Here is a 144,179-nt window from a genome sequence, read left to right as displayed (position 1 = left end):
GGACACTCGGACCACAAGGAAGTTCAGATGCATGGTCGATTGTCGAGGCGATTATCCAGCAATGACAGGAAGTTTAATTTCTCCTTCTACTTTAATCGAGTTGCTGGTGAACCCAACTAGAGGAATGTTGACTAGTTTGAGAAGATTAGTATAAAGTCGTATTCGAGAAAAATAGTTGTAGAAAATCACATCAGCAGAACTTTCATTATTAATAACACATCATTTTACATCATAGTTGGCTAATGTTATTGATACAACAACAACATTATTATGGGGAGTCTGGATTCTTTGTAGGTCTTTCTTAGTGAAAACGATGTCATTGTTTGCCCGCTGGTGCATGGAGGTGCTTTTAAAGTTGTCTGCCCTTTGGAGTTGCGGTCTCGACGAAATCATGTTGATCACGCCAGCCATAGGTTGAGCATGATTTTCCTCCTCGAGACACAACCATGGTGAGGATCGAAAGGCAGCTGCATAGGTCACTTCCGCACGTACTTCTCGAAATATCTCCACCTTATCAAGTTCTCGATCTCGTTCTTCAATTGGATGTACTGTTCAGTATTGTGAACGTGGTCGCGATGGAACCGACAGTAGCACTTCTGGTTGTGAGATGTTGGCTTTGTCTTCATTGGTGGAGGTCATCGAAGGAAACTCTCTCTCTTTATCTCCATGAGAATCTACGCATGAGGAGTGGTTAGAGGAGTGTTGCAATTGTACCTATTATCAAAATTTTTGGGCTTTAGTTTTGGTCAGAAAGGTGGAGCCTCCTTCTCGGTGCGGATCTGACTGGGCCCTGCAGAGGTTCCTTCATCTTCTTCTTCTTCTGACTTTTATCCTCAAATTGGCATTGGTCATTCGTACCTTCCTCGGTGTGGATGTATTTCTGCACGCACTCGAGGAGTTCGGTGTAGGATCGAAGAAGTATTTTATCAGGGAATAAGTGAATCTGGAGCTATGCAATCCCCACTTTATGGCTGCGATAGCTATCAATTCGTCGAGATCCTTGACCTCCAGGGTGGCAGTGTCGAAACACACCACGAAGTTTCGTAGAGATTCTCCATCCTACTCCCTGATGGAGAAAAGACTGTCGGTGGTTCACGGCACTATCCGATTGGTACCAAAGTGTGCCACAAAAAGTTATTCGAATTGCTCGAATGAGTTGATGCTCCTCGATTGTAGTCCGGAGTACCATGCTCACGCAATTTTTTGGAGAGTAACCGGAAAGATGATACAAAGAAAGGTGTTGGACTCCCTCTACAAAAGCATGAGAGCTTTGTAGCTTTCAACTTGGTTGAGTGGCTCGGTGGAGCCATTATATGACTCCATCTGCTTCATCTTGAACTAACTGGGAGGATCCATCGAGAGAAAGATGGACTGTTGCTGATGCCGAACTCGTTGGTCACTACTATAAAAAGGGGCTATGGCAGCGCTTACACGACAGCGATTTCGAAAATTGCTATTATAGAACCTACGGCAATAGCTATTCATAACTGTTGCCGTAGGTCTGACTGATGGCAGCGGTTAATATAATGACTGCTGTAGATCGGACCTACGGCAATAGTTACTATAATTGTTACCGTAGGTTTTACCTACCGTAGTAGTTACAAATAACTGCCATCGTAGATCGGATCTACGATAGTGATTATTATAACCATTATCGTAGATCTACCTAGCAGTTATTTTGAACCGCTGCGATAGGTTACACCTACCACAGCGGTTACAATAACTGCTGCCGTAGGTAAAAACTTTATCATACCATTACTTTTGATCCAGAGGTCGGATTTCGATGATTTTTTTTTTTGATTTCATATAACTTTTTGAGATCTACATGGCTGTGATGATGATTTATGAAAAAATATCATTTTATCCCTCAAATTAGAGTTTTAAAAAAAATTAATCGATACTTATCATAAATTTTGGATGATTACGTGAACCTGTAATAGTGATATCAAATTTCAAACACATCTTCACCATTCATTATCTAAAAAATTATTGTTAGAGTATCCTGACAAAAGATTATCTCGATCTGATAGTCCTAGCTTTGTCGATCATTAAAATTTGATTTCGACAGTCACGAGCGATCACATAATGATCTGATAGATAAAGATTACCGATGGATCCAAAAATTTACAACGTTGATCTCGATGATATTTATAGTAGACTATCAAAATTTTACTTCAATCAGATATCATTAGCATGGTCAATTTAGCATGGGATAATTTTGACCATTGAATAAAAAATGAGTGATCATAAGGCCAATCAACGTTCGATTGAGGTGATTTTTTGGATAAATGATCTTTGTTAGTACTTTAATCATTTATATAATGATGATCATAAAATTTAAATCATGTATATATGTTGAAATTCACTTGAGCACATCTTACAAAAGCAGAAATACAATTACTCAAGGAATTTAAAAATGAATAGCAAGCGACATATGATTTTAGATTGTTCATATATACATGGTTTAAATTTTATGATCACCACCATATAAATAATTAAAGTAGTAGTAAAGATCATTTATCTAAAAAATTCTCTTAATCAGATGTCGTTTCGCCTTTTGATTAGTTATTTTTTATTTAACGATTGAAATTATTTCATGCTAAATTGATCATGATAATGATGTCTGATTGAAGTAAAATTTTGATAGTATACTATAAATATCATCAAAATTATCGTCATAAATTTTTGGACCCATCAGTGGTTTATATCTATCAGATTATCATGCGGTCGTTCGTAGCCATCGAAATCGAATTTTAATGATCGACATAGTTAGGGCTACCAGATCGAGATGATCTTTTGTGATGATATTCTAATGATAAATATTTAGATAATAAATGATGAAGATGTGTTTGAAATTCGATTTTACTATTACAGGTTCACGTAATCATTCAAAATTGTTTGTAAATATCGACTAAATTTTTTTAAAACATCAATTTGAGAGATAAAATAATATTTTTTTTATAAAATCATCATAGCAATTGCGTAAATCTTGAAAAGTTATATGAAATAAAAAGAATTTGCCTAAATCTGACCTCTGGATCAAAAGTTACGGCCTTTAGAAGGAAAGCGGGAAGAGTATAAATATATATATAAAAAGATTATAGTAGAATGGGAGGCATAGCTCTTTGGTGAAGTCAAGCACCGAACTTGAACAAGGACCCGGGTTTGAATTCTATAAGAGACATTGACCACGCAATATTGTCTTTGACCGTCCGTCGTTGACCGATCGTTGACCACCTACCAGCTAGTGCTCGATCGCTACTCGCCGGCTGGCCTACACCCCACCGCTGGCTGACGGGCCACCGTCCGTCGACTGACACCGCCTGCCGATCGGCCCACCGTTGGTAGTCGGCTGGCTATTTTGATTGATCAAAAGATACGGCAACGGTTTGTAAATCGTTGCCATAGGTCATCTATGACAGCGGTTGGCATAATTGCTGCTGTGGCTTAAAGCTATGACAGTGGTTTGGAAACCGTTGCAGTAGCTAAAAAAATTACTATTGTAGATTATTTATGATAGCGTTTGATAAAACCGCTGCTGTAGCTAAAAAATTGCTGCCATAAGCCTACGGCGACAGCTGCAATGGTAGCAATTTTTTGGACTACGGTAGTGATTTTAAACCACTGCCATAGGTCATTTTTGTAGTAGTGGGTGGGACCCTAATGGTTTATTTGGAGCTGATTCAGGTAGCGATCTAGCTCCTTCAGCTTACGATCCTACTCATCCAACCACTACTTGGACTTGTTAGGATGTCATGAGTAGCCTGGGTTATAGCCTTCCTCAGAAGAAGAGGATCTTAATGGCGACTGTGGCCTCTTCTCCTTGTGCGAAGCTCATCGAAGGAAAGAAGACTGACGATCGTTGGAGTTGGTATGCGGAGCACACCATGAGTCGAGATGTGGTGACCATCGAATGGGTCGAGAACTCATCCGATGGGAACATCGAGTTGAATGGTGGGTCCGAGATCAAGGCCGACGACTATGCTGGGAAGGCACGTCACACGGTGCCATGTCCTCCAGCCACTACTATTGTTGTTGTTGTTGCTGGAGACCGTGAACGATCTCCATCAGCATCTTCACCTATTGCACAAGGGCAGCGAGTTGCTAATAGTTCGTCGTCTCTATCAGTTGTGACTTGATTCTGTAAGAGTCGCCGATAGTGCGTCACCAGCGATGAGCATCGATCGGAGTTTGTGGAAGCATTTTACGCTCTCATCTTGACCATGGAGGTTCTTGAAAGATAATTATTTCTTCTCTTCTGATCCCCTTTCTATCTGGCGTGCCAAACTATTACGGCCTTTCTCCGATGAGGTGGTCGGTCAAGAGCCAAGCTGCTGCACCTATGTGTCGTGCGGCGAGATGCTGGAAGAGGATGGTTTATGGCCAGAGAAGGTGCACAGTCAAGAAGGCCGAGAGCAAGAGTGAAGGTGGCGACAGGTGTCGGCGATGACCTCCACCAGGTGTCAGAGAAGGTGATGACCTACAAAGGAAATCCTATCAGAGGTGGCTCTGGCGAGGATCCTCAAACGCTCAAGTCAGCAAGATAGCTCGATAGAGAGAAAAGAGCAGCAGAGTTTCGACGTTTAGACCTCACATATCTGGAGGGATTTTCGTTTACCTCTATTTATATAGGGAGCAAAATAGATAATGAAAGGATAAGTGATCATATCAATCATGTCCTGTCAACTACATGATGCCGCATGGGCATCCTTAAATGACTCTAACGATGGGGGTGCTTTCTGATTGACGGGCACGTGGCCATGACGACGGATACTACCGTGCATGGAGTATAATAAATGATCTCATGGGCGTAATTAATGAATTCATAGCATCTCATCATACGCGCAACCAGTCGGCTAGGGTATGATGTCTGAGAGATATGACCTGATGTGGCCTGTCAATAGCATAGCCAGAATTTTTATCCTGGGAGTTCAATATATAAATTAAAATAAATAAATAAAAACAAACATAATAATGAAAGTGAGAGAGAAAGAAAAAAGAGGAAAAAGAGGAAAAAAAAGTGAGAGCGAGTTTTCAAATCTGGGACATGGGGGATGGAGGGTGGGGGTCCAAATCACTAAGCTAACTAAGATTTTTTATTTTATGAGGGTTCATATATATATATATATATATATATATATATATATATAATTTTTTGGATAATATTTACATGCCCTTAAGGATATTGCACCAAAACTTGGGGGTTCAATTGAACCCCCAATACAAAAGGTGGTTCTGCCCCTGCCTGTCAGAATGGCGTGACGGCCACATTTGGTGCTCGGCTAGTCGGCTGAAGCCCGTGCCATGGGAGTCGATAGAATGAGCCCATCGAGGAGTGACATCTCGTCGTCGATTGTTGATTGGCGTAGTCGATTGAGAACTGAGTAGATAATCGGCTACATGTCAAGTGTCATTTGCCGTAGGCAGTGTCTCCAACTGAGTTGGCTTGGTACCGACTTAGTGAAGTCCACTGACCATAGTCGGCCCGATGTCATCAACAGAAGTCGATGGAGAGCCGATTCGGTGAGACCCGCTGATCAAAGTCAGGTTGAATAGTGGTAGCTTGGTTGGTACAGCTCCTTTAGTCGGCTGAAAGGAGAAGGGTAATCATTTGAGTGACAAGGATCTACCCCAACAATATGCATATAATTGAAGGAAGCGTTGAATATAAGCAATTGGAGTATTGGAGACATTGCAAGAAAGATGTGTGGTATATTCAGCAATAAGAGAGCAATTTGTTGCTTTCTAGTAGCTTCACAGCAGCATAGAATAGATAAAAATTAATACAAATGGTACAGACAATTAACTCAAATCAAGTGTACCTTTTAACGGGAGGATCTAAATTTTGGATCTCATTCTGGCTTTGCCTTCAGTGAAGTTAGGAAAATTAGTTGTCACTCAGTTATATCAAAGCAGAGCTTAGCTTCATCCCAGGGAAAAATTTATCTCAAATTTGTACGCTTGTATCCTTATAAACCAGCAGGGGCAAACAACTGATACAAAAACCAGAAGAACCAACCAAAGAACAAAGAGCATACGATGCAACCGAAATCCAATGCTCCAGGCGATACTCATCAATGCAAAGGAAAACCACAGATGCAGTTTGAAGGAGTATTTCTTAATGCAGAACGTGATGAGTGGTGCAAAAAGAAAGGCCTGCAAAGAAAAGAACATTATGGCTAATACATGAAGCCTAGATGGGAGGTGAGAAGCCACTAGAACTGAAGCTACTATTGATGCATTCAGAGAAATGTTACCAGACCATGTTGGGTTGTTCAGAGCACCCGGGGATCTTATTGTAAGCCAGAAGAGTCATGCAAAAAGAGATGGACCATGAGAAGTGGCACAGTGAGCACACATATAGAGTCTGAACTGATGGATCTGATGCCGGTATGATATAAGGTGCTAAAATGTGCAAGCCACTGATGAAAAAGGAAATGTTAAGTTAAGAAGATATCAAGAGAGAAGATCCAGGGAGAGCTGACTAGTTCTAAGCAACAGAACTGAAAAGCCGAGTGCTAGAAGGCCACCATCCAATTTAAGGAGAAAGACCTCATCAATCACTGAGCCCAGCATATGAATTCATACAGAAGTCGGAAGACCAAAGATGCAAAGATACTGAGATATGGAAACAGAATCCTGCATCCCCTTAAACAAATCCCTCTTTACAACATTAGCATTCATAACCATTCCGTCAAGGAATGACTCATTGGTGTAGTCATCATTCATACCCCGGCTGCATTCCTCCATAGGCTACTTTCTTCCACTTTGGCCGATGTGATATCCTATCTGCAGCATCCTTCATTATGAGCCACAGCTTTACCAATGGATAAAGATAAACAACTTCGGAATGCCTCAAATATGACCTCCCATCTTGCAGTATAGATTTTCATATCAAGCTATTACTTTAGTACGTCTAAAGTTCATGCAACTAATCTATGTGGAGGAGCCATCGATTTAACTGCTTCCTGCACAAGAAAAAAGAAAATGATTTTAGAAGGCACACTAATGGTCCTCTATCACAAAAGAGGGGTTTCAGTGCAGGTATTCATATCTGACTGCCACAAATTTGCAACAGCAATACAATGACTACGCAGAATCCAAAAATGATCATGATAGCAAAGTATGCAACAAAGACAGCAGGATGTTGCATCTTTAATTTGCGACAAAGTTAGGCTCTACATTCAATTAGAATTTTGCTTGAAATTAGTTGTTTGGCTTAGATGTAAGTCCTTTATTAACAATTTAATTTTGGTTGTTAGAAAGTAAACTATTAAGGTGTTCTTGGTCTTGTTGGGTTCTTTTAATGGCAGAAAGCTAACATGCATGGATAAAGATAAACTTAAATCTACATTTCTATATTGAATGAGATCTCTAAGATTAATATATAAAAGACATGCACAGTTGCTTTCAGGACCACTGCAGTTTTCTCTAAATTTCATAACAAACAAGATTTATGTTTTCCTTTTTTTTCTCTTGTAACAGTAAGTGGAACTCCTTCTCAACTTAAAATGTTTAGTCATTTAAGGGGAGCAGACAAAATCTTTCTCTTTGTTTTCTGCATGTCTACATGGCATAAGGGGTTGCACAGTAAGCCTTTCTGCATTTTACTAGAGCATAAGTTGTTGCAAAAGAAGCATTTCCCTAGTTTCAACAGAACTTAAGGTTCAGATATCAATCCTTTAGTGGATCAGGAGCCAAATATTTGCAGGACTTCAAAGCAGTCCAATAGTTGGGTCCACAGTCAGCAACAAAAGTTGCAAGCTGCCACCATGTGGAGGACCAATGGCCCCAAACAAATTCAAAGCAACAAACAAATGCTGAATGCTAGCAGATGACTAGTTTGTAAATCTCAATGGACACGATACTGTATGCCCCAACACAGGAATGTTGAGAATTTGGAAGGTAAAATCTAGATGAAAAAAAGATCAAACTGCATGATAGGAACATAGAGAAATGGCAAAGTTGGTCCACAAATTGATAGTGGAATGATCAAGTTTCAGTTTTCCTGGGTCTCCTATCCCACCAAAAATTAAGTCATTATAAACCTGAAACTAAATTATCCTGCCATCAACTTCAGGAACCACTGATAATTGTCATACAAGAATTTTGATATCCAATCAAGTTTTCTCCTATGGGATTTGAGAACTTGCACAAGAGGTTTGCTTTGGTTGTGTGTGATTAGGGAGTGGAAAATCATACTGAGATGATATGAGTGACATCAATTAGACAATCATGCTATGCTCGATGAATTAAGTCATAGAATCTCAAAACTTGAGAAGAGGTTAGAAGGTAAGCATAAAAAATACAATGATGGCATGTTCAGACATAGATTTCAGCAGATCATATTAGTCTTTCACCACCTAGGTTTGCAGAGACAACAGGATGCGTGGGTATTGTCAATCTTGACAACTGATCAATCAAACACCAAAGCATCATGGAGGGTGGATACACAAAGGCCAACAAATAGTATGATAAAGGGATTGAGTATGCATATGGAGCATTTTGTTGATTGGGTTAATATGAAAAATGGAAAAAACAGGAATTCTTAAAGATCAAATTAAAGGAGTCCATATCAGTAAAACTATGTAAGTGAGCAGCTGCATAAAAGGCTGTCCACTTGGCATGATATGCCTAACTGTAGATGTTGTGTATGGTGGTACTTTTGTGGAAAATCAATTGCATAAAATTAGGCAAGAATCAAGTGACACATAGGAAGAGATCAAAATGAGATGGAAAGAAAAAAGAAATTCAGGCATATCATGAGCAAAACTTGCATGAAAATTTATTCCTTCCCACAGAATGAATTCAGGCGTAGCACCCGACTGCTGCAGCAGTGGCCCCAAGTGCACTAGGCAATGGCACATGTGGCACAGAGAGTGCTGCATGAGCACAGCCACAACGAAGTCCCACACTCATCAAAACTTGCCTAATGACCAATTAAGGCAACCACCTGGCCTAGGCAGGATGTGCCTAGGACTCTTCCTTTTAATACGTCTAAAATCCTTTCTGGGTCTTTCCATGCAGACTCAGACAATTTTTTATTTTTATTTTTTGCATTTTTCTCATTGTTTCCCTATATAAATATTCAGAAATCTATCTAAATATGCCTACTTTTAGCTCCTGAAACAACAGTTCAAATCCCTTCAATCACTTCACTAAAACTTCCTGTATAACTCTTTAAAGACTAGCCCCTTCAAGCCCAATTTATCCATATTGTTATCAAACAGTCCTGAATTGACCTATCAACATACTTACAGACTAACAAGCATTCCAGCCCATTATATACCATTAATCCTCAAATATCTTAACTCCTTAGAATCCATTACGTGGCATGTAGAATCCATTACGTGGCATGTTTTGTGTGCTGACATATTACTGCATGTATGCCTCAAAAGTCTATACCAAAGATGGATAAAGAGAAAATTGATGAGGACATTGATCAAAAGCTCTGGGAGAGAAAAAAATTCTTAGCAGATGGGAAAATGACTGTTTCCCTTTTTTCTCTTCTAAAATTAAATAGGATATCAGCAGCAGATAGAACGAGGATTTTGAGATGGATGGTTACATAATCAGACTTGAGGTTTATGACATTAATACCGCCGCATGATGAAATATGATCTTCAATTGTTAGACTTGATTTCATGATCATATACCACATCGATCTCCAATGCATGAGGGAAAGTATATTCTCAACTTCATCAGACAGAACACATGGATTTTCCAAGTCACAATTAATGATGGTTTTCCACCAATTAAGTATCATTAATAATGTCATATGAGATAAAGGTATTGAAGGTTAACCCTTCATATTGAGGATCGATAGATTGATTGTTGACTGTTTCATCTATGATTGGAATCATCAACCAATTTATATCCTTGAGACATACAGATTCATTTACAATCATTAAACAAATGGCTTATTGCCCAAAACCATCTTCATGATAAACTAAATTTATTGCATTTTTTATACTCTATAGGTTCAAAGATCTATAAATAATAGTGTTCAAAGATTGATGGTACAAATACCAAAATAATGTGAAACCATTGATTTAAAAGGAAGTTCTGAAATATGCAGGTGACTAGAGACCAAATGGTGCCTAGTCAACAGGCAACACCTAGGCAATGCATAAAATAATTTGGGGCATCTTTGGTTACAAAGTGGAGCAAAAGTGACTTTTCAGCACATTTTGAAAGTAGTACTTTTAAAGTGCATTTTGGAAAGTGGGCATTTTTCCTATTTGGTTTGTTGAGAAAGTGAGGGTTCCTGAAGTGCACTTTCATTAATTCAGGTATTTGGTTTTAAGGTAAATAGATCACTTCTAGCATGTGTTGAGTGAATAATATAATCTTATTTTATTGTTATTTATTTTATTAATATTTAAATAATATTTCTTATTATATCAATTTTGAATATTGAATAAAAAATAATATTTTACTATTAATTATTTTCTCAATGTTTAAGTAACATAATGATACCTCTAGTAGTAGCTATTATTAAAAAAAAAATAATCATTAATAATATAATTAATAATAATTAATTTTGATTAATAATAGTATAATTACTATATATAATAATAGTACAATAATAATAATACTATTATTAATAATAGTATAATTTTCATATGATAATATTAATAATTTTCTTAATGTTTAAGTAACAGTAATAATACTCATAATAGTAATTTTTATTAAAATAAAATAAGTACTAGGAATATAATCAATGATAATTAGTTGTGATTAGTAATAGTATAACAATTAATATTAACCTAATTACTATAATAAAATAATAATATAATATAATATAATAATGAAATGTTATTATATTTTATGTAATGATATTATAACAATATAATATCATAATATCATCAATAAATATTATTCTGATATAAAAGTGATAGTTAAAATAAAAGTGAATACTAATAATATAATTAATAACAATTTAATAATAAATAATTAATAATAAAATGATTTTATATTAAAATACAATAATACATTATAATAATTAGTAATGATTATAATATAATAAAATAATATTTATCGATGCTAACATAGCCCATACACCAAACTCCTCCCAAAAATAAAAAGCTTCAATGGCCACTTGAAAGTGACCTTAGATAGCTCCCTTGGGATTTTTGGGTTCCATTTTCACAGCAAACAATTCAAGTGATTGAAAGTTCACTTTATAAAAGTGATCACTTTCAGCACTTCTAGGGTTAACTCAAAATTGCCCTTAAAGCGATTGAGCACCAAAGAGGCTGGCTGGATTATGATTTCCTCACCTAAAACACCTAAAAGTCTCATCCCCATCTCAGCACCCCCACCACCTATGCTTGTATCCCATACAGTACCGAGCTACTCATGGTAATAGGCATGTTTGCACATGAAAATAGATTTCATTAAAGGTTTTTTCTTGTAGAACTATTGAAAGAACAAGTGGTTTGATTTCATCTAACATAGGCAAATTGGTCTTATGAACCTCCTAAAGGCAAATTGGTCTTATCAACCTCCTATCATAAACACTCATAGCAGGTGTGCTACAAACTTGTTGATATGAATACTGTAATGGAAAATATATCAAAGTTTAGATTGTTTGCCTTATATCAATGTTAGATTTCACACTACAACATAGATATCCAGACCGACATGCACAGAAGATCTTATTTAAATCCAAACTATCAAAAGAGGTGCTTGAATCTCCTATACATACCTGTCTTGATGACATTACCATTGAAAAAGTCCATAATAATCATCTTGAGGTGCCTGCCCCAAATAGTTGGCAAGGCTTGATCGTTATGGGTTAACCATTTCAATAAATCATAAAAAATCTCCATAGTTATGTCCACTGTAGTGTGTTGCATGACTAATAAAATATAAAGAAAGTCATCCATTCCTAGACAACATACGTACCGAGCATAAATCCTAGGCAGGTGTTCAGAAGAGTTTTGTGTATCATTATCAATGTCAACATATGTTTCAAATATTTAATTAGTTTGTCATCATTTATTTCCAATGAAAGAAGAGCTGCTTAGGTTCTAAACTAAACTAGGACATCAACAACAAAATCTTATCCATCAAACAATGCATATTGATATTCCCCAGGGCTGCGACATGATATTAAGTATCTGACCACCCAGTAAGACACAAAATGAAGCCCTTTGTTCCCATGTCTTGTATCACTGTCCCACCACAACTAGTAAGAAAAGCTAAAAAACTGTTTACCGAATTGCATAAGAGATGCACAACAAAGTTGAAGAGGAATGATGTTCGTGTAATAATAAGATTATTTTTTAAAAAAGAAAGACATTATGGATCATAAAATAAACTTGCTCAAGGTGTCACCATTTCCACATGTGTCCTGTTCTTGGGCTATATCATAAAGGGAATTAAGCCTTCAAAGGAATATGACCGTGAAAGTGGTGGTGGTGACCTGAGGTACCCTTTGGAGGACATAGGATCTTGTTCTTGATGGCATCATGAGCTCTCCAGAAGATGGGGTTGGGGAGATGGGGGTCAGTGGGAGAGGCAGGGACACTTTTGAGGAATAGAGAAAGACAAGGCGCATTGTGCTGGAGATAAGATTCAGGCTTCAATTTCAATTAGGAGTTCTTTCTGTATAACTAGTTCCTGATGTTCCTTGCATGAAGCACATCCTCATATATAAGGTCATCAATTCTCTGAATAAAAGGCTATCTTTCTATTATCTTTCTAGTGAAATTGTGTAATGTTGTTGCAGTCAATCGATAGCATAATTCCATGAATAAGTACCAGAAACAAATAATGTCTCGATCAAGGTTGACAAGCCAATGCTATAATGCTCTCTGATGCATTAAATCAAACAGCATGTTCGTATTTAATAACGCAGCTGAGAATCTATTGACCTGGTGCAAATGCACCCGAAATTACAAGTTCGCAAGGAGATTCAGAACGAAATATAAAGCATAGATATTGAATCTACAAAATGAAACCACACGAGCAGCAATAATTACCAGAAGAAGAGGAAAATGGTAGAGATCGGACACACAGACGCAAAAGAGGAAGAGATATTTCCAGGGAGCTCCGGGTGGAATGCTTGATGGGCCGCGGCCGGACAATAGAATGGACGGGGGCGGAGAAAGAGAGAAGGGGGACGAGAGGGGGAAATGAAGCCGTTCTTATGAACTTAAAATGATTTTTCCCCCTCTTTAGAACCAGTTCTGAGGGTAGGATTCTATTCTCTTGATCTGATATTTTATGGTTTAAGCTGGCCTTTGTCTATGGGCTATGAAAAATGTTCAAAAGACCCCATCTGCCCATAACTTTTTCATAAGAAGGCGATAGCAATTAACATATTTCAAAATGGCAGATCGAATACATGCTTTGTGGAACTGTATTTTATAACCATGCAATTATTATCTCATGCTTAATAATTACAAATACATATTATCCATTTTATTTTTTTAATTATTTAATATTAAAGCTTATATTTTTTTTATCATTTCCATTGTCCATTTAAGGATTGCACATGATGGCGCAGTAGTGTCACTAATTCCACTAACTCCTGATTTTCACTACTAATTCCACCATTTTCTCCCCATGCTTTTGGTAATGTTTTCTTATCTTAAGATCTTCGAATATTTTGAATCTCCAACTAGAAAACCAATAGTTTCTTGATTATTTGTTAAATTATTGAATAAATTCTTTGTGTCAGATCTTAGTAATTTAGTGATCAACCTCATTTGTATTGCATGGTTCTTAAGATCTGGCAATCTGTATGCAAACGTAATGTACGATCATGGTGGATCTTTTATTAAGGTTTGTGTTGTTCAATATTGCCAAAAAGATCCCATTGCTCTTTATACACAGCAAACTATGTTATTATATTATGAAATAATGTGGCAAAACATCTGATGCTCTTCCCAGAGCTCTGTGTCTTAGTTATGCTGCATCAACCATGGTTGGATCAAATCCTTGCTTTGTTATTTATTAGATATATTGGATGTGATCTCTTATATTTACATAATTTTATGTATTATTTATTCAAACTTGGTTTTCACTTGATTTTATCATCTTCCTCTTTAATGAATTCGAGGATAATTACTTCTCTTACTATTTGAGCCTTTTTGTTTTTCTGTAATGGTTGAGTTATTTGAACTTGCAGTCTGGAGGTATTCGTTGGAATTCGTATGTTGGCGCATGCATATGTGTTTCAAAATTTTCTTTTCTAAACACCATAATGGAATAAAAGATTAAAACACTTTTAATCTATATCATGCATGCATAAAAACATAAATCACAAGGATCTAGTTCATATGCTGAAATTATACATATGCTGAAATTTAACATGTAATCGAATCACATACATATTTCACAATTCCTTTCTTTAAATTTGGATCTAGAAGAGAAGAGGCTCTCTCTTAACTGTGCAAGTGTTCGGCCTCTATGGGTATCCACTCGGGATCAGCCTGAAACAACCTTCTTCAAATTGAATTTTCTTCTCTAAGAAAATTCAGCTTGCGAATCAGAACGAAGCCTGAATCGCGATCAACTCTTTGATCCTTTCCTTGATCTTCTTTTTCTCTTCTTCTCTTCTTCTCTTGCCTTCTTCCCTTGATTTACGCTGCTATCATGGGATAGAAAACAGCAAAGGAAAGACGCCCAACAGCTTTGGGCATGGAAGATGGAACGCCCAAGAGGTGGGGCGTGTGGAAACCCAAGGGAGAAGAGAAAGGGAGGAGAAGAGAGGGCGTGGGGAGGCTCCTTTGGGGCGTGTGGGCTGCTGTTTTTTTGATGCCTTAGGGACCTTAGGAGAGGTCCCTTTAAATAGGTAAAAGGATTAAATCCTATTCAATCTCATAATACAAGTCCTACTTGCATTAGATTTCCTAATAATTTAAGTTATTCAACTTTCTTTAGGAGTCCTTTTAGGCGCAAACTCTTGGAACCCTTGCACCCACATAAACACACCCCAAAGTGCACCTAAGAAATGCCCCATAAAAGGTTTACACGCCCTTTAAAGATGGGACATGCCTAACTTGATCCAATCAAGGTGGCGCCCCAACTAAACTATCAAGGAATATTAATTAAGGATTTGCACCCTTAATTCAATTGATCCAAAACTTTAGACATCCAACAATTAGAGTCCAATGAATCTAATTCATATAGATTATTGGCAGATAATTAAGTTTAAATTATCTTATCAAATAAGAATTCAAACATAAAAAGAAAATTAGATCCAACCATGTGCTGGCAAGATTACCTTAAACCCAATCGGATTTCTTTAAACCCAATTGACACTTCATAAGCTCAATTGCTAATTCCAGGCCTAATCTCTTTATTGTGTGACTCCATAAGTTCAATTCTATCTGATAGTAAGATATACAATGATCTCTATCAAAGTATTATTGAAACTCTTTTCAACGGATCGGAACAATTTCACTCTAACTCATCAAAGATTGTCGATCTAGAATAACACTAGTGAGCTCTCACAATCTACCAGTGACACCTACAAGTAGTGGTAATCCAGTAGAATCGAAATAAACCTCAAGGTGTAATTAACGTGTGATTCAGTCCCTCTATCGTGAGTCCCAACTGGATGGCAGGTCATGGATAAATCGTCAAACCTCAATATTAGTCATATGATAGATCCGATCAGCTCAAGTCCAATTGTGATTTGTATGAAATTTTTTTTCCATCAATCACACTACTATAGCCACAGATTTTCGAACTTAGTTTCTCAAATCTCATAGAACTACTCTTCTCTATCAAGATCGATAGATTCCATCTTGATACGTACTCTGTTAGATGTATGTTCTAGAAGCCAATATGGCTGACACATTGTAATAATTTTAAGGTATAATTTTATACTTAATATATTGATATGATAAATAAAAGAATATTTTTTTTTTCATTCAAATGTAATGTGTTCTTGAATCATCCATGAAATTAGTTTCGATACATATTTTCAAGGTGTTGAAAATTAGAGACATGTATTTAATTCCTAAATGCTCCCGATCATAGGATCATCATGAGGACGGTGATAATCCGGATAGACTGACGTACAAATCACTTCCTTCGGGATAGATAAGTCTCTGGTCTACTATGTAAAGACTCTGGACAACAAGTCCGGATAGTTATTAGAGAACAACTAGTACTGAGCGTGACCATACGAGAGATCACTTGAATTTCTATTCAATCGTTAGTGATTATCTCGATGCTGTAGTTGTATGACTGATCCTTTGACTTGAGATTGTACTGCTACTCGTAGTGAGGCTGCTGGAATTTGATTGATACATAAATATGGATCTCAATGAGCCCTTGTAGTGGATGTTGACGACAGTTGGTCCATTGTAGAGGTAAGATACGCATCAACATAGGATCTATCGATCTTGATAGAGAGGAGTAGTTCTATGAGATTTGAGAGGTTAAGTCCAAGAGTCTGTGGCCACAGTAGTGTGATTGATGAAAAAAAAATTTCATAAAAGTCACAACTAGACTTGAGCTAATCGAATCTATCATATGACTGATGATAGGTTTGACGATTTATCCATAACCTGCCATCTAGTCAGGATTCACGATAGAGAAACTAAATCATATGTTAACTACACCTAGAGATTTATTTCAGTTCTACTGGATTGCCACTACATACTGATAGGTATCACTGGTGGATTGTGAGAGCTCACTAGGATTGTTCTGGATCGACAATCCTTTCTGAGTTAGAGTGAAATTGTTCTGACCCATTAAAAAGAGTTTCAATGATATAATGACAGAGATCATTGTATATCTCACTACCAAATAGAATTGAATCTATGGGATCACACAACAAAGGGATTAGGTCTGAAATAAGCAATTGAGCTTATGAAGTGTCAATTGGGTTTAGAGAAATCTATTAGATTCATGATAACCTTATTAGCACATAGTTGGACCTAATTTTTCTTTCTATTAGGATTATTTATTTGATAAGATAATTTTAACTTAATTACCTGCTAATAACCTACATGAATAAGATTCATGAGACTCTAATTGTTGGGTATCTAAAGTTATAGATCATATAAATTAAGGGTGCAAGTCCCTAATTAATTTTTTTGATAGTTATTCTTGGGTGCCACCTTGATTTGATCAAGTTGGACGTATCCATTAATTAGAGGACTTTTAGTTCTCTTATGGGGCATCTCTTGGGTGCGTTTTAGGGTGTCTAATTATGGGTGCAAGGGCTCCAATTGTTGGCACCTAAAGGGTCTCCTAAAGTAATTTGGATAATTTAAGTTAATAGAAAATCCAATGCAAGTAGATAGATCTCTATCCTTTTGTGCTGTGAGAAAAGATGGGCACTTCTCACCACCTATTTCGTTGAAAGACAAACTGACCAATAATAATGGTTAGACATGTAGAAAAACTCTCTTGCCAACTAGAAAGACAAAAGCAGTGAACACGACCATATCAAAACCAAAAAGCCTTACCAACTAACAACCAGTACACGACGTCTAACTACATAGTCCAAGCAGTTCACAAAATTAACATAGCTTTGTTTTTTTCCTCTCTACCTAGACTCCAAATCTAAGCTTTTCTTGAAGGGCTGCTACTTTGCTATGTTACTTGCATTTCATAATCAATCAGGTGGCTTTCCTTCTTGCCAATGGCTTTCTAGGCCCCTTACCCAATGTTGTTTTGTTCACAAATTCAGCATAGGTGCCTGAGCAGTTGGTGTTAGCCCGAGAGTCAACATGGTTATAAAACTTCAATGGATATAATTTGAATAATGAAGTTCTGAAAATAAAGGGAATAATGAAGCAGACCCTGAAGATGGAATAGGTCTGCAAGTTAAATTTTAGCTTGATATGATTTTGAATATAACTTGGTCAACCCTTTGACTTGATCATTATATTGCCTCTACACCTTATCGCACATGAAAAAAACCACATGCTTCACATAGCCACATTCATAACCTTAGGCGCACTTTGTTGTTTCGTGGCCTTTAGATCCTGATAAGATTCTGTTAATGATGATCATACATCTTAACCCTATATTAACTCCTATCTAATGTTACACATAACATTAGCTTTGAATACAGAATTTTTGTGCTTAATATTTTTTTATTTTATCTTACACAATCATGCAATTTTATCTGATAAACTGTAGTTAGCAGTCAAAGTGATGGGATGTTAACTTACAGTTGCTCATGTTCTTGGGTTAAGTGCATCTCATTTTTCGGTTCTTCATTTAACAAATTCTACATGGTTTCACTTAAACATTAAATTCTTCATGGTACCTAGATATCTAAAGAATTTCTGAAAAGAATCTACATGATATTAAGAGATGACTACACTTGTTCTAGCTGATATTAGTTTTAATCACTACAAGACTCCATTACCAACACTTGATGTTAAAAGTTACATCACTAGAATGCTGCATTCATAAGCAAAAAATATCATACTCTGTGGTTTAAAATTCTAACTGTCTCTTTTTCTCTCACCATATTTGTTGGTCAAGTCTATGAGTTTATTAATAGTAGATATTATAGGATTTATGCCCTTTATGCATAACTTTCTTATCCATGACACTAGACTCTTATAACCAGGTGTATGAAGCATGTGGTGACAAATTATTAAAAAGGTCAAACAGAACAGAAAATGTGAAAAGAAGTAAATTCTTGGCATAGATATGTTTCAGAGGAAAAATATTGCCGCAATTTTATATGCAACTCTGACTATCTATGTGGTTGTTTTAGTAGATATTAAAGAAACAGTATAAACATATGGTTGAAATGCAATTTGATTTCTGGTTCAGATTATGCTTGGAGTTTAGGGTGCCAACTGACTGTGTAGGTAAAGTTGTGTTATGATACCATAGACATGGGCTCTGTGCCACACTCACGTCAATTCTCAGCTAGGCTTCCACCCATTTCATTCTGAAGAGAAAAAAAGAAGGCAAGAGAGATTGCACTTGGAGTATGTCACAGGCACAAATTCCTTTTAGTATGATATCACACCAACTTGTCTTTCTCTTAGTAAAATTTCTAAGTCCTTCTGAGTTCTGATAAAAAGATATTATACTAACTTGACATGTTACTCCAGAATAAAACTAAGACCTTGATAATCATCTGAAGCATATTCTAGATGTTTTGCTGCAAATACAGAAAAAGGTCAAATGGGATTTATCTAATATACATCCTAATGCTTAACAAAATATGTAGCGAATCACTTACCCTCTGCTATCTGTACTTCAGTATAACAATTTCCTGGGTCCTTATATTTCTGATAAGTCCTGATATGGTTCGAATAGAGCTCTATCCCTTTGTGCTGTGAGAAAAGATGGGCACTTCTCACCACCTGTTTCGTTGAAAGACAAACTGACCAATAATAATTGTTAGACATATAGAAAAACTCTCTTGCCAACTAGAAAGACAAAGCAGTCAACACGACCATATCAAAACCAAAAAGCCTTACCAAATAACAACCAGTACACGACATCTAACTACATAGTTCCCAGCAGTTTACAAAATTAACATAGCTTTGTTTTTTTCCTCTCTGCCTAGACTCCCAATCTGGGCAATTCTTGAAGGGCTGCTACTTTGCTATGTTACTTGCATTGCATAATCAATCAGGTTGCTTTCCTTCTTGCCAATGGCATTCTAGGCCCCTTATCCAGTGTTGTTTTGGTCATGAATTCAGCATAGGTGCATGACCAGTTGGTGTTAGCCTGAGAGTCAACATGGCTATAAAACTTCAATGGATATAATTTGAATAATGAAATTTCTGAAAATAAAGGGAATAATGAAGCAGACCCTGAAGATGGAATGAGTCTGCAAGTTAAATTATAGCTTGATATGATTTTAAATATAACTTGGTCAACCCTTTGACCTGATCATTATATTGCCTCTACACCTTATCGCACATGAAAAAAACCACATGCTTCACGTAGCCACATTCACAACCTTAGGCTCAATTTGTTGTTTCATGGCCTCTAGATCCTGATAAGATTCTGTTAGTGATGATCATTACATCTTAACCATATATTAGCTCCTATTTAATGTTACACATAACATTAGCTTTGAATATGGAATTTTAGTGCTTAATATTTTTTTATTTTATCTTACACAATCATGCAATTTTATCTGATAAACTGTAGTTAGCAGTGAAAAAGTGATGGGATGTTCACTTACAGTTGCTCTTGTTCTTGGGTTAAGTACTTCTCATTTTTCGGTTCTTCATTTAACAAATTCTACGTGGTTTCTCTCAAACATTAAATTCTTCATGGTACCTAGAGATCTGAAGAATTTCTGAAAAGAATCTACATGATATAAGAGATGACTACACTTGTTCTAGCTGACATTAGTTTTAATCACTACAAGACTCCATTACCAACACTCTCTTTTTCTCTCACCATATTTGTTGGTCAAGTCTATAAGTTTATTAATAGTAGGTATTATAGGATTTATTCCCTTTGTGTAACAATAAAAATAACATGGTATGGTGGCAGTCAATACCTGGTAGCTTTGCAAAAGAATACCTTCCCCTCAGAAATGCAAAGGTCATCCTCCGCCTTCCAAGAGGGAAAAAGAAGTGGGAGATTAGCTATGTATACCGTGACAATGCATCACGCTTCGTGGGAAAATGGTGGAAATTTTCCATTGAGAATAACTTGGAAGTAGGAGATGTCTGTGTGTTTGAGCTGACAAAAGATGAAGGCTTTGCAATGACTGTGCACATTTTCCGGGTCATAGACGAGGTGGTGCCACTGATCCTTGCATAGTGCCTCTTCATAAAATGGGAATGCCGAATTATCCTGTCATTTGGGTTGTATTGAGAGTTTATTGAGGCTGCATGAGCTACTTTGTCAATTACTGCAGTAAGTAGTTTTGAGACAAGAAATTTGTGACATAAGAATACAAATCAGCGTCTTTGGGTTGTTTGGACTTGTTGCTTGTTCTATGGAAAAGTCACTTAGAAATCATAGGACTTGTTGGTTTAATATTTAGTTTCCATACAAATATTGAAAAAAATTATAATACTTCCAAGAGTTATCATTCAAAGTAACCTGGATGACTAACAGCTATTACAGCCAATAGTTGCACATGCATAACTTTTTGCCTTGAAACCTCTTGTGGGGAAAAATATGCAGATGGACTACTTCCCAAGAAGGAAGATCTTTTTCTCCTTATTTATGTTGTGAACCTATTATTCTTGTGCTTCTTGTCATTCTAGTTTTGTTGGTGAATATTTTAAGCCTTCTTCCCATAGCAAAATATTCTGAACATTCTGTATCCAACAATAATCAATGCTGCCTATAAAATTATCTTTTGTTCCTCCAAGAATGGAGTAAGAATGCCCCATTAGTGTGAACCAAGTTTTGCTGTACCGGATCAAACCGGACAGTATGGGGCGTACCATGCTATACCCATTCAATACTGGAATGTGAGGGGCATACCGACATTCAGTATGCTGACCGACTCCATACAGATAAAATAATAGGTCGGCACTGGTGATGGGCCCAGTACCAAGACGGTGAACCTTGATGTGAACTAATTTCATAAAGCTTAGTTACTTAAGATAAATATGTATCATGTGCATATTCATATTCATATCCACAAGAACAATTCAAAAATATCATAATTCAACTCAAAAGTCTTTCCAACTATAACCTATACTTGTACCCGCTGGTTGGGTTAGAATAGTCATAAGATAGTCAAGTGCCAATGCATAACCTCTACATTGGCAAGATATCAAAGTGCTAATATAATGCTTATCAGTAGGGCATCAAAGTACCAACGTATAACTTCCACTGACAGGATTTCAAAATCCAACATATAACCTTCACTGATAGGATATTAAAATGCCAACGTATAATCTTCACTAGCAGGATATCGAAGTACCAATATATATCTTCTACTAATACAATATCAAAATATAGTTTGGCTGTGAGTCCAAATCCAAAACATATCAAAAATTTTTTTTTACAAAGTAACATTATATATATATATATATATATATATATATATATATATATATATCATATTCTAATTAAAGTATGCATATTCCATATAAGATCAATAAAAATAATGATATTTCATAAAATATTACTTATAAGTTGCACATTTATTTTCCATTTTAAACATAATTTCATAACGTTCATAAATCATATATAAATTGATTTACAATTTATTTGATATCAGAAATAATATTATTTAAATGAAAATCTAGAGAAGGTGGCTTATTAATTACCTTGAAAATATATAGATTAATCCAAACAATTTCTAAAAATTTTCTTTCAAAATCTTGATCGATTTAAGAACTACAATATTGTATCTCTTGGCCGGACTACTTGTCCAGATGATCGCACCTATATACAGAATCAAGTCTAGTAATTAAAAAATATTTGAGAAATTGTACAAAAATAGATGGAGAATTGAAGGTAATGGGGTGGGCTAGGGGGCATCCGACAACCCAGCTCAATTCGATCTAGATAATCTAATTGGTCAAATCACTAAACAATAATCAAACCAAAGTACAAATAATACAATAGGGGTTGATGATGATGGAGTTTAATGGTGCCTGATGAGGGCCGCGGTAAGAGCCAATACATTGTGTGGCAACCAGGATAGTTAAAGATCTCTTTTTACCAAGGTTGACCAAGATGGAGAAAGAAAATGGGAGGGACCCGCTGCTAGGGCCCACTATTCACAAGATAGAGAATGAGAGAGAAAGGAGAAGAATAGAGTGGGTGGGAAGGGACAGCCCCATTGGGTCTCTTTTAGGAAGGTAGTTTTGGTGGTGATGGGTTGCTGGTGTATGGGGTTGTTCATCACCGAAGGGTCGGTAGTCAACAATGATGGCAGGAATCCGCAGCCAATAAAAGAAGGAAATTCAAAGAAAAATTGGAGAAGGCAGAATCTATTCAAACCACATCTATTCAAGGCTCCAAATATTCTCCGTTGGTTGAGTGTCCACTGGACAACCATACAGAGTCAAAAAGACCTAAGCCAGAGATTTACTCCTCCCCCTTTTGACTCCTCTAGGAGCTTTACCCTTCTTTTTATTTTAATGAAAAGGGAAGGAGGACCCACCCTATACTTTATTATGATAAAGAAATGTGTAAAAGAAGAAAGAGTACAAAAAAGCTGAAAAATCCTCCAACTTCCATCCAACACATATAGATTATGAAATTCAAAATTAAAAATTAAAAAAACCCCTCCATACAAACCTTAAACATCATTTGAATTTTAAAATTTAAATTTCAAAATTTAAAATAGTAATCCACCTTGCTGCTAGAAGTCTTGCTAGAGAACGCTCCATTGGTTTCCCTTCTACACCGTTGGAGCAGATCACAGGCAAGTCTCTACCTTGCCTTTGCTTTGAACTAGGCAAGAACAACTTGCCCGATAAAAATAAATGCTTCGTAACATAGGCGCAGTTTGGTTTCTATAGGACCATCTCTTCGCCAGTCCTATGAGGTGGACACCATGGCCAATTTTGGCAAGAAAACAGGGCCATGGCTTTTGAGGTGGACCACAATAAGCATACAAAGCTTGCTATCATGTAGCAAGGCACAGCTCTTTTATGCAACATAGTAGAAAAAAATGTCTCTTATACTCAAGAAAAGAGAGGAAAGGAGAGAGATCATGCCATCATGGTTTTGAAAACCAAATCAAACCATCCAATTCAGAGCATACCGAACCAGATCGACGCTGAACCGGATCGGTTCAGCCCTAATTTTTGGCACCCGACCAAAAAAAATAAAAAAATTGAGAACCGCCTGGTTCGTGCCCGAACCGGGCTGTTTCGGTGCAAACTGGGCCGTACGCAGGCTTACCGAGCCGATCTGCTTGATTCGGCCTCTTGTCTTTTATATTAGGAGACAAAGAAGAAGTCTTTCGACTTTTTCTCTATTTCTAAGCATCTCTCAGACTCTCTCTCTCTCCATTTCTTACTCTCTAACACCGAAGACTGAAGAAAGACTCAAGTGGATTAAAGCTTTTAAGGTATGTTTCTCAAAACCATGCTATATTTCCTCTCTTCCTCTCTTTTTTTTAAAAAAATTCATGAAAAATGGAAAAATAAAGGAAAACTATGTCAAAATTTTTTTTTTGACATGATTTTAATATATGTAATAGATCTATGGATGATCTATACGATGACACTAACATCATTAATTTCATTAAGTATATATTTTTTAAATTAAAAATATATTTTTGAAATAAAAAATTAAAAAAATAAATTTTAAAAAATAACTGTAAAATCATATTATTGTTTAGAAATTTGTAAGCTACTTTTGATAAAAATTTGATACCCATTTATCAACGTTTTAATGCATCATGCGCATAGTGGCCTGGGCCTAAATTTGAAAAAAAATCAGTATTTCATGCATGTCCACCATCTAAGAAAATTATATGTAGTATCCATAGTAAAATTCTATATGAATTTGAGGTCAAATTATTTTTTCATAATTTTTAAAATTTTTATTATATTTTATTTTTTAAAATTTTAAAAAATAAATAAATAATTTTAAAAATATAAAAAAATTAGGTAAATAAAATATATCATTTTTATGTAATTATTGAAGTAATGTGCTTATCAATTTTCAGGAATGGATCCATCAAAGAAGAAAAAGGATCCAGAATGTAACATTGATTGGGAGCATAGGGAGATGCTTTTAGGTCGGCATCATTGGAGATGTAAATAGTGTAGCGTAGAATTCAAGAGAGAAGTTATATGATTGAAGCAACATTTGGCTGACGGCTATCCGGATGTAGCTATATGCTGTAAGTATCCACAAGAGGTCCGTCAGTTAATAAAAAAATACTTCGCTGATTTTAAAATAGCAAAGAAAAAAAATTGATGAAGAAGGCAGATATGCATCGTGGAGCAGCAGAACTATCACTTTATCATTGTAAAGAGTCGGAGGAAGGATCTATTCCAGATGATGAGCAGGCACATATCGATGCTGCCATTCGGACGAGCTTGGATGATAGTGGCAGCTAGAGGAGATAGCCAGGCATAGAGCTTGATTTGGACCGTCAGCTTGTAAGGGTGGGTCAGGCTCAGGGACCACTGCAACAGAGTCTAAGTCACGATTTAGAAGGATATCCTCAGTTAGAGAGCCTGCTAGTAGAGGCACTAGCCATCTTGCACCCATGTTGGGAGCATTTGGCAGTAGAAAAAAGTTCTCTAGAAAGATTCCAACAGAAGCCACTATCCACGACTTGGATCCATACGTATTTTCTAGTAGAAATTCTAAGCAACAGAGGATTGATACTATGTTAAAGAAAGATAAAAAGAAGGATATGTGGTAAGCAATTGGATCTTGATTTCACTTCAGTCACATCCCAACGCATGCAGCGGACAACCTATATTATTGCTCTGCCATATCGTCTATATAGGATGCCAGTCCAGGTGTAGATCCTCCAGGACCAAGGGATATCCATGGTGAGCTTTTTGATCAGAATAAGAATAATCTTGAAAAATAGATTACCTCATATCAGAGCAAGCGACCGGCAAATGGATTGACTATGCTGTGTGATGGCTGGACTAGTTCTATCAGACGAAGCATCATCAACTTCTTGACATTTTGTGATGGAAGAATATTTTTTCACAAGTCTATTGATGCTTCCATTGAGGTGCACAACACCAACTACATCCTCAGATTGATGGAGGAGGTGATTGATCAGGTAGAAGAGCGGAATGTCGTACAGGTTATTATAGATAACGGACCACAGTATAAGACTAAAGGGGTGATATTGAGGGAGCAACGACCATATATTTTTTGGACCTCATGTACTGCACATTGTATCGATCTGATGTTGATAGATATTAAAAAGATTCATAGGATGCAGAAGGTAGTGAAGTCAGCACAGAGCATCACTAGATTTATCTACAACCACACATGGATCCTATCATTGATGCGGCAGTTTGCTGGAGGTGATATACTAAGATCAGATGTCCCACAATTTGCTACTAATTATATAGCACTTGATAGCCTAATTGAAAAAAAAGTATATCTGCATCAGATGTTTGTCAGTCTTGAATGGCAATAGAGCAGATATACCCGGACAGACACTAAGGAGAGCAGTGTAGAGAGCTTAGTGATAAGACAGTCATTTTGGTAGCGGGCCAAAAAGATAACAGCGGCTATCAAGCCTCTATATGAAGTGCTTCGGGCCGTGATGGTGAGCAATACCCCCAAATGTGCTTCTCATATTATATGATGGAGAGGGCAAAGGAACAAATCAAGATGGTAGATCCACAGTATGCCAATGAGTACATCAGGATTATTGACCATCGACGGGGCTATCAAATGGGTCGGGAGTTACATTTAGCAGATAATTAGTAAATCAAAAACTCTTTCAAAATTTGTATAAATAAACTTAATCAATTATGAAAATCTATGTATAGCTTATTATCTGAATCCGAAGTTTTAGTATTCCATACTTGGTATTGGCATGGATGAAGAGCTTTTGTTCATCCTACGAAATGTAATAGACAAGATGGAGTCCAATTCAGACATTGCAGCTATGTGTCTTGAATAAATAAGTTAAGTTCAATAATTTTATAACAACTTAGTTGTATCTTCAACAATTAAGATTTTATAACAAATAATTTTTTTTTATAGATGAAAATATTTAAGGAGGGCACTGAATCATTTGGAAGTAATGTAGCAATCAGAAGCAAATCAAAGATGAATCCAAGTATACATTAATAAATCTATTATCATATTGACATATTCAATCTTCTTTTTGATTTTGCTAAATTTTAATAATTTTACAGCTGAATGGTGGATGCATTTTGATGGATCTGCACAAAATTTGAAAGATATTGCCATTAAGATCCTCTCCCAGATGATTTCATTGAGTGGATGTGAGCATAACTGATCGATCTTTGCCCTTATCCACAGCAAGCAAAGGAACCGTCTAAAACAGAACACCTCAATGATCTTGTGTATGTGCATTATAATTTAAAATTAAGGCTCAAATACATTGAAGAAGTTCAGCTGAGTACTCAGATCTGACTACGAGTGATTTTGTTGATGAAGATGAAGATCCAATGATCGGCTAGGTTATGAGTCAATAGCAGAAGCCAGAGCTTGATGAGTCGGAATCCCCTCCATGACCTGTCAGTTTTGTTGCTAGTGAGGCTGGGGTAAACACCTCTCAGGAGGCATTTGGTGCATGACATAGGTAATGTTTCTATGGTAATGTGATTGCAGAAGAAATATGATTACCTGATAAAATTACAGGAAATCCTATATTACAGTGTTTGGTATGTGCAGTAATATTATTATAAAATTACAGAAAATCTTACATTACAATGTTTAATATACAATTTAGATTACATGGAATATAAACTAATTTTTTCAAAGTACCCCCATCCTTGCTTATTAATTATTATCTATTTTCTAGAGGAATGACTTAATTTTGAGACCAACTATTTTTTGTGATATCATCCATCATGTTTTTCTTTCTATTTTCACCAACTGGGACTAACCATAATTTATCTTGATTTATTATGATTTATTTTGATGGGGGTATTTTGGTCCTGAAGTTATTTTGTTGCAAAATTGCAGGACTACAAGATACATGTAATCATATAGCCACTTCCCCTTAGGCAATCAGATTATCTCTTTTTGAGATAATGCTGTATTACATGTAACGCAGCATTACCTATAAAAGTGATGAAACAAACAATGTAATCTGATTACCTATTGCAAAATTATATGTAATCCTATCCAGATTACATGCTACCAAACGCTCCCTCAATGGGCAAGTAGCAACATTCCACATAAGCCTCCAGCCGATATGCCACAACATCCATCCTCATCGCCTAGGCAGCCAGAGCAAGGCATGATGAGAGGACAAGCAATCAGAGATAAAAAAAAAAAAAAGAAAAGACAATTGCAGCTCCAGTAGAGAGTGAGCATTCGGTTCACTCAGATTCAGACACAAGACAGAGCAGTGATGATAGTTCTTCACCTATTCATAGATCTGGTGCTCATGGAGGGATCGGAGGATAGGAGATGCAGCCGGTTGGTAGTCTTCCATTTACTGATGAGTCTCAGTTTACGCATGCCACGCAGGATAGGGACCACGGTGTACGATCTGATAGAGCCCGTGGCGATACGATTTCATACAGACGACAGATTCTGCGAGGTAATTCAGGATATGATGCAGCTACAGATGACCTCGCACGTGGAGTAGGATCCATAGATGTATCAGATTCGTCCATCTATTCTGGATCCTCTTACCCACAGTCACAGACAGTCTATGATCCTTACGGATATGTATATGGATATGCATATGGTGCATCGGAGACATCGTCTTCTAATGGCTACTATCCTGTGCAATCCGAAGCACAGTATGGATCGAAATTTGCTGTTGGTATATTTGAATAAGCCTCTTACAACCAGCCTATCAACCCAATGATAGCTGTCAGAGCTAGGATCTCAGTGAGGGATCGAGGATGAGTTATGATCCAACGCACCTATCTTATGGAATGAGCACAGAGGATTATCATGCTACATGGCTAGAGAGATGGATCGATATTCCTCTTGAATATATAGGTGATCCTGATATTTATGGACATCGACGATCGATCAGATTCTGATGATCGATATGTATTGAGTATTTTTAAATTTTTTAATTGATTTTATGCACTTTAGAATCCAATGATATCTAGTTCATATATTGATTATTTAGGATGCCAAATATTGTGTCATAATATCATGCTTAGATTCATGTCACATGCAATTAAAGGTGTATCGGAGTAATATGGATATTAATAAATATCACTTAATATCATTTTGGACTTTAAATTACTTAATAATGCATAAAAACTTGATTGGACACCTCCCACCTCAAAAGAAAAAGCCAAAAAAAAATTGATGTGCAGGTTGGACACCGCCCACCCTCCCCCCAAAAAAAGTAAAAAAAAATTGGTATGCCGGTTGGTCGGTACAGTACCGAATTGATACCGTACCGAACCAACCGATGATCAAGACGGTCACCGGTACCGGTTTTTAAAACCTTGAGAGAGATAATAGAGAGAGGAGAAAGAAAGGAGGCCGGAATCGAAAAAGGCATCCGCATTGAAGAAGGAGAAACAGAAGGAAAGAGAAAGGAGGAGAGGGCTTGGTCTTGAGGGCTGGTGAGAGGTTGGAGAGGTTCACAGAGAATTGGACAGGACATCAAGCTGTGATTGGCTTTGAGCTGAACAAGACAGGCATGTGGAGTTTATACTAAAGCAAACAGAATATGTTAATAAACGTAAAAACAAAGAAAGCTAAGCTGACCTTTAATTCCTGATGCAAAGGTGCAGTATGCTGCTTGCCAGGCAAGAATGTATTGATTTCTCTGCAGATGGTTTAACAGAGAATGATTATATCAAGCAATGGGATAAAGTTTGGTCACTTGAGGTTGACTAGAAGCAGATAGGAGCAGGAATGAAGGAATACTTACAAAGATCAACAAATGCAGTGTGGAATTTATCAAAAGAATTAACTTATTCTCTCTCAAAATATTTATCATAGACTTGATCAATAGCTGATGAGTCCGCTCCATGTAACCCTGTTGAAAAGAATAAAATTGTATGACTCAAAATTGAAATTGCATGATATGAAAGAATTGTAGAGCTAGAGTGGTAAAAGAACATAAACAATACTACAACATGTGACTAATTTAGTTAAAATAAGAAGCCTTCTTACTACTGCATTTTTGTGTACATCAGAAATATTAGGTTCCTGAAATTATCAAGTAAAAAGGGATTTTAGCAGTTTCATAGTAAATTAAGTTCTTAATTCTCTTAGTCTTCAACTACTCTATGCGGGTATCTAGATTATGACATTATAATGCATTGGTTTCTTATTCTATTCCTAAGTCATGATATTTGCTCCATTCCTTTCAGTTTATCATAATTAATCCTTCATCTCCACTAATTGCTATCAAAGTTTAGATTCTTTACCAACAAAATCATTTTACATATCTTCTCCACATATTTCATCTGCAATTTCTTTAATCTCCAAGTCCTTTTAATTCCTTCAAACAATTTGCAGGTCTTTATTTTTTTTCCAATGATCGCCCATTATTTTCTCTAAACATGCTCCTATAATTTTAACCAACTCCGCATCAATAATCCTTTCACTAGCTTCTGTCAGTAAGCTTATTTCAACTCAACCAACATAGACATCAACGTATGTCATTATGTAATTTTGGTTTTTCTCTTTTGTCTCTGATGTGCAAGGTGGAGGATGGTGAAGGTAGCTTATTCTATAAGGTGATTTTAGCCCTCTTAAAGTGAATCCTAGGTTTTCGGAGGTATACCAAAATTTATTCTAGAAAACCTCATAGGGATTTTAAAGAAATTTTTAATACCATATAATGTATGTGGGGCACCCCAGAGAAGGGATTTGATAGAATAAGCAAAAAAAAACTTGCTTGACACCTCTCCATCTTTCTGTTTCTCCTAAATCTCTCTCACTTATTTATCTAAAGGACTCTCAGAATCCTTCAACTTTACACAAATCCTTATCTACCTAATTCATGTCAAACTTGAAGCCCACCAAAAGCCATCAATCCTTTTACCCGCTCCTTCTTTCTCCTTCCATCTTTTTGTTCATCCATTGTCCTAAATTATCAAATGCCTTGTATATTATAAAAAAAAGTCTTTCTAGCCTGCAATTGTTTGTGTATTAAGAATCATGTGAACTGTTATAGTGAGGATGTATGCTGCCTATTGACAAGGTAAGGCACATCACATATATTGCACCAAGCAAGTTTAATACTACCCCAATGCAGTGGGATTTCAAATCATGCTGAATTGGCTATGCACATCCTCCCTATTGTGGCAACAAAAAATTTCAGATACATTATCAGCAATTTCAAGCGCAAAGACTGTCGAAAACAGAAGTTGTCATACAACAGGAATGATTCCTAATCTTGCAAGTAACATACCAACTGTACATCTCAATGCTATAATATGAATGCATCCTTCAAACCATTGAACCATGTGATTGTTATAGTCCAAATTGGCTCTGTAATCACAAATGGTAATTGTTAAGCAGAGTTGCAACACCATAGAATTGAACACCACAACATTAGTCTCTTTCATGGGCCGCTGTAATTAGTCTTGTGGCAAATGTGCACACAAGTCAAGAGAGCTACCATAACCCCAATCATCAGACGAACCATCAAAAATGAGAGAATAGCATCAACAAGGAAATTTGTTCAGTCCATTAAAATTTTTAAAAACCATAACCATTGAAGGAGATAGTTAGCATTCACCTAGTTTCCCAAACAAAGATCTCAACAAGAAAGTAAAGCGACTCACAACTCAGATCAAGAGCCTACTCGGGTGAGAGGTTATGTGGGTGAACAAGACAATAGAAAAAAATCTTTGTGACAAGGGAAGGAGAAGGTTTGGAATGCGTACCTTTCCCTGTTTGCTCTTGTCCTTCGATTCGTGACACGGGGAGAGTTTTTTTTAGCCATCCTCACGTTCGAAGGCGTTGAGGACTCCTGCCGAGCCTTCCAAAAACCAGGAAGACTGCTGTAGCCTCGGGAGTCCATTTATAATTACAGCATGGTTCCATTCCCGAAGGTTGGCTTCGAGGAGTAATTCTTCATCCATCGGATCCAACGGAGAAAAAATGCACCGCTTCGCCAGATTGAACCATATGATACAATTAATAAAAAGACAAATATTTAATCTAATTTAATTATTTTAAATTTTTTTAATCAAAATGTCCCTTTCTATTCAAGAAAAAATTCGATGCAAATCAAGTATATTTTTACACAGTATGACACAATTTATTTCTTAAATAGACATGAAGAGTTTTGGTAAGTGATTTGGCACCAACAAGCCAAACTAGGGATTGGACCTAGCTTGGATTTTAATTGATCCAATACAGTTTGTGTACGCACTATATAATGTTATATTGTGTTATATAATGTTACAAGTCCACAATCAAATGGTGGAATTTGATCTTCAGAGTTTAGAAATTAGAAGTGGAGTTTCGATTTTAACAATTCTCTTTTCATTTAAAATGATATATTCAGCCTCTGATTTTTAGAGAACATGGCAGACCAATCTTGACGCACCGCTAACTTATAGTATGTAGTTCCTACAAAGAATAGATCACAAAATGTATGCCACAGGGACTCGTGGGTAAGATCCGAGAACACTGTCAATCTCATGCAAGAGAGGACCTCTTGCGCATGGATCAAGGTGCGGTATACACCACATTACATAGACACAATTCACAAGGATCTCAGACATGTCCGTACATTAGTTGTAATCATTTGAAAGAAAAAAAAATAAATAATATCTTTTGATTAATTTTTTTTAAATAAAATTTTTGATCGTTACAAATAATATCAAAGCTCTAACTAACCCATGTCTCATATATATTAAGAGGAGATGTTATAGCACAATATTTTTTAGGATTGATCACGAGTTGATCATAATATTTGTAATCAAATTTGACTAGATTTGGATCCCTAACTTAGTGAGGCACTAAGATTTTAATAAGTAAAAAAAATTTTTACGGGTATGTATTCAGTCTCATATTGATTCTTGAAAATTTATATAATTTTAAGTAACTCAAATAATACCTTCTAACTACCATTTTGAATTAGGTTCTTGATTGTTACAATTGCAATACCTAATTTAATAAAGAAGGAATGGTGAGGGCACCAGAGTTCAACGATGGAAGTATGTAAGAATCTCGACGGGCGCATGTTTAAGCCAAGCCAATTATATATCGATGATATCTTAATAGTTATACCATAGATTGTTACAATTGCAATACTTAATTTAATAAAGAATGGGGTGAGGAGGCTGCATGGTCTCCTTGCAAATCCAATCCCATATCCTCTTTGGTATTGTGACGATGCAATATAGAGAAGTTGGTGGTCTTGTTCATCTACCCATATACACACTTTATAAAAATATTGCATCACCAGTGGTGGCGACCTATGTCGGTTCCTCATAAGATCTCTCATTGACAAATCTTGTGCCAAGCATCACCCATTCACTGCTTCATAGGACTCCAAGTGTAACACCCCGGCCCAAATCAGCCCAAAAAAAGCCCAAAGTAAAAAAAAAAAAAAAAAAAGAATGAAGAAGACTTCCGCAGGGAGTCTTCTTCCACCCAAATCACCGATGGAGAGGTTGAATCCAAGGCGGATTCGACCTCCCCTACATCCTATAAAACCCCCTCTCCTTCCCTCTAAGGTTGGTCACGACGAGCACCGGATTTTTCTTTTATTTTTCTCGAATTTTTCCGTTGAAGCCGCGGATGTCCTCATCGTGTTCATCTCGAATACTCGCCGGAGACCTCACCGGAGTCGGAGGTAAGCCCTTCTCCTCTTTCCTCTCTTCCTTCCCATCCTTTCCATGGCTTCGTGCACTTCCGTCGGCCTTCGGGATCACCGAAAAATTCATGAATAAAATGACCCCTGCTTTTGCTCTGTTTCGGCTGAACTCTTCCCTCTCTTTTCCGGCCACCGGCGCCGCCGGTTGCGGCGTCCCATCCCCGAGACCGGACTCCCATATATCTCTCTTCCTTCCCTGAAAGTTTTGGCCGCCGGCGACCGGTCAATGGTCGGAGTTCATGAAAAAAGAGGACGGATCCCCTGTTTTTCGAAAAAAAAAAAAAAAGAGCCGCCGGCCGAACCCCATCGCCGGCCGTTGTTGGATCTCCGGCCAAGCCGCCGGAGCCCGAGCCACCGAGGGGGGGACCTCACGGTCTTCCCCTGTTTCAGCCAAGGGTGGCCGCGGGAAGAAAAGAAGAAAGGAAGAAGAAGAAGAAAAGAAAAAAGAAAAGAAAAAGGAAAAAGAAAAAGAAAAGAAAAAGGAAAAAAAGAAAAAGAAAAGAAAAGAATAAAAATAAAATAAAATAAAATAAAATAAAGAAGAAGAAGAGAGAGAATTTTCCTCTCTCTCCTTTTTCTCTCTTCTTTCTCTCTCTTTTCTCTCTCCTCTCTCTACCTTCTCTCTCTAGATTCTCTCTCTAGATTTTTCTCTTTCTTTATGGATTTTGTCTCTCTAGAATCTTTCTACCCTCTCTCTGATTTCATCACGGACCCTAGGATAAAATTGAGATGAAAATAAGATGATCTGAGATTGCTCCGAAATTCGTGTGGTAGATCTGATCCCAGTCCGATCCTATTTGAAATTGTAACACTTGATTCATATTGAGTCATCCTGATAGGACCTCTGATGATCTCGATCATGAGTGCCTCATCGGAAGGATACGAAGATTTCTCTCTCCACTTTCTCTCTCTACTTTCTCTCTCTAGAATTTTCTCTCTCTTCATGGATTTTCTCTCTCTAGAAGTTTTATGGATTAGTGGAGGATCCAGATACTTAAATAAATCCTAATTTTGATTAATTCTAAGAGAGATTCTCGATCTGTGTATTAGGATCAATTATCGGTAATTTTCTCCATATATGTGATTTTTATATTGATCAGGGTTATGAAGAGATGATTGTCTGCAAATGATATCGAGTGGAATATTTTGTTAAAGAATTCATAAATCAAAGAAGAACATTGATTTCTGTATTTGGATCAGTCACCGGTAAAGGTAAGAATCTCTGTACATGATCACTATTATATATATGCTATTTTACTGTTGGTCTTGCATCATTGGTTTTGCATCGTCGGATTTGAGATCGATGAATTTATTATACCTGAGATACTGTTATTTGATTTGAGCATGAGTATATTATGTCAATATATATGTATCAGAGATTGATGGCATGATTATATGGATATGACATATCTGAATTGATCATAATGCAAGATAGAATTGATTTGATGAAATCAATACATAATGATTAAATGAAAAAGAAAGAGATGTATGGTATGGACTAGCCTTGTCATATAGAACAGCCCGTCAGGAGCTTATGCCTAAGACAGCCGGCCAGGAGCTTATGCCTGGGACAGCCCCCACTGGCTTACAGGTGGATCAGCCGGCCAGGAGCTCATGCCTGGGACAGCCTGCCAGGAGCTTATGCCTGGGACAGCCTCTCACGGGCTTTGGTACGTGGGACAGCCGGCCAGGAGCTCATCTTGGGACAGTCTTGAAAGACTTTTTAAAGTGGATTCGATCCGGATGATGACTGAGGTATAGACTTGGATAGTCCAGAGCCAGAAAGAAAATGTTAAAAATCATGTGATTATGAAAAGAGAAATGAAAGATAAGGCATGAAACAATTGTTGAACAAAAGTGTTTCACCTGTTAACATATGATGATGCATCTATTTTGACAAGACAGCAAATTTATGAATGTTTGCATTATTCTGGACATTGAACATGAGATTTTATATTTTATTGCTATTCTTTATTTTCAGACTATATTACTATATCAATGTGATATGGAAATTCTTACTGGGCTGTAAAGCTCATACCCCTTCATCTTTCTTTTCTTTTCAGAGTTACAGGATGATTTAGATTGGCTATGGCTTGGATTTACGGGTGAGCAGAAGGATAAATAGAGTGTCATAGTATCTGATCAGAGAATTGAAGAAAATTTAAATTGTAATTATGCAAGGTTTTATGAATTATATTTGAAATTAATTGTTATGGATGTTAAGGTTGTAATGATTTATTTTGGCCTTGCATATTCTTTAGGGCTTGCTCTAAGGAGTGTGTGGCCATCACGTATCTGACCCGGGTGTTGGGTTCGGGGCGTGACAGAATGGTATCAGAGCATAGGTTATGATCATTAGGGATTATGATATAAGTGATTAGAATATTACAGAGTGATATTAGAGCTTAGGTTATGATCATTGGAGATTACGATATAAATGAATAGGATGAGATAGAATAATATCAAAGCTTAGGTTTAAGATCACTAGAGATTATGAAGAGATATTAAAACTTTATGTAAGATCAGTAGAATGTGACAGAGTGGCATCTGAGCTTAGAGCTTAGGTTACGTTTATTTGGAGACAATGATACAAGTGATTAGGATATGACAGAAAGTTTAAGGTCACTAGGGATTGTCATATAAGTGATATCAAAACTTGAGATTATAATCAATAAAGTATGATTGATAAAATCAGAGTTTAAGATTATGATTATTAAAGGTATGATAGAATGATATTACAATTTAGGTTATGATCATTAGAGAATATGATTTAAGTGATATTTAAGCTTAAGATTATAATTAATTGAAATTATAATTTTAGTAATATTTAAACTTAGGTTATGATCATAAGGAATATGACAGACATAAAATAAATGATTCAGTAATTAGATTTCGAATCAATAGATATTAAGATGAAATTTATGCATAAGTGACATGTGATATTTATAATAGAATTGACGAGTTATATCTTAAATTTCAATTAATAAGGGTAACCTAAGTATGAAAAGAGTTGACCTTGGAATAAAGTGGGAGGTATTGATAAGTTATGTTGAGTATACTAGAGGATTTTAGAATGTAAAACTTATATGATTGAAGATCATGATTTTTCTTTTAATTCCAATGATAATTGTCTGAACATTATGAATTTTGGACTTATCAAAAAAAGTTAATTAGGGTTTGGTCTAAGAAGAAATTACATCATATGAGAGAGAAATATTTTTGAGCATTGAACCTATAAGACAATCATATATGAAACTCAATCTTAGAAAAAAAAAATTATAGATTTATCGATTAATATTAAGGGTTGTGATGAAGGGAGCTCTATAGAAAATAATCAAGTTGATTCTACTTAAGGATGTTGGCTTGAGCTCTTCTAGTTTGTCAAGTTAGAAATTAATTCTTTTAAAAAGGAAGATTGATTTAGAAATTATCTAAATGATTGTAAGGTAAATCTAAGATTAACTTCAATTAATTCTAGACATGTCGGATTCTTGAAGAGTGATGAAACTTATGCAATAATTTCAAACATAGAAAGTGGATTAAGATTTAATATGCTATGCCCAAAAGTAGTAAAGATAAAGAAACTTAAAATTTTATCCTAAGTCTTATATGAAATTTGAAGGTTGGATCTATCCTGGATTGATCTAACATATATGATATTTTTATCTTGATAGACTTATATAATTTGATAAATTAAGATCAAAGTGCGCAGCAAAAGCATGGTGGGTTAAATTGATTAGAATATTAATTCTTTGATTCCGAAGATATTATGGAATTCATTAGTTGTAAATAAAGAATGATTTTAATCTGATCATAGTCAGATAATTTTTGTTAGTAGGTTGCTTCATTGTAGATAATGCCAAAAAAATTCTAGATATCTCAAGTTTATTAACAGCTTGATAGTTCTGTTATCAGTTCAAACTTAGAATGTCCTGACATAAATCTCATATTTTTTTTAAAATTTAATATTGTTACTCGAACTGATATGGAAGATTGAGATTTTTCTTAAGATGAGAGTCTACATATAAAATTTGTTGGAAGGTCAAGAGAAGAAAGAAATTGATGATTGTGAAGAGTGCCCGATGTTTGATCTTTATTTATTTTTCTATCATAGATAGTCTGAGATAATTATAAATTTCGAGTGAAATGTATTAGACAAATAAAGGTGGTATATTAATACAAGTCCAAAATGTTACAGTTCTTCAAAAAGTTGAGCAATCAATAAGAAGGGATGAGTTTAAAATTTCAAATAATTTTGTTATAACAAGATCATGAGAAATAAATAATATATATGACATTATTGTAAGCTTGAGAATGATATGAAGAATGTATACCTTGAAATATATCTCAACAACATAACTTAATTTCGAGGATAAAATTATTTGAAGGGGGGAGAATGTAACACCCCGGCCCAAATCAGCCCAAAAAAAGCCCAAAGTAAAAAAAAAAAAAAAAAAGAATGAAGAAGACTTCCGCAGGGAGTCTTCTTCCACCCAAATCACCGATGGAGAGGTTGAATCCGAGGCGGATTCGACCTCCCCTACATCCTATAAAACCCCCTCTCCTTCCCTCTAAGATTGGTCACGACGAGCATCGGATTTTTCTTTTATTTTTCTCGAATTTTTTCGTTGAAGCCGCGGATGTTCTCATCGTGTTCATCTCAAATACTCGCCGGAGACCTCACCGGAGTCGGAGGTAAGCCCTTCTCCTCTTTCCTCTCTTCCTTCCCATCCTTTCCATGGCTTCGTGCACTTCCGCCGGCCTTCGGGATCACCGAAAAATTCATGAATAAAATGACCCCTGCTTTTGCTCTGTTTCGGCCGAACTCTTCCCTCTCTTTTTCGGCCACCGGCGCTGCCAGTTGCGGCGTCCCATCCCCGAGACCGGACTCCCATATATCTCTCTTCCTTCCCTGAAAGCTTTTGCCATCGGCGACCGGTCAATGGTCGGAGTTCATGAAGAAAGGGGACGGATCCCCTGTTTTTCGAAAAAAAAAAAAAAAAAAAGCCGCCGGCCGAACCCCATCGCCGGCCGTTGTTGAATCTCCGGCCAAGCCGTCGGAGCCCGAGCCACCGAGGGGGGGACCTCACGGTCTTCCCCTATTTCAGCCAAGGGTGGCCGCGGGAAGAAAAGAAGAAAGGAAGAAGAAGAAGAAAAGAAAAAGAAAAGAAAAAGGAAAAAGAAAAAGAAAAGAAAAAGAAAAAAAAGAAAAATAAAAGAATAAAAATAAAATAAAATAAAATAAAATAAAATAAAAGAAGAAGAAGAGAGAGAATTTTCCTCTCTCTCCTTTTTCTCTCTTCTTTCTCTCTCTTTTCTCTCTCCTCTCTCTACCTTCTCTCTCTATATTTTCTCTCTCTAGATTCTCTCTCTAGACTTTTCTCTTTCTTTATGGATTTTGTCTCTCTAGAATCTTTCTACCCTCTCTCTGATTTCATCACGGATCCTAGGATAAAATTGAGATGAAAATAAGATGATCTGAGATTGCTCCGAAATTCGTGTGGTAGATCTGATCCCAGTCCGATCCTATTTGAAATTGTAACACTTGATTCATATTGAGTCATCCTGATAGGACCTCTGATGATCTCGATCATGAGTGCCTCATCGGAAGGATACGAAGGTTTCTCTCTCCACTTTCTCTCTCTACTTTCTCTCTCTAGAATTTTCTCTCTCTTCATGGATTTTCTCTCTCTAAAAGTTTTATGGATTAGTGGAGGATCCAGATACTTAAATAAATCCTAATTTTGATTAATCCTAAGAGAGATTCTCGATCTGTGTATTAGGATCAATTATCGGTAATTTTCTCCATATATGTGATTTTTATATTGATCAGGGTTATGAAGAGATGATTGTCTGCAAATGATATCAAGTGGAATATTTTGTTAAAGAATTCATAAATCAAAGAAGAACATTGATTTCTGTGTTTGGATCAGTCACCGGTAAAGGTAAGAATCTCTGTACATGATCACTATTATATATATGCTATTTTACTGTTGGTCTTGCATCATTGGTTTTGCATCGTCGGATTTAAGATCGATGAATTTATTATACCTGAGATACTGTTATTTGATTTGAGCATGAGTATATTATGTCAATATATATGTATCAGAGATTGATGGCATGATTATATGGATATGACATATCTGAATTGATCATAATGCAAGATAGAATTGATTTGATGAAATCAATACATAATGATTAAATGAAAAAGAAAGAGATGTATGGTATGGACTAGCCTTGTCATATGGAACAGCCCGCCAGGAGCTTATGCCTGGGACAGCCGGCCAGGAGCTTATGCCTGGGACAGCCCCCACTGGCTTACAGGTGGATCAGCTGGCCAGGAGCTCATGCCTGGGACAGCCCGCCAGGAGCTTATGCCTGGGACAGCCTCTCACGGGCTTTGGTACGTGGGACAGCCAGCCAGGAGCTCATCCTGGGACAGTCTTGAAAGACTTTTTAAAGTGGATTCGATCCAGATGATGACTGAGGTATAGACTTGGATAGTCCAGAGCCAGAAAGAAAATGTTAAAAATCATGTGATTATGAAAAGAGAAATGAAAGATAAGGCATGAAACAATTGTTGAACAAAAGTATTTCACCTGTTAACATATGATGATGCATCTATTTTGACAAGACAGCAAATTTATGAATGTTTGTATTATTCTGGACATTGAACATGAGATTTTATATTTTATTGCTATTCTTTATTTTCAGACTATATTACTATATCAGTGTGATATGGGAATTCTTACTGGGCTGTAAAGCTCATACCCCTTCATCTTTCTTTTCTTTTCAGAGTTACAGGATGATTTAGATTGGCTATGGCTTGGATTTACAGGTGAGCAGAAGGATAAATAGAGTGTCATAGTATCTGATCAGAGAATTGAAAAAAATTTAAATTGTAATTATGCAAGATTTTATGAATTATATTTGAAATTAATTGTTATGGATGTTAAGGTTGTAATGATTTATTTTGGCCTTGCATATTCTTTAGGGCTTGCTCTAAGGAGTGTGCGGCCATCACGTATCCGATCCGGGTGTTGGGTTCGGGGTGTGACACCAAGAGCGAAACCTGGTAGAATGGAGGTAAATTTAGATGAGAAACAAGTATGGAAAAAAATTGTTGATCTTGTCCCTATTAATATTGCAGTTGGTAATGGCAACGTAAGTCAGTTTCTTATAAGAGCTCTAATCTACAAATCTTGTGCCCTATATCATGCAATCACTGGTTAATACAAATCTTAGAACAAAGCTTGATAGGATGGAGGCAGATTTAGATGAGAAATAAATTAACTTGAATATGAAGTCACAGGGTCCATAGAAGTTAATACTGATTAAGGTTATCATAGATCTTTTATTCCTTAAAGAAAGATAGCTGAGCTCATTCATTTATATACCGTCGAAATAAAATATAAAAATCAATACCAAAAAAATCAAGCTTTTACGCACAATAACTTTAAGGGTACAAATATTTTTGGCCATGAATTGCAAAAGACTGTATCATAACTTGATGGTTTTGAAACTCGTCTAATACTTCCTCTTCCAATGATGGTTCAATCTTGAACAATCTTCTATTTTTTTCATCTATATCTTTGCAAGAAAATAGTAACTAATAAATCCACCAATCTCTAAGGTGTTTCTTCACTGATCTTAAATCACCAAATGCTTTGAAAAGAAACGAGGGATCCTAACAATCTAGCCATTTTCATTTTTAATCTACACATCTTTTATGCATTAAAACATATCCATGAGGTAGGCATCTAAAAGAACAAGTGAAACAATGGCTTCTTTCTAACATGACGAAGAGTACAAGCAAAATGATCAAGTCAAGATCTCTTGGTCAAGTCATTATCGTCGAGTTTGTTCCCCTTACCCACAGGCCAAAAAAAAAAAATTCAAAGTCATGAATCTTTGAAAGCACAAGATGACTAATAAGTCTGTACTAATAGCGAATAATGTAAGTTATATCGAGAGAGTATGGTGGCTTCTTTTTCGTAGGTATAGGGTTTGTTTTTGAAGAAGGCTTTTAGGCTTTCGATGAATGAAAGAGAAGGATTGATAAATGAATTTTTTATCAAAATAATATTATTTTTTAAAAAAATTATCAAAATAATATCATTTCAAAAGTATTTATCAAAATACTGCTCAAAACAAGATCGTCCTATGATAGGGCGACTTTATGTGCTGACTTACCACAATCCATGCCATATGGAAGGAGGAGTCAGCAATCGGAGATCCATCCTATGGAAAAGCGACTTATAGAGTCGTCCTACCACACAGCAACTTAGGTGCTGGAAACCAAAAAAAAAAAATCTCATTAACCCTTTTGACTAAATCCTTCTCTCCCCTCTCTCCGTCAATTAGGCGAAAAAAAAAGAGCCCCTCTCTCCCCTCTCTCCAGAAGTTATCCCCGCCACCCCTCCTTGCGCGCCCCTAACCTCCCTCTCAGTCCCCAGTGCGAGAACCCCCCCCTCTCCCTCCCCAGTGTGAGAACCCCTCCCTCTCCCTCTCAGTCCCCGATGCGAGAACTTCCCTCCCACACTGCACGTGGAAGGATTAGTGAGATTTTTTTTTTGTTTCCAGCACCTAAGTAGCCGTATGGTAGGGCGACTCTATAAGTTGTTCTTCCATAGGATAGGTCTCTACTTGCTGACTCCTCCTTCCACATGACGTAGATCATGGTAAGTCAGCACATAAAGTTGCTCTATCATAAGACGACTTTGTTTTGAGCAATATTTTGGTAAATAGTTTTGAAACGACATTATTTCGATATTTTTTTAAAAAATAATATTATTTTGATAAAAAATTCTTGATAAGTTAAGTAGTTGGAATCTAGTCTTGATTGGCCACTTTCATTGAAGAAGGGAGGGTAAGCATTAATTATAGTTTTTTTTTTTTGGTAAGAAGCATTAATTATAGTTAATTGAGAGAGGTGTGTAGACCATCGTGAATGAGTCTTTAGTCTATACATGAAGTAAATTTTCATTGCAACGGTGATACCACATCACCATTGTAACAAACAAATCAACAGTCGGAAATAAATGAAATACAAGGAGGTAGTGTAGGGTATTATCTACAGGAACCGATGAAATATACAGCAACCGATAAAATATAAAAATTTTCATTGGTTTGTTATAGATTTGACGTGGTATCACCATTGCAACGAATATTTTTTTCCTATACATGTGTATAGGTCTCTAGCACTCTGTTTAATAAAAATAGATTGATGGAATTAACTTTTAGTTGAATATAAGTCATTGTTTTGATCATTAGTTGCAATATGTCCTTTAATGCAAGAACTTTATAGGAATTAGGGAAAATTATAAAGATGTCACTTCAAGTTTGGGCCATTTACATTTACATTAAGAAAAGAGAATATGTCCAACTCTCTTTAGGTATTATGATGTTGAGGAGAGTTTATCTTTTACTTCCTAATTTCTCAAAACCCAAATTTTTTTGCCTCCTATGCATCTCTTTTTCGTGATGACCGGTCAACACAAATGAAAGAAAGAAAGAAAATTAAGTATGATTTCTTTCTCTCCTCGATTATTTTGACTGGCATAATCATGATAAAGAAAGAAAGAAAAATTATGATAGACTGGTTGATTTGGATGGATCGTGATATAGATAGAAAATAATAATAAATAGATGAATAAATAAATAAATAAAATCAAGAATGATTTCTTTCTCTTCTCAACTATTTTGGCTAGCAGAATCATAATAAGAAAAGAAAGAAAAATTACAATGGATTGGATGATTCGGTTGAATCACGATAAAAATGAAAAAAAATAAAAATAAGTAAAAAAAAAAAATAAGAAACCGAGTATGATTCTTTGGTATGATGATTTGGCTGATAGAATCACTATCAAAAAAAATTGAGGAAAGAGATACCACGGCCATCATGACCCTTGTCTCCCCACTCCTGTTTCGATGGATTCTCCACCTACTAGTATCAATTTTCTCTCACCCATTTTTGAAAGATGTGTGTGAGGAGATCGCAAGATTATTGATCTCCTCCCCTTATTTATTCTCCTTCTACTAGTTGCTTTGGCCATCAATCTTCTTCTTCTCTTCCCTCTCTATATGTCTCTGTCTCTCTCCCTATCTCCAGTTCTTTGTTAGGTTTGCTGTGCCCTATTTTGGGCATCGGGTTTATGATTGCAATGTCCATTCGAGCCTAAGTAAGATTTTGATCTCTTTCCTAGTGCTTTCCTTCCTTCACTTGATCTTCGTTTTTGTGGTTGAAATTCTATAATAGATCATTGAAAAATAGCCTCAAAATAACTTCCTTATTCTTCTCTTTTCCGACTCTGCTACCCTCCATGGTAGCCATCTTCACGTCATTATCTTGTTGTAATCGGTGCACCCACCAAACATGACCATAGTCGAACCACTGTGCCCTTCCCCCTCTTCCCCTATTCTAGTAAAGGGTGGCCTCGTGCCCCCTGTTTTGCTAGAAAGAAGAAAGAAAGAGAGGGAGGGAGAGAGAGAGAGAACCAAAAAAAAAAAAAAAAAGATCCTATCTAATAGTTGATCTTTCCCCTCTATCTGACTTGTAGATCTTACTTGAAGATCTTATTCTTCTCAATGTACCCTCATCCTGATTGAGAATCCTAAGCTGGCATTATAGAGACTACTTGGATTGATCTTTTCCTTCTACATCCCTGATTTGTATCTAAAACCAAGTCAAGTCTATTATGATTTCTTAGAACTTATTTCATAATTAAATTTCTACATAGTGTATAAAGATTAATTTGTCTTTTAAAATAATCTTTGATAGGTCAAGCTGATTTGCCCATTTGATCTAGCAATATCCGAACGAACTAAGGTAAGTGACCTTGACATGATTCTTACTGATTTTGAATTGCTAGTCAATTTTCATAAATAATAAAAATATAAATTTAATTATATTAATATTATTAGCTCTACATTTTTTGAAAAAATTTATGATCAAGCATATTATTGTCAAATGATCCATATTTTTATAGCATCGCCTTATGCTATTCATGTGTGAATAATTTTTCAATCATAAAAAGTATATTTTGATACTAGAGTGATATATATAATCCAACTATGAATTATAAGTTTCATGAAAATAGTTGAATTACTCTAATTTTATTTAATATTTTATTCATGTATGATTTAAGAAATTATATTTTAAAAAAATATGACTTAAAAAAAATATGATTGAAGAAATAAAATGAAAAGCTCTCAGATAGCCATGACCGTCCGTATTGGGTTAAATTGACACTCTGGAGCTAGCATCCAACAAAAATGGCTCTTTGTCAATGGGTTAAAGTTGGTAACGAAGATAAATAATAAAATCCTATCAATTGTGAACATCACCCTATCAGGGTTATAGTGACTGTAGCATGAGAAATCTATGATCATTATTAAAAAAAATATGGTTAAATAATGTAAGTACTTTATGATTACGATTTGATTTATATCATACTTAAATTCATTTTTTTACAGACCTACATGATTGATGTATATATGATTGGATTGTTATCCGAGTGTCACACCCCAAATTCGGAATATGACATGGCTGGGCTACTATGGGTGTCATCTATACCAACACAAAGCTCAAAAAGATAATCTTTATGAATGATCATACAATAATAAATATGATGCAAAGTTTATTTCTATTTATTACGAAATATGGATATAGAGCATCTAACATAAATCTTCAAAGCTATAAGCTTATTATTTCATAGTTATAAACTATTTATTAGCTTGCTATTTACTTTGTAGCTTATTATCTTGAAGTTGCTTAATATATCCCTTCCTGCTCTTAGTAGACTTACTCATCTAAAAAAAATAAAGAAAAGGATGAGCTACAAAGCTCAGTAAGTAACTATGCACCATTTCATTGGATCAAATATAAATTTTATATAATTTGATGCATCATTTGGAAGATAACTTTTATTGTAAAATAAAGCATTTCATAGTTATAATAATATAACAAACTATATAGCAGCAATCCAATCATATCTGCATTAATCATGCATGTCTATAAAAATGAATTCAAGAATAATATAAAAACAATCATAGTCATCAAGTACTTATCATTTAGCCATATTATTTTTTAATATTAATAATAATAATGCTCATAGATTTTTTGTGCTATGCTCACTATAATTCATGAAAGGATTATTTTTGTAATTGAAAAGATTTTATTATTCATTTTCATTATGAATTTTAACCCATTGGCAAAGGATCATTTTAATTGGATGCTAACTTCAAGGTGCCGATTTACCCCAATAGAGGCAGTCATAGCTATCTGACAGCTTATGATCTTATTTCTTCAATCATATTTCTATAGGTCATATTTTCTTAAAACATAATTTCTTAAATTATATATGAATAAAATATTAAATAAATTTAGAGCAATTCAATGATTTTCATAAAATTTATAATCCATAATTGGATCATATACATCATTCTAGTACCAAAATATACTTTTCATAATTGAGAAATTGTTCACACATGAGTAGTATAAGGTAATTTTATAAAAACATGGATTATTTGACAATAATATGCTTGATCATAATTTTTTAAAAAATACAGAGCTAATAATATCAATAGAATTTAAATTTATATTTCTATTATTTATTGAAATTGACTAGTAATTCAAAATCAGTAAGAATCATGTCAAGGTCGCTTATCTTAGTTTGCCCGAATATTGCTTGATCAAATGGGCAAATTAGCTTGACCTATCAAAGATTATTTTAAAAGACAAATTAATCTTTATGCACTATATAATCTAATTATGAAATAAGAAGTTCTAGGAAACCATAATGGACTTGACTTGGTTTTAGATGCAAATAGGGGAAGTAAAAGGAAAAGATCAATCCAAGCAGTCTCCATAATGCCGGCCTAGGATTCTCAATCAGAGTCCAATCGAGGGTACATTGAGAAAAATAAGATCTTCAAATGAGATGTATAGGTCAAGTGGAGGGGGAAGATCAACCGATGGAGGGGATCATTTTCTTTTTCTTTTTTTTTTTCTTCTCTCTTTTTTTCTTTCTTCTTTCTAGCAAAATGGAGGGCATGTGCCCACCCTTTACTCAAAGGGAAGAGGGGGGAGGGTATAGTGGCCCGACTATGATCATGTCAGATGAGCATACCGATCACAAGAGCATGGTGAGATAAAGATAGCTAAGGGTGAAAGTGGTATGAATACTATCCGTCCAGATTCATTTTCATATCCGAATCAATTTGGATATGGATAGAAATTTTAAGATTCGACTAATATCTATATCTGTATCCATATCCATCAAAGAAAAATGGATATGGATATGGATAGACCACTATCCAATCCATATCCAAATATTCGAATCTATATATAATCCTATATAATTTTACATAGTACTTATTAATTGCTAAGATAAATATATAATTATATAAATATATTATTCACTTGATTTATCATCTATTTAGTAATATTTTTGATTTTATAGTTATAAAATTTAATTATCTAAGTAATATCTGTAATTATATCCATACTTTCAGTTTTCAAATTTTATTCGTATCCATTTAGAACAAATAAGAATATAAATTTTTACATCCGAATAGTATCTGTATTCGTATTTGTATTCGTTAGACAAAACAAATATGGATTTGGATATAGTGGTATCCAATCCGTATCCGATCCAGCTTCCGTCATAAAGATAACTACCACAAAGGGCAGCAAGACCGGAAAAAAAAAAAGGAATAAGAAAGTTATTTCGAGGCTATTTTTCAATGATCCATTATCAGGTTTCAACCATAAAAAAGAGGATCAAGTGAAAGAAAGCCCAGGAGAAGAGATCAGAGTCTTACCTAGGCTCCAGCAAGCACTACAATCATGGATCCAATGGCCAAAATAGAGGGCAGCAAGCCTAACAAAGAAATGGAGATAAAAGAGACCGAGATAGAGAGGGGCAGAGAAGAAAAAGATTGATGAAAGAAGTAACCGATGGAGGAAGAATAATTAGGGGGGAGATTGACGATCTTGCGATCTCCTGGGAAACTTTTTTCTTTTACTAATTTCTTCAATTTATGCTTGTTTAGGGTTTCTTTAGGTCATATATTAAGTTTAGATGAGGCTTTAGGGTTCGTCATTGTTTTTATGATGCAGATATTTGTTGGATGTTAGCTTCTGTTTCTCCCCTCACCTTCTTTATTCCTTTTTTTTTTTATCCTCTTTGTTTGAATGACAAAAACAAAAGGAAAAAGGACCAGGTGCCATTTTGATCTCATCCCAGTTGGTATTGGGCAAGGTTATTGGTGCAGGTCATGTCTTGCTTGCTATCAGTTGGTACCACGGGATGCGCCTCTTCTAAGCACATGAAGGTCACAGGTGCATTCCAGGACCAGTTGGTCCCCTTTCGCATTGGCCGGTGCAATCCTTGATTCATAGCAATCACATTTGCTTCTCTTTTTTCATGAGCTCCAGAAGTCATGCCAAGGGTCAAATGGGGGTAGTTTCTCTAGCACATCAATGTGGCCGTCTGACAAACTATAGCATAATTTAAAAAAAAAAAAAAAAAACTTTCATTCAATATATAACTTTTTTAATACACAAACAAAGTGCCCAGATTCCTTTTTTCCTTCTACAAAGTAGACTATTGGAGGATAACTACAAATATTTCCTCTTCTGAACAAGAATTTAAAGTAAATGCTTTAGTATTTTGGAGGGCCTTGATAGCGCAAATCACCAAAAAATGGTTGGAATCTTATAATTACAACACTGGAGTCTCATCGTTCATCACAAGAAAAAATTTTTAAGGTGTAGCAATTTTTTTGTATATTATTTAATGCGAAAGTACTACTTCTATTGGTTATCTTAATGAGTGAAATCCTGAGAAAAATTGTTATAATGAACAAAGAAACTGCTTAGGTACTCCTCTAACTCCTAGAAAATGCCATGTGCTGAGCTGAGGTGGGCTTTCTAATGACAAAAGTAGTCATTCTTTTCTAACAGCAAGTTGGAGGGGGGATGAGAAGCAAACAGAGAAAAGGGTGATAAAGGAAGAGGACCTAGGTGAGGGAAAAGGGAAAAAAGAAAAAAAGGAAATGGAGGTAGTAAGAGAAGGGGGTCAAAGAAACTTTAATAAAAAGAATTAGAAAAGAAAAATAGAATGGTTTCATTTTGATTGGGATAAATAGTGAAGTAGACAGAAAATGAGAAAGAACACAAAAAAAATGGAAGTTAAAGAAAGCGGTATAAAATACTACCAAGTACCAACAAATGGGGAAAAAGAACAGGAGGAAGGAGCTTAAGAGAGAGTGGTGGAGGAAGAATAGAAAGGGGGGAAATGTAAAATAGATTTGACAATGAAATTTAAAAGGTAAAAGAGGAAGATTTGATCGTGAAAGGAATGTGGAGGGAAGAAAGGAAGAAAACAAGAGTATGAAGAGTGGGAAGAAGAGAGAAAAGAGTCATAGAAATAAAGAGGGAGAAGATGTGAGGAACAAGGAAGAGCTTCTTGATGAGCAAATAAGGAAGCAACTGGCAGAAAAGTTATCAAGGATCTATGATGAGTGGAAACCTTTCGTTCCTTCATAAGGACAACACATGGGCTCATTTATGCGCCAATGCACAGAGGCCCGGAGTTATCATAACTTGTTGAGTGACATATTACTATTAATTTGTTAAGATGAATAATATGAATCATAAATAAATTTATTGTTTGATTGTTGATAATATGATTTAAAATGTGCAAATAGCTATAGTTTTGCGAAGTAAGTTGTTCGATAGGGCGTATATAGTGCTTGAAGTTGCTAGGTGAATGTAGCATCTGGTGGTGAGTAGGCAGTCATCAACTTAGTGATTGGAGCTGCTTAAGCACTTGGAACATTGTGGTTTAAATGAAACTTAGATGCTTAACTCAGATCAACATTTTTGCTCATACAAATTGTCAGTATGTTTGTTAGCTTGTTGACTAGTATTTTGACTCTACATCTGAGTCTTGACAGATCCAAATCATGACAGGATCAGCCAAGCTCAAGTGTATTTCTAGTTGCTTGCTTTTCCCCACTAATACTATTCAAGTCACTTGAAACTTTGACTTCTAGCCTTAGAACATGATGGCTCAATTAGGTCATGAGTTTTCCAACCTTGGTGCAATCCATGCGAACGTATACAAGTGAACCGGCTTAAGATTTGCACGTCAGAAAGGGTACTTGAGACTTTCTAGTTTCTATACAAATTGTATATGGGCTATATATGACTGTTCCTCTTTGAAACTTGAGATGAATCATGCTCAAACAATTTGCAATGATAAAGGTGGACCAGTCATTAGGTAATAATAAATCCATCAATTAGTAGATCATAGGAGAGGCATTCTAGCAATTAATTTGCTAAGTTTTGTTAGAATGATACTTGTAATGCATAACCTCAACAACACCAAGAAGAACCAAAGCAACTAAGCCATGGTGGTATTGTTTGGGGCTTAGTTGCCAGAACTGTGACCAGGTGATGGTGTCATTGTGGGGAAGCAAATATTTTAGCAACATTGAAATGCTTAGGAAGTGGGTGCGGGTTAAAGATCCGAGTAGAGTGAATCAGATTGATCGCCCTAGGTAGAAGATTCCAGGCACCAAGAATCAAGGAAACAAGAAAAACCATAGAAAAGTTGAGATGGTGATCAGAAATACCTATGGTAGCAGTTTCAATAACCAGGGTTGCAATACATGGAAAACAAGTATGACGTGGTAGAAGTTGCAGGTGCCAATGCAAAAAGTTTTGGTACCTTTGAGGGGTACTGTGAGCTTGTGTTCCTTAAAAAAAAGTAGCAGAAGCAGCCACAGGAACATCATTGATAATTGATGCAACTTGTGGAACCAAACATGACCTAATGGAAATGCTAGTGTCATCTAATTCCTTTGGTATGTCTAAGCGAGACCAAAGGTTTCTATAAGATGGTATTGACAAAATATAAAGAGAAAGTGGAATTCAATTGTATTGATTGATTTTTTTTTTGTACATGATTTATATCATATAAATAGACTCCAGAAAAGAATAAAAAAGAAATAAAAAAAGGTATATAAAAAGAATATATATTAGACCAATTTAGAATGGTTTTAATTGTAATTTGATTTTTACCAATAGAAATTTACTATATTGGTCAGATTTGATTTTCACCAAAATAGGGATTTATGATATCTGACAGGTTTGGTTTCACCAAAATAGGGATTTACGATATCTGACACCCCCCCTCCCCGCAAACTCAAGATGGGTTTTAGCAAGAAACCATATTGAGTTTGGAATATAATGTAGAAAGTCGAGAGCCAGGATGTTGTTTTGTGAATAAGTCAGCAAGTTAATCCGAAGAAGAGATATGGCTGAGCGTGACAGTTCCTTGACGAACATACTGATGAGTGAAGTGGCAATTAATGTCAATATGCTTTGTGCATTCATGAAAGACTTCATTATGAGCAATTTGAACGGCATTCTTGTTATCACAAAATAATAAAGTTGATCGATCTTGAGGAACCCCCATTTCAGATACCAGCAAATGAAGTCAGATGATTTCAGAGACAATATCAGCAAGAGCTCGATATTCTACTTCGGTGCTGGAGCGAGAGACAGTTGCTTGCTTCTTACTTCTCCATGAGATTAGGGAATCACCAAGAAGGATGCAATAGCCGGTTGTAGATCGTCGATCATTGATGTCGCCAGTCCAGTCTGCATCACTATAAGCATGTAACTAAAAATTAGATGTGCGTGGTAAAAAAATGCTCTGAAAAAGATGACCCTTTAAGTAGCGAATGATACGAAGAACTGCTGTATAGTGACCAGTGTGAGGTTTGGCCATGAATTGACGAACAACATGAACTGCATGAGCTATATCAGGATGAGTTGTGGTCAGATATATTAACCCACCAACAAGTTCTCTATTGAGTGTAGGATTGTTAAAAAGTTTTCCATCATTTGTACCAAGTTTGACATTAACCTCTAAAGGTGTTGCGGCTGTTTTATCATCAGTTAATCCTGCACGAGTTATGAGATCAGAAGCATATTTAATTTGAGAAAGAATTAGGTCGGAGGATTGAGTAGTGACTTTAAGGCCTAAAAAATAGCCAAGAGAGCCCAAATCTTTCATTTCAAATTTGCTATACAGTGAAGCCTTCAGTTTCAAGATACCCTTAGAGTCATCTCCTGTTATGACCATGTCATCAACATAAAAAAGTAATAAGATGATGCCTTTGTCAGTTTTCTGAATAAATAATGCAGGATCATATGAGCTTTGAGCAAAGCTAAAAGATGAAATGATAGAGCTGAACTTGGAGAACCATGCTCTTCGTGCCTGTTTAAGCCCATATAGTGCTGGACAAAGATGACATACTTCATTAGGTTGGTGAGATACTCCAGGTGGTGGGGTCATATATATCTCTTCCTCAAGATGGCCATAAAGAAATACATTTTTAACATCCATCTGATGAAGCTTCCATTGTCGTACGGAAGCTACTGCAAGGAAGGTTCGAACAGATGTCAGCCTGGCAACTGGAGCGAAAGTTTCTTCATAGTCAATGCCATGTTCCTGATTGTAGCCTTTCGCCACTAGACGAGCTTTGTAACGCTCAATAGATCCATTTGAATGAGTTTTGATCTTAAAGATCCACTTACATCCAATAGCTGTTTTATGTGGAGGTAATTCTGTAAGGTCTCATGTATGGTTTTGAGCAAGGGCATTCAATTCTTCCTTAATAGCTTTCTGCCAAAGAGGATTAGTGGATGCTTCTAGGTAGGATTTAGGCTCACGATAAGAGAGCAAAGTGGAAATGAAAGAGGTGTCATACCCAGTGAGACGTACATTAGATGTACGTTGTCATTGAAGGTATCGTCATTCAATTGTTGAAGTTGGAGGTACTGGTGCAATAGTCGTGAGGGTCTCAGTAGGATTAGTCTATAGTGGATTATCATCTGTAAAGATACTGTCATCTACTTTAAGCATTGCAGGCTGAGATGGTTGTTGAGAGTTGAAATCAAAGAGCTTTGTAAAAAGAATGTGTTCCCAAAAAATCACATTTCGTGAGATGTGCAAGCGATTGGCTTTGGGATCGAAACATCGATAACTTTTTTGTTCTATTCCATAACCTAAGAAGATATATAAGTTGGAACAAGCAAAAAGTTTATCTTTTTCATTTGGAGGAAGTAGAACAAAACAAGTGCACCCAAAGGATCTAAGATGATTGTATGTTGGATGTTTGCCAAATAACTTAAAGAAAAGAGAGATCATTTCTATACTAGTACTTGGGAGCCGATTTATAAGATAAATAACAGTTAGCATAGTTTCTTCCCAAAAATATTTTGGAAGTCCTGAAGATAAAAGAAGGGTGTGAGTGATTTCAATAATGTGTCTATGTTTTCTTTCTGCAATACCATTCTGTTGGGGAGTGTGAGGGAAAGATAATTGAGAGATTGTCCCCTCAGAAGACAGAAAGTTACAGAACTCATTTGACAAGTATTCTCTCCCAGAATCTGAACAAAAGACTTTGATCCTTTTTGAAAATTAGGTATAGACCATCTTTGCAAAATGTTTATATTGGAGAACTACTTCTGAACGAGATTTGAGCAAGTAGATCCATATATAGCGAAAAAAATCATCAATGAAAATAATATAATATCTAGATCCACCCATAGTGGGATCACGAGATGGCCTCCAAACATCTAAGTGTACGAGATCAAAAGGTGTAGTAGAACTGTGGATGCTATTATTAAAAGGTAATGCAGATAATTTTTCAAGTTTGCAATGGATACAATCAATATTTTTGTTCGTAATGCTACCTAATAATCCATCAGAAATGAGTTTATTCAAATAAGAGGTGGATACATGACCTAATCTAAGATGCCAAAGATGAGAAGTTGTTCCTGATGAAGTGACCATTGAATGTTGAGGAGTGTATAGCCACACAATCTTGAAAAATCGATCCACTTTACGGCCAATCCCAATGGCCTTCTTCGACTGTTGCTCTCATACCTGACAACCATGGTTAGAAAAAATGTATTCAAAACCATTCTCAATAAGTTGACCGACAGATAGCAAGTTCATAGATAAATTGGGAACATGATAAACATTGGGTACAGATAAGTGTGAAGGTATGTTGACATATCCTATATGACTAGGAGTAAGATTATTTCCACATGCAGTAAGTATATTGGTGAAATGAGGAATGGGCGTTTTTGTTGAAAAACAAATAGCGTCAAATGTCATATGATTAGAAGCTCCACTATCAAGAATCCAAGAGTTACCTGTGTTGGCAGATAAGACAGAAGCAGAAGAAGAATTAATATTACCCTGACGTGCAAGGGCTTTAATAAGAATATCCTCAACTTCAGCAGTCGTAAATGTAGAAGTGGATCCCTTATGATCAGACTCATTGTTTAATGTATCTGATGTTGTCGCTATAGCTACAGTTGGTTGTGGTGGTCATGTTGGAGCAAGTGAGCCTTTATTTTTCTTGGGACACTTGGTTGCAGTATGTCCAAACTCATGGCAGAAGTAACATTCAACTTTGCTCCAGTCAACTTTGCCATCTAGTCAACAGGGAAAGGAACCAGTGCCTTTTGATGAAGGGGTATTGGTCCTATTCCTAGCAAACAGCACTGCTTCTTGATGATGTTGATTTGATGATAGAAGGCCCTTGCGTGTTTCTTCAGAAAGAAGTTCATTCAAAGCACTGGAGAGAGACGACAGAGAATCTCTGTGAAGTATTAAGGCACAGACAGACTCAAACTCCGATGAAAACACCATCAAGAGTTCGAGAAGTCTATCGGTGTCTCGATGTTTTTCATATTCCATCATATCTTCCTTGTTTTTGAGTTTTGGATCCATTTGATCCAATTGCTGCCATAGTGTAGACATGCGGGAATAGAAGTCTGCAACTGATTGACCTATAGTTTGACGAAGAGAAAGTAAGTCCTGTTTTAACTTATATTTTCGAGCTGGATCAGGAGCTATATACTTTGCACGAAGATGATCCCAAACTTCTTTTGTTGTTTCATATTTGCCAAATTCCATGGCAATATTGATGCTTGACGTGTTTGAGATCTACGTGATAATCTTGTGATTGTTGCTATCCCAATCATCCAGTCTAGTAGCAAGGGCTTCGTCAGTTTCATCAACTTTTCTTGTTGGTTGGGGAATGTCACCTGTGACATATCTCTACAGCTTCCTTCTCTTCAAAAAACTGATCATTTGTTGAGATCAAAATGAATAATTGGTCCTATCAAGAATGACCTTCACAAGTTGAGAAGATTCTCTCAAATCTTTAGTGGCCATTGATGGATTGTAAAAGGTGAGAGGTTGCAAGAACTCTCACAAATAGGTGATGCAAGAATAAGGAAGATGAGGAATGATCCACGGTCAGGATGAAAGAGAGATGGATAAGAAATGAATCCCACGGCTAGGATTAAAGAAAAAAAGGGATGAATAGCTCTGGTACCATGACAAAATATGAAGAGAGAGTGGAATTCAATTGTATTGATTGATTTTTTTTGTACATGGTTTACATCATATAAATAGACTCCAGGAAAGAATAAAAAAGAAATAAAAATAGGTATATAAAAAGAATATACATTGGGTCAATTTAGGATGTTTTTAATTGTGATTTGATTTTCATGATTTAGTTTTCACCAATAGAGATTTACTGTATTGGTCAGATTTGGTTTTCATCAAAATAGGAATTTACGATATCTGACAGATTTAGTTTCATTAAAACAGAGATTTACGATATCTGATAAGTATCACCAGGATTACAATACTAATAGGCTGACGAGTCTTTTATTTTTTCCTGCAAAAAAAAGGCTGACAAGGTTAGCACGGACTAGTCATGGTTAATTGTAAGGTAGTCTCCAAAAAAATGAACTGGCTTATGGCTATTGAAGAGTGGGAAGTTGCTCGGTGATAGATGACATTGGACTGTGAAGGCTGTGAGTTTGTGTTTATGCATTCTCAATTGCTTTACCATATGCTACTGATTAAGTGACTTTTATCACTTCCTGTCAAGCTTTTATTAGTCGCTATATGTGATTTCTAATCTTATATTGTTATTCATTTTATGTTTGAAACATTTCTATCTGTTAATATGGTCAAATACCTAGCTGAAATATAATGAAGTCAAGCTTTATTTCCTAAGTTTATTGAGATTATTTTTTTTTCTTATTTAACTCTTTTCAACATTCTATTCTAATTTTTCTATTTATGAAAAATTCTTCAATCATAGATTCTTAATTTTCTTAGACCCGTATAAATTGGTTAGTGATTGATATGTTTCTCGTGTTTGAAGCCAAAGGCATTGGAGGAAGTACTATCAGATCGGGACAGTGAAGATGAAATGGATAATGGCGTTGCTGATATTGAAGACAGAATGGTAAGATATGATGATTACATAGTATTCCTCTTCACTTTTCTTATCTTAGAATTTTATTACATACAACATAGAAGAGATATATTATTCGGCATTTCTGGATATTTTTATTTGCTTGTTTGATTGCTGAGTCATCATCTTTAGAGTGCCTTCTGTTTTCAGCTTGGCTTAAAATTCTTATTATCAAATTAAAGTCTGGTTGCATGTAACACTGAATCTTTGCAGATATCAAATTTAGCAAGCTATTCTTTCAGTATTTCTTACAACATCATATGAAGATGTTATATTGATCATGATGCCCACCACATTATGCAGATGCTTGATGAGTTTGTTAAGATGACAAAAGACAAGAAGCAAATTATGCACCTCTGGAATTCATTTGTGAGGAGACAAAGGTTGTGCTTTATCTGCTTCAAATTTCATTAATTTTCTTTTGCGTGAATCCTGTTTTGGTAAATTAAGGGTGTGAAAATTGATAGCAAGCCAAACTTCCTTTTTGTTAATTTTTTAATTTACATTCTTTTGTTTGCTTAAGTTAAGTACTGCAAATTAATAAAAAAATGCACCTCCTTTTGTTATTGAATGATCTAGCAAATTTTGAACTACTGTCCAAGCTCCATGAAAGGTGAATATTAATAGCTGATGTCATTTCAAATGCGAAAAATCTGAATGGCATAAAGTTCAATTTTGGTTAATGTCATATATCATTGAAGAACATTAAGTAAAGTTAACCTCTTTACAAGTCACTTGATATATATATATATATATATATATATATATATATATATATATATATATATATATATATATATATATATATCTTATAGAGGAATTTTATTTTGTTTAGATATGTTCTCTCTCTCTCACTGTGTGTGTGTGTCATAATTTTGCTTCCTTTTGTTAATGTTACACCAACTTTAGTTCTAATGGCTACAAATGGTTCTTTGCAGGGTTGTAGCAGATGGTCACATTCCATGGGCATGTGAGGCATTCTCCCAGCTTCATGGGCAAGGCCTTGTACAAGCTCCTGGTTTGCTATGGTAGGATTCTATTCTGTGATGTTCTGCTAGCAAAAATGCATGCATATGCTTGCATATTTCTCCTGATTCCTTTTTCTCCTTCCCCTCTCTGTGCTATGAGAGTTTTCACTTCTGGAAAACTTCTTCTTTACATGAATATTCTTATGCTTTAAATTGTATTAACATCTTTTCTGCTGGTCTTTGCATGGATGGAATTCTTGGCCCAGTTGCATCTGTGCATTATCAATTGCAACTTGGACCAGCTAATTCATGAAGGTTCTATTAAAAGGACTGCTACTTTTTCTACTATGTTTTAGTTATACTCTCTGTGCACAAAATGTATATTTCCAGATAGCCTTTATCAACATGTAGTTATTTTCCCTTTTATTACTAAATAAACCGATTTATCAAAATTGATTAAATTTTAGCTAACAACCTATATTGACAATCTTTTGTGGCATGATCAGGTGTTGGAGATTAATAATGATTAAACTTTGGAATCATTCTCTCTTGGATGCACAAATCATGAACAATTGCAATTTAATTCTTGAAGGATTTCAGAATAAGAACTCAGATCCTAAGCAAAGCTGAGGAACTATATGATTTGCTAATTAGGGTGGTCATTTCTGCAACTGAAGCCACCTTATTTGGTATTTCCATGCCCCTTTCATTCCTTTGGGTACATTTAGAGGGGGAGAGACTCCAAAACTAAATTCTGAAAAGATACACCCTACTGCCTCAGCAGACACCAGCCTAGACAACTTCCAAAGAAAACATCCATCTCAAGAAACTCCAAATCCCCAGTAAAGGATGGGGAGGATTTTTTTTTTTTTTTTTTTTTTTTGCGTGGGATACGCTGCAATTTACCATGTCTTCTTACATGAATGTTGATGACTTGACAAAAATGATTTTGAAGTAAGATGGTCATCCATTTTTATATCAAGTGATATAATTTCTGTCTACTATTTATTTCTAGTCTTATTTACTAAATGAGAAAACCACCACTCATAATGCTGAGCCCAGGACTCTTTGCCATCAGTCGGTTCTTTTCCAAGTTAATCAAATGATTAGTAATTGGAGGGATTTCACCTAAAAACCTTGAGAACAAGACGGGGTTTGCCTGCTTCATCTGGGTGGATCAAGGATGAATTTTTGATAACCACTTATTAGCCTTTGCTAAACATTTTTGAAATTACAATCTTAGCTAGTTGTAATGGTGGCAATTTATAGTTCGACCGATCAACTTGATCCACTAATAATCTATTTTAAGTAAATTTGGATTTGATATAAATAGATTTAAATCAAAAATAGATCAATTTATCTAGACTGATATATTAAATGGGTTAAATCCAGATTTAGACCTTCCATCCATTTAATAATTGAGTCAGATCACAATCCGACTAATTTAACCTATTTAAAATCTATTTAACCTATTAAAAATATACTTAATTTATTTTTAAATCTATTTAATTCGATCCATTTAATTTATTTAATCTGACTTAATCTATTTCATAAATGGGTTAGGTGGCTTAGATTGGATTACCTATTTAATAAACAGAAGACTTCAGATCTGAATTTTTGATATGTTTAATAAATAGATTGAATTCAGATTTGATGAATTTTTGATTGGATGTACATCCGATCCAATCTATATTTGATCCGACCCGATTGCCACCCTTAGCTACTTGATCCATCTGGCTTAAATTACATTTACTTTCCATCTTCCCCGCACTACCAAATTTATAGCCATGTGATAGAAAGGTTTGCAACATTATAACTTAATGTTCGCAAGAAGTAGGGTAAAAGAATAGGTACAGCATAACATAAATGAGTGTGTGCGGTTGCAGAGAAGGTGCAATAAATTAGAAAGGATTGAGTGAGATTTGAGTATATTAGTGCTATTAGCACTAATAAAAGCCATGGAAAACTATTTTAGATGGTGTGGATCTATAACAAAAATTGAGGAAAATCAGTTAAAAAGAGGAACTCTACTCTCTCTTTAAGGATTTAGCAAAAGGAGAGCAAGATCTAACAAGGATAAAACTGCAGAAAAAAGGCAAAAAAGACAAAAAAAAAAAAAAAAGAAAAAAATGTACTGATAATAGATCTGGCTGCAACCAGGAAAAATGGATTTATAAGAATTAATAAAGCATACGTAGTAGAGTTGGGATAAGTTTTCAGGTTGGATTGTTACAGATATAGAACTTAGCTTCAAGATTTATGGTAGACAAGGAGACAATCAATAGCAAGTGAAATGACCAACTTGGAGATGATGAATTGCCTAATTCAAAGGTTTTTATTTTTTTACTAAGCAATGCTATGTGCTGCCCTCATTCACACAAAAAGTTCATTTTGCTGATGTGGCATGAGGTGATTGGTAAAATTCTAGAAGCTCATTTTCTGCTTCGATGGCACCAGTTTAATCTATATTTGTTATCCTAAGAGTGTAAAGCATATATTTTACCTGTACATTGAGAAGGAGTTCGAAGCTTTTCCAATGCGCCATGTATCGAGTTTTAAACTCTCTCGTGATAGAATTTTTTTAGACAGCATGTTTTTTTTTTTTGAACCTCTCTAGAGCTCTTTCAAAACTTCTTGAGCCCTCATAATGCCTACCTCATTTCCGCTCTCCTCATTATCATCTATCGTCGGTCTTCATCATCGCCTTCCTTCCCATCATCACTATCGGTCTCCACCATCACCTTCCTCCCCATCGTGACCAGCATTGGCCTCCCCCTTCCAATCTTCCTCAAGTGCTTTCCTTCCCCATCCTAAATCCGACGAAAATCTATAGTCAATCTATATTTTCCCCCCTCCTCCTAGATCTCTTACCCATATGGAATCATTTACCTCCGGACCCCTCTCCCACAGGTCTCTCTCTATTCCAACAGTCTACCCCCCACTTTCTATGATCTCTCTTCACTCTAGCAGTCTACTCTAACAGTCCACTCCCCTCTCTCTGATCTCTCTTCACTCAGATGCTTCACTCCCCCTCTCTCCGATCTCTCTCCACTCTAGTGGTTCACTCAAAATCCATCGAGAACCTTTTAAATTCGATGAAGATCCGCAGCGAATTCATGCTTTTTCCTCTCCTCTCGATCTTCGTACTCTTGTGGAACCGATCATCTCTGACGACTCCCCTTCATGGAAAGCTCTCTCTCTCATCTTAAATAAGTATTTTTTTTTTTGAGGGGGGGTTTCTTCTTTTTCTGCTGCTTTCTTCTAATTTCTCTCCATGTTTCAAATTTTTTCTTCTATCCTCTGACCTCCTTTATCCATTTTTCATCGATGATGCTAATCGAGCACGGATCTTGCCTCTCACCTTTCACAAGTAATATTTTCTACCTCTTTTTTTTCATTTTTTCCATCTCCCTCTTCTCTCTGAGTTCTTCAACAACCAAACGAACCCTAACCCTAATCCATTCTAACCCTAATCCTAGATCCAACTTAACCCTAACCTCATCTTAACTCTAACCCTTAACCAACCCCAATAAACCCACTGCAAACACTCCTTAGAACCCTAAACCTAATCGTACCCTAATCCTAATTCATCTCTAACACTTAATCAAACCCTACTACCAACCCTCCTTGAAACCCTAAACCTAGCAGAACCCTCACCCTTATCTCAAACCAAACTCTAATCTGATTCTAACCCTAACCCTAAACCAATCCTAACTCAACCCCACCACTTATCTTGGTCAGACCCATGACTCAATCCTAATGCTTAATCGAATCCAGTATTAACCCGAAACCAACCTAACCCTAACCCTGCCACTAACCGAACCCCAACCCTAGCACAACCTATTGATCTGATAACTTGAAATCCACTAACTTATCCCTCCAACCCATTAACGTATAATCCGATCATGCAATAAATCAACCCGCAAATCTGTTTATCCAAAACCTAATACCTAAATCTGATCATCCGTAATCCAAAATAAGAGCCAAAATCCATTACCCACCGGCATAAGCCCAAAAATCAAAGCCAATCTATCTGTTAAAAATATATATATTATCAAAACCTATCAAAATGGTGATCTAATGTTTTTCCTCTTTTTTCTTTATCTTTCTTCCACTATCTCACTCCATCAATGTTTCCTAAAGATTAGCTTCCAAAAATCTTTTCTCAAATGATAGTTTTTTCTGAGATTGGAAGGATATGATCTTGCAAACGGCAACCTCCTATGAACCTGATGAGCAAAAAAATTAGATAATTTTTTTCAAATATTTTTCAACAAAATCCTCATAACCCTGAATCCATAAATGAAAGTGGAGGGTTGCTGCAAGTGCAGCAGTAACCCTTTTAAAACTCCCTCAGATGATGCTTTTATACAACTAAACTGATGAGGGACTCTCCCAGACATATTCTCTCCTCCATTTTAATCATCCTCTGAATACAATCTAACTAAAAAAAATAAAGGGAAGTGTCGGGCTACTGCATCTGCAATAGCAACACTTCTAAACTACTCTCAAATGATGTTATAAAACTCAAAAAACTGATGAGAGAAAAAACAAAGGAAAAAAAAATCTTAGACTTACCTTCTACTCTCTATAGATCTCGTCCTCTAATTTTACTGTTTGTTAGACCTTCTGAACGTCTCCTAATAAGGGAAGCTTAGACGATAGCTGGGGTTTTGTGTTGGGTATTTCCTTTTTTTTTTTTTTCTATTCCGAGTCTCCATTGGATGGGAGGCTGGAAGCTATATTTTCTTTTTTAGAATTAATTGAATCCTGTTACCTAGCACGGGTTTTTTTGCTAGTTTGGCATCAAGGCACACAAAAGATTTCTTCTTAACAAAGTACTAGGGCCGAGCACTCTTCAGTAGGACAAAGTCTGCCATGATCCCCTTATTGCTACATGGCAACCCCTCTCATTACTGTTACCAAAATCACAGGCCTCTCATGTATGGTTTTATGCTAATTTTTCTCAAATGGTCGTAGTTATCAGCCACTTATATGAGGAACTATTGGAGTATCACGTGATACAAAAGAAGGTCATACGCAACGGTGAAGCAAAATGAATGTATCCAATTACTAACCTCATCGATAAGATCTATTTCTAGATGCATGGATACTTTCCGGTTACCATGGCTTCATCTACTCCCCTCATGTGCATATCGGTAACCATCATGATTACCTTTGCATGATATCATGTGACAGGAAAATTAATTAATTTTGGCAGCCAGTGGGAGAGAGAAAATTGGAATTTTTAGGAGATGCCCTCCCTCTTCTTCCTCAATATTTAATGGTGTGCTCTATTTTGTTTTGCATGCATGAAAACAATGTTTGGTTTGTTAGAATTTTGATTGAGTATAAAATAATCGGTATTTATCTCATAGCATAATCTAATACTGCCACATATGCATAGATGTATACAAGAATTTTTTTCATACCAAAATATTTTTTTTGATAAAATAATCAATCATTCACAAAGGCCATAAACTACGTCAAGAAGCTGTCATCATGTAGGTAATTTAAAGCGATTCGAGCACGATGTAGCATGGTTGGTGCAGTCCAAATGTGACATAGACTGAAATGCGTTTTGGCATTATTTGGATCAATATTATAAAATAGGTTACATGTTTTTATGGCATGTTAGCTGCAACCTGTAATGATTGACAACCAAACTTGCTCCTCCATGGTCAATAAAGTCCAACCGTGGAAATATCTACGTTATTTTGTAAAACATATGCGAGTACATGAGTACCTAATGACATCACAGGAAACAACAAAAATATGAAAAATTAAGTATAAAAAGAATGAGATACAACTCAACTCAATTTTAATTCTAAACTAGTTAAGCTTTAACTGAGCTTTAATTCTAAACTAGTTAAGATCGGCTACAAGAATATTTTTCCTCCATTTTATTATTATTAGATCCATATTTTCCAAAAGATATAACAATATTAAGTCTTTTAATACTACATCCGGTGTTATTTTTAGTCTTCCTTTATCTCTTTTTTTTTTTTTAAACATATATCTAATCACTCATTTGTGCTTCTGCATTTCTTAGCTTATGGGCCATCTTTTTTATCAATTTATCCTCAATTGATATTATTTTTATTTTTTATTTTATTTTTTTATATTACAATATATCTATCTCAATATTCTCATTTAGACTGCACATGTCTTGTACTTATTATTTTCTAACTACTCAATGTTATGCATCATAAAACATTATACCGGCCATACTAATATCTTATAAAATTCTTATTTTAACTTGGCAATTATCCTACATTTACATAATATCCGAGCTGTGCTTCCCTATTTTATCCACTGTATTTGTTAGGATTTGATGCCTCGAGATTCAGCCCACATTGAGCCCACAGTGAGGTTCGCGGCGAAAAACGGAGTCCAACGAGACCAAGATCACCTGAATCGAAGCTCGGATGGAGGAGATACGAGCTTTTGAAGTCGGCACGAGAATCGAGGCGGCGGAGGACCGCCGGCGACCGGCGGCGGGCGGTAGCGGCGCGGCCGCAGGCGGCGGCGCGCGGGACGCGCGTCCCAGGCCCGCGTGGGACGCGGGACCCAGGCCCGCGCGGGACGCGCGACCCAGGCCCGCGCGGGACGCGCGTCCCAGGCCCAGGCCCGCACGGGACGCGCGACCCAGGCCCAGGCCTGCGCGGGACGCGCGACCCAGCGGCCTGCTGGCCCTTGCCCCGGTCCACCGTGGACCGGGTGGTCCACGGCGCGGTCTGTGGACCGCGTGGGCGTTTCCCACGCGTTTCTCGCGGTCCACGGCCCTATTTCGTGGACCGGAGCGCGATCGGACGGCCCAGGTGGCTCCCGGTCTTGATCGGACGGTCTGGGACGTGATTTGGCTTGATTAAGGAGTCCTAATCCTTCTCTAACATGTTTTAAGTCTTGTTTAAGCCTTTAATTCTCAGGAGAGAGTGTGGTAGTTTTCTCGCCGCCGTACGAACCGAGAGGAGAGAGAGAGAGGCGTGAGGCGCTGTGAGAGAAGGAGCAGGAGGCTCCTGGACAGCGGTCGCCAGGCTCTTCAGGGGTTCAGGGGGTCTCCAAGAGAGAGAGAGCTTTTGTGAGGAAAACTTCATGTGAGAGAGAATTGGGTGTACAAGGGTTGAGGGTGAGGTCTCCTCTTGTAAAATTTTCTTTTCATAGTGAAGTTTGCATGCCCCGTGGAGGCGAGCCCTTTTGTGGCTGATCCACGTATTTTGATTGTTTTTCTTTTTGTTTTGTTTCTTCTTTCTTCCTGCTGCATCGCGTGGTACTGAAAGGATCTTGGGAGGTGGTGTTTTGGCCAGACATCCACCCAACAGTATTAATTCTATAGATAACATTCTATTTATCTTTCTTACTTATGAATAATCAATCTTGAATATTAAAATGGTCATTATTTTCAGCATTAAATATATTTAAAAAATATAATAAGATAAAATTCAACACAAAAATAAAAATGTTTAATAAACTGAAATGTTAAAAAAAAAAAATTAATAAACTAGATTTTATTGGACTCAATCCAATTCCATGGATAAGTCTAAATCTAAAATCATTATTCCAAGAAAAAAAAATTGTAGGCAGATTTTCTGTATTGCGAGTCTTGTTGATCAAGCCCGTGCTTGCTCCAATTGCAAAACTACCTTAGATCTTGTTTTTAACTTCATTCTTGCTGCAAAATTATACTCTCCCTTGTAAGCCGTATCTTGCATGATACTAGAGTTGGGCTTCTTAAATATAGGTGCCAAGCACTAACATGCATGTCTCACTGTACGTACTCACACTCAAAGAATAAGGAGAAAAATTAATAAACATAAAAAAAAATAAGAAGGGCCTTGACAGCACTATTAAACAGAACGTGGAATTTTTGGAGGCTTTTATTTTTACTGGATAAACATTTCATGGTTCATAGTTTAGCTTATTTGTCGTTTATTCTATGTATTGCTTATGCGTTTTTACAGCCAAAGAAGGTCACAACCGAGAGGTCATGTTTCTGCCTTGGTGAGTATTTGACAAGCAGATCTCATGTAATTCTTGAATTAGCCACATTTTACTTCATGGCTGCAAGCAGTGTAGAACTCATTCAACTTATCACTCTTTGATATTCGAGCTTCAACTAAAGTCATAATCTAAAATGAAAAAAATGGAAGGAAAAAAAAAGAACGGACCTACTAAACAAGAAAGTTTACCCTCAAATCATTTAGGATGGATCTAATTTGCAACCAGAATTATGATAAGCATCAAAATTGGAATTGAAATCAGAATGAATTTGAATGGAATTCAGAATAATTATATTCTTAAATACATTTGCCCAGGTATCATAATCTAATGAATTGATGGATCATGCAACTTGTTTGCATTAACAAAAGAAAACAAAATCATTAGGCTGAAAACTGGATAGAGAGAAAAATTTGGCATTTATAAGTAGAACCAAGGATCAATTTTCCTATGATGCACATCAAGTCTGATATACATTTTTTACTTAGGGTCTGATTGGATAGTAGGGACCAAAATCCCATAGGATTCCTAGATGGGACTAACACAATGATAAAAAAATATTAAATTAGAAGTTGGGTCAAAGTTAAGTCTACAACCATCCAAACTACTTTTTACATGATCTGATCTGAATCCTATAAAGAGAAAAACATTATCTCAGTAGATCATTTTTTTTTCTTATGGGATTCAAACCATCCCATTCTAAAGGCCTCTAGGTGTTGGAAAAAGTTTAGACTTTTTTTTTTCTAATTGTACTGGTCCAAACTATTAAATTTCATGGAATTTTAGGTCTGTACATCTAAGTAGGCCCATAATAGTTTAAATTTTGTATACCAAAAACAATTAATAGCTTATACTTTTTAAACTAATTACTTAGTCAATGTGGTATCAAAAGGTTCAGATTTGTCAGAATCGGAAAGAGGCTTTTGAATCTGTGGTTGAGAACAGGAGAAAAAATTGGGAAAAAAATAATATAAATAATTGGTTAACCCACTGGCAGTCAAACCAGCAACTCTGGATATGCCGGGTCCAGTCCTTGGTTGATGACCATGTAATCTTACTTACAGGTGGGCAGAAAAGATGCCCTTCACTCATTCCCTTGGCATTCATTTGGTCGATGGAAAGTGAAAGAGAAAAGAGATCGGAGTATTAAGAAGAGAGGAAATTTAAAAAAATATATAAAAAATAAAAATATATGAAGAAGATGAATTTTGATATTTTTTATAGGATGAAAAATAATATTATTTTATTTTTTTAAAATATCTCTTTACATCAATAATTAAAATTTTATAAAATATCAATAGATAGTGAGGATAAAATATTCAATAGTAATATAATATTATATTAATATTATCCTAATATTTATATAAATATAATATTAATATTATAATATTTAACATAATTTAATATTATTTTAATATTTATACTAATATATTAATATTTATATAATATTTATATAAATATAATATAATATTTAATATTATATTTATATCTATATTAATAAATTTATTATATTAAAATATTAATATTATATTAATATTTATATAAAGTTTAGAAGCAAAAAGATATGTTCCAACGTCTACTAAATGTATAATAGGTATTTTATACAGCTTTTTTTAGAAAAATGGGTGCTCAACCAAACAGAAGCTATTCTGTAATAAGTCACTTTTTCACGATCAATCAAACATGCCAAAATTCTATTCTCAGAAAGTTGGGAAGAAAAATTCTTCCCGCGAACCAAATGAGTCCCGAATCTCATAGGACAAAAAAGAGCAAAGAATAACTTATTTAAAAATAAATAATTTTGAATGATTTTGGAGGTAATATTTCTTTGAGATTTTAAGATAATTTATATATTTTAAATTTAAAATAATTTAACCAAAATCTTAGTGCTAAAAGATATAAAAGAAATGATTGATGATTAACTTTTTTTTCTAGTAGATTATCTCTCACTTTCATCTCTTGATTTAAAAGTATTCTTAAAGGTTTTTGGAATATACTTTTTAGTAGATTTTGATCTTTCTTATCTGCTAAATCAGATCTCTCTGAGTTCATTAAGGTTGCAGCCGTTTCTTCTATAGGAATCTAGCATATTTTAAACCTTAAATATATAAAAGTATTTAAAAATTTAATAAAATAATTTGATAGGGTTACTTTTGGACGTGGAAACTTTAATCACTTCTCTATGGTTTGAGGAGGAGGGATGTCAATTTTTTTCCAAGAAATTTGTAGACTTTAGAGAAGTTAAGTTTCTTCGTTTTTGATAAACGGATGAATCTTTCTAGATCATAATTTTTTTAATAATTTATCTAATAAAATTATAAAATAACATATCATACAGATCTGTCCGAACAGATGAATAGTCAATCTATAGTATCCTTTCTAAATGCTCCGCAACATAGGTAGGCGATCTAGTGTATCTTGTCCACATCTGAATTATTATAATATTATATATATATATATATATATATATGATTTATAATATTATATAAGGATGTACTTTCATATGATTTCATATATTTATAAAAATATACACGTAAAAAAATCTAGATCAAGTAAGGAAAAAAGTTAGAGAGAATAAAGTTGAAATAATGAGTTTGGCTCCCTCCCATAAAAATACCTCACAAGGACAAAGGATTCTCCTAATTCTTACACCACTATCTTCCTCATAGTATCACACACATATTCCCTTTTCAAGTAGAAGATAAAAATATCATTATCTTCTATTAGAAGATGAAAATATCAATGTCTCATGCTAAAAGACAAACTCATGTATATTACGCCTGAAGCTCAAAAATAAAAAATTATCTCATTGATGAGTTAGAGTTCATGATGACTCCGACTCTCCCTCTTATGACTAGTTATATGCTGACAATATTAAATTTATTTATGACGTGAAAGCTACAATAGTGATTACCATTATTACTGTATTAGCAACATCTAATAATTTGCCAAACCAACAATTAAACAACACAGTTTCTTTATTGGACTGGACAATAACTCCTTAACTAGCTTCTTTCTTTCGATGTATAAATAGGAAACCATCATGTCTATCAATGCTTCTTCTTAGCATTGGCTCTATAATTACTATATTGATATTCCATTAAGCATTTAATTTATGCCAACAAATATCAAACTGTAAGTTGCGATCAATGCCCACTAAAGCATTAGCCATCAGTAACAAAGCTTTGGATTTACTTGAGCAACTCCAAAACTAACTAGTTCTTCTATCTCATGAATAATTAGATCACTGAAATTAATCTTCTATAAATGTTATTTCACATATCTATATGTTATTGACTTTTCTTAAATATGGAATCAGATCTTTATGCATAGATTTTTTTAGTTGTTTAAATTTTGGAGTAGTTTTGAAATCAAGTGGCACACCAATAGTCTTGTCGAAGGTAGAATTTGAAATGCCCAAACCAAGCATATCATTTAGCTACTTGTTTTCCGAAACTACTTCAACATCAATCATCTCTTCATCCACTGAATCTCCAAAAGAAATATCCATATCTTAGATAGCTTCGATATATGACTCTTCTATATAATTACTCAATATAGATCTCTATAATTAGATCAATTCTAGCATCTTTTGATTATTTTTAAGAAATTTTAAAATTAACTAGTTCTTCAATCATGATCTCCTCTGAACTTGATATAATATCAATTTGATCAAGCTCCTTTTGCTTTAGATTTTTTTTTTTTTGACTTGATTGATTTTTAAGCTAATCAATTTTGGCATGCTCTAAGCTTTTAGAACTTGATCCAATCTCCAACCGGTCACTCCTACTTTAAATCTTCTTCCATAAACTAATCTTGCACTTAATTTGGATTTTGGGGAAAGCTTGGAACCAAATCCGTTCTTTAGGCAACTTTTATTTGAGAGTACTTAGACGTCTCATCTTGCTAGATCTTGAGTAGATAGTCGCAAGAATATTTGATGCATTCTTCAGCTTCTCTATATCCTGAATATAGAGATGTCTTTTTATTGATTATAGCTTGGATAATCCACGCCACCTTCTTTGATTTCATATTCTACTTTTTCTAGCAATTTTATTATCAAGAGAATGTACTAGCATTGTCTCTCACTTTTCCAAGATACCCTAAAACTCTTGTCCTATTGAGTATGATTTTAACATGGACTTCCAAATTGGATAATTAGTATTATTCAACTTATAGAGATAAGTGGTAGCAAAAGCAATCATGTTTATTTTCATGAAATCAGCCATTGTAATTTGAATATTGGATCACAATAAAGTTCACACATTTACGTGCACACATATAATGAATTGTGAAAGCTCTAGAGCCTTGTTGAATAATTACCTTCAAAATCCCTAAACAATCAAGTCTCCGCTCTCAAAATAGTGCTCTAAAAATTTGATTGAAGGTGCATACCTTTTGACTATTCTCCAACCTTACTTTGATACCATACAGAATGGCATAATTTTTGGTGTAGATCAAGTGCACTAGCTCAAGACCCAAACAAGCATCTATTAAATCAAACAACAATAATGAAAGAAAAATTAGAGATAAAAATAGATTTATTCAAAAGAAAATAAAGGGATAAAAATAATGAGTTTAGCTCCCTTCCTACAAAAGAGAAATTCTCCCAACTCTCATGCTACTCTCTCTCACTCATAATGACATACCACACATATTTTTCTACTAAAAGATAAAAATATCACTATTTTTTACTAAAAAATAAAACCATCACTACCTCTTGTTAAAAACCAAACTCCGGTTTAGAGGGAGACTTCTCGATAGTTATTAGATGGCTTTCAAGTCCACCTATTGATGCTTGAATTTATCTCCTTGGATTGCATGATGCATCTATTGATCTTCACTGAGGTATTACATTTAGAGGGAAGCCAATGGTGCTGCCAATTGGATGGTGACCTATATGGCCGTCCATATTGGGACTATATATAATTCTTCGACAAATCTTTTTATTTAATTTTTTAATATTTTATCTTCTAATTTTTATAGATATATCTATACTCATATTGTTTAATCCATCTAATTTACCAAAAAAAAAAAAAAACTCAGGTATATTGAGCCCAAGTCCTGTCTAATAACATGGATCAACAGTAAACGATTAACAAAAAACTATTTTATAGATCGATTGAAATTTGTGATAACTCCTACCATTCACCATCACCCTAGGATCTGATGGAGATATGGCTCGAAGAAAGAGCGGAGGGAATGGAGTTAGAGAAGGTAGCTTAGGTGTAGGAGCTTAGGCAGAAGGCAGTGGAGTATATTGTCGAAAAAGAGGAAGACTAATCAAAAGGAGGAGTGCTCATTTGGTTTTTTTTTGTGTGTGTTTTTTATTCCTGTTGTGGGTCAGGCATCGGAAGACCGAGCTTTGAAAGTCTCATATCGATCACAGTCGAGAGTATCTACTGCTTAAAAGTGCAGACTTTCTCTTGCTCATGTGAGGTACCTTTTGGAGGGCAAAATCGTGAGGGACAGCGTTCTCAGTACGCCTTCGGGACACGCGCTGTCCCAGAGCGGACAATACCTCACGTGTTTGGTAGAGGGGAGAAGGTTCGTACACTCTGGGCACGTAGCCTCAATATTGGCATGCCAGGTAGGGGAATCCGTCCCCGCACCCATGCGCAGACCCTCTCGACTGGGGGGCTGTGTTGTGGGTCAGGCATCGGGAGGCCGAGCCTCGAAAGTCTCATATCGACCACAGTCGAGCGGACAATACCTCACGTGTTTGGTGGAGGGGAGAAGGTTCGTATACTCTGGGCACGTAGCCTCAACATTGACGCGCCAGGAAGGGGAACCTCTCCCCACACCCACGCGTACACCCTCTCGACTGGGGGGGCTATGTTGTGGGTCGAGCATCGGGAGGCCGAGCCTTTCGATGTCCCATATCGACCACAGTCGAGAGTGTCTACTGCTTAAGAGTGCGGACTCCCTCTTGCCCACGTGAGGTACTTTTTGAAGGGTAAAATCGTGAGGGGCAACGTTCTCAGTGCGCCTTCGGGGCACGCACTGTCCCAGAATGGACAATACCTTATGTGTTTGGTGGAAAAAAGAAGGTTTATATACTGTGGGCACGAAGCCTCAACAATTCCTATAAATTTATGGAGAGTTTTTCCTCTCTCTCTCTCTCTCATATGGACTCAATGGAGCCTTTCACCTGGTTCAATGCATGGAGGGGAACATTTCAATGGGCACAAAAGATTTGCACTCAATATATTCAAATAGCATAAGCTAGATTAACAAGTATTCTACGTAGCATGATGGTTCGGATAATGATGTCTAGGAAATTGTGGCATGCGGCCACTTTAATGGTTGTTCTTGTAAATACCTTTTTGTGGAGGGCGTTTAATGTATCAGCTAGAAAGTCAAAACAGAATAGAGACCCTGGACATTTGCCAACGGAAGGTAAGACAATTGGGGCAGAACACCATCACCCCTCTTCCGTTTGACATCAGCATCCAAAGCAGCGCAGGCGACGCAGTATGTGCTTAGAAATTCTTCGTACACCGCCCATGTAAAAGTTCTGACGTGAAGTATATTATTTTATTTTATTAAATTATATAATTATTATTTTTTTAATATATATTTAATATTTATAATTTTATTTTTTTATTTAAAATTTTGAATGATAAAAATATCTCTTTTCTTTCGAAAAAATTATGGTATCCTGTGTCGATATCATGGCATACTGCATTGAAATTATGATTTTTTGCACAACATATCATAATTTTTTCATGGGATATCATAAAGAGAGAAGGATATTTTCATCATTAGAATTATAAAAAATTTTTAATGACAAAAATATCTTTCCATCTGTATGACATCCTGTGAAAAAATTATGACATCCGATGCAGAAAACCATAATTTCAACGTAGGATATCATAATATCGGCACAGGATATCATAATTTTTTTTAGAAAAAAAGGAGCATTTTTCATCATTCAAAATTTCAAATGAAAAAATAAAATTGTGGACATTAAATGGTATTAAACGCATATTTAAAAATGATGACTATATAGTCCAATGTGACAAAATGGTATGCTTTATATCAGATTTTCTACACTACAGACGGTGTACAAAATATTTTCTGTGCATATGTATAACTTGAAACATCCAAATGGCATCTGCAGGATATCTTTGAGCAGAGGATCCGAGAGATGTGAGGAAGAACTATTTCGAATCGAACTAATAATTGCGGTGGAATCCCCTTCCAACTGGACTTGGAAGGCTTCAAACTTAAACACCACACGGCACAAGCCCTCCCAAGTTACAGTTGATTCAGCAAAAGGGACAGAGCGTGAAGCAATTTCTTCTCCCTGGCACATAGGAGAGCACCTTGGGAATCCCTTACAATGTAGCTAGCTCCTGTTGATGGTCCTTTGTGTGAGCCAACAAAAATTGATCTTTAGCACACAAAAGAGGAGGGGGCAACCAATTTGATAGAGTTTGAAATTTAGTAGAGAGAAGCCCCTTGAAGATTACCTTTGGGCTTGTGATAGTGCTGAAGGAAAGTAAAGCCTGGTTCTGATTCACATCAATGTGCCAGCTAACCACCTATTGTATCCAACCTTTTGGTGGGGTAATTGATCCACCCAGCACCCTATCATTTTTGTTCATCCAAATGAAACAGGCTGTGTAGCCTAGAGCAGCCTTGACTTCCTCTCTACCTTGGCATGAGCAAAAACCTCCACCATTTCTCATAAATATCTTAGGATTTGTGCCACATGTAATTCCAAGTATTATTAGATGGATTTTTTTTCCTCAAAGAAAGAGAGGGAAGAAAAGGGTGGAAGATCTTTTCCTAATGCAACAAAGTCTATATTTTAGGAATGTATCCGAGAGCCTAATAGCTAATAAACGTATCAAACATATATATGATATCTAATAATACGCCTAATAACTATCAAATACTCGATTTGTGTATGTCATCCTTGCATAGGACCATGCCAATCCTCTTTGCATTGTTCCAATTTTATTGGATGCCTAATAATTATCACATATTCAAACCTTTGCTTTGACATATCTTAATCTTGATATACATTTTAATATGTCGTTTAAAGGTTCAAATGAAAAGTAACATTTCTGATAGGGTTGAAATCAAATTGGATACCAGTATATCTATATCCATATTTATTTTTTGAATATATAAATCAAATATTCAAAATATAGATGTAAATAGAGATATAAATCAAATAATTAAACTTTATGACTACAAAATCAAAGCTATTATTAAGTAGATAATAAATCAAGTTAATAGCATATTAATATGATTATATATATTTTTTTAAAATATTCATGCATGTTATATAAAATTATATAAAGTTATAAGTAAAATTGAATATTCGAATATGGATATGGATACAAATATAATCAGATACTCCAATTTCTATCTATGTTCTTATTGATTTGGATATGAAAATGGATCCTAATGGATATAATCCAATCCACTTTCATCCCTAATTATGTGGGTTAGGTGTGGTATTCTAAAAAGTGCTTAATCGTTGAGATAGAAAAAGTAGGGATGACAATGGATCGGATATTGATCGGATCGATCGATACCCATATTCGTCTCACTAGAAAAAGAACCATACCTGTATCCATCTTGAGTTGGACCAAATCAAGCTCTAAGGATGGGTCTGATCAGGTATACTTGAATCGGTCTTCTTTCTCCATTTCTCATCTCCACCGCCGCTCCACTACTATTCGCTGCCCCATCTGACTATCCTCAAATCCTACAAAATATCATGCTTCCACCAAAGAGACCATCTCAAACTACCACAACTCGCACAAAATCCCATATGCTTGAGAAAAAATCTCAATCGGAACCTAAAAACCCCTCTGATTTCTCTTAGGTACTCTCCTTCCTCACAAATCTCCAAAAAGGAGAATAAAATGAAAAGAAAAAGAAGCAAAAAGAAAAAAAAAAAAAGATCAATCTATATGGGAAAAGATCTTATCTTTTAATTTTTTTCCATCTTTCTTTTGTTTTGAATGATTTTTCCTAGTGTTTCCTCTATTTTTTCGGTCCTTGGGAATCTCAGTCAAGTAGAAGGCTTTGAACAGCCGAATAGGGAAGCTTAGATGATGGCTAAAGTTTTGTTGGAACCCTAGCTGTTGGGCCACCGTTGTTTCGTTAGGGATAGGGGGGAGAGGTGATGTGCTGGCCATCGGCCATTGCAGCGCCGCTTGGGATGGCCGGGTCATTAGATGGGGGTGGAGGGGTTGATGTAAATGAGAGAGAGAGGGAGAGGGTGGGGGGAGTGGAGACCCGTTGGTTGCCAGAACGCCGTAGCGATGTAGCGCCACGAGTGTCGAATAGCCCGATCATCGAGTGGGGGGGGAGGTTTTGATCTAAATGAGAGAGAGAAAGATTTAAATTTATTTGAATAAAAGGTATTATTGAAGTGGGTTTGGAATGGAACATATCATTATCCATATTTGATCCAAATCTACTTTGGGTATTTTTTCGAAAACTCATGTCTACTTCTTCTTTTAATCTGATTGGGTAAAATCTACTCCATTTGGATCAGATCGGAAAGAATTATCACCTTTAAGGGTAAATGATTGGTGCAATTCATGATATTAATACAGTACATGATATGTGTTAGAGCAAATTGAGAAAGAAAAAAAATAGAAAGCTTCGACTAGGATAGCTTTAAGGCATGTACGGTAACCCTATTCAAATAAAACTGTTAGCGCAAATGGAGAAAGAAAAAATGGAAAGCTTCAAAGAGGATGTCTTCAAGGCATATAGGATTAACCCTATTCAAATAAAACTCCCGTTTCAAAAAACATCCGCCAGGGTTTGATCTCGCGCCCATTGAGAAACGACACCAGCTAACCAACTGCCCCAACGGTTGGCTGCTTAAAAATTAAAATAAAATGGTATTTTTTTATTATTAAAAAAAAATCTAATAATGAGGAACCAACCTCTCTCGTGCAAGCTTTGTCTTGGTACCATATTTTGGGCTCTAAAGCATTTCCTTTAAATTAAATAAGTGCAACATAATTTATTATTATTATTTTTTGGGTAAGAACATAATTTATTTAATCATATGTTTCCTTACATGAACGAGCGGAGCACCTCTCAACCACCCGGTCATGTCAAATTTGGCAGCGTCCACGGCGGCATGGAATCTCGTGGTGTCCGCATGTGGGAAGGTTAGCCGCATTCTTTATTTTTTATTATTATTTTAGTTGATTTTCTTTCAGGAGACTCACGAATCTCATAATTATAATAATAATAACGCGTACAACTTAAGATACACAACTCTCTCGTGTATTAAATTACTAACCCCTGTCTTATCCCCAGTCGGTCTTTTTCTTATTGTACAGCTCGGAGGTTTCTGGTCCCCAGGTAGAACTTTTTATGACGCCGTGCTTTTAACTTTTTTTATCTTTTCCCGATAGTATTTGTACTGTTATTTAATAAGATTTAATATCAAAATTTAATTGAACTATGGGATGTTGTTGTTGCATGTGATGTGTTAATATAAAAATTCGTTGGATTATGATGTTGTTACGATGGCTTTGTTAGCCTGCAACCATGTGATACAACCGTAGAATGGACGTATAAATGGAGCTAATATGTTGTTTTGGTAGTATCTCTGCTTGCTATTCTCTGAACTTGACGGCAACATCAGAGTGCTTGATAAACAAGAAAAAATTTCATTTCAACAAAAATATAATATGGTTTGAAAAAAATTATAACGTAGTTTTAATTTTTTATGATTTATATTTACATCTTAATTTTTTAAATTTTTTTAAATAGATCTTAAAATTTAAGATTTGTTTGCAATATGACTCAATCGTCTGGTCATGATCCGTGAACTTATGATTATCATGATAGAAAAGTTCGGACATAAAATTATATTAATATTTTTCCTGCCAGAATGAGAAGAGTAGTCATATTTTGGTAGAAGTGAACCCCAAATTTTGATTTCATTCTATCAGTAAACTTCGAGGGCCAACTAATCATTTCACTAATATTATTAACGATGTTGGATGGATAACTAAGTCATATTGCAACAAAATCATAAATTTTACGGTCTAATAAAAAAAATAGAAGTTTTGGCCTTTCGGATGTAAGCATAACCAGTGAAAAGTTGAAGGGCCGTTGTTATAATTGTTTCTATAATTTTTGTTTGCTTATACGCTTCCAATATTTTGAAAGTTCCATTTGGCCCTCACCTTCACCACAAACTGGGCCTACCGAGTTCAAGGTGGTGCAATAGGTTGGGCTATTTTTCTAGTAGACCATTTACCGATAATTATGAAAGAAAAAAGGTATATGAGAAACAAAATGGGTATGGGTGTGTTTTAACTTATAATGCTATCTCAAGCAATCTAAATTCTGCCCTCCATATTGAGTTGTTAATATACACAGTAATGTATTTGGCCAGTTTTAAATCCTTATTTTATACTATTTATTGCTAGAATCCATCAGTCTCAATACCTTGCGTGTCATCTCAATTAAGTTGCTGCATCGGTATTGTTCAGGGCTTCCATAACTTTGGTGGATTCCATGGCTCTACTGGTCCTAGATGAGAGGCAAACAATTGCATAACAACAAATTTAAAAGCAATAAATTATGACCTCTGATTGAAGAATATTCTTACAAACTAAACAAATTCTGAGTGTGAATGAGGACTTCAATCTTTGTTTAATTTTATATGGGCATGTGCTGATCACCTTAGACATGAAAAAAGAGAAATAATGTGCAGAAAATGTTAGGAAGAAAAAGAGAACATTAGGGAAATACATAAAGACTAATGCATTTTGTGTCAAGAATTCTTGGTGCTAGGGAAAGATATACAGTGCAAGGTTTCTTTAAGGTGGTTAATGTACAAATGAGCTACTGTACATGTGTCTGATTTGGCCATAAGCCGAGTTACCTTAGGCTTAAGCAAACGAAGGAAAACGATAGAAGGGAGATATTATAGTTTCCAGCTTGCTTTCGATTACAATAACAATTAACCACTTTACCTCTTTTTTTGACTACGAATCACTTACACTTTGATCTAAAAGCCTCACTTTATGTGCCGCTCCACTTCACGACGAGGTGGCGATTTGAGGTCTTTAAGCAAATCAAACAAAGTGGATTGAAATTTACCAGCTCGAAAAGCCAGCCAAGGTTAAGATAATTTGATTAAATTAGTCATCAAATCACTATTAAGCCAACAGTTTTCATCACATGCAGACAGTGCCATCCTTAATTTTATTTGTTATGGGCAATTAAATCTTAGTTTGATAAGCTTTTAACATGTCCATTTTTATCTTTTTGGTTGTTCATCTTTATTGGTTGGTTTGTATGCGTTCGCAAGCATGCTCTAAACAATTGCTCAGTCATTATTTTCTCCATAAGTTAATATGAATAAAAATTAATAAAAAGCTAATCAAAAGTCAATTGTGTTTTGTGTTGCTTTTGTTTGGTACTAATCATGAGGCAATGTTATCTGAAAAAATAATTATTGATGTTATGATTATATTCGGGATCCTCCATGTTATCTTCTGCTTATTTTTATATGTTTTAACAAGCATTAGTTTTAGTTTTACTGAAAACAAATGTATAAATTTTAGGCAATGTTTAGCATCATTTTCGTTTGCCATTTTAGAAATAAAAAATAAAAATTTTATTTATATTTTATTTCTAAATTTTTAAAATATAAATATATTTAATTATTTTTAAAAATAAATATGATAATAGTAGCTGAGATGGTGGTAGTGATAGCAAAATAATAAAGATAATAATGATGGTGGAGGTACTAATATAGTGGCATGAGGGTGGTAGCAGTGGTTATAATAATGGTTGGAATACAAACAATATGATAATGGTAGTGATGATAGCAGCAATGATACGGTGGTGGTATATGTTGTAGTGGTGGTGGCGGTGACAACAGCAGCAGCAACAATAATGACACTGGAGATGGTATCGATAATAATTGTAAAAGATATAAGTTTTTAATTTTTGAAAGTAATGAAAGTAAAAATTTTTATTTTTTAAAAGTAATAATAAAAGTAATTTTTGAAAAAAAAATAAAAGTAATAATATCAAACATTTCTTCTATCTTGATTACTGTGATTTTTTTAAATAATAAAAATAAGAAATAAAAATGATACCCTATAAAATTCTAATAAATTAGTGTCCAAAATAAAATTTAGTGTTTATAATATAAAATTTAGTTTCACAATGGATGCGAAGATTCACTTCCTTCAATTTGAGCTAAACTGACCATTCATTTCCATGTCAAAAGATATGACACCATGTTGGCAATGCCTTTCAAGCTTGAAGACAATGGTGCCGATCAATGTGACATGTCCAACTTACAGTTTGAGAATTTTTTTTTGTTCAAATAATATATATATATATATATATATATATATATATATATATATATATATATATATATATATATATATATATATATATATATATATATATAATGTTGGCAATATTTTGAATGACTTTGTTTTTTGATATACAAGAAAGCAAACTATGTGGCAAATTGGGTTGCCAAAAATGGACAGTCCTAAGGGGAAGGGTTTTTACTTATTGAGCTGAGCCAACTTTAGCTTTTGATATTTTTGAAAGCATGATCCAAGACAACAACATACCATACTAAATTAGATGATACAGGATAAATCGTATCATATCAGTTTGATACACATACATAGTATGAGGGGTGTACCGATATTCAATATGTGAAACTGGCTTTCATATTAGATATACGGACATAGTGATAAAATGACACTAATACAAGGCCTAGTATTTGAGATGGTATACCTTCTAATGATACTGAGGTCATTTTGGTTTATTTGCAACCACCAATATAAGAAAGAAAGAAAGAAAGAAAGATTTGGTAACGAGTCCACACCTTTATATCTAGCACGTGCGAAAAAAAAAAAATATTGGTTATAGATTGAAGTGCCTTGGCAACCAAGACAAAGTGATAGTAGTGATAACAGATGAAACTTTTATTCTAAATAATCACACTACAAAAAACAGTCAAAGAAACGATACATTACACACCCTGATTTTCATAGAACAATCGACTCCACTCTCTAGGCACTTCCAATCCAAACAGTATAGAATGAATATCCTAAGAAATAATATTAACATAGATATCAAAAAGAGTGTAATTGGAGTAACATTAACAAGAGATGAGATTGCCCCCCTGGCTTCCAAGAAGTAGCGGCCGCAAAGGTCGTTGATTTAGTGATTGTGACGCGGATACGCTTACAAGACTTCACAAAAAAGATGGTGGCCTCCACTAGCACGTTGCTAACCTTATCCAATGACCAACTTGTCTTCTAGCAGGAAATGGTTTAGCTCGCCTCCTGATGCAACCTCGGGCGCAGGGCCACTGGATTCTGCTCCAGACCTCCGTGCCACAACCATTTACCCATAATCCTGTGAGCATCACTTAATTGATAATTTGGTGCCTAGTATAAGCATGATAACCCAAATAGTACAAGATAACACAGCAGGCATCTCTTATCTTGAAGCTAGTCTGCCATCTAACATCAATCCAATATTAGTGTTGTGTATCCATATGAAAATTTTACAGGAAAAAGGTCATGTACATCTGATGTAAATCTCCATGCTCGCAAACATGATACACACACACATATATATATGTGATATGATATAATATTCATGCACTCTGTTGCTTATATATGTGGATCTCTCAGCAAATGGAAATTGAATGGCGGTGTCTTTCTTTTCCATGATGTAACAAGGGAAGTGTGTGGAGCACAAGGATGTAGCATTTATCCAGATATAGCACAATTCTTATGAAATTTTTATGTATAACAACAACAATTTAGTGGACGTGGCAGAAAAATAGAGCCCTCATGACTGACATCATCAACCCGCTTCCCAATCCCAGCCTCAAGTGGATTTTCAAAAAAAATGTACCAAATTTTTTTTTAAAGAAAAGCTAAATTTTTTTATGCACGTGCCCGACATATGGAAACTTCCGAGAACCACATTCTCTCTCTCTCCATTTCAACCTTCAAACCTGTCAACATGCATGAACCTTTCCATCTATATAAACCCCCCATCACACCCCCTTCTTTCAATCAAACCAATAACTGAAAAAAAACAAGACGTTTCTTTAGAAAGAGATAACTGAGACCTCCATTTTTTTCTCAATTTCTCCTAATCTCACCCACCGGTGACCGGAAAAAAATGTACGCCCAGTGGCCGATTCCGGATGCCGCCGACGTCGCCCTCCTCGAATCGATCCGCCACCATTTGCTCGACGATTCGACCCCCTTCGACTACCCCTCGAGCTTACCTCCCTCCACCGCCACCGCCGCTGCCGCCGCCTCAGGCGGCGGCGGAGGCGGCCTCCCATTCCACCCCGAGGACTCCGACGACATGCTTCTCCACGCTTTGATCCAACACGCCTTCCGGCCTCCGGCGGTGGCCGTCAAGATGGAGGAGGCACCGCCGACACCGCCCGCGGTGGAGTTGCCGGCGGCACCGTCGAGGGGGAAGCACTACAGAGGAGTGCGGCGGCGGCCGTGGGGGAAGTACGCGGCGGAGATCAGGGATCCGGCGAAGAACGGGGCGAGGGTCTGGCTGGGGACCTTCGAGACGGCGGAGGATGCGGCGCTCGCCTACGACCGCGCCGCCTACCGGATTCGCGGCTCCCGCGCGCTCCTCAACTTCCCACTCTTGGTCGGGTCCCACGACGCCGCTCCGACGCCGGCTAAGAGGGCCTCGTCGGAGCTGCCGGGAAACCCCTCTTCGTCGCCCAAGAGGAGAAAGAGAGGGGCGGCCTCGGCCGGGCCAGTTTGTTCTCCGGCTCCCGCGCCGGTTCAAGTATCGTCTCCGGCTCAGGCCGGGCTTGGGTCGGGGTCATCCGGACCGCAGTCCCAACAGACGAGCGTCAGCATGGATCAGCTTTGGGTTAGCTATTAGTGGGAATGGGTGAGACAAGCTTGAGATCTTTTGCTTCAGTCTCTCTTGATGTAGGTTTTCCCTTGGGGTGCAAAATAAATTAGAGAGATCCGAACGATTTGTTTGATTTGTTTACATTTGTGAATAATATGCAGACGTTGTTTATTCTTTACAAATGTCCAGCCTTTTTTGGTTCATGCGAAAGCCCTTGTTTTACTACATGATGAAGTTCTACCCGACAATAAATTTCAAGTCGATTCAATTCTACTTGGTTATCCATTATTATTATTATTATTACCTCCATCCGGTTATTTATTTATCTGATGTTTTTCTTTTTTCTCTTATTTCTTTTTTCACTTGCTTTATTAAGGCCCAATGCTTTGCAATGTTCATTTACGTAGATTAGATATGCCAAATATTACTCATTCTATGGCTTCAATGAAATGGTAGTGTCCTCCATCACCATGAGAGAGTGGGAGAGAGGGAGAGGGTCTTTTGAAAAGGTTCAGATTGTATCTTTTGTGCCAAGCTATGATTCATCTTCTTTCATAATGTTAACCATTGGATTCGCAAATGACAGCTTTGAGATTTGTGCAGATGGATGGAATAAAGATTTGGAATGTTTTTGGATATATATAAGATGCTATATGAGATATTGCGAAAGAACATCAATCATTCTTTTGCTTGGAGGATGGCCCAAACCCCCTTTCAAAATGCCAGTATCATCCAAGTTATTGGATCGCACGTTGGGCCCCTAGTGGTGCCCATTTGCCTCCTCAGGTAACCATATGAGCCAACAAGCTAAACTGCCTTTCTTGTTCATCTAGATTCAAAGCACACCATTATAGGGCATGAGGGACCAGCCCAGCATTACTTGCAAATGAGATGCCAATTAGTGAACAAGTTGCCATTTTGACAAGATCCTAAGGGCCCAAACCGCAGATGATGCCATCAAAAAACATATAGTATGGAAGCAAGCAAGACAAAGTCTTGTCGTATGACAGTGACAAGGCCTGAATAGGAATTGATGTTGACAGATACATCTCCTTATGCCAGGTGATTATCCTCACAATTGCATTTCGTGAGGACACAATAAAATATGGAGTAGAGATAGCTGTTTCACAACTTATGTTTATCTTTATGTTGGATAAAATTTTTGAGGTAAACTGTAGATTGAGAGTATTTTTATTCATAAAAATAGAAGCCAAAGGACTGAAACAGTGACATATTTGAGAAGCAAAATTATTTCAGTCTCCTCTTAAAATAGGAATTTGATGAATAATCAGGTTTTACTAGTTTCTTTTTATTTATTTTTTTATAAACTGCTGGGCATAAACAACCCTTATTCTAAAGTTAATCATGTTTATTTCTGAATTTTTTTTAAAAAAAAGAAAGAAACGTAACCAAATATTCTAGAACCACCAACAATAACACCGACCTTAAGTTGTGTCCAAAGAATGCCTGCAAAAAGTCTAAAAATACCTTATTTTGGATAGTTGTATCCACTCAAACTTGCTTGTTAGTGAATACTGTCAAATACAAGTCTATTTACATCTATGTCACAAACAAGAGATTGCAACTTTAACCATCAAAATAGATGCATCATAATTTCGATAAAAAAAAAAAACAAAAAGGGTAATTGTCACTGTTCTATGGTTTATAACGTGAAGCAAAGCATCACAAGCACTTGCAGAAGATCAAGTTTCCCACGTAAGGAATCCACCAATTTCTTATGGCCCCCATATGCAGCAGAAGATCTAGATTAGGTTTTATGAGTACAAGTGGACCAATCAACAAGTGTTGAGGATCTTGGTTCTATTATTCCCACAATGACAACATGGGAAATATCCAACCCAATTGAACAAGGGCACAAGATATAGCCTGATTCATAGAACACCAAGCTGGCCATTGAATTCCATCATATCATTGAAGGCGGCTCAGAAAAGTCCAATAAACGGACGGCAAGGATATCGATGGTATATGTGCTGCAAGCTGTATGGAAGACCATCTCAATCGCACGAGTGGCAGAAGAAACAAAAATGAGGGGACGGCGTTTGACAGTTTCGATTGCAATGCGCCTGATTCTTTCAAACACCTTTGGACTTTCAAACTTTAAGCATTCAACTCGACAAAGACAAAAAAAATAAAAAACTACTTTTTTTTTTTTTTTGCATGGTCCAACTAAGACTTCAAGGTCTTTCTTATCGACTTCAAGGAGTTCCCTTTTTTTTATTTTATTTTATATTTTTTTTTGACAATACTCTTTTCCGTCACTTGTGCCTTAAAATCAAAATTAACCCCAATTGTCAACATACTCTCTCTTTTGTGCCCAACCTACCCATTTAGATCAATAGATGTAGGAACTTCAGCTCCCCTCGCAGTGAAATTTAGATAAGGTTCACACTGACCACCCCAAGTTTCAAACATTCTTATCAACAAGGAAAAGCCATTATTTGCTAATAATGATGTCGAAACGGTTGGAACGAACGCATAAGCTTACAATATAATATGGCTGTTATCATGATGTTACTGTAACGGCCGGAATAACCTATGTTTTATAGTTCCATAACAAGGAATATGGTAATACTTCATTTGTTATTCATAAAAAATTAAAAAAATTACAAAAATACCTTTCTAATTTTAGATACCCCTCAATTTAAAAAAATATCAAACAGATTTTTCAAATTTATAAAGTATAAACTATTTCAAACTAGTCCTGTGGTTAATCATCTTTAACAGAGTGGCATCACATTATTATCACATGATAGTATAAAATTGTAGTACCACCAAATACCCTTCGTATCATAAAAGGATCCCATTGCACAGCAACATCAAGACTCACCTTTATTTGTGCGAATCTATCATAGGATCATCCATTGCATGGATCCCAAAGTGCTCCAAACTCTTCTTCCATCTACACAAATCTCAAAGTAACCAGCACATAATCAAGATCACCCATCTATCTACACAGATCTTAAAGCAACTAAGAGATAACTTAGATTATTTATTCACTTGCACAAATCTCAAAATGATTGCATGGATGATCTAGATTATACATTCTTTTGCACAAATTTCAAAACAATCAATGGATGATCAGAATTATTCAATGAAAAGCACTGATCTCAAAGTAACTGTGGATGATCTGGACATTCATCTACTATATAGATCTCAATACAACTATTGATGATCCAAATATTCATCTGTCTGCACGAATCTCAAAGCGACATGCACTATCTAGATATTCCTCCATCTGCACAGATCTCAAAGCAATAACAAATGATCTAGATATTCATCTATCTGCATAGATCTCAAAGCAACCACGGATAATTTAGATATTTATCCGCTTGCATAGATCTCAAAACAATTGCAAATGATCCAAATATTCATCTGCCTGTATAAATCTGAAAGCTACCATGGATAATCCATATATTTATTTGCCTAGACTAATCCCAAAAGCAACATGAACGATCTAGATATTCCTACACAAATCTCAAAGTAATCATGAGTGATTCAGATATTCGTCTATACAAATCTCAAAGCAACTACGAATAATTTGGATATCCATCCGCCTGCATAGATCTCAAGGTATTCGTGGATGATCTAGATATTCCTCAACCTACACAGATCTCAAAGCAACCATAAATATCCAAATATTTATCCATTTATATAGATGTCAAAAACACTAATGGATGATCTAAATTATTAATCTGCATGCACAAATCTCTGAGCCACCATGTAGATGATCAAGATTATTCATCCTTCTACACAAATCACAAAGCAATCAATGCATATCTAAATTATGCACGGTTGCTTCGAGATCTATGCAAATGAATGAAAAATCTTGACCATCCACTGATCGCTCTGAGGTCTAGGTAAGTGGGTGAATATCAAGATCATCCACGATTGCTTGAGATCTGTATATACAAATAAATAATGATGATCATCTAGTGATCACTTTGAGATCTGTCCAAACAAATGAACATTTGGATTATCCATAATTAATTTGAGATCCCTGTAAATAGATGAACATTTGGACTATCCATGCTTGCTTTGAGATCTTTATAGATAGATATTTGGATCAATGACTCTTTTAAGATCTGTGCAACGGATGAATACCTTAAGATCTGTGCAACATATGAATATCTAGATTATTTATAGTTGCTTTGAGATCCGTATAGATGGATGAAAACTTAGACCATCCACAACTACCTTGAGATCTATGCAGATAGATGAATGTTTTCGATCATCCATAGTTGCTTGTAAGCCAAGGAATATTTGGATCATCTATGATTGCTTTAAGATCTATACACGTAGATGGATATCTCATCTGTGGTTACTTTGAAATCTGTAAAAATAGATGAACATCTAGATGATCCATAATTGTTTTGAAATCTATGTAGATGGATGAATAATCCTGATCATTTACTAATTGCTTTGGGAGTTATGCAGAAGGATGAATAATCTGGATCATCAAATGCAATCGCTTCAAGATTTATGTAGATGGATTAATAATCCAAATTTTTCATTTATCGTTGCGAGATCTATATAGGTGGATAGATGATCATGATCATACACTGATCACTTTGAGATTTATACAAATGGATGAATGATAAAATTTGAAGAACTTTTGAGCTTTGTGAGATAGATGATCTGGCTATTCATCATTTGCACGAACTTTAAGCAACCGCATGAATGATTTGAGTATTCATTTGTTGGACTGATCTCCAAGTGACCATATGAATGATCTGAGTTATTTACCTACCTACATAGATCTTAAAATTGAAATAGACTAAAAACTATAGGGGATATTTTCGTCAATTGAAATGGTAGACTAACTTGGGAAATTCAAAGACTAATTGAGAATAATTTGTAAATTTGAGGGACTTATTTGATACTTTCTAAAATCGAAGAAGTATGTTTAAAATTAATCCAAAGTTGACCGAATATTTTTATAATTTTTTCTAAAAGTTTTCTACAATTACTCTTATTTTAAAGTAATGTCCCGACAAAACAGCATTTATAAGAGTGCTGGTGGGATGAGTCACCCTGCTGGGCTCTCTCTCTCTCTCTCCACCTCTTTCACACACACACACACACACACACAAGTACATTCATGCGAAATTAAAGTAAAAATATTCAAAAGCTTTAAGCAAAAGCAATTTATTACCATAGCCGATGCCAGTTTAAGGTCATGGCCATGACTTTTATAACATAATCTTACCCTTCAAGATGGAGCATCCTGCTTGCAAGCCCTCCCTTTTCCCTGCGTGCGGCAGTGGTGGCTGCTCATGATCTCCATCCCCTAACCAGTGTAACCAGAATCAACATCAGTAGAAATAAATCAAGCTCAGTTTCCATTCAGATATTTCACAGCATAATACCACAATACCAGCAAATTTAGGAGGGGAAGTGGCTGCAAATGAAAGTTAAGTTTGAGCGTCATGCCATCGTTGGTACATGAGTTTGCAAAGGCTGGGCATATGGCTGAGGGCATGAAAGGCAAGACATCTAATTGTTTGAAATGAGGGGAAAATTCTAGCAATTACTTTTGCCTCTATCAGATTGGCTGCCGCCCCCTTCAATATAAAATTTATTAAGGCAAGATGATGAAATTTTTGATGTAATCCAAATGCAAGGATAACAGAAGTGGAGCTCTCTTTCAATCTTTTTCTTTGAAAATTAATGTCCCACGAACATTAGTCACTTGGGCACAGGGAAAGTAAAGGTGGCTTTATGGAGTCCCTTTAAAGATGGGTCACTACATCTTGGGTCGGCTGTGGTCCTCGCAATCCATGACTCCAGGTCCCTATCTGTTTGCATCCATCCTTGTTACGCATGCCATCCTGCCTAAAGTCTTCCAACTTCTGCGACTGAGTACGACACCTCGACTGACATTGATCATATCTGACAAGCAGCTTACTGTAACCAGTTTACCAGCGTATATACTTGTAGAAAATGTAACCAGTATACATTATAACATTGGACTCCAAAAAGAAAAAGAACAAAAATAGAATAACAAAGGACAAACATAGATAAAGAACAAATAGAAACAGATAAGATTGCAGAGAGTCCAGCATATAGATTTTTACGTGATACTTAGATCTGAATTAGTATCAATGTTGACCAATTCCAACTAATCAGCAAGTTATTAAAGATATTTAAAGAATTTGGCTAACCTGGAGTGATTTCTTCACTTCGTCCACTCATATCTTCAAATTCTTTGGGGTGTTTCTTGTTTGCCTCGCTCATCATATCTGCCGATTTGATTTTCTCTTGAATTGTCAGAAGCAAATAATCCAAAGTGACCAACCTGCAGGAAATTCATCCCATAAATAACACAACCAGTAGCGATCAACTTCATGTATCGAGGAGAAACGGTAGAGAACTAAGCTTTCTCTCATCCCTAAAGATTTTAAAAATGTAAAGACACTAATGCATAAAATATCAAAGAAAAAACTGAATAGAATTAACGAAGCATGTTTCTGTTTGTAGTTTTTCTCCCTCCCTTATAACTGTTACATTGAGAACAGATATCTGTTGGACTTTTATGTGCTAGAGATGGAAGATCCCTGATCACTTCATGTAGTTAACGGTCAGAAGTTAAGAAATTCATGTGGGTCTCCAGGACAAGTTGATTGTCAGACACCAAAAGAAATTATCTTGGTTAGCAAATCTTTTTTCATGAGGCACCCTTGTATTTAAGAGACCAAACCTTGTTGGTGCTCCATAAGTTTCATCAAAGCTTAAAGATTTTCTTATTATAGCAGTTCTATTTGTATAATATCCAGTCTAGTTTCACATTCAATAAAAGCAGAATCTGAAGAGATAAATTTGACAACAAGAAGATTTGAAATCTAAGTTGGTAAATTACATCAGAAGGCTTCAGTGGACTTTATTGGGCCTATCCAAAAAGCCATATGGTACAAAAATACAAAAATAATGTTGAATAAATTCATCTAAAAAAGAAAAACAAATAAAAACTATACCAGAACTCCGAAGCAATACCAGAAAACTATTGTTTCCACCAATTCAGCTAGTCACATTCTTATCAAGTCCTGTCTGTTATGTGGATCCTACCATGATCCAGACACAAGGAAAATATGAAAATCAACACATAGATTAGTTGTACATGCTAAAGACATTCACATCCATACGTGTATATATTGCTCCCACAAGTATCTTTCACCAACCATACAAGACAGCAATAACACATTGAGAAATTGTTTACATAAGTCTATCGCTTCTTATTATTGGAATGTATTGAAAAATTGATCAATATTGATGTCCACCCAAATCTGTAGAAGCACCTTTGCAATTTATAATTAACTGTTCAGTTTCTGGGGCCTGTTTATTGTTTAATAAAACAATTGAAACAAACATGATTAATGTAGCAGGATACCTGAAATTGTTTCCCCAGTTTGTTTTCAAGCCAGGAAACTTAAAAACTGATAGCTTCCACTGAGCAAACAACTGAAACCTAATAGCTAAAACTTGTTTCAGATTCCAATACATAAATGTGCTGTCAAGCAGCAGCTTAGCATCTTTCACAGTCAAATGTGGAAAACAAAACAGTAAAACAGAAGTTAAATATATTTTCTAGCATTAGGAAACATGTCTGCCTGTTATGATTACAAATAATGTTTAACCTTTGACAGTTACGAATAAAATTCTTACCAACTTGACATTGTCTACATCATATTGTTGAGTTGTTTGGGTCTCAGATCCCTCCCAGCTGAAAATTGCACCTGGTATACAAAATACAAAAAATTAAGACATAATGACTCAATTTCTTTCTTTTAAAAAAAAAAAGAAAAAAACTTGCTTGGAGGAAAAAAGAATGAAAAGGAATATTTCAGCAGGACATTCTAACCTGGCAACCCCTGTGAAACTGATCCAGTTTTGCTATAATTATAGCCTACAATAAGCATGATGCATAGCATTAAGCTCATTTCATAAGATCTTACACACAATGACTAACAATTTTTTTAAAAAAAAAAATCTTGCTAGAAGGAGGGAAAAGAAACGAAAAGGAATATTTTCTGCAGTAAATTCTGACTTGCAACACCGATGTAACAGAGCCAGTTTTGCTCTAATTATAAGCCTACAATAAGCATGATGTAAAGCATTAAGCTAATTTCGTACTATCTTATTTAATATCGAAACCAAAGTATGGTAGGAGTTACTCTAGTGACAACTCTTTATAGAGATATCATCAATGCTGGGACAATATGACCTAGGAGTATTCATATATTTCAGGCAATTAATTGTAAATGGTTGCTGGAAAGTAGATGCCCATCATTTATTTTCATGGGTAGCATTGGGAGCCAAAAGTTGACAACCTGGACAAGAATGTTTTGCTGAAAAGAGCACAGTTTTCTCAATGAGAACTAGTCTGTAATACTTGTAGAGATTAGCTTATTACCTTGATAGAACAGTAGATTGCTTTGCAGAATAAATGCAAAGAATATGACTCAGGCATAGCATGACAGAAAGTAGAAAATAAGCTATAATAGAATTTGTATCCTTCTAAACTACAAGGACTCCATTATAAGAAAGGAAGGGAAAAAATCAAACTGAAAGATTTGCTCACTACAACCATGAACTCATTGACAAGAAAGTCTTCAAGTTCCCATCTATATATATATATATATATATATATATATATATATATATATATATATATATATATATTAAAACGGAGGTATCAGCCTCCATCCACCACCTGTTTATCTTCTTCATTTGACACATGTACAATGGTACCACTTGAGAAGGTTTTCATTATCCCAAGCAGCGGTGGCGTGTTCAAGTTTTTCTTCGAATCCTTACCAAGCCCTCATAGATGCCCACCTCCTCCCCGCTCTCCTTGCCACCACCTCCCGCCGGTCTCCACCGTCATCTTCCTCCCCATCATCACCAGCTTCAGCCTTCCCCCTCCAATCTCCCTCAGGTGCTTTCTTGCCGAGCCCTCATGGATGCCCACCTCCTCCCCGCTCTCCTTGCTGCCACCTCCCACTGGTCTTCGCCGTCGGCTCGAACTACTTTTATCCAATTGCCTCAAAACCCTCGCAACAAAACCTTCTCCCTTTATCCCTCTCCCTCTATCTTATGACAACATCGTGAAAGCCTCCATCTTTCTTCCCTCTCTTCTCCAAACCTTGAGAGTTTTTGTTTCCCCCAAAAAAAGAAAAAAAAATATGAGAGCTTGCACTCGCCCTTCGGCCATGGCTTCCCTTTCGGTCAAGAAGCCGCAGAAAAGCCAACAGAAGACAAAGAAGAAGGAGAAGAAGAGAAAGGAGATGGGAGATGCCCTAACCCTAGAGGACCTCAAAACGCTCGGCCACCAACTGCTCTCCTCCAGTGCCAACATCAACAACCTCCCCATCCTCCTCTCCTTCCTCCTCCCTCAACCTCGCCCTGGAGTCCCTTATCTCCCTCCAATCCTTCTTCATCCCTCTCCTCCCTGAAATCCCTTCCTCTTCTACTATCTCCCGTTCGTAGGCGGTAGCTTCTGGTAGTGTTGGGAAGGACAAGGATATGAAGTTGGTGTTCAGGTGTGGCTACGAGCAAGGTGTAACATCCTTGTGATCTGTAGAGGAATCTGCAGCAGGAATGCTCCAAATCAAGGAAAATCCAGGTATGTTTGGGGTGAATTGAGGGAAAACAGAGGGATTAGAGAAGAAAAGGGAGAGATCTGAGAGGAGAGGAGAGGTTCTGAGAGGAAAAGATCAGAGAGGAGATGAAAATTTTGGGGGGAAAGTTTGTTACTTCCATTCTGTTTTCGTTTTCCTTCTTACAGCATCTCAACTTCAGCTGAAAATATAGAGAAATATATTTTTCTTTATTTGGGATAGCTCTCTTGGGCTCATCGGTGAGCTTCCCTAGCTGGGCCTAGCCTAGAGTTGTCAAAATGGGCCCTGGCCCGTGGGCTAACCCATTTAGGCCCTTAAAATAGTAGGGCCGGGCTAGTATTTTGGCAGTCCATTTAACAAAAGGACTTTTTAGGCCGATCCGTTTATTGTCTGACCCGTGAAGGGCTGGCCCGTCTAGCCTACGGGCCGGCCCGTTTACGGCACAATTTTGGTGTAGATCTAGTTTTATTTGTTCTTGATGTCTTTTGTTCCTCTTTCTCATATACTAATACTAACCATCTCCCTCTAATTTACTGAATAAAAGTAATTAGGCCCCAGGTCTAATTATCTCTCTAGAAAAAGAAAGTCCATATGCCCTTCCTAGTTCCCATCATGTTAGGATTGGTTCTTCATACAAGCTCTCATTTGCACCCCATAAATGGTTACATAGCTTTGTTCATGATGGTAATATCTTTTTTTATAATTTAAGATAAGAATTTAAATTTAGTTGGATGCAAAATAGCCTTTTTCTAACTATTTATTGATATGTGTAATTTGTTACTTATGGATTGTAGATGAAGATGATGATTCAAGTACAAAAGTTGATGCAAATTTGCCAAAACAAGATTGTCAAGATTCTAATGTTGTAATTGAGGAAGATGAGGATGATTATTAATTAATGAAATATTGGTGGCAAACTTCTTGTGGCAAAAATCTTGAGAATAGGAATTGAATTTCAATAGTTGGACTCAATATTATTTGAACAATATTTATGACTTGTTGGTTTGTTTGATTTTGTGGAGTTTAATTAATTTGTGGTATTTTTTTCTTATGAAGAATGGAGATTATGATATATTACAAATTTTTTGAAGTTATTTCATATTTACTTTTGATGTTTTAAAATTTGATGTAGGCGTTGGTTTTATTTATTTATTTGATGAAGTATTATGTTTGAGAGTTTTTTAATTGATTATAATTTTTTAATTTTTATAATTTTTATAATTATTTTAATTTTTTGGTAAGTTATAATGACCGATCCATTTAGGCCCTTCACTTATAAGGGCTAGTGCTGGGCTGCCTATTTGATGGCCCGTTTATCAAAAGGACTTTTTTTGCCCGACCCGTAAAGGGTCAGCCCTCCACAGGCCGGGTCAACCTGGCCCATTTTGACGGCTCTAGCCTAGCCTGCTTCACTGCTCCTTAGAGGATTCGAAAGGGTTCGGATCTGCGTTTTACCCTCTACCCGCACACCCGTACGCCCGTGGACACCAGATATTTTGAGATTGGCCTGGCCGATCGCTCTGGAATCCTCTAGTCTCCATCTTGTCCGACTTTTTTTCTTCTCTTCCGTCCCAAACCCTAGCTGTCACCTAAGATTGGATCTGAGCCATCTAGAGCCCCTGAAGGTCCCTGCTTCTGCCATCCGCTTCTCCTTCAGGCGATCCTTCACAAGATAAGCCCTGTTTCCTCTTCCGTTTTCTATTATTTACCTCTCTACTTCCAAAGCTCATTCTTTTATTTGCTTCAGGTGTTACGTTTTCCCCTACTTCAGAAGATCTTTATCCTCAAGGATCAAAATGAGGAAACTAACCCTTAAGGGTCCAGTAATCCTCCTAGGTAGCTTCATTCTCTCTGAGGTTACTCCATTTGACGAGCACCTAGATAGCTGGTCTAGTCCCTCTGCGGACCATTCTTCTATCTAAAATCTTCTCCGGCTGGGCCAAAAGTTGCCCTTCTTCTTCGGTAAGTGGCACTTTAGGTGAAGCTTGCTATGGGTTACTAATGCCTCTTTTGAGCAGGGATACATGGAATATCGGGTGTATTTGGGACCCTTCAGGAAGTTGGAGTTCATATGCCACAAGTTCGACCTTTTCTATTATCCTGAAGGGTCCGTAATATTGAGAGGTAAGCTTGAGGCTTTTGCGGATTGCCACTGTACTCTATCGATAAAGCTGTAGTTTGAGGTATACCATATCTCCTACTTTATATTCTTTATCTACTCTTCTTCTATCTGCATTTTATTTCATACGATTTTGAGCCTCTCTCAATCTATCTCTTAGTATTCATGCATCTTGCTTCTTTCCCTGTTCCAATCTTCTACTGTGGTACGTACCCTCATCCCTAACTGGACCACGAGATACATCGGAGGTGGCTGCCCATACAAGGCTTGATAAGGTGTCATCCTTAAGGAGTGGTGGTCAGTGTTATACCACCATTCAGCCAGGGATACCCACTTGTGCCATTTGTGAGGGCTCTAGAAATAGAAGCAACAAAGGTAAGTTTCCAAGCAACGGTTCACCCTTTCGATTTATCCGTTTATTTGTGGATGGTAAGCTGTGCTTAGTTGTAATTTGACCCCATTAGTTTGAATAGATCTTGCCACACTTGATTGGTAAATATCGTCTCTGTCGGATATTATGCCCTAAGATATCCCATGCAATTTGTACACATTATCTAGAAATGCTCTTGCTATCTCCTGTGCTGTATAGGGGTGTGTTAGGGGAATGAAATGTGCATACTTGGTGAGTCTGTCCACTACCACTAACATGGTATCTTTTCCTTCTAATTTGGGCAATGCCTCCATGAAATCCATATTGATTTTTTGCCAGGCCTGGGTTGGAATTTGTAGTGGTTGTAGCAGACCTGCATAAGGAGTTCCATCAGTTTTATTTTTGATACAAACTTTATATTCTTTCACCTTCTCTTCCACTTCTCTTTTCATTCTAGGCTAATAAAACAACTGCTTAATTCTTTTATAAGTATGGCTCATTCCAGAATATCCCTCTAGAGATGATGCATGCATGACTTCTAATAGTTTCTATCTCAGTTCTCCTGTACTTCCTACATAGATTCTACCTCTAAATTTCAGTACCATTTGCTTATAAGTGTAATCTGGTTGTGAATCAGGTTTGATAAGTACCTCTACTATGATCTGTTGGATCTGCTAGTCCTCTTCATAGCTATCTGCAATCTCACTGCTCCAAGTGGGTGCTACTGTTGTTATAGCTTATATACTTTCTTCCACTAGTCCCCATCTTAATAAAGCATCAGTTGCAAGATTTTCCTTCCCCTTTTTATACTGTATAGTATATTCCAATCCTATGAGTTTCAACATTCCCTTCTGCTGAATGGCTGTAGTGATTTTCTGCTCTAATAGGTATTTTAGGCTCTGATGGTCAGTCTTGATGATGAAAGATCTGGGACTGATGTAATACTTCCACTTAGATACTGCTAACAGTATTGCTAGAAATTCTTTTTCATATGTTGATAGTCCCCTGTGCCTTTCACTCAATCTCTTGCTGAGGTAGGCTATTAGTCTCCCCTGTTGGATGAGTACTGCTCCAATGCCATATCGACATGCATCTACCTCTAAAGTGAAGGGTAACGAGTAATTGGGCATTGCTAATACAGGGACTGTTGACATTACCTCCTTCAACTTCTCAAAGGCTCCTTGGACTTCTTCATTCCCATGAAAATTATCCTTTTTGAGAAGTTCAATTAGGGGTTTGCGGATGGCTCCATACCCTTTAATAAATCTCCTAGATTTAGAACTTTTTACACGGGCTATTGAATCATCTGGGCCACATCGACGGAACCTTTACACGTTTACACTGAAAGCTTTCGCTTTGCTTCTTTAAGCTCAATACAGATGGGGCGTCTCGCTTCGCCTCTGAACCGGTCCTTTGTTTGTGTTATACCGGTTTTCTTTCTTTCACTTCAGGTGTGCTGGCAAGGGAGGAGACTGCTCTTCCCAAGAATCCCCTCAATTCCTTGAGTGTAACAGAGGTCGGCCACTTTCTCATTGCTGCTACCTTATCAAGGTCAGTGGCTACTCCTTCCCTTAAAATATTATGGCCCAAGTACTCCATTTGTTGCTGCCCAAAAAAGCATTTGGTCCGTTTGGCATATAGTTGATTCCTCTTCAATATGGTTAGCACCTTTTTAAGATGTTCTGCATGCGCCTCCAAAGTTTGGCCGTACACAAGAATATCATCAAAAAAAAACTAATACAAAATTTTTAAAATAGGAAGAAAAAACCCTATTCATGATGGCTTGGAATGTTGCAGGTGCATTGGTTAGCCCAAAAAGGCATGACCAAGAACTCATAATGTCCCATATAAGTCCTAAATGCAGTCTTGTGCACATCTTCAAGGCTCATCCTCACCTGGTGATATCCAGACCTCAAATCTATTTTGGAATAATATTGAGACCCTGCAAGCTCATCCAAAAGATCATTAATCAGTAGAATGGGATACTTGTCCTTCACAGTTGCCTTGTTCAATTGCCTGTAGTCCACACAGAATCTCCAACTGTTGTCCTTTTTCTTTACTAAGAGCACAGATGAGGCATAAGGTCTGGTATTAGATTGTATGATTGCGGATTTAAGCATTTCTTCAATCTACCTTTCTATCTCATCCTTTTGCTCAAAGGTATACCTCTATGGTTTAATGTTAACAGGACTGGTTCCTGGCAGTAGGGGTACTTTGTAATCCCGAAGTCTACTAGGTGGCGGGCCTTTAGGTTCTAGAAATATCTCTGAATACTGTTCCAACACCTTTTTCACCAGAACAGGTATTTCATCTTCTATCTTCCCCATCACAGGACTCCCAAGATATCCAATGGCACAGCAATTTCCCTTCAATCCAGCCTTGTACCACTGTGTAGCTGTAATAGACTTAAGTTCAGCCTTTGTATATTTCAATTTTGATCCTTCTATTATTCCTTTAAGTGTCATTTGCCTCCCATCCTTAATAAATGTCACCAAATTAATGCGGTAATCAAATGTTACCTTTCTATATGTCCTCAACTAGTCTATTCCCAGAATAATGCTTGATCCATCCAATCTAATTACTCTCAAGTCAGTTTGATATGGTTCCCCTTGCATTCCACTGAAAATTAGCCCACTTTAATTTGCTTAGGACCTTGGGTCCATTTGCCACCGTCGCTATCGGTGGGGTTCTGGGATAAGGTTTGCCTTTACTTCCTTGGCTACCTGAAAATCAACGAAGATACAGGTACTTCCAATATCAGTTAAGATGACTATTGTTTTGTTCCCAGCTTCACTTTGAATTTTAATGGTATCATGTTGGTTCTGCCCCACTAATGCATAGATGGCAGTCTCCATCTCATTCTCATCTTCTTCCCCAATAAGGGATTCTCCTTCTATTTCTTCTTTATGTAACAGCTGCTCATCAATAACTTCATCTGCCTCAATAGTAGCAATGAGGGAATGTACTGGCTTTTGAGAGCATTGGCTTTTGAGAGCATTGGTGGCCAATATGATACTTCTCCCCACATCTGAAGCATAAGCCTGCTGCTTTTCTTTGTTCCCATTGCTGCCTTCCAGCTCCTTGAGGTAAGTTGGCATTTTTGATAATTTGGGGCTTGTGGGCTTCTCCTTGTGCAGCAAACCTTGGAGCATAATACCCAGAAGGTTGAAAGGGAGCTGTTCTATTAGCCACTTTACTCTTCCTCCACATTACTGTCAGTGCTTGTTCATAAAGTTTGGCCTGTTCATATCCTTCTTTTAATGTGGTTGGATAGATAAATCAATAAATGGTACTAGCTTTTTTTTTAATCCACTGATGTAACTTTCTATAAAGTGCCGTTCGGTTAGTGCTGGATTGTAGTACAGCATTCTAGCTCTCAAGTCTTCAAATTTCTCCTGATATTTCTCCGATCCCTATTTGTACCAATTTGTTAAATTCTCTAATTAGCTATTTCATACTGTTGTTCTCAAATCTTCTGCTCACTGCTTCTACTAGCTCCTCTCAATTCATATTTAGTTTATCTATCAAGTATCCTTCCTTCTATCTGTGTGCCTTTCCTATGAAGTGCATTGCGGCTATCCACCCAGTGGGCAACAAGTATTTGATATATTTTGAAGTATTGCTCACATTTGCTGCCCCATTCTCTGAGTTCTTCCCCATTGAAGGTTGGAAAATCCAACTTGGGATAAGGTAAGTGAAAATTGACTCTGCCTGAGTGTCCTCCATCCTATCAATTGGCTTGTATGGAGTGGGTAATATTCCCTTGCCCTTATCTTCAGTTGTTAATGCTGAGGAACTTGCGCCAGGATGATCTTAAATATTTGTCTTTCTATTTTTTATAACTATGGGGGTGTTGTGTGCAAAGATTGGAGTAACAGGCTGAGATACTGATGGCTGGGGGGCAATTAGCTTCAGCAACTGCTCGTGCCTGCGATTCTGTTCCTGCATCATAATTTCATGCCTCCTTGCTGCTTCAATCTGTAATGCTTCATATCTCTGCATTTTTTCTTGTTGTATTTCATCCAACTGCCTTGCCAGCACTCCAATTTTAGTGTTATATTCTTCAATGACTAATTGTATTCTTCCTTCTATCTGATTGGGGCATTCAGTGGTAAGTGCTTGCATTTTTTCTTCTAAAATTTTGAGATTTTCACTGATTTCTCTCAATTTGGTTCCCTCAACCATTCCTTCTTCTTTCCAAGTGAATTGGTTTTGATATTTTAATCTGTTTCTATTTTTTACCCCTATTTTGAATTCTTTTGAAGCTATTTTGAGTGGTTTTAACAAGCTTCTTTGTGGGATTTTTCTTTCCTATAAGCTCCTGGCAACAGAAATCTCAACCAAGGTGGCCTGTGATGAATTCTGAGGCTTGGTTGCTGTTCCAGATCAGTGGAACAGTAATCACCCCTTTCAAACCTTGGTACAGATCTGGATCTGCTACTGCTACTGACAAATAAGGAAGAGATCTAAGATCAGGGCTTAATACATCTTGCCGATCTGAAGGAGGATGAAGGATCAATGAAGGATGATCTCCATGCCCTCAGATCTGAGGATCCAGCTGCTGTGATACCAATTCTGTAACATCCCAGTGATCTGTAGAGGAATCTACGGCAAGAATACTCCAGATCAAGGGAAATCCAGATATGTTTGGGGTGAATTGAGGGAAAACAGGGGGATTAGAGGAGAAGAGGGAGAGATCTGAGAGGAGAGGAGAGGTTCTGAGAGGAAAAGATTAGAGAGGAGACAAATTTTGAGGGAAAAGTTTGTTACTTCTATTCTGTTTTTGTTTTCCTTCTTACGGCCTATTTATAGATCTCAGCTTCAGCTGGAAATATAAAAAAATATATTTTTTTATGTGGGCTGGCTCTTCTGGGCTAATCGGTGGGCTTCCCTGGCTAAGCCTGGCCTGTTTCACTACTCCTTAGAGGGTTCGGATCTAGGTTTTACCCTTTACCCGCACACCCGCACGCCCGAGGACACCGGATATTTTGAGATTGGTCTGGCCGATCTCTCTGGAATCCTTCGGTCTCCATCTTATCCAACTATTTTCCTTCTTCTCTTCCATCTCAAACCCTAGCCATCACCTAGGGTTGCATCTAAGCCATCTGGAGCCCCTGAAGGTCCCTGCTTCTTCCTTCCGCTTCTCCCTAAGGCAATCCTTCATAAGATAAGCCATGTTTTCTCTTTTGTTTTCTATTATTTACCTCTCTACCTCCAAAGCTTATTATTTTATTTGCTTCAGGTGTTTCACAAGGTTTGATGAGTTTGTGAACTCACTGATCGAGATTGCCGTCTCGAATCAATCTATGGATGCTTTCAGAGTAAATCTTTAACGATGGTTGGAAATTTCAATAAAATAAAAATTTTATATAACAATAAAATATATATTATTTTCTTAATAACTATATGATGAACAAAAATATTATTTTAAAATGATATATTTTTTAAATAAAAAAATATATCCCCCGCATCATTAGGGATGGCAACGGGTAGGGTTTGGATAGGGTATTGTACTACCCATCCCAAAATTCCAACTTAATGCCCTATACCCAAACCCTACCCGATATCCGATCGGATAAAAAAAGAGATATCCATCCCCATACCCAATGGGTTCGGAGATATCCACGGATAACCCATTTCTCTATACCCAACCCATACTCGCCCGATACTCAAAAAAATAAATAACTAAAATAATTTTATGTATATTATCAACCAAAACAGAATTACCAATTTAAAATAGAACACAATTTATAAGTCCAGATTTATAGAAATCAAACATAAAAATAGAATTATAATTCAACATAGAATTCAAAAAGATAAAGAATTCAAAATTATAATATTTTTAAGATATAAAAATATTAATTGTCTTATTCTATAATAAAAAATATTAAGTGAAAAAGAAGCTTGAGATACTTAAAAATAACGAGAATGAAAAAAAATATACTAATATAATTCAATAATTGATAAAACTAATATAATTATCACATTAACTATAAATTGAATATTTATATATAGAGATAGATCATATATATATATAGAGAGAGAGAGAGATCATATATATATATATATATATATATATAAATATATATATATATATATATATATATATATATATATGATATCTCTCTCTATATATATATATTCGGGTAACGGTTTGAGTATTATCCATATCCGTAGGTTTGGATCAGATTCGGATTTAGGTTTGGATAGAAAACAGCAGTACCTATACCCTACCTATACCCATGCTATAGTTTTCAGATTTTCTTCAAACCGAACCCAAACTCGATCAAACCCTATTTTTCAGATTTGACCGGATTTGAGTAGGGTGCATACCCATCGGATTGGATCCATTTTGCCATCCCTACGCATCATATGGGTAATATGCTAGTATATATATATATATATATATTTTTTTTTTTTTTTTTTTTTTTTTTTTTGAAACATCTATCACCTGAATCAGTTGGTCATAAGGCAATATCTGACAAAATATGAGGAGATTGCATCAGCTTAGTGGCAGCAAGTTCAGCTGAAAAGTCCCCATAGAACAACAGATGTGGAGCAATGAGCCCATAATGCAAGAATAGAAGATATGTAGCAAATCATTTAGTAATCATAAAGGCATCTTAACATGAACAAACTTTAGAGCATGATCAAAATCGGGATTCACCGTATCGGGTCAAACCGCCCGATACGGGGCGTACCGAACCAGACCGGTGGCCAGCCGATCCGATTCGGGGGTTTTTTTTGGAAAACCCCTACGAACCGCACCGAACTGTCCGGTACGGTTCGGGTCCATACCACTCAAAATCGGGCGGTATGGATCGGTACGGTCCGATTCGGAGTGAACCGAGCCGTACCGACAGCCTCACATACGAAAAGTGGGGGGAGAGTTGGGGGGAGTGGGGCCTGAACTGTCTTTTAGTGGCAGCCCAGATGATTAGATTCTCTGAGAAGCTCAAGAGCTCTCAGAGAACTCCCGAGGCTCTCAACGAAACTGTCGAGATGCCAAAAAAATAAAATAAAAAAATTTCTGTCAAATTGCAGCACTGGTTCAAGGAGACGCTGATTTTTTACCGGAAGTAAGGTAATGTGTTATTCTTTTAGTAAATATTTTATTTTTTTTATTTTTGTTGTTAAAAATAGAATAAGAACGAGAAAGTATGAAAATAAGAGAAAATCATGCCAAAATTTTATGATTTTGGTATGTTTAGTTATATGTGATAGATCTTTGAAAGATCTACATGATGACACTAAAATTATTAACTTTTATTAATTATATAATTTTTAAATATTTATATACATTTATTCATAAAAAAATTATTAAAAAAATAAATTTAAAGAAATAAAAAATTAAAGTTTTAGAATCATGTTTAGAATGATTCAAGCTACTTAAATCTAACCTCAATTTTTTTTGAAATATTTGAAATTAAAAAATATTTTTATAATTATTTAAATAATAAAAAATATTATAAAATAAAAAAAATATAAAAATAATGTCATATTTTAGTTAATTCAAAAATATTATTTGAAGCATATAACATATTTATTTTGAATTTATAAGTTTTAAAATTATTATTGAAATTATTTTAAATTTATATATAATTTTTTTAATTATCATTAAACTATCATGTTTTGTTATACTTGCAAATATTTATAAAAAAAATTAGAGCATGACGTTCATTAACTTTAATTAATTATATATTTTTTAATATATATTTATTTATATAAAAATTATTAAAAAATAAATAATAAATAAAAAATCAGAGTTTTTTTTGAAATTGAAAATAATGTTTATAATGATTCAAGCAATTGAAATATTTGAATCCAACTTGAGATTTTTTTGAAATTTTTGAAATTAAAAATATTTTTATAAATATTTAAGCACATAACATATTTTTTTTGAATTTATGAATTTTTATTTTATATATAATATTTTTTAATAATTATTAAACTATCGTGTTTTGTTATACCTACAGAATGAGTAAGAAGAAAGATTCAGAGCGTGACATTGGTTGGGATCATGGCGAGATGTTCTTGGCTCGGCATCATTGGAGATGCAAATGGTGCAACACAGAGTTCAAGGAAAGAGGGGTGATTGGGTTTAAGCAGCACCTAACTGATGGTTACTTGATATGTCCATGTGTCGAAAATGTCCGTAAGAGGTCTGACAATTGATGAAAAAATACTTTGCTGATTCGAAAGCAGCGAAGGAAAGGGCAAAGCAGAAAAAAACCAAAGTAGATCGTCGAGCTGCAGAGCCACCTTATCACTCTAGAGAGTCAAAGGAGACTTTCGCTCCAAATGATGAATAGGCATAGATTGAGGCAGCCATTCAAACGAGCTTGGCTGATCAGTATCGACAGGAGAAAATGGCCCAGTATAGAGAGCGATTTGGACCATCATGCTACGAATCGAGGTCTGGATCTGCGACCGATGGGGGAGAATTCGAATTCAAGAGGACTACCTCAGTCAGAGAGCCCAATGGTAGAGGAAGCAGACATAGCATGTTTTCTTTGTCGGGAGCTTTTAGCAGTAGGAGGAAGTCCTCCAGAGATATTCCAGCAGGAGCCAGCATCCATGATTTGGATCCACATGCTTTGCCAAGCAAAAATTCAAAGCAGTAGAGGATTGACACTATGGTGAAAAAAGATAAGAAGAAGGATATGTGGCGAGCTATTGGATCATGATTTCATTTCAATCATATTCCAGCAAATGCAGCAACCAATCCTTACTACCGATCTGCTATTTCAACCATAAAAGCTGCCGACCAGGGTGTAGATCCGTCAAGACCTAGGGACATCTATGGTCAGCTTCTTGACAGCAACAAGGAGGATCTGCAGAGATGGATTGCTTCTTACAAAAATAAATGACTTACATACGGACTGACAGTTGTGTGTGATGGTTGGACCGATCCTATTAGACGGAGCATCATTAATTTTTTGACATACTGTGATAGAAAAATATTTTTTCACAAATCAATTGATGCTTCAGATAAGATGCACGATGCCACATATATCCTTGGTCTGATGGAGGAAGTGATTGATTCAGTGGGTGAGCAGCATGTCGTGCAGGTCATCACAGATAATGGACCACAATATAAGGCTGTCGGAGAGTTGCTGATGGAGCAACGATCGCAGATATACTGCACCCCATGTACTGCACATTGCATTGATCTTATATTGATGGATATTGGAAAAATTCGTAAGGTACAGCAGGTAGTGGAGATTGCCCAGACTATTACTAAATTCATCTACAACCACACATAGATTCTTTCATTGATGCGGACGTATATTGGGGGGGAGATCTTAAGACCGGGTATCACATGATTTGCTACCAACTACATAGCACTTGATAGTCTTCTTCAGAAGAAAGCAGCCTTACGTCAGATGTTTGTTAGTGCCGAGTAGCAGGAGAGCAGATATGCGAGGGCCGGCACTAATGGAAGTCATGTGGAGAACTTGGTGACGAGTCAGTCATTCTGACAGCGGACTGAGAAGATAGTGAAGGCTATTAAACCATTATATGAGGTACTTCACACCGTGGACAGTGAAAGATACCCCCAAATGAGCTTCTTATATTACATAATGGAGAGGGCAAAGAAACAGATCAGTAAGAATGATCCGAAGTATGCTCAAGAATTCATTAACATCATTGAGCACCATTGGGACTATCAGATGAGTAGAGATTTGCATCTAGTCGGTAAGCACGGATTCAAGAATATTATAAATATTTTTTCTTATGCTTGTAAAAATATACTTAATCAGTCATGAAATTTATCTGCAGCTTATTATTTGAATCCGAGATTTCAGTATACCATTTTCGAGATAGATATGGATAACGAGCTTCTTGCTGCTCTTCGTAATGTGATATATAAGATGGTGTCCGATCCAAAAATTACGTCGTTGTGTCTGCAAGAGATATACTAGTTTAAAACAGATATGATTATTCAACTAAATTCGATCTGTACTCAACGATATATTTATAAATTTAATAAATATATTTTTTTTTACAGACGAAACAGTTTAAAAAGGGATCAGACAGCTTTGGAGTCTCATCAGCTGTCGTAAGCAAAAAACAGATAAATCTAAATAAATTATATATCAATAATGAGCAGCATAGATTGATATGTAATTTTACTTAATATCATAAAATTTGATATGTAATTTTGCTTTTACAGCTGATGGTGGATTTATTTTAGAATGTTCGTAGAATATTTGAGAGGTGTGGCTGTCCGTATTCTTTCTCAGACGGTCTCTGCTAGTGGTTGTGAGCGTAATTGATCGACTTTCGCCCTTATCTACAGCAAATAGAAAAACCATTTGACACAAAAATGCCCCAACAATCTTGTATATGTTCATTACAATCTGAGGTTGAGACTAAAATACATTCAGAAAGTACAGCTGAAGTATACTGATCCGACGCTAGATGATTATGCTGACGAGGACGACGATCCGATCATCGGATGGCTTGCAGGTCAGCAGTAGAAGCCAGAGCTTGATGAGCCGAGATCCCCTCCACGACCAGCCAGTGTAGTAGCTAGAAAGATCAGGGTGGATCCAGGGCAATGGGTAGAAAGAAATATTCCACATAAGGTTCCAGTTGATCAGCCACAGCCTGAGGGAACACAGAAGACTCATTCATCACATGACTCGATGTCCGATATATCTTCGCAGAGATTCGAGCGACAGATGTATAGACAAGATCGGCATTCAGCAAGAAGACATCCATCCTCCCAATCACAGGAAACTCAGTCACAGAGGGGCACAAGGAAGAAAAAGAAAAAACAGTTGCACATGCACCACTCTCGAGAGTACAGAAACTATCTGGCTCAAATTCAGACACCAGGAAAAGCGATGATGATATTGGTAGTAGTAGCCATGGATCTGATGATCAGGAAGGAACTGGAGGACAGGAGATCACTGTTTATAAGACACAGCTACAGGATGATATTCGATTCACCGGTGAGTCTCAGTTTACACATGCCATACAAGATAGGGATCATGGTAGACGAGTCGGTAGAGATCGTGGGAAGCCGATTTCATATAGACGACGGACTCCTAGAGATCATCCAGCACGCGATGCAGCTGCAGATGATCTTGCACATGGAGTAGGGTCCACGGATGTATCGGATCATCCTCGCATTATGGATCCTATTATCTGCAGCTACCTTATGATCCATATGGATATGATGCGTTCGAGGCATCGTCTTCTAGTGGTTACTACCCTATGCAGCCTGGAGCATCTTACGAATCAGATTTTGCTATTGGCATATTCGGATGGGCTCCTCTATAGTCAGACCATTTTTCCGAGGATACTTCTCAGAGCCAGAATTTGAGTGAGAGATCTGAGATGTCTCACAATCCAGAGAGGATGCCTTATGGGATGAATATTCAAGAGTACGGTGCATCTTGATTAGAGGGTTGGACTGATATTCCTCCAGATTATGTTAATGATCTAGATATCTACGAGCGTCACAGACACTCGACGAGAAATTAAATGTAGAGTAGATCTTGAGGTTAGTATATCAGTTGTTGTGATTGTACTTTAAACGTTTAGATACATTTTAATGCATATTTTATATATTTTCTCTTTAATTTTAGGACGATATAGTTGTAATATAATATAAATAAATATATATTTGAAATTTTGGATCAAGAGTCTTTGTACCACTACCTAACTCAAAAATTGAACCCAAATATGTCAATAATATGCAATATAATACAATTCTGAGATTGTATTTATGAATTAATAACTTGAACATCCACAAAAAAAAAAAAACAAAAAAAATACCAGTACCAAACCGGTACGCTGAAGCGTACTATATGTCGGTACCATACCATACCGGTCTGCCACCGGTACAGTGTTTGGAACCGGTACAGCGGTCTTTGATCAGAACCTTGATGCATGAAGGATTGTGACATGCAAATAGGAAATTATACTCAGCCTAGAGCGCCATGCCCATTATAATAATAAAAAGAGAAAGTAATAAATCAGTCGGAGCCATGGAGCCGATCCTCAACCCACATGCTAAAATTACAAACCCTTAAAGTTACTGTGCTTGCAGTTACCACTGAAGTCATGACACAGTAAGCATTTAAGAATAAAAGCATTTCAATATTGATAAAATAAGAAATACAGCAAAGGTGAATGTATCAATACCTTGTTTGTCTCAGCTAGAGTCAGCATGCTTAGTAGCTTTAGCTTGCAAACATGATCGGACAATAGTCAGCATCCTTAGTTGATTTAGTTGCAAACATGAACAGGCAATAGTCTGGGAAGACAGCCAGAATTTCCTAAGATGAGCACAGATTCAGGACAATTATTGCAGGAGTGTCTAGCAAAGTGAGCAAAAATAAGGCAGAGAAAAGTGATAGCTCAACTTACTGCACTAGCTTACTATAGACAAAAAATTTCCTATGAATTCAAACTATGTATGTTGCACTTAGCAACTATGATCAACTACAAATGAAATCTCTTGGAAGATCTTGTAAAAGGATTTAATATGAAAAAAAGTTAATAAATGGCTTAATGATCCTGGTATCTTCATGTAAATGTTGTGCTGAACAGTTTGTGCAGAGGAACACAGCTCTTAGCATGACATTTCTAAGACAACGGAACAAGTGAAAAAGTTTATAATATTCGCATAACCATCTCCTTGCTAGTTGATAATACCTCAACATTAACATGAAAGTCTTATCCCATATAAATGATATCAGTTTTGGAAAGTCTAAAATTTTTTATCAAAAATTCCAAGCAGCTTTTGCTACAATAAGCTAAAATAACCTATTGTCACTCAACTAATTAAAAGACTGGAGTACAATAATTATCCAAAATGGGAAAATTATTGAATGTGTTTCAGTGCTTGTCGGTTTTGCATTTCAATTTGACACTCCAGCACTCAAGGTCTAAAATACAGGTACCAGACCCCATAACAATTCATACAGCTACAAATAAACATGGGTATTGATACCAGTATTTTATACCTTGTTGTGATCCAACTAATTGATAGACTGACTTAGTGGTTGGAAAGAAAAGAGGACATCCAACTTAGCCTATGCTTAACATCCCCAACCTACCCATATACACAGGCCCTCCAAAGAAATAAGGCAAAAAGACAAACTATAAGTACATTATCCTTTTTCCGACTTCTACAGAGTAGAATTCCAAACCACCCAGAACAATCAACAATTTAGAACCCTTAACAACCATGGATCAGACAATAAAAAAGATACCACCTCAGAAAGTATTCACCAACCACTCAAGTATCAACCTGCACTCTGAACAAAAGGGCCCTCTTACACCAAAGCTTAAAATGGATCTTCCAAAGTTTAAAATGGATCTTCCTTCAAACACATAACCTTACCCAAATGTGGCAACTTGATTAAATCATATAAACATAAAAATGATTTTATCATTTCAAACAAAGACACAGAAGAAAAGCAAATTGACTTATATTTGCTCAAATATTTGAGAATCAAAACTTCAAAGGGGCAGCATCAAAATACAAGTTTGCACCTTCCTCTACTGATACTGGAAGCACCATGGTGGACATCTCTATGGATTTTGAGCTGGTATTGCCACAGACAGCTAGGAAATATGGATTCCATATATGTTATCATTAACTGTCTCTCCAAAATCGCTCATTTTATTTGCTGCTGCAAGAGTTCAGATGCTTCACATGTGGAGGAAGTCAAATTGCATAGATTAGCTAGGACCACTACCTCTGATCAGGATCGGAAGTTTCTTAGCTATTTTTGAAGGACCTTGTCAAAGATGATGCATACTAACTTGTAGTATACATTTTTTCAACCACAAAACAATGGTTAAGACTGAAAATGTTGATCAAACCTTGGCAAGTTACTTAGGAGCTCAGTTAGGGGCTAGATAAAGCAATGGGACAGGGTTCTACTGCAAGCTGAATTTGGCTACAATGATTTGATTAATAGGTATGTTGGAACATCTCCATTCAAGACTATCTGTGGATGGGCACCCAAGGGTTTTGTAGATACTGAGGCAAGTAAAATGATGATCTCGAAGAACTAGCTGAATCCATTTTAGAAATTCAAGAGGAAGTTCGCCGTCAGTCATCAAAAGTACAAGGAACTAGAGACAAACATTGGCAACACAGCATTTCATGTGGGTGACTTGAGTTTCCCTATGCCTGGAAAGGGTTCCTATTGGCACTCATCATATATTGAATCAGAAAAAAGATCAGGCCATGTCAGTGCTGAAGAAACTTGGACAAAATGCTCATGAAGTTGAACTACCAGATGGGTTTGCAATCTCACCTATTTTTTTATGTGGCTGATCTGTATAATTATCATGATGGTTTGGAGGCCATGAGAACTCTCAAAAAGGTGAAGGCAACAAATTGATTCAGGAAAGAAGGAAGAAATAGAGAGTGGAAGATATGTGTAGTGAACACTCAGAATGACACTTAATTCATATTCTTAGTTAAATGGAAGAACAAGCCACTTTGGGACAGCACTTGAATTAGTGAAGAAGAGTTCATGAAGCTAGATGAAGACTTGCATAGGGTTGCTAAGGCAAATACTCGCACAGAGGCAAGCTCCTCTTAGCCCGGCAGGAATGATTCAAACGGCAAGCATCTTTTGTATGCATGTACATAAACCAGTAGTTTGTGATCAGGGTAGTTTTATCATTTTGGGTGCTGGGTCCAGGTCAGGTTCAGTTGGCCCATATCTGGAGTATTTTTTCAGTCCCCAATCCACTTCTTAAGATGGGACCAACATTTGGGGATTCGTTCTCTATTTTGGATCTTTTGTTGCTGTATTTTTCTAGAGAAAGCTTTCAGAGTGCTGAAGCTTCACCTAGCTGGAGTATTTCAAGCATTAGGAGCTTGGGTTTTGAGGAGCGATCTTGTGACAACTCTCAGTCCCCTCGTTGCTTCATCTCTGTGCATGATGCTAGCCTATGCACTGTTCTATCTGCTTTACAGACCTAAGAAGCTACATGGGTCAGGTATCATCCTTGGTTTTCTGGAAAATCTTGAATCTTGGTACAGTGGAAGATATATGTGTGGTGAACACTCAGAATGGCAGTGAAAAAGAGTACATGAAGCTAGATGAAGGCTCATGTAGGGCTGCCAAGTCAAACGCTTGCATGGAGTCAAGCTCTTTCTAAACCGGCAGGAATGATGCAAACAGCAAGTATCTTTTTGAGCCCTAATTAGTATTTTGAGCCCCCAGAATTTCAGTTTGTGATCAGGGATAGTTTTGTCATTATCTTGGGTGCTGGGTCCTGGTTAGCTTTAGTTGGGCCCATATCTGGAGTACTTTTTGAATCCCTAGTCAACTCTTGAGAAGAGACCAACATTTCGAGTGCTTTGCAATTACTAGTTGAAAGGGAGTTACATGAAAAATTTGATTTCCAATTTTAGCTTCTCTTAGCTAGTCTTTGGCTCTTGTATCTTTTCAGACAAAGCTTCCAAAGCGTTGGAGCTTCACCTAGCTGAAGGGTTTTAAGCATTGGAGCTCGGGTTTTGAGGGGTTGATGCCAAGGCAGCTTTTGCTCTCGGGGGTCCCTCTTTGCTACATTGCTGCACACGAAGCCAGTCTGCGGCACTGTTCTATCCACTGGACAGATCTGGGAAGCTACAGGCTTAGGTATTATCCTTAGTTTTCTGGGAAATCTTGAATCCTGGGCTAAATTTGGCTGCCTACTTGTGTTAGCTAAATATTTGTGCTGCCCTGCTATATTAGTCTGAGTAGTTTTTTTGTCACCTACCTTTCTTATTTCTCTCTATTTTAGTTCACATCAAGAGGTTACTTCTTAATTTCTGATACTCCATGTTCATTAAATTTTCACTTCTTTCAATTCTTTAAAACATGCTAAACATAAGAAAACATTATTAACTCTGCCTTGCAAAAAAGAACTGCAGATAGATCAAATGTTTTCTTTATACTCAACTATTATTGAGCTTTTGCCTCCAGACTACTTTCTTTTCCAATTCTTTTGTTGCTAAAGAAGATCTATTATAAATATAAGATCTAAATCCAATAGAAAATATGGAAAGACTAAAATCTTATTACCTTGTCAGGATTATGAATAGACTAACATTTTGTCACATGGAAACATATTATAAAAAGACAAAGGCATTTTTCTCTCTCGTTCATATAAGTTTCTATAGCTTTGTCAATAAAGCTTTCTACGCAGCAAAAAAAGTCAGAGGTTCAACCATACCTGACAGGCATGTTCACTGTCCAAGCTTTTTGTGGAGCCAAGCATAAGTTCAAAAATTACCCAGCTGAATCACCAAAAGGTTTTACTAGAATCAAATGTGACACCATAAGTAAATAGACTAATTTTTTAAATAGCAGAATCTAATGAATTTTCACATTAGATAAAATGATTGAGAAAAAGGGTTGAGCCACACTAAATGTAAATTTTGACAAGGCATTTTATTCAATGAGATTGCATTGATGGAACCTGTGGCCTTTGTTGATAAATTTTTAACTTCAAACTAGGAATGAAATTTTATATATGGAAGGTGTTCAAAAATGATTTCAAGCTCAGAATTCCATTTTGCAGGAACATTTTAATTACAATATCAAAGAAGAAACAAAAGGATGAACAAGAAAAGTATAACCTCGGAAGCCAGATCTGTGTTTGCTGTTCATGTTAGGATGATTCCAGAATAATATTGCCAAATCAAGATATTGTAAACCCAAGAGAGGAAAAACCATGATATAATTTTTTCAAAATTATCCATCTTTTTTGAAATCAAGATCACATGATCATAAAGCATAAGTAAATTTTCTCTTATTTAACTTGGCAAGAAAAATGAGTTTGATCACTATTACATGATTAAATAATTTGCTTGTGTATAGTTCAAAACATAATAATTTGTATCTCAATGCTAAATTACAATTACACCTTCCTGGCCAATGTCCTCTGCTTTGTTGCATGCTGAACAACCTTTTCCTCCACAGGAAGGCCTTTCCTCCGCCTCACAGAATTCATAAGCTTCCTTGCTAAGTTTGGAAGGACACTGGAACCATCTCCGAATTCTTCAATCTCCTCCTCCGTCTTTGGAACAAAGAAAGGATCTTCTGATAGTGCTTCCCAATGGCTAAGAACAAGCAGTGCACTGGCTGCACCTGAAGTCCATCTCCTAAGCTCATCTGCAAATCCCAAGCTTTCAGCAACTGGTACATAGGCATGCACAGTAAACAAGGCAGACCCTTCTTGCATCTCTTCTTTCAACACTCTAGCCCGCCTCCTTGCAAGAACTGCATACATGGAACCTAAGTATTCTGTGGGTGTATTTAACTCACAAAAGTACATTGCTTCGACAAGCCTTGGCTTGTTTTGTAGCACAGCTGCCTTACAAGCTTCCTTCACAGCTGTCATCACTTGCCCACTGAAGATACCATACTGGTCAGGCAGATGGGCAGTTTCAGAGCTATCAGGAAAGATGTAAGGTTCCACAAGAAATGCCAGACCCCATAAAGGTTCATCACATAGAGGCCCAGCTGCTGTGGCTAATTGAAAGCCTGATACGATGCTACTCTTAAGAGCCTCAGCTTCCACATACAGCGATTCGGTTTCTTCTTTTGATTCTTCAACACTTGCAATGGTATCATCAGTTTCTACATCCAAAAACCCAAGTCTTCTAGAAACATCACAAGAACCACGTATGAGAATACCTTTCTGGCCCTGGCTGAAATTATCAAGGTTACCCACTTTCATATCTGGAATAAGAAGGATATTTGGCCCAACCTGCCTGGGCCCAAGTGACCATATCCTCTGAAGAAATTGATACCACATTTTTCTATACTTTTCAGCCCTTTCTTTATCAACTTGTACAGAAAGAGATTCTACTTCACTTTCTATAGCATCAATAATGTGTTTTCTAAGTGTCGCAACAGAATCACCATCATCGACCAGAGTATTTGAGTTCAAGCTTCCATTTCCCTTTCCTGACTTGCCTTCTATAATATCACCCAGAATATCAGCACTATCCTCAAGAACTTTTGTTAAAGCACCTGGAAGTTTCATTACTTGTACCCTTATGATACACCTTCCATTTGGAGTAGTTTTTTCAACATGTTCAGTGCCACTGAATAATGCCTTTGAATTCTCTAATAAAGCAAAACTTTCCCCTTCAATGGTCTCTTTATATGAGACAAGAGGAGGTGAAACTTCCAAGCTCACCTTGGCAAATCTTTCCTTGAGATCCTTTATACATCTCTCCAGATGGACCTCTCCTGCAGCTGCAAGCACCTGCTCACCTCTAGAGGAGACTGTAACCTCTACAAAAGGGTCTGCACGATTAAGAAGCCTCAACCCCCTCATAAGTGCACCCATATCAGCTGGATCTGAAGGCTCAATAGCCACTCTAAGAGTAGGCGCCACTTGAAACACCATGCTGGAGAAAGGCCAACAATTTCTAGTCGATGAGAGAGTCGCACTCTTCAAAATATGCTGTCCCAAGCCCTGAATTGCCACCACATTGCCTGCACTAGCAGAGAAAACTGGTTTCAGACCTTGACCCATCATCAAATATAAATGCTGAAGCTCTGCTTCTTGAACATGCCTCTGCATGGATTCGCCTTTCAATGGATCATATAAAGCAGAGAGCACAAAAACCTTCTGCCCTGAATGAAGGACACCACTGAAAATCCTAGCAAATGCAAGAAAGCACTCCTCCAATTCACCACCTTCACCTGTAGGCTGATTGTTCAGTGCTTCTCCATTTGGACCCCTTTGTGGAAGCATCTTATAAGGAACAGCAAACATCTTGGAAACAAATGCCACACATGGAGCATCACTACTAGAGTCACAGGCCTCAACACATTTCCTCACATGTTCTGCATCGGCTATCACATCAGAGCTAAGGCCAGCATCATCCACCATAAACTCTCTCTGAGGAAGCAATCGAGAAATCCGAGCAGACTGAGCAGAGTGAGGATCAGGCATGCACTTGACTACCATTGACAGAATAGAATCAGAAAGCGGAAGCCACCGACTCATGACAGCCTGGAGCACAACCCTTGGGTCCTTATTTTGGAGCTCACGAGGTGGGATGGACAAATTGAAAGTCTTAATGACCTTATCAAGCATCCTTTTGTCTCCATCTTCCTCAAGAGCTGCCTGATAGACCTGCCAGAGAGGCCTGAGGACAAACTGCACAAACATAGGCTGTGGGTCCTTGCTAACACCTTCCATTCCCTTCTTTCCCACAATCATCATTGTCTTTGTGTTATAATATCGAGGGCCCCATAATCCCTTCAGCAACGCAGTCGTGCTAGCTCCCAGTTTTGATGCATAAAACTCTGCAAATTGGCTGAGACAAAATCCCCACCCGTCCAATGCACAGACAAAGGCCACATTCCCTTTCAGGGGTTGGAACATGTCCTCCTCATCATCCTCCACCAGTTCCTGATCTACCTCGCCGGCCGACCCTGCAAGAAGGGAGTCAACATCGGAAAGATATTTTTCTGACTTATAGGCGCTCACAATTCCATTAACTTCATGAACAATCCTCTGCAATCTATTATAAGCTTCCATGGGACTCAATTTAAGCTCTGAGATCAGCCTATCAATCTTATTTAAAACCAGACAAGGAGTCAGCTTTTCTACCCAGGCTTGTCGTAGAACTGCATGGGTTTGTATGTGAACACCTTCCACCGCATCGACTAGAATTAAGGCTCCATCACTCAGCCGTGCGGCAGTGGAGACCTCGCTGCAGAAATCCATATGCCCAGGGGAGTCGATGAGGTTGATTGAGAAGTCTTTGTATCGGAGAGCAATGGAAGAGCTCTTCATCGTGATAGCCCGCCGCTGTTCCTCGTCAAGGTAGTCCATGAATCGCAGCCGCCCGGCGAGCTTCGGGTGGAGGACGCCGCCGCCACCGGCGGCGATGAGATGGTCCGCGAGGGTTGTCTTGCCGTGATCGACATGGGCAAGGATGCAAATGTTTCGGATAGTCCGGCAGGCTGCTTCCCCCATCCTACTGCCCAATCAAAATCAATCGAAAGCAGGAAAAAAAAAAAAATCTCAAATTGATTGATGATAAGGTGAAAACTACCAGCTGATGGCTGGTTTGAATATAATCTATTCCCAAGGCCCGGATCGACCAATCTTCGAGGGTTTAACAGAATTAACAGCAACGCAAGACAAAAACTAAGAAAAGAGTAGGGGAGAGAAAGAGGAGTAAGAGATAGAAGGCAAGAGTCACCTTATTTGGACTCTTCCGACCGTTCTCAACACTCGATTGGAGTCTGGAGGAGGTGTGTGAAGCGATTAAGGGATTGGGACAAAGAAGAGGAGAAGACGGCAGTATCGCGGAGTCGAGATTCGCCGTCGGAGGTCGGAGATCATTCTATTATCTGACGGTCGGCGTCGGCGATGGAGTGGAGGAGCCGTAGGGTTTCGTGGGGAGCAAGGAAGGGGAGGGAGAGAAAGAGAGAGAGAGAGAGGAGAAAAGAGGAAGAGGAGGGTTAGTCCAACGGGTGGGCTTCGAGCTAGAAGCAAAAGCCTCAGTATATTTGGGGCCGGACAGAGAGACACTCCGATTGAGAAAGTCTTTGTGCACCTAGCCTGGGCTCATTGAAACAGGAGGGCCCGGGCCGATCCAAGAAGACGCCGGAGAGAGGAACTGATGGGGTGGCAATTGTTGACGGGAACAAAGGTTCCGCTCTTTTGAAGATAAAAAATTTATAATATATATATTTTTTAAATAAATATTTTTTAAATAATATTTAAATAAAAATAATTTATTTATATTTTTTTATGTATTAAAAAAATAATTTGAAAATTTATTACTCACGTTCTTTTGCATTATTAATTTTCTAAATAAATTATTAAAATATATCCATATTTCACATAATATTTTTATTATATAAAAACTATTATATAATATAATATAATATTATTTTTATATTTATTATTTTATTATAATATATTATATAATATTATTATATATAATAATATAATATAATATATTACTATATTATTATATTAAAATATATTTATATAATTTAATATATATATATATATTAAAATAGAGACCTCTCAATGGAGAAGCCTCCATTTGACACGTGGTTTATTAGGGAGAGGAAGAGGGAGACATGTAGCACTGAGGTTCTGGGAAAAGCGGAGAAAATTTTTTGAACGCAATTCATGCTTTGGCAAAAAAAAAACTCTCACAACGTGTTCCTCCCTCATCTCCTCCTCTTCTCTCATCCTCTCCGACATCGCTGCGCTTCCTCACCGGCTCCGATTGTGCGGCCCTTGGCACCCATCTCGACTCTGGCATCACCCTCCAACCATAAAAAAAGAAAAAAAGAATTGTATCATGGTTAGGGTCTGCATGGAGGCGATGGGGGCTGGGTGCTACAGGAGAGGGGGAAGGAAAGGGGAGAGGGACGGCGAGGAACGTGGGATCGTGCGGGGGGAGGGGAAGGATGAGGCGGGGATCAGAGGCTTTTTGCCACATGGAGTGAAACTGTGGGAGGATCGGAGTAGGTCTTCATTTAGTTTACTCCCCGACGCCTCCTCTATTTTTTTCATTCCAAGTCTTATTCAGGTGGAACCGTGGGAGGTTTGGAAAAAAAAAAAAAAGAAGGTGATGGCCTCGATAAATGCTCCTATAGCCCTAAAAAATAGAAAAAAAAGGCGAAGGTGGGATCTCGGCCCAGGCGACGGTGGTCGGGTTATAGACGAAGTAGGAGGGGGCACATGTTAAGCCATTGAAGAGGATGAGGGCTTCGATGGGAGCAAGAGTGGGGTTCCTAGCCTCTAGCTGGGTGATAATCTCGTGGGGGTGGGATCTTGACCCAGGCGGTGGTGGTTAGGTTACAGATGAAGTAAGAGGAGCCACATGTAAAGCCGTTGAGGAGGGTGAGGGCCTTGATGGGAGCGGGAGTAAGGTTCTTGGCCTCCAACTGACTGATGACCTCCACGATCTCCACCCACATCTCGCTGGATGCCTAGAAGCCTCGATTTGCCCCATTCAGCAAATGCATTAGCTCTCGCTTCAGCTCTCCAACCTTATTTGGCTCCAACCTTGTTCAGCCATCAAAGAAGCTAAAAAGAGAAAAGAGAATGTTTTGGAGTATCACATTTGGTAAACGGACGAGGGAAGGGTGAAGAGGATTTGGAGGTGTCAAATATGAGAAGTCCTCGTATAAATTGCTATGCATATGAAGTGGGTGGGTGTAATTGTTTTATGGAAACCTTGGATGGTAGATCTTTCTTCTACATAAAAATTGTATGGAAATATCAAATTGAAATACACAGTAAAAGAGGGGGGTACGGCTTCAGCTTTTTAATATTTTCTCATGCCCTTCACTTCACTTCTCTTTCTCCATGCGATGAAATGATGAGATCACACGGATCGTAAATGATTAAAAAAAAATTGAACTCCATGCACTGTGCATGAGTCATATTTTTCTTCTTACAAAAAGACGATAATTCTATTATTTTTTAAAAAATTAAAAAAATATAAAAATTAAATCTTTTAAATTAAAGTTGATAAATACAATTTCAAAGAAAGATTAAGCTACATTGTTCTTAAAATAGTTTCGAATGATGCATGCAATGAATCAGAAGACAAGAGAAATCAAGAAAAATCTATTATGAGTGATATATTTTTATTCTTTTATATATGGATGATTATATTTATATATTTTATTCTAATAATTGATAACTAAATTTTTTTTTGTAGATTAAAGTAGACGAGAATAAAATTCTTATTATTGAGACAACTATGAAGAAAAGAGATGTGTATGGGATACAAATAGATGGTCGTATTCTACTTAATGATGAGGATTTTGAAATAACTGATACTGAAAATATTGATTCAAGAAACGATTTTTCTATCAACAAAAAATAGAAATGATTGTGTTACTTCTTATTATCATGTTGTTTAAATAATTTAAATTTATATTTTTATTTAAAATATTTGATATCATCTATGATATTTTTTATATTATATTAAATTTTTAATTTATAAAAATATTATTTTAAAAAATAATTATACGTTGTGTATTGCACATGTTCTAAGCTAGTAACAGTAATAGCAATAACAGGCTTTAGGGTGATACTTTCTGTTGACAATTAAGATTAAGATTATAGGATAATCCCTTAAAACGCCACGTGTTATCTACGTATCTATGGTAAAGCGATAAACATGACTCAATATTTCTCCGTTTTCCTCTATTTTCCCGTGAAGGAGATAACACAAGCCAACCAGTCGGATGAAGCCACAGCAGACCCCCTCCACTGAGCCGATTTCTTCCTCCTCCTCCTCTTTTGCCGCAGCCTCATCCTCCATCCCGGAGCTCCGGCAGGCTGCGACGGCCGTCCTTTCGGCGATGACACACCTTCTAACTAGGGCGGCCGCGGCAGCGCGGAGTCGGACGTCGTGGAGCGAGGGGGCGAGCACTCCACCGTGTGCCGGTGGAGGAGCACCGTCTTCCCGGCCGGCGACTGCAACCTCAGGATCAGCGTCTACCAGAGCTCCGCCAATGACGTCGAGAACCTCTCCAAGGTCCCGTTGATTTCCCAAGGTCACTTCTGTCTGCTTTCCTGTTCGGTTGGGCTCTTGCTTCTTGGAATTTGGTTTCAACCTTTTCGATTCATTAATCTGTAGGAACGTGTCAATGACATTGACTTCAATTACATGGAGTATGCAAAGCAGAGGTTTCAGCAGTACTGGTTGAGGAAGTCTGCTGCAAAGGGAGCTGGGTGAATTGAATGGTTTCTGTGCCTTTGTACCTGTCAGCGTTAGAAGCCAGTATAAATATATTCTCAAGGCTTCTTCGGTACTGAAATTAGATTTTTTTAGTGTTGCAAGTTAATGCTGCTATGTTCAATAAGCTGAAGGCAGCCCTGGTGTTTTCTTTTGGTTTTAGGATTACTGTAATATGAGAAAATTTCAAGTTGGTCATTAGCGTTCATAAAAATTAAAGAAATATGCTTTAATGAAAGCATTTTGTAATCTTTTGATGTTCAATATTCAGTTGTAGTATTAGCTTATCATTTAACAAGGACATTGTGTGTACTTGAACATCTTTTGTTTTTCTTCATTGCTTTTGGTTCCAAGTTAATTAAGGTATTGAAAGCAAAAAAGAGAAAGAATACATATAAGAATCTCTGTTGAGGGGTGAAGAACTTATGTGCTGATACTGGATGGGGTTTAGAAGGCTTGATACTTATGGTTTGTCTCCTATGACAGCAAGGTAATATCAAGTTAATATGTCATAGGGATGTAAAGACTGCTATTTTCCATCATATTTTCAACAGGCACACCCCTACCGTTAGTTTAATGTCAGCTGAATCAAATCTTGGCTTTGCCTCTTTCAACACTCAAGCAATTCTTCCCAGCTTTAAAGATTAATAAAGAAAACAAACTATGGTCATTTTTTGATTGAAGAAATTTGTGCCTTCTGTACTTCGAATAACTATTCTCACTAGCTAAACAAGGTCAACTCCACTTGAAGACTTCAGTAGTTGTTCTCTCACCAGCAAGTGCTCCCAAAATGCCAGAGTGCAGCCACATCCTTTCCCGAATAAGCACACAATTCAGTTGCAAAAAGAGTAACCAGATGATAAAAGAAAGGAATTCATAAGTAGTTCAACAACAATAAGCAGTAAGTATCATTTCATTGTTTCCTTTTGATCCAGAAGCACCCGATGACAAGCCACTTCCAGCAGGATCTCTTATTCTACTTGATGTATCATTGTTTGTGGTAAATTTGGGTTGGTATCATCTGACTTCCCTCTGCCAAAAACACCGGTAGATCTCTGCTTGTTTTTCTTACCACTTCCCTAGGCATTGTTTTCGCTCCCTTGAGGACTACTTGATGGTTCTTCTTCAGCAATCTTCCCATCATGTGATTTTAGATTTTCTTTATTCACCATCTCTGAAACTACATTTTGGTATTTAAGTCCATCACGATTTAGACCATTTCTTTGTTGGTTTCCCTTCCGAGCCATCATATACCCGCTATAGATAAAAACTTGGAGGTACGCTAATCAATTTTCTGACCGTCTAAAAGTTAGATCCATTATACAGCAATTCATCTTTCAATAAAAAAATAAAATCTGTAAAACCAAATGAAATTATGAGCACACGTGTGGACTCAAGATACAGATACAAAAAGATAAAATATATATATATATATATATATAAAAGCCATGCCACATTATTAACTTAGTGAAAGACTTTTCATAAAAGTCATTACCATCGATTTAATGCGTGATTTACAGGATGGTGATGTACAAAAAATCAGAAGGCAACATAGCGTTCAACATGTACCAGCTAGTGTATAAGCATGATTTTCATCAAATGGATAGCATCCAATTCAAACCATAATATAAGGAATAACAAATTGAAATAGTATTTTGGTGTCAAAAACAAATTGATTTATGCCATTTTGCCGGAAAGCAGATATATTTTTGGATAAAACAACACTGTTTCGAGGGAGAAAAAAATAAGTGAAAGACCGACCATTATATTCTCCATAGTTCACCATACATACTACATTCTAAATATCATGAATTATTAATTTTAAAATAATTTTATCGTTTTAATTCATTTTGATCTAAATTATTATTTTGAATGTTTCATTTATTTTTCTATTTACTCCAATTAAATTGAAATTAAATTATTATATTTATAGTTTGTTTTATATTAAAATCTATTATTGTGGTGGCTATTCTTTCATATTTGTAAAATCAATAGAGTCGGACATCGTCCGGCCACTATGCTAGTTATAATATATTATAATAATATATTATATTATATTATAATATATTATATAATACTATAATAATATAATATAATATGATATGATATATTATATTATATTATATTACTACTATAAGGTTAAGGATATATTATGAATGAATTAAAGAGATTTTTTTTCAGTTGATAGAAAAATGATTTAGCCGCTCCGTAACTGGGTAAGATTTTTTTAATTTCATGGATAAATACTGCTCATGAAAAAGTAACTTATCCATCTTAAATAGTATGAGAATATGGATAAATTGGTTGATGAGAAAGTTGATCAACTTTTTAATGATATTTATCTCCAAATAAATAGACTTTAAAAATCCAACTTGAAACTGACACGTTATAAGAAGGGTTGATTTTTGCTTTAATCAAATTATGAGTTTATATTGACCTAACTAGTCTTATAATTAGACAAGTTTTACAACCCGTTTAGGTACTATTTGAATGATTGGCCTAAAATTCTATAAAAATCATGGATTTGAACCTTTACAACAACTTAAATGAGATTGGTTAAATCTATATTTGTAAATATCTAAAATCATTGTAGTGGGCCCACTAAAAGACCTGCTCAAAAGAACCTGAGTAGGTCTTCATGTTGACCTAACTAGTCCCATAGGTAGACAGGTTTCGCAACCCCTTTAACGAATGGGTTGTGCCTTTAGATTTTTTGATCAATTTATCCCATCCTGACCCAAACCCAAACCCGACGCCGCCCTACTTAACAACCTTTTTCATCTTTCTTACCCTACACTAGAACTAGTGATGAAAAGAGGGGAAACACAGGCTAGATAAATTTGATTAAGGTCGGCCTGAGCTTAAATTGAATTGAAAAACTATTGCACCTAGTGCCTATGCTTGAAGTCGGACAGACGAGATGATGATATACGCTGAAGACGCTATCTGAGCTTTGACTCGAAAATCTGAAAAAAATTTTGTCAGAGTATTTTTCAGTAAGAGCTCTCTGACGCTCAAGTCAGGAGATGAAGAATAACGAGAAGAAGAAAATAGGAGTTGAGAACTTATTTTGGGAGTCCCCACGCCCTTCTATTTATAGAGGAGGAATTAGAATTGTGCACGCCTTGGAGTCTTGGGCCGATCCTCGATTACTGCATATAGATTAGGTTGGTAGGAGTTCTTTTCTTTTGGGGAGTGACTCAATCATGAAGACATTATTCTTTATCTGAACTTTCCCAAATAATCGTAGAGACATTCTTCCTCATCCGAATTTTTCTAAATGATCATGGAGACATTCTTCCTTTATCTGAATTTTGCTAAATCAAAAATGGAGTGAATTTCGTCAATGGGGCCTGCTGTGTGCCGTAGGTGTAGGTTAGCTCGGGCCGATCTGAACATACTTCGACTATATTGAGGTGAACACCTTGATTAGAGATGAAATTTGAGCTACCGTTCATGTGGCCCCTATTAATTTTTTCCGACTGTTGAAGTCCGACTTCCATAATTTCTCAGCCGATGATGAGGACATATCTGATCAAAATCGAGATGAAGATCTACAATAAAAATCTTAGCTCGAGTTGAACTCATATAAGATTAAGCCAACTCAATTACAACTTGTTCAAAATAAAATATAAGTCCAGCCAAGAGCCAGCCCAACCTCGCAAGCTCTTTCAAACAATGAAGTTTGAGTGGTGTAAATGATAGCCAAATTATTTTTTTAAAAAAAATATTGAAAACTAGGATTCTTGGCTTTTGCAAACGTGGTGGCGGTTAAGACAATTGTTTTCCTCGGACCTGGCTCGGGTTAATGTTTTGTCCGGCCTAGATCTAGCTCAAAGAATAAGGTGGACACTAGGCCCGAAGCAGAAGCCCGGTGTAAGTCACATCCACCACCTGTTTCCCTCTCCCCCACCCGACCTCGCTCTCTCCCCCGACCTTTTCCCAACCCCAAACCCCTCTCTCTCTCTCTCTCTCTCTCTCTCTCTCTCTATGTATTATTCCAATCTCTCTGTTCTTTCTTTACCCTTCTTTCTCGAGAGGCCTCTCTTTTTTCTTGACCTTCCTTTATTTTTTTTTCTAATGAAAAGTTAGAGGACAGGGCAGGAGCACTTTTATCGTACTTAGGTATGTCCAACTCTTGTAGTCCTAGAATTTGTCACAGATGCAACGATTTAACTCAATAAATTTTAAGTTTAGATTAAATTTGAAATTAATCGATATTTTTGTTATTATAAAAATTTTATTAAAATTAAAATAATTTTTTGATATTAACAAAAAACAAGTTTGAAAAAAAGGCTCCAAAAAAAAAAAACTTCTTCTAAGTAATTTTTTTTAAAAAAAAATTATAACAAAATTAAAACAATTTTTAAATTTTTTTTTAAATATTATTATAATAAACAAAAATATTTTTGAAAGAACAGAAAATACTTTATGTCCCTTCAAAATCTTTACTAAATGAAAATTGAGTCTATTGTATCATAAAAAAAATTATTTTTTATTATTTTAATTTCAAAATTATGAAATCGTGACTTTTGGCGTTATATGCAAACATCCAACTAGGGCGTTATATGCAAACATCCAACTAGGGCCACGAGTTGGCTTGACTTAAAAATAATTCCATCCAACCCGGGCTAATGTTGGGTATGCCAGGTTGGGATTGAAAATATGACCCATCCAATTCTTTAATTCAGTGTTATTAATATGTTTTATATGTCTCTATCATTCTCTAAACCATTAACTTTCAATTCGTATATCATGATTTTTTTCAAAATATCATAAAATTTTTCGAAAAAAATGAGAATGACTAAGGATGCATTTGATTACATTTTTTAATTTTTGATTTTTATTTTTTAAAAATATTTTTTTTAATTTTTATTATTGAATAAAAATAAAAAAATAAAAAATATGTTTGATAATTATATTGCTATAAAGTAAAAAATAATATTTAGAGACGGCAGGTGAAGAGCTCAACGAGGGAGAAAAATTCAAGAAAAAAGAGAGAAAGAGGTGGGGAGGTGAAGAGCTCAACGAAAGAGAAGGATTCGGGCTCTTTATTTTTTGGTTTGGCATTTTAGATGTGTGGAAGTAAAAAAAAGAAAAAAAAAGTAAGTTTTGAAAAGTAAAAAAATTTTGTTTTGCATATAAAATAATTATTTTAATTATTTTAAATTTTATCTTTTACTTTTTATGATGTTATCAAATATTATTTTTTGATTTTTATTTTTTAAAAATAAAAAAAAATATATATTTTTTTAATGACTAACTAAATACATCCTAAACGAAGACAATATTGAAACCTATATCTTTAGGTATTGGTGGTAAAAGGATATATAGGCCTCACAAGCTAGCACTTTCCACTTTGGTGAAGTGGGGATTTGAACCCATGTATAACCACTAAAAATTACTCAATCAGCCCAATGCTTTCAAATGTATGGTGATGGCGCCAGGACCAAGGTTTCAACCTAGCCTCTTCTGGGAGGAGAGGAGGGCCAACTTGCTAAGATAAGATTGGCTGTTATTTTACTAACTAAGTATGATGGCCCAGCCCGAGTAAGAATCCCAACCCACCAAAGTCCAAATGGAAAAAAAAAAAAAAAAAAGAGGAAGAACAGGGGAACCGGGAAGAAGACTCCCGATAGGAGTTTTCTTCTCCGATTAAACCCCGGAGATCGGGAGTCCTAGGACCACCAGAAGTCCTAGAGCTCTCTATAAAAAGATCCTCCCCTTCCTTAGAAGCCGATCATCGGTCTTCTTTCCCTCTCTTCCTCTTTGATTTTCTCGAATTAGAGCCGCGGATCCTTGCTTCGTTCTCACCGTGATTGCTCACTGACGGGGTCACCGGAGGCTGAAGTAAGTTCTCCTTCTTTTCCTCCCTTCTTTCCCCTTCTTCCCGTGCCTCTGTGCGCGACTGACGGCGATGGGTATCGTCGATTTTTTGGTCGTAGAAGAGACCCCTGTTTTGGTCTCTTCTTCCCGTGGATTTTTCGGCGTCGGCAATCGCAACCGACCATCGGCCTTGCCCCTCCGAACCCGAAAGAGTGGCCCTCCCCTGCCGCCGGGTCCGCCGTGCCGGTCGTGGCCTGAACGGTTGATCAAGACAGGAGACCCGTCGGTCCCCTATTTCGGCCTGGAAGGAGCCCGAGAGAAAAAGAAGAAAAAGAAGAAGAAGAAGAAAAAGAAGAAAAAGAGAAAAGAAAAGAAAAGAAAAGAAAAGAAAAAGAAGAAAAAAAAATAATAAAATAAAAAATGAGAGAGAGTTTCTCTCTCTTCTCTTTCTTTTTTCAGTCTGAACCCTTACTTTCTCTCTCTAGAATTGGACTTTCTCTCTCTAAAATTTTTTCTTTCTAGATTATTTCTCTCTCTTGATGGATTTCTCTCTCTAAAGTTATCCTTCTAAGATTAGCGTAGTGAAAGGCTTCGTTTTGATGATTTTGATCGAGTTTAGGGAAGAGTCTGATTCTAAGTGAGATTTTGATTTGGAATTTGTTTAGATTTAATTTTGAATTAAAATTAATATAAAAATATAATTTTGGATAATAGACACTGAAGAATCTCCTAGAAGTTAGTCGATCGATTCATTCAGTGCTTTGTGAAAGGTAAGTAATGAATCATCTTCTCGAGATATTTTATATTTATTCTGAAAATAAATAATTATTCTCTAAAATTATGCATGATTTATGAAATTATGTTTTGAAAGAAAAGTGCTTTTGAAATATTATGGTACATCAATTATGTACATGTTCAGTAAAAAATTATGATATATTATGATACAAAAGTATTTTGATACAGATCGGATTTATACTTTCAGCCTAACTATGTTTCAATGGGCCCCGCCAATGGAGATTATACGTTGGTACTCAGTGGACCCTGCCAGTGGGGGTTGTGCGTTGGTGTTTGTGGACCCTGCCAGTGGGGATTGTGCGCTGGTATTCAGTAGACCCCGCCAATGGAGGTTAAACGTTGGTCATAGTCGAGGCTGTTGAGTTACGAGTGTTTTGAATCGAATTGGATTTATGATTATATGTGAATATTTTGAAAAGATTGGATTTATATAAAATCAGCATGAAATATATTTTATGTTTATTTGCAGCATTGTTCTTGAAAATTATATAATATCTGAAATATTTAGTTGAGATATTTGTTACTTACTAGGCTGTCTAGCTCATTACCTTTCTTTCTATTTTTTAGATTCAGATAATTAATTACGAGCGTGGGGAGAAATATTGGGATAGAGCTTTTAGAGACGAGAATTAGCATTGTCAACTTCATTGAACTTAGATCTATTATTTTATTTTTAGTAAAATTTTATTGGATGTAAGATATTTGATTTAATTACTTGAATTAAAGTTGAATAATAATTATTTGAATTTATTCTGCTGTGATGCATTGATATCGTGATGAGATGCCTTGCATGCTTATGAAGAGAGTTCTTCATAAGTATGCGGCGGTTGCCATGACCCTCGATTCACAATCTCGGATCGGAGGCGTGACACTAAGCTTTCACTTTTATAACGTAATTAGTTACTGAGATTGTTAATTATACTTTATGCATTTGTCAATCAAATCCTAGTGGAATGGATTATTCATCATATTGTCATATTGTTTAATTATAATTTTCCAATACAATACATCATTCATGAGTAATTAAACAAACATCACGTGCATGTTTTACATGGCTTATTTTTAGATTAATTTCGATCAATTTAACTAAAACAAGTTATCTCAAATGAAAATGGATTAACTTTGTTGTTCCTTTTGTGGGAAATTTAAGCTGTAGATGCAAATTCTTGGGCAAACAAAAATGATTAAGACAAATAAATAAACAAGAATAAATTAAGGGAGAGAAATAGCTATAGAGAGAGGCACACGGATCACGTTATCGGTAAAGATAGATTTTACATTTTCTGGAATCAATGATTCGATGCAAAAGGTCCCAATGCATCTATCCTTCAAAATTCAACTATACCAGCATCTTTGTTAGGACGCGTCCCAAATACAAAAATTTGATTGAATTATTTTTACTTGTTTCTTATCTGAAGAAAAAATATGGTAGTATTTTATAGGAAAAAAAGAGAAAGATTTAGAGCTTTATTGCAACGAAGAGAGGAGGGAAATAGAAAAAGTTTTTCAGAAAAGAAATATAGAGATTCATGTATCTAAATGAGATGAAAGAATATATATTTATAGAAGAGTTTTTATAGTATTCTGATTAGCAGTAACAACTATTCAGATATCCAACAATAGAAAACTCCAATGGATAAAAATATGAAACGATATTTTTATTTTTTAGATGAATAAAAATAAAGAGTTTGAAATATTTTGAAATAACAAATTTTAAACAGTAACCAGCACCCTTTTTCCCATCTTAATTCAGACATAAATTAAATTCGAACTATGATGAACATAACCCAATCCACTTGCTGCCTTATTTCTGCAGCATATATGATTGACAGGGGTGGCTCAACACATTTGGAGGCCTAAAGCTAAATAGTAAAATATAATTTTTTTAACTAAAATTTATATAAAATTTTTATTAAAATTTTATTTTTCTAGCTTTTTAAGATGTGAAATTTTTAATTAAATTTTTATAATCAAGTTCTTCTAACACTTCTTTTTCAATTGATAATATAGCCAATCTATTTAATCTTTCTTGAGATATTATTGATCTTAAGTAAGATTTTATTAATTTTAATTTTGAAAAACTTCTTTCTACCGAAGCAATACTTATTGAAATTGTTAACATTATTCTAAAAGTAATATATGCATTTGAAAAAGAGTCGAGTCATCTTATATAATTGAGTATGTCTATTGGACTGTTATCTTCCACTTGTATAATTTTTTTTTAAATTTTTAGCTCTGAAAATAAATCTAAACCATCAATATCAGAGTAGTTATTATATTTTAAAGAATATTCAAGATTAAAATAATATTCTTTCAAACTATCATTATCTAATGACTTCAATTTTTTATCACTAAATAGAAAATTAAAAATATTTTCATATATCTTAAATTATTCAAATCTATTTTGTAGTGAAAAAATTATTTGATCTATTATATATAAGAAATAATCAATTCTAAATGATTTTTCAAGAGATTTTGATGTTTCATTATCAACATTCTCATCAAATTATTTCTTTCTACAAATGATATGCTTATCATGAAATTTAGATTCTATTTTTATTTCAGATACAATTTCTTTAGAAGAAATCATAGCAGATGCAAATCTACCTTCTCTATATTTTTTTAAAAAAGAAAGAAGATCTTTTAATTGTTCTATAGCAACATCAATATGCATATCTTTTGATTGTAAATTTTTGCTAACTGAGTTAACAGCAAATAATATATCATATCAAATAGTTATGTCTAATAAAAATTTAAAATTTTTAAGCTCATATATTGCTAAGCAATTAGCTTCACTTTTAGTTTTAAGATTTTTACTAACTTCTGCTAATTTCAATAAAGCATCTCTTATTTGTGGAGCTTAAAATCTTATTGCTTTAGCACTTTCAATATGACTTTTCCAACGTATTTGTGATAATGATTTAAGAGTTAGACCGAAAATATTATCTTGTAAAATTTTCTATCATTTAGTAGAAGAAGAAAATAGTAAATATATACGTTATACCACTCCAAAAAATAATATAGCTTTAGTACAAGAACTAGCCATGTCACAAAGTACTAAATTTAGACTATGACAATCACATGATGTATAAAATGATTTAGGATTTATATCTAAAATTTTTTTTTGCACTCCTTGCTGTTTGCTCTTCATATTAGATCTATTATTATATCTCTGTCTTCTTAAATTATTAATATCAAGTCAAATATATTTTATTTTATCCATAATAACATCAAAAAGATCTTTTCTAATTGTATTATCTACTTTTGAGAATTCAAAAAATATTTCATAATTTTGATTGGACTTGATAAAATATCTATACATCGCAATATAAAAGATATTTACTCTTGATGACTTGCATCTACAGTGTAATCAAGTATTATTAAAAATATTTTACTTTTATAATTTTTTAATAATTTTATTTTTAATTTTACTTGCTAACAAATTTATTAATTCATTTTGTACATTATGTCTAAGATAATGAGTATGAATTTTATTATCTTTAATATGTCAAATATATTCTTGTATCACCGAATCGAATTCTGCAATCATTTTAATTAGATTTAAAAAATTTTCATTATTTTCTTAATAGATCTTTTCATTTTTTTTATGAAAAGCTAAATTATTAATCAAAATTTTTTACTACAGTAAGAATTCTTAATAATACTTTTTTTTTCAATATTCTTCATCTTTATTTATTTATTCTTGAATATTTTTATCAATTATTTTATTTTTCACCAATCTCATTTCTAAATCAATCTATGAACTCATATTAATAATATGCTCATTACTCATCTCATAACTCTTAAGCTTAACACTAAGATTTCTCCAATCTCTAGTGATAACATTAGCTAGTTTACTTATACTAGAAATAGAATTAAATAATTTATAATAAAAATAAAATACTCTGTCTAAGTCTTTTGAATAAACTAACTATCTTTTTTCATGCTTCTCTCCGTTTGTCAACTTTTGAATATAGTATGTAATAGAAAAATATCTTGAGAATTCATCTTTAGAAAAATCTATATCATCAATTCTAATTAGATCTTTTTCTACTAATAAATTTCTCAAATTTATATCAATATTTATCCATTGACCTGGATCATAAATATTTTTAGGAATACAATTATTTAAATTAACAGATTAGTTCTCTTCACTATGACTTTGAGGATCATTTTGAATCTCTTCATTGACTTCTTCTTATTCTAATATTTCATTATCATCTAACTCTAAAAAATTATTAATTTGTTCATTTAAAAAATATTCATCAATATTTTTTGATTTATTATTTTTATTACTTGTAAAAAATTTATCAAGAGCTTTTTTTTTGAGATTGTATTAAACTTTCAATTCTTCTTTTTTTTTGAAGCTTTGAATAACCAGATTCATATTTTTGAGTTTGACATATTTAAATTCTTATTATGAATTATCAAAAAATTTAACTATTACACTTATCTTATTTTTTAAATAGGTAATACAAGATTAACAATCAAAATTTCTAATTCAATGAATCAAGTATTAAATAAAATAGAGATAAAATATAATAATATAATATAAATTTTAAATTAAATAAAAAATATGTAAAGATTAGAACAATAGTACTCGATTGTTGAATGCTGATTACAAATGAGATGAATAATCAATTAATTTATAGTATCTGATTGTTGAATGCTTTTGTACGAGAGTGCAAACTGCAGAAAATATGAGTTAGAGTTATTATGAAGAAGAATAGTAAAGAGAATAATTAAAAAAAAATAAAAAATAGATACTATAAATTTAAATAAAATTATTATTTTTTGTAGAAAAAGAGAACTATATTAATGTAGAGAAAAATGGATAATCCTGTTGAACTTATAAATACAAAATGATCCAAACTACAAAACATCAAACACTTTCCAACTCCATTCAGTTTTGAGAATTTACAAACCTTCTGAAAGAGTACAAAAAGCAGATAACAAAAAAAAAAAATTTAAAAACTGAACAAGATTTTATATTTCTATGAAGCTATATATGCTGCAAAAAATATGAATCATTAACAATATTTCTGTCAAAGTATAAAAAAATAACCTATTTTTATAGAAGAAATCAAAAATGACCGTCGGCGCTAGTCCGGTAATTGGCCAAAATTAATGAAGCAGGCTGCCCACCACCCGACTCTTTTTTTTTTCCATGCTGTTGCGCACAGCAACCATATACAGTCTGCCATGTGTTTTTGAGAAACGCAAAAAAAAAAAAAAAAAAAGGGCGACGGACCTTTCATCTCCCACTCTTCTTTGCCATCGATGACCGGCCGATCGATCGTCGATGATCGCTCAGCCGCTCCGGGCCTGCGATGAGCGGCATCGTTCATCTTCTCATGGGCTGAGCAGGGGGCCTAGGGGTGGAGCCGTGGAGGGAGATCTTGCCGGGGTGGAAGCCAGGAGGGGGAGGTAGTGTGGGCCTGGGGGTGGGGGCCTAAGGCAAAGGCTTCAGTGGTTTTGTCCTTCAGCCGCCGCTGATTGATTCACTTATTATTTTCAAAGCTAAAGCCCCACAACTGACTAATGTCTCACTATTTAAAGCAGTATAATTTACATTATTTGGGCAGAAGTAGTATTACTTTTCGTGAAGCTAAGATGGTCACTCGTCAAATTGACCAAGGTAATGAGAAATAGTAAAAATGAAAAATCTTAAAAACTACCAGTTATCCCAATCAAGGGGAAAACAGAATAGATCTACATTAGAGGTTAGAATTTGAGCTATTGGGCATGCAGGAACTAGTACAATTAGAATTTAAGGCTTGTTGCCACATCTAAAACACCAGATTCAAAGATTTCTAATAAGAATCTAATTAGATTCGGAGCTTCTTTTCGATATGCATATAAAACTACGGCCAAATCCCCATTCAAGCGAGTGTAATATTTTTCATTAGGAATGATACTGGCACCAAAACCATAGCACGAGAAGAAAGGGTGGGACAGATGGCTTCACAAGGGCAACAACATGCTAAATGGGGCAAGTATATAAACTTTCGTGCACCAGATAAGGAAAAAAATATTCTGAGCTAGCACATTGTTTACCACTATTCTATAAATTTAACAGGATAAAATACTTCTCCATTGTCATACTAAATACATATAAACTACTTCTTAAAATCAGTAGTGCTTTTTTAGCTATGGGAAAATGATAAATTGGAAAATGGCAACGTTAGAGTTGGTAAAGTCCCTCTTTGTTAGAAATAAAAACTTTAGTTTTGATTACCACCGAACTTTAATTCAGATGATGTGATTCCCTGCTACATAAAACAAGGAGCTATATTAGATCCCGAATGGTGTCCATGTTTCTTTGAGTTCCCTGTTTCTCATTATTTTGGTTGCATGAGTGTTCGAAGATGGAAGAAAATATCCTATACATAAAATAGAATGAATAAAAATAAAAGTAAAAAGTAAATCTAAGAATAAAAATAAAGATAAAAGCAAATTTAAGAAAACCTAAACAAAAACCAAAATTTTAAAACAATAAAAAAAAATGTATATCAAAAGTATCTTTTCTCAATTGACTAGTACATTTTATTTTTTATGTAAATAGCTCTTTGTATTGTTTTTATCTTCCATTTCTTTTGGTGATACAGTTATAAAATTTGCTTTGATAGACTAAGTATAAAGTTTGTAGCCAAGTAAAATATTTTAGAGTATATTTGGTTCTCTGGACTACTACACTTTAACAAGCGCTCTCTCTCTTTCTAAGTGTGTTTGAGAGTGGTTAAGGAGGGGCTGGTTTGGATTTCCTTTTCCATTTAAATTGTTTACTACAATGATGGTATTAGGGTTTGGCAAGGATTAGGGGAGGGGATTGGTTTGCAGAAGAGTTTTTCTTTCTTTCTTTTTTTTTTTTTTTTGCTCTTAAAATACTTTATAGAGATGGTAAACTTGGGCCCAATGCAGTCCAGCTCCTTAGCCCAGTAAGAATACATTTGGGCCAATCGTGGAACAAAGATGTTCAAAGTTTGCATCAGCCACAAGGCCTAGAAAAATGCAGAACTTGGCCCAAAGCCAACCCTTGTGTCACCTCAAGTAACAGATTTCTCATAAAATTATTTATTAATATCATATTTCAATTGATCCAAGGAACCTTTACCTGTTAGGTCTTTAAAAGAAGCTCTACAAGCACTTGCTAAGAGCAATGCTTCAACAACATAACATTTGATTAGAGGTTCAAACTACAGATACTAAGTCATTTCAAGTTGAAGTTCGAGTAGTAAATCTGATTTTTATCATTAATTACTTTATAAGTTACTTCATCATAGAGGTACCCTTTGTCCTCTAGCAAAGTTTATCAGAAAAACTCATTAGCATAGCAAATTAAAGTTTTTCTAGTCAAAGTCTTGAAAGGTAAAAATCTCAACTTGCAATAAAAAAGGGGTAAAATGTTAATACAGAGAATTTAGGAAAAGAATTGGCATGCACCTTCTCACTGCATCCTTCGCAATTTTGATGAGAAAACCCTAACACGTATTTTTATCGGTTGCTAGTATAGTTGCTGCTCCATTAAGAAAATTCAGATTTACTTTCTAAGGTTGTTTGTTATCACAAACCATCTAACTATTGCATTCAATTTGTCATTTGCGGCTTGAATACTATGGATAAATTTTTCTTGCTATAATAATTTGCCTTTCTATTTGGTTAGAATGGGTTAAAAAAGATCCTCTTGTGATATAGAAAAAAGCTAGAAATTAAGAGACTAAGAGAAGTTGTCTTCTATTAGAAAGACTAAACTTTGTTAGTCTCATCTTCTGCTGACAAAAAGATATCACCTTTTATGCAAGTTTTGGATCTGAAAGGTCTAGTTTCTCTATGAGGATATATTTTTGGTTTTGATCTTTGATGGCTAGTTTCTGGACCCCCCTCTTTCCTTTTCTATTTCTTTTTGTTCTTTTGTTCTTTTACTATCTTTTATTATTTTTTTCAATGCTCTTAATTAAAGTGATTAGGCTCCACTCGGTCTTTTTCTTCAAAAAAATCTGTTTGTTAGTTTAGAATACTCAAAATTTTTATTGTTCGGTAGCAACATCTGAAAAAAAAAAAATACCATCAATGTTTTATAAAAAAAAAAAATCTTACAAATCAAAAAAAAAAAAAAAAAGTTCATTAGTTTATCGTAAATGCTTAGAAAGGATGGATGCATGGCCCCACCTACTTTTATTGGAGAGATTGAGAGACCTAAAGTCAAGCTATATACTAATACCTAATCCTGATCAGTGACTTTACCAATTGGCATTTTTTAGTTTTTGATTTCTTGCACACCTATAAACTAAAGAGGATCGATTGCCTTGCCAACCTTTGAATCAAATCTAGAAGTCACAATGAATTGTGTTGACAGTCCAACATTTGCATTCACAAACAAGAAAAGATGGGTCGATATGAAGTTCATAGCATTCGTTGAATGACCCCAATCTATTTCTTTAATCTCTAAGAAACAAGCTAGCGAAGATGCAATGGATCAGTTGATAAAGATGAAGAAATTATTTGTGAGACTCTGAGGGGAGCATTTTAAAAAGCTACATGAAAATTCTAAGGCCTGATTGATATTGCTCATGTTTTCTCTTTTTATTTTCAGAAAAATCAGAGAAAGAAAAGTAAACTAAACCAAAGGAGATCTACGATGAAATCTATTTATTTTTTCAAATTATTTGTAAAATCTTTTGAGCTTTTAGATGCAATAATTTATTGCTTTCAAGAATGATCAAAAATAAAAACATGATATCGTAGTTAGGTGGAACTGCTATCTTCGGAATTAATCTCAATATGATATTTCACCAATTTGTATATATAGAAGCAAAAACACAAAACAACAACAAGACCAAACAAATTTAGTTAATTATAGTTAGACAGCTCATTAGATCTGTAAAACGCTTCATCATCAGTCTACAAGATATATAGTCATATCCATCGATGCTTTCTTTTTTTTTTCTCCTTTCTTTTTTTTTGAGAAATAGATAGGCAACAGTCATCCAATTTAATTTATTGAAAGAATATAGTTTCACATGAGCTATTTACAAACGGACATCAATGCTTTCCATTAAATTTCATTCCAACTTACAGATTAATGAGAGAAACCACAAACCTATTTCAGAGAACCGGTAGTCACCCAAAAGAGGAGACGAGAGAATATCATGAGCAAATATCATACATATAATATAAACAAACAATTAATCATTACAGAACTTCCCAGTCCTTAGACATCACAAACTGCAGCCCCTAGTACGTACTTCCCTAGGGACATAGGCGTCAAATGTACCTTATTCTACGTTTCTAGAAACAGGCTGACACACCCATGACCTTATTCCAGCTCACCTTCTTACAACTTATCTCTTAGCATTATATGCATACAAACTTGCACAGAAATTGACTCACCAACCTCACTACTGTCATCATCTCTTCCATGAATCCTTCATAACTTGACACCCCAATCAACACCAAGACCCACCTCACCCTCTCCCTTCTCAGTCAGCAACTCCTCAACCCAATCAAGATGGGGGAAATCAAACCACTCTCCATCCCCACCCACTAAATCATTTCCATTCACTTCATTCATACCAGCATGAAAAGAAGAACAGGCGGCAGCAGCGGCCACCGCAGCCATCGCCGGCATCCCTCTCCAGCTGGATTTGGCTACGCAGCCGCCGATCCCGCAGCGGAAGCAGTCGCGGATGACAACCGGGCGGAGCTGCTCGGGGGTGTGAGCGAAGAAGCAGACGCGGCGGGTGCAGGCGTCGCCGGCGTCGCACACCCGGGTGCGGTAGCGGGTGGGGTGGAGCCAGAACTCGAAGACGCCGTGGGCGTACTCGCAGTTGTGGCCCCGCGGGCACTCCCCCTTCTGCCGGAACTCCCGGCAGGCGATGCCGCTGTATGGATACCTATTGGGGTCGCGGCGCCGCGCCTTCTCGCCATGGTGGGCGTAGGGGCACTCGGTCCAGTCGTGGCTCTTGGTCTTGGAGCAACGCTTCACCTTGTAGATGTACATGAGAAAGTCGTCAGGCTGGTCATTGAAGTTGAACTTGTGCTCGCCGGCGCCGGCGCCGGTGCCGTCGTTGCTGGTCGGGGCAGCGGCTGGGGAGTCGTCGATGGTGCTGCAGGACAAGTGGATGTAAAGGGGGATAGAAATGTCGTGGTGGTGGTGAAGGAACAAGCAGTTCTTGTTGGATCCACCATACATTGCCATGATGGATAGATGGAGGGACGTAGGAGAGGAGGACGAGGGGATGGGTTTCAGAAGAAGGGAAAGGAGATCAAGGAGAACTGGAGAAGGGAGAGTAGTAGTTTTTTTATTCTTCTTGTTGTGATGAGAGAGAGAAACTGGATGGGCCTATTTATGATGGTTGCTGATTTGTCTGGCTCTGTGGTTTTGTGCAAAGTGTAAGCTCGCCCTTGCTTTCTCTCCAGCTCACTGCTTCATGGCCGACTGGATTCACACTTGTTCACCTCTGGTGTAAATTCTAGCGCTATAGAACGAAGGATTATATATCGCTATTTTCTTTTCTTCTTTCTTTTTTCTTCCTTTTTTTGTGTCATTAATTTGTGTATTAGAGATGTATTAGAACGAAGGGAATTATGAAAAGAATGAGTACTAGTGCTTGGGACAAGTTCATAAAAATACATAGAAATCATAAGATCTAGATATTATTTTCCGGCGACGCCATAAAGAGAATGGGAGAGACGACGAGAAAAGGAGACATTAACAATGATGAGAGCTTGTTAAATCGTCGATCAACTATTAATCGGTACTGTTTACTAACTTTTTGCTGACTGTTGATGCAAAATTTGGATCAATATATGGCTGATTTGAATAATGTACCTCATGTAATGAATCCTATGTATTCTTTTACTTTAAAAGAAAAAAAAGAAAGTTCTGCATGTTTCAAAGAAGTAGTTAGGTATAATGTTGTGTCTACTAAAACTTTTATTCGTGATATTCTTAGTGGCTATCTAGTGATAAAATATTTTAAATTATTAAAAAAATTAATAATAAAAAATAAAATTTTATAACCACATCATTCTATAAATAAGGATAATTGGACCCACAAGGAGACCATGTACGTCGAAACATATAGGTTCATGGCACGAATAAAATAAAACGGTGACACATCTAAGGAGTTGTCAAATAAAATCATGTCAAATCTAAAGCCATATGAGCTCGTATTTACCAATATTTTCCTTTCTAAATATCTTTGGACAAACAAAAAACCTGATAAATATAAAACAAAAGTAAAAGATAGAGAAACAAAAAGTATGACATAAACTACAAAATTATGATGAATTCAGGCAGTAACTTCATGTATTACCTCCCATGCACCCCTCACCAGTCTCCCATGATGATATTGTACAGAGTTAGAGCCCTTATACAAATAAATGCAGTAACTTGTCTTCGCATTTGGACGGTCCATATCACCCTTAACAGAGGTGATTAAGTGAGTCCAGCGCCGGGATCCCTCGCCACCGAAGAAAGTTACAAAAAAACGTCTGGTACACATGGAAACCATCCATTGGAACTACTAGTAAGAAGACAAACCAACCGCGAGGCATTTGAACGCGTGTCCCTCGGGAGCTTTGCGAACGGTTTCGTTTTTTCGTCCTGCAGCTCCGACTACTACTATAACAAGAGGTTGGTAACCATTTTTGGTGTTTGGTGGGTTAACTCAGCCAATTCTAGTTTATCTTGAAGTACCGACCACTTTTTCTTTTGTTAACTTTTTAGTTCATCTTGTTTCAAGCTATGTGGATATGGTTAAAAAACAAAAAAATAGAGGGCCATGCTCGAGTTGAACTTAAGTTGTTCACAAAAATCTTGTTTAAGAGGTCAGATCTGATGAGTTGTTCATAAGTTTTTTTAATCTTTTTTTTTTTTTCCTGGACACTCCAGATGCTGCAAAAGGGTAGAGAGCCAATTTTGGTATTTAGTTCATCTTGTTTCAAGCTATGTGGATGTGGTTAAAAAACAAAAAGATAGAGAGCCATGCTCGAGTCAGCTTATATATTTTCCGAGTTGAACTTAAGTTGTTCACAAAAATCTTGTTTAAGAGGTCAGATCTGATGAGTTGTTCATAAGTTTTTTTGATCTTTTTTTTTTTTTTTTCCTGGACACTCCAGATGCTGCAAAAGGGTTGAGAGCCAATTTTGGTATTTAGTGAGTTAACGTGTCAGCAATTTGTAGGAGATATCACAGAGCCCACCACCTTTTTTGCGTATTTTTGTTTTGTACTGATTAATTTCTAAGCGTTACTAATTATTATTCTCTTTCTCTTCCCTTTGTTTCTACTTTTTGAGATAGAGGAGCCTAAAAGTAGTATTGGACCACTCATAAAAGAACAAACCTCCCTTAATACACACGATACTTCTTGGAACAAAAGCAAAAACTGAAAAGAAAACCCCAGTAAGGCGGGGTCCAGTTCCGAGTCACTAGCACAAGCCCTGGAGAGACGAAACTTATGGACAAATTTGATTGCACCTTATATTAATTCGTTTACGAAATAAAAATTATCAAAAAACTTAATTAATCCTGTTAAGTAATGCATCTAGCTACTTGATACTTAAAATCTTTTATTAGCTTGTTCATCATGCTAGTTTTATTAACATTGGAAAGAGGATGTTACAGCTGCGAATATGAATTTTAATATAGTGATATTGTCCTTTTCTAAATTAAAAGAGATGCAGAACTTGCATGCACTTGGTACTTAAAGAATGCATAGCAATTGGCAGAGGAATTAAATAATGAAACTGTTTGTTACAAAATTAGTTAGCAAACCTCTATAGATTCTAAAAAAAGCTGAATTATAAAAAAGGAGATCAGTAGGTAGCCTAATATTAGGAATGTGTAAATGAAAAAAAGGAGAATCGCTCTTCAAGTTTAAAAATCTAACATGCAAAGAAATAAAAACCTATATTAATTTCCTCTCCCTTGTCACTGGTTGTGTAGCTATAACATTCTAATTGTACTTAGGTGTGCTGTAGGTTTGAGAAATATATTAAGCTTGGCTCCTCTTCCTACCCAAAAAAAAGAAAAAAAATAAAAATATATATTAAAGGGAAAAATCATTAATAGTAATTATGAAGGGGTTTGTTCTAGAAATGTAGTATTTTGAAAGGACAAAATGGGCATTAAAATGGTGCAGAATAAGAAACATAATTAAATTTTTAGATTTGTTTGTAAGAGGAAAAGGATGTAGATGAGATGTATTTTCATTTGCGTATATTGAAAACTTTTATAATTTAAAACAAGTATAGAAGTGATGAGGATGTGCTAGCAGAAGGACAAAAATGGAAGAACCCCATCAATTTCATTAAAAATAAGTTTTAAACTAAATTTTGAGTATTATGACTTGCTTGATCTCTACCAAAAATAATTAGCTTACTAGAACACTATCTATCTGCATTTGTAGGTGCATTGTATTTCACAACATGTCTTTAATTTCAATAGGTAGTTTGTGAGTAGATATACCCGTGATTTCATAAAAAGGTGATATATTGTTATATACTAGACTTCAATCCGTATAGTTTTCTATAAGCTCAGTTTCAATTCTAGGATCTATCATAAATTGAGGCAACAACAAATTTAATTAATGCACTCCCAGTAAAAAATTTTAATTAATTTTTTAAAAGCTCAATTTCAGTTTCTATAATTAATTTTAAAATTTAATTAATGCACTCCCAGTAAAAAATTTAAAGGTAAAACATAATTTTCTTTCTAGGATATCAAAAGAAATTTTTTCCCTTCTTTTGGTAATATCTGTTAAGAGGCATCATGAACAAGGTTTCAATACCTTTTGTTTTTTTAACTTTTGAGTTATGCATGAGTAGTACTAAACTAATATTCTAGTGAAAGGAGAACATACATCAAAAATAGTAAGATTGGTTTAAAATAAATAGATAAAATCCTTATTTTGGTTATAATAGTTAGTAACTAGAAAACATCATATACATCAACCATAGGATTGATGTATCCAAAAAAACTAGAGGATGCATTCAAACCTTTGCTTGTTTGAACTAGGCCCAACCAAGGTAGGTCAAAATCAATTCGGAGATTGATTTTTAAGCTCAAACTTCATCAAGCTTGATCTCTAATGTTGATGCTTTTAATAGCTTGATTTCTTTGAATAGAGTGGAATTATTCAATGATGATTCAATGTTGGTTTAAGTTTGAATATAAACTTACAAATTAAGGAGGAGAACGAAGCACATAAAGATATCAGGGCAAAATGTAAAAAGAAAAGAAGTTAGAAAAAAAAAATGAAGTTAGCATAATAAATATTAAAATAAAGGAGACTTAGTGGTGCATTAGAGAGAAAGGGACTTACATACGAGATAGAGAAGGGGGTTCTTAATTGTTGTTGTGAAAATGAAAGGTTCTCATGGCTAGATCAGGGAATCTTGATGGAAAATGAAGCATCAGACCATTTTAGGGAAGCTGCTACGGCAAAAGGTTCAGAACTAGAGATAGAGGAGTGGTAGGCCTTACCTTCAATAGTTTGAGCTAACAAAAGATGCCCTGCCGCATTGATGAAGATCCAAGGAATAGGCAAAAGGGGATGGCGGATGAGAAGGAGAGGCCTTCTAGGGTTTCCATCCTACTTAACTCTTTCTTCCTTCACCTTTAAGGTATCCATAAATCTTAGCCATTAGATCCAACATCGATCATTCATATATGATATAATATCTATAATATCATCTTCGGCCTCAGTAAGCCGACTTGTGCCCTAGCTTAACTAGTTAATTATTTCAAGTCAGGGATCCATTGTCAATCTTGGCTTGCTTATACTTGAGCAGCATTAGTTTGAGCTTAATTCAGAATAAAGACAAATCACTTATGTATAATATTTTCAGAATCAGATCAGACCAATCAGATCGATCAATCAGATCGGAGACCAATTTTAATTCCAGAGCAGAACATGGGTTGGACCCAGTTGATCTTCAACCCACAAAAAACTGACAAGAACCAGTGAACCAATTGGCCCATGATGAATCGATCGGGCGACGGGTTAATCATTTGCAGATAAAAAATCGTCAAGGATATTTTGGATCGATCTCGACTCTTTGTCTTCAATGTCTCCGAGGTCCATCACACCCATCCAAACCCACCGCCTCTCCTCCTCGAGCCTCAGATCCTCTATCAAACCCACCTCACCTTTCTCTCTCTCCATCTCAGAGAGGTGATCTTGTGGGAGAATTGGAGAAAGAATCCAAGCTTGCAAGAGCCCTCTTCTCAAAGTCTCTGCAGTAAGCCCCCAGTCTACCCCTTCTTTGGTAGAAATCATTTCGACTGACTCAAAAATTTCCTCCAAGAGGAAGGCTTGGGTGTATGATGAGTACGGAGCCACTGGCATCTTACGATTCGACAAGGGGGTCTCGGTCCCGTAGGTGAAGGAAGATCAAGTCCTCGTCAAGGTGGTAGCTGCCCCTCTCAACCTGGTGGATATCAAGGAGAGGCAGGGGAAATTCAAAGCAACTGCTTCTCCTCTTTCGATGAGTTTCACTTTTATCTTTCAATCTTTGTCTCTCTTTACTCTGGGTCGATTTTGTTTTTCTCTTTTCGAATTGTTGTCCATTGGTTTATGGCTCCAAATACTTTGTTCTTCCCATATGCAAAGAGTACTTCTTTATCAAGCTCTACTTTTTATAAGAAGTATAGAAGTAGGGTCAGATATCAACATTCTTATTGATACTGCCTCTTTACAATGTATTGTAATATTTGGCATGTACATCAGCAATTATTACCACAGACAAAGGTGGAAGTATGATGTTTTCAAGAAAAAAACTACAAGAAAAATGTGTATATAAATCTTATCTTTTGCATTTCTTTTGGTGGAGGGATGATTTGCTATTTCTTTATATAAGATTTCCTTAATGCCACCCTTTTTAGCGAGGAGAGAGATGAATATTTTTTTTTTTTTTTAATTTGGTGATTGAGATGATTTGCACAATTGTACCCTCCTCTCCCTCTTCTCTGCCCTCCTCGATCGTGTCATGTTGATGTCACGGGTCAATTGACTGGGCTAACCGGTTGACCCCTGACCCTTTTTTCATTCCGATTCGATGTCGGTTTGATTCTGAAAATATTGCTTATATAGAACCTCAACTTAATCGCTAGGCCTAGATCCAGTATGCCTATCTAAGAATTAATAATAATTTTTAGTATTAGGTAAAACATCTAAGCAAAACTTGTGTTTTGCATAGTTAGCTAAGGATGCACATCAAGCAGGTTAGGGCGAGTCAGAAACTTAACAAAATGATATATAACTCAATTTGGGCTAGCCTAAGTTAGTTTTGCAATTCTTATTATTTGTTGCATGTCTAAAAGAGACAAAAGAAATCCTCTTATCCCCTTCTTTAATCATGATAGTTTAATACCATAATTGCCTCAATAATTTATCTATAGCATGTGATTCAAATGTAATTATTAAATTATCACATAATTATTAAATTGATAACTAATAGCTACTCATATTGTAGACAAGATGCATTATGGTATGAATGTGTTTTTGCATATAAGTGACATATGTGCTTGATATAAATATTTATGCTATATAAATATCAAGCAAAGTTGAATATGTTGTAATTTCTAAAGTACTGGTACATGTAGATTTTTAAATTTTTTTGAAATATGCAGTGAAATAATAGATTAAAATATTTTTAATCATAACATACATAGATCATATCAAAGTACCTAAGAATCTAGTTCATATGCAGAAAAAATAATATAATTTAATTTTTAATTTAAAAATAAAATATGTGATCAGATTGCATACCTATTTTATTATTATTATTTTTTAAGTCTGGATCTTCGCACGGATCAATTTTTACCTACGAACTGATGATCATGGATATCTTTAGAAGGTTCTTTGAAGCCGCATAAGTATCTGACCTCTACGAGTATCCATATGAGGTCTTGATCTGATCAGAAATTTTTTGATCTCATCAGAGTGTTAGCTCCCTTGCAGAGATCACATCTTGACGGTTGAAGAGGATTCTTCTTTTCTCTCAAGACTCTCTTAGAGAAGAAGAAGAATAGGAGGATGGAGATCTCTATACTAGAGATCATGAGAAGAATACTTTCTTCTTTTTCTTCCACGTATGAGAGAGAATGTTTTTCTTTTCTTCAAAATTCTAGATTCAAGAAGGAACTCTTCCTTCTTTTTTTCTTTTCATGCCATAGAAGAAAATCTTTTTCTTCTTTTCTTCCATACCTCCAAAGAGGAACCTTTCCTCTCTTAAATCCATGCATAAGAAAGAAGACTTTTCTTCCTTTTCTTAGCCCATGAGAAAGACTTTCTTCCTCTCTTTTTCTTACGCCAAGGAAGGAACCTAATTTTGATTTTTCCCATGAAAACTAGCAGCATTCTCAATGTTGAAAGTCTCCTTTTAAAGTGGCATGGATAGGATTTTGAGGTGTTTAGGGAGGCATTCAACTCTTGGACACCTCCTCCTAAATTCTAGGCATGTAAGAGGAGATATGGGCGGCTTTATTTTAGCATGTAATGCTTCATGGAAAGACTACTTGGGGCATGATTTATTTCATGCAAAAATAAGGGGGTGTGGGGCGTCATGGATGGCTCCTCATGGGGCTTCCATAGGTGGCATTGGGAGAGTGAGAGTCCTAATCAATTGGGGCTCCTCTTTAAGTGGGTTTTTTAAACTTTAATCAAATCTTTATCAATTAAAAATTGATTAGACCCAAAGAAATTAAAGTCTTAGTCAAACTATGAACCCAAACTCTCTTGATTAAATCATAATCTAATTTAAAATTAAATAGCATCCAAATCCTAATAAAATTAGGAATTGATCTTTTTTGCAATTGGATTATCTCATAATCCAATTAGACTTGATCTAATCAAATCCAAATCAAGCCAAATTGAATCCTATTCAATTAGACTTGATCCAAATTTCACTATTCAATCAAATTGAGTCAATTAGCAATCCAATTATTAATTAATCCTCCTATAACTCACTAAGTCTTAGTAGGTTACTTAATTATAACTTTTGCATTAGATTAATCATCAATCATATTGATAATTAAATTTTATTATGATTCATAATCGCAATTTAACCATCTAATCAGTCAAAATTTTTTTTTGCATATGATCCCATAGGTTCTATTTTGTTTGGTAGTGAAATATGTTATGATCTCTATCACAATATCATCGAAACTTCTTTCAATAGGTTGGAATAATTTTAACTTTACCCATCAAGGATCATCGATCATCAAGATGATGCTCGTGGGTCTTACAATCCACTAATGACACCTAACAGTATGTAGTGGTAATCCAGCAGAATAAAAATAATGAATCTCTAGGTGTAGTTACCATGTGATTCAATCTCTTTATCGTGAGTCCCGACTAGATGGCAGGTCATGGATAAATCGTCAAATCTCAACATCGATCATATGATAGATTCAATTAGCTTGAGTCTGACTATGATTCTCATTAAAACTTTTTTCCATCAATCACACTGCTATGGTCATAGACTTAAGAACTCAGCCTCTTAAATCTCATAAGACTACTCCCTTCTGTTAAGATTGATGGATCCCATCTAAATATACACTCTACTCTTACAGTGAACCAACTTTCACCAACATCTACTGCAAGGACTCATTGAGGCAATATTTCTGTGTAGTCAAACTCCAGCAGCCTAACTGTGACTAGTCGTGGTACTGCGGTCAAAGGACTATTTACACAACTATAGCATCAAGAAAGTCATTAATGACTGAGTAGAAATCCATGTGATTTTTCATGTTGGTCACGCTCAGTGCCAATTATTCTCTAACAACTACCTACACTCTCACTCCAGTGTCTCTATACTGCAGACTCGAGACTCATTTTCTCAGAGGAAGCGATCCGTACATCAGTCTATCTAGATCAATCATCGTCTCCATGATGATCTTATTATTGAGAGTAATTTAAAAATTAATCATCAATAATACATGCCTCCAATTCTCAACTCTTTGAGAATATATGTCATCATCCTGTTAATCCCTTAGACGATTCATGAATATATATTACATAAATGAAAATAAAACTATCCGTTAAGTATAAAATTATGTCCTAGAAATATGATATGCGTCAGTCAAGATTGATTTTTAGGACATACATCTAATAATCTTTCACTTGCACTAAAGTCAATCTACCATATACCTAAGCTTCATCTTCTCAAGACAGGCTTCGATCTTCAATTGGCTAAGTGACTTAACCAGTGGGTCTATCATATCCCATGTAGAGTCTACTCTTTATACCTCTTATATATTTTTACTCGAGATAGTTGCATATATTGTCACTCTATGTGCTTGGACTTTTGGTGAGATCTTGGCTTCTTAGCAAGGGCTATGGCGTCATTGTCTTTGCAATATAGTGCCATGACATCTGATGGTATGACATCCAATTCTGCAACTAACATTAGAATCAAAATGCATCCTACACATCTACAGTACGCTCAGCTTCTATTGATTGGTTACTTGAAACTTTTTCAACATACCGAACCAACATTGTACAAGAATACACCCTGATGTAGATATTCTAACATCAACATCTATGTATCCTCCCACTCCTAGCTAGCTCTGACCCTTCTTCAAAGATCAAAAGTAAATCTTTAATTATCCATACAAATCAAGAAGGGATTGCAAGTTCAAATCTACTAGCAATTTCTTGTGTATGGTCATGTCGAGCTTTTCATGCTTCTCAATATCTTTGATTATTGTCAAACATTGATTATGGATAGACTGTCCATCGCACATCTTATGGGCTATGCGACTCTAATCACCTCACAACTCTTGCAGATGAGTCAGCATGTGCTTGACAGTGTACATATTCTCATGCATATGTTGGAGTTCATTTGACATGGATGCCAACATAAAATACCTACCTTTATTGTCATTGTCTATTCACTTATCAAGTATAGCTCGTTGACTTTGGATTGGATGGACTGATAACATGAGATAAACTAATTGAGAATATGGCTTAATTTTTCAAAAAATAAGAATGATTCTTAGATTTTTGAGCCAGTTTATATAATTAATTTCGATCAAATAGTTGATATCTAAGATTTGAGCTAGAGGGTTGAAAGCTGACATAATAAACTACGGAGAGTAAAGATTCTAATTAGATATTTATACTTGATTTAATATTTACTCTATAGATTTTTAGAAGCAAATAGGCTCTCATTATTTTTTCAGATCTCTCACACTCTCTAGAGAGAGAAGTAAAAATTCTAACGTAACAAATAAATTTTTAGTGGGTGCTGCGGTCCCACCGATACCATGTACCTCACTTGATAGTTATTGATAACACGCACACTAATGCATGGATAACTCTTTGTCTAGATACTTCTCTAAATATGTGGGCTCACCTGACAGTTATTGACCACACTTCTTAGTTAAGTCAGACACATCGTTCACAAGTAGGTGTAGAGCCGTCATTGGATCCCTCTCCTGATAGTTATTAGGCCCAACTCTATCCTTATCCTGGAGTAACTCTTTGCTAATAGAGTGGTTACGTATTCTCGATGCAATTGAACCACTGTAACCTGCTAAGAATAATCAACGCCAGTAGCACGCCTGCACATCTGCAACGGTAGAAGACCATTAGACTTAATAGTTATGGAGAGGTTTAATTTAGATCTCATCTAATCACTCATCATATAACTGATCTAATTGACATGGGCTAAACCAAACTGTCAAGCAACTACATTCAAGACTCAATCTTCCAAATTGATCAAGTAAGTGAAGATTGGTGGGAGGCTCCTCTTTAATGGATCAAGAGGTCTAATTAAGTAATCACCTCTCAATTACTTGTCTTAGACATCAATTGATCAATTGGTCCAAATAGGCTAGCTTAGGCGAATCAGGCTTGAGCTACAAAACCTAATTAGGTCCTTAGGTTAATCAATTCTACATATGGATATCAATCGATTTGATCAATAATGATTATATAATCTTAAGTTCTATTGACCTAGTCCTAATCAATACTTGATTTGATTTGATCAATCACTAAATTGATTTAGATCTATTATGATCAAATTAAAAGTACTAGGTGTAATCCAATTACATGACCTAATTTGATCTATCCATGATAAATTTTTTATGCACAAACATAAATTTCAGATCTTAAATCTATATTTTAGATCTAAATTCTT

The 144,179-nt window shown here is 35.9% G+C and overlaps 6 protein-coding genes, 1 long non-coding RNA gene, 1 other non-coding gene and 2 pseudogenes across 13 annotated transcripts; 5 read left to right on the top strand and 5 right to left on the bottom strand.

Moving 5' to 3' along the window:
* Positions 1 to 5,165: 5,165 nt before the first annotated feature.
* Positions 5,166 to 31,578, bottom strand: LOC105054756 (uncharacterized). Of its 2 annotated transcripts, XR_012136038.1 has the most exons (9): positions 31,392 to 31,578; positions 29,423 to 29,530; positions 29,257 to 29,317; positions 20,465 to 20,763; positions 19,425 to 19,677; positions 19,184 to 19,327; positions 6,263 to 6,968; positions 5,823 to 6,156; positions 5,166 to 5,589 (listed from the first exon to the last, which is right to left on the bottom strand). XR_012136038.1 is itself a non-coding variant. In XM_073247124.1 (5 exons), the coding sequence occupies exons 2-5, from the start codon at positions 29,522 to 29,524 to the stop codon at positions 6,958 to 6,960; spliced, it is 318 nt and encodes a 105-aa protein (XP_073103225.1). In that variant the 5' UTR covers positions 29,525 to 29,530; positions 31,392 to 31,578; the 3' UTR covers positions 6,538 to 6,957. The 2 variants fall into 2 exon arrangements, 1 of the variants encoding a protein (XP_073103225.1); XM_073247124.1 differs by lacking the exons at positions 5,166 to 5,589; positions 5,823 to 6,156; positions 19,425 to 19,677; positions 20,465 to 20,763 and having other exon boundaries at positions 6,538 to 6,968.
* On the top strand, positions 25,874 to 26,500 carry LOC114914679 (uncharacterized; annotated as a pseudogene).
* Positions 31,579 to 54,343: 22,765 nt separating the features above from the next.
* On the top strand, positions 54,344 to 57,303 carry LOC105054813 (polycomb group protein EMF2B-like). The gene is made up of 5 exons (XM_073246391.1): positions 54,344 to 54,379; positions 55,613 to 55,696; positions 56,009 to 56,088; positions 56,644 to 56,733; positions 57,180 to 57,303. The coding sequence occupies exons 1-5, from the start codon at positions 54,344 to 54,346 to the stop codon at positions 57,301 to 57,303; spliced, it is 414 nt and encodes a 137-aa protein (XP_073102492.1).
* A 15,256-nt stretch (positions 57,304 to 72,559) lies between these two features.
* On the bottom strand, positions 72,560 to 72,659 carry LOC114914717 (U6 spliceosomal RNA). Its single transcript, XR_003802330.1, has one exon. It is a non-coding gene; the product is annotated as a U6 spliceosomal RNA (small nuclear RNA).
* Positions 72,660 to 78,614: 5,955 nt separating this feature from the next.
* LOC114914680 (uncharacterized) lies at positions 78,615 to 108,923 on the bottom strand. 5 transcript variants are annotated; one of them, XM_073247127.1, is made up of 8 exons: positions 108,893 to 108,923; positions 104,849 to 104,960; positions 88,442 to 88,486; positions 88,246 to 88,316; positions 86,748 to 86,881; positions 85,793 to 85,873; positions 83,414 to 83,485; positions 78,615 to 79,045 (listed from the first exon to the last, which is right to left on the bottom strand). In XM_073247127.1, the coding sequence occupies exons 4-7, from the start codon at positions 88,254 to 88,256 to the stop codon at positions 83,433 to 83,435; spliced, it is 279 nt and encodes a 92-aa protein (XP_073103228.1). In that variant the 5' UTR covers positions 88,257 to 88,316; positions 88,442 to 88,486; positions 104,849 to 104,960; positions 108,893 to 108,923; the 3' UTR covers positions 78,615 to 79,045; positions 83,414 to 83,432. The 5 variants fall into 5 exon arrangements, with proteins under 5 accessions (XP_073103228.1, XP_073103227.1, XP_029123343.1 ...); XM_073247126.1 differs by having other exon boundaries at positions 78,615 to 79,074; positions 108,893 to 108,913; XM_073247128.1 differs by lacking the exon at positions 78,615 to 79,045 and adding an exon at positions 80,638 to 82,563.
* LOC105054757 (ethylene-responsive transcription factor 1A) lies at positions 79,734 to 80,706 on the top strand. Its single transcript, XM_010936348.3, has one exon. It carries the CDS (start codon positions 79,855 to 79,857, stop codon positions 80,590 to 80,592), a length of 738 nt encoding a protein of 245 aa, XP_010934650.1. The 5' UTR covers positions 79,734 to 79,854; the 3' UTR covers positions 80,593 to 80,706.
* On the top strand, positions 101,216 to 104,185 carry LOC109506451 (uncharacterized; annotated as a pseudogene).
* Positions 108,924 to 109,443: 520 nt separating the features above from the next.
* On the bottom strand, positions 109,444 to 113,178 carry LOC105054755 (uncharacterized). The gene is made up of 2 exons (XM_010936345.3): positions 112,893 to 113,178; positions 109,444 to 112,667 (listed from the first exon to the last, which is right to left on the bottom strand). Exon 2 carries the CDS (start codon positions 112,661 to 112,663, stop codon positions 109,580 to 109,582), a length of 3,084 nt encoding a protein of 1,027 aa, XP_010934647.1. The 5' UTR covers positions 112,664 to 112,667; positions 112,893 to 113,178; the 3' UTR covers positions 109,444 to 109,579.
* Positions 113,179 to 115,861: 2,683 nt separating this feature from the next.
* Positions 115,862 to 116,728, top strand: LOC114914699 (uncharacterized). Its single transcript, XR_003802314.2, has 2 exons — positions 115,862 to 116,226; positions 116,310 to 116,728. It is a non-coding gene; the product is annotated as an uncharacterized lncRNA (long non-coding RNA).
* A 15,446-nt stretch (positions 116,729 to 132,174) lies between these two features.
* On the bottom strand, positions 132,175 to 133,704 carry LOC105054754 (zinc finger CCCH domain-containing protein 67). The gene has a single exon (XM_019854049.3). It carries the CDS (start codon positions 133,225 to 133,227, stop codon positions 132,457 to 132,459), a length of 771 nt encoding a protein of 256 aa, XP_019709608.1. The 5' UTR covers positions 133,228 to 133,704; the 3' UTR covers positions 132,175 to 132,456.
* Between the last annotated feature and the right edge of the window lie 10,475 nt (positions 133,705 to 144,179).

The sequence above is a fragment of the Elaeis guineensis genome, chromosome 12, assembly GCF_000442705.2.
Source record: "Elaeis guineensis isolate ETL-2024a chromosome 12, EG11, whole genome shotgun sequence".
Lineage (NCBI taxonomy): Eukaryota > Viridiplantae > Streptophyta > Magnoliopsida > Arecales > Arecaceae > Elaeis > Elaeis guineensis.
Note: the sequence above shows the minus strand (reverse complement) of the source record. Positions and strands in the feature narration are given on the sequence as shown.

Excerpts from the sequence above, each read along its gene's own strand:
- LOC105054755 (XM_010936345.3), bottom strand. The coding sequence starts at position 112,663 with ATGGGGGAAGCAGCCTGCCGGACTATCCGAAACATTTGCATCCTTGCC.
- LOC105054756 (XM_073247124.1), bottom strand. The coding sequence starts at position 29,524 with ATGGAGCGGACTCATCAGCTATTGATCAAGTCTATGATAAATATTTTG. Across the intron at positions 29,318-29,422 it reads CACTGCATTTGTTGATCTTT|AGAAATCAATACATTCTTGC; the intron begins GTAAGTATTCCT and ends AACCATCTGCAG. Across the intron at positions 19,328-29,256 it reads CTTTGCATCAGGAATTAAAG|TTTGTCTTTCAACGAAACAG; the intron begins GTCAGCTTAGCT and ends ATTATTGGTCAG.
- LOC105054757 (XM_010936348.3), top strand. The coding sequence starts at position 79,855 with ATGTACGCCCAGTGGCCGATTCCGGATGCCGCCGACGTCGCCCTCCTC.
- LOC114914680 (XM_029267510.2), bottom strand. Across the intron at positions 85,874-86,747 it reads AAGTGAAGAAATCACTCCAG|GGGATGGAGATCATGAGCAG; the intron begins GTTAGCCAAATT and ends TACACTGGTTAG. Across the intron at positions 79,075-85,792 it reads AGGATGCTCCATCTTGAAGG|GATTATGGGTAAATGGTTGT; the intron begins GTAAGATTATGT and ends TGATGCTCACAG.
- LOC105054813 (XM_073246391.1), top strand. The coding sequence starts at position 54,344 with ATGGCAATATTGATGCTTGACGTGTTTGAGATCTAC. Across the intron at positions 54,380-55,612 it reads TTGACGTGTTTGAGATCTAC|CCAAAGGCATTGGAGGAAGT; the intron begins GTGATAATCTTG and ends TCGTGTTTGAAG. Across the intron at positions 56,734-57,179 it reads CAAGCTCCTGGTTTGCTATG|GTGTTGGAGATTAATAATGA; the intron begins GTAGGATTCTAT and ends TGGCATGATCAG.
- LOC105054754 (XM_019854049.3), bottom strand. The coding sequence starts at position 133,227 with ATGGCAATGTATGGTGGATCCAACAAGAACTGCTTGTTCCTTCACCAC.